Raw genomic sequence first — 144179 nt, 5'->3', positions numbered from 1 at the left:
GATGCTTCCATCTCATTGTTTTGCAATCCCCTCGGGCCTTCACATCGCTTGCCTGGAGCTGGTCGAAGGGGACAGAGAGCCTGGAGGGGACACCCCGCTCCTTTAGCATTGGCCCGGAAAGGAGACACATTCTTCATTCATGATCCATCAGCAAGAACTAGGACCCAATAATATCTCAATGCAAAAGATGGTACATTTTGTCCCTGGCTTTGTGCCTCTTCCGGTGAACTCTAAGCTACAAACGTTAGTGGACAGCTAGCTGTCTCAGCCATGCCAACACCAAACAAAGAGGCAGGAGGATGGAAAAGACTAGAAAGCAGGCCTATATTGCTTGATTCAGGGACCTGGGGCTTTTTCAGCCTGGCAAAGGCCAGACAAAATATCACACCCACCAACATGAGGAAGTTGCCCTGAAACAGAGACAGGCAGCTTTTGACCAGCACAAAATGCCAGAATTAGGATCGGGACTTTGAAAGCCTCAGATAAAGCGAGGTTTCACGAAGTAGGTAGTTAAAAGGACAGCTCTTCCTGGGATATGGTTAGACCAGCGACTGGAGTCTTAACCTGCGTCAAGAGTTGAGTGTTGTTGGTCTACCAACACCCTGATACAATCTGAAAGTTTGTACATGGACATACAGTGCTTCTTAAGCTTTCTTAAGAGTCCAAGAATTCCAGAAAAGTTATAAACGCAACTAAGTCTGGTCTAAAATTCCTTCCCCAACCTGGAATTTGCTGAAAGGGGGCATAAGCAATCCATCACGACGAGTTTGTTGTTTGAAAGAACTGACCGGGTATCCAAGCCATTTTGGTTTTTGCTTTTCCATTTTATTAACTACAAAATCCAGAAATCAGTGGTAGAAAAACAACAAAGGAAAAATCCCTAAGTTACATAATGAAAACCTGGAGGACAGGCCAGGTGTGTGCTGGGCGGGAGGAGAATGGACAGATGACCGGCCAAGGAGGAGAAGGTGGGGCTGTGGGAGGGGTTAGAGTTGCCCAGCACCCCGAGGTCACCCTCCGAGCACGCTGGTCTTCTTTGGGTCTTGGCCAGCAGGACCGTGGCTTGCAAACTTCAATACAAGAGCTGGTAAACAGTGGCACTGTTCCTGGAGCCCGTGACCAGGTACTGGTTGTCGGAAGACACATCACAACATAGGATGTCTGTAGACTCCTCTACCTGGAGGGAAAGAGAGGCCACAGAGGAATGATATGCAGGGGCCAGACTGGGGCCGGAGATGCACACTTCACGCAGGTCTGTTTCAGGGCGCTCCATGTAGACCTGAGGCTCAGTCTGGAGACCGGGCCAGGTTCAGGGCTCAAAGTGTAGCCCAGGAGTTCCCAGGACCTTGAGTCCTTGTTCCCTCGATGTACTCAATGGCCCTGTTTGCCATCTCAGAGGTACTTTCCAGCACTATTTCTGGGGCCCGACCAACTGGGATCTGGGGCTGTAAGCTCCAGCTGCCTGGGTTTGCGCACGCCTCCATCCAGTACCTGAAACAATCTTTGTAGAGAAGGTGCAGCTAAGCAGTGGATCGACTCATCCAGTGTGGCCACAAAATAGCTCCCTGGCGAAGGAAAGACAGATGGAGGGGCCAGAGGCCAAGCCTGCCCTCCAGTCCCAGCTCTGCTCCTGACTAGACCAGGGAAAGGATCACTCCTTCTCTGCCTCAGTTTCCCCATCTATACAACACAGAGACATGACCCAAACCATTCCCTCATCTGCCCGCTCCCTCCTGCCACTCCCGGGATTGTGGTGAGGGGCACTGAACAACTGGACAGCCACATGGGGCTTCGAGCATCTTCTGTCTGCCGGTGTCTTTCGGCTGTGGTTCCATAGAGGAAGCTACCATTACAGACAGAGCCAGAAAAGGAGAGGGGGTGAGCAGAAAAAGAAGGGAGGAAAGGTAGCCAGGCTGGCAGGGGAGAAACACCGGTGACAGGAGGAAGCAGAGGCGAGGGCAGTGGGAAGGTGGCCTTGGACCTTGGCCCGGCCAGTGCTGGGGCTGGAGAGGGGGGAATTAAGAGTCTGAAATAAGGCTGGGCCCAGACTCTACAGGTGAGTAGATGCCTTGTCAGGTGACAGGGCACCCAGAGGTGTCCCCTGCCTGCTCACTCACCACAGGAGGCAAACTTGAGATTGTGGTGGTAGACATATTTCTGCAGGACAGCCTTAAACTTCTCCCTTCGGTGTGTGTGCAGGATTACGATGTCACTCATTCTCAGGCCCACTAACAACCACTCCTCACTGGGGTCGTGGGTAATGCTGAGGATCTGTTTGGAAGGAGGTTTGGGGTCAGCGCTCAAAGCTGCCAGCGCCATCATTCGCGCCCACCTCTTCAAACTCGGGCGCTGCTCCTGCGGGCGCCCGCAACTCCCAGTCCCCAGGGGGACTGCACTCAGCGCAGCCGTAGCCGTCCGGGCACCTCATGCTGTAAATCGTGTTGCTGCAGCCTCTGGTAGCTCCTCAGGTCCCAGGAATACAGTCTGGTGTCTTCACCTCCCGTCCAGAACTTATTGCCCACGATGTCCACACATCGGGACCCGTATATGGGGACTTCGTGCTTCCTGGTGGGAAAAGAACTCAGAGGTTCGTGCACTGGTGGGACCCTCAGAAGTTTCGGGCCCAGGAAGCCCCTAGATACGTAGCCCAAATGCGTTCTCCACACCGACTCACCTAGTCCTACTGCAGAGGAGAGAGTGAGGTCGGAAAAGGGGCCCAGGCTTCCCCAAGGCCTCACCATCCAGCCCTCCCCCAGGTCATACCTGATCAAGATTTGGTTCTGCAAATCCCAAATCTCAACAAATCCTTTGAAACAAGCCAAGCAGATCTGGGCATTGGAGGAGACAGCCAGGGAATAGCACATGGGGCCTGTGGAGGCCAGCTGTGCCCTGACGCGGGGGGTGGGCGCCAGGTCCCAGAGAGTCAGGGTCTGGGACAGACCCCCCGTGATCAGGCTTCGCTCATCGGGGGACAGCTTGCAGGTGAGGACACAGTTCTGACGGTCCTGTAGGAACGGGTGACATTCTCAAATCATCTCCTGGAAGCATGGGCTCCAAGTATCAGGACACAGGTCACATGTAGGCTCCCGGAGCCTTCTGGAGGACCCCTCACCTGTAAGTTCAGCTGGGCCTGGGGGGCGTGGTCCCAGGCACGCAGGGCACTCTCATCCCACACCCTGATGTAGCCATGGCCGCACGTGTACACGTGGTGAGTAGAGCTGCTGATGGCCAGGGAGTAGACTTTCTTTCCGTGGCGGAGTTTGCCAACCTTCCAGGACTTACGTGGGGTCATTTGCCTGACCACCACTTCATCTGGAACAGGAGGCTGGGGTGCCCATGAAAGGGTCACAGCCTTGACCTCCCTCATCCATGGGGGACAGGCTTCCCTGTCCTCTGACTCAACTCCTGACCCTGCATCCAAAGCTCCTCTCTGACCCTCAAGCAGGACTGAGTCCTCAGCTGGGGTCCCCAGACCACTGACATCCTTCTGCACTAGCCCAGGATGGCCTCCCTGATAAACAGCCCACATTTTGAGACACTTCTGAGTACAATCAATGAGAGCAGAGCCTGGCTCAGAGTCTCCTAGGATGTAGCTCTAAAAGTGACCCTGTCAGCTGAGGCCCTACACACTGGTGATGGGAGGAGGGCAGCTTGGGTCCAAAGAAGCAGGAAGCCCAGTGCACCCACCACCTGTGGGAGAGAGAGTGAGAATGTGGACACACCGCATGCCCTCACCTTCTTCCTACTAGCTTCTTGTTCCAGGGGTAACAGGAAGGGAAAGATGCCATGTTTTAAAAAAAAAAAAAAGACACTTACAATTGCCCTGAGCAATGACCAGACTTCTTCACTGGGACGAGGTGAAGGACAAGGCTGACCTGCAGGGAGACACCAGCGGCCAACCACTCAGAGAGAGGAGGTCTGGCAGCAACAGCATCACGGGATCCAGGGAGAAGACTTCTCTCTCCACCCAGGGGCTCGTTCCAGGTTTCCCATTCCAATGCCCAGCCACGGGCTACACCCTGCCTGCCCGCACCGTCCCAGCTGGGACTTACCGAACTCGGATGCTGGTGGGGAGCTGTGACACACAGAGGAGAGAGGGAGGAGACAGGGCATGAGATGGATGGAGAGCTCCGTGTCAGGATCCCGCTCCCCGAGACAGTTCGCTCCCCCCACCAGTCTTGTTCAGGTGAGACCTACCTGAGGCCAGGCTCTGCTTCTTCTGATTCTGCCTCGGAGAGCTGAGGGGCCTGCAGCTCAGACCTGTCCAGGGCCTGGGGGGCCCACTGCTGTGGACTTATCATCTCCTGATAAGCCAGGTCATGCTGCCTCGGGGAGCCTGGGGGCTGCTGGGGGGGACCACACGCTTCGCCCAGCTGGGACTGTGCATGGTGCTCGTCCTGGGAGGAAATGCTGGGGCTCTCGGGCACGTTCCTCCTCTTCTCTGGTTCATCATAAATTGTGAGTATACTGAATGAGGCCTCTTCCTTCTCTTCACTCATGGTCTTCGATCGATGAAGTGCCTGAGCTACCAGGTTCCAGGGCTTAGAGGAATGAGCCCGTCACCCAGATCCTGGGTTCCCAATTCGTCCCGATCCCCTGTAGCAAGAGAGAGAACAGATGCTGACATGCAGACGCAATGTTCCGGGTCTACTGAGAAGACTCAGAGGATGCTCCTCTGGGGGAGAGGATTCAAAAGATTGGTCACCAACTAACTTTTGATACTACATGTTGGCAGCAATGGTGTTGACGGTAAAATTTCGCACACACGTTTTGAGATGTTAGTACCAGGTAAGTTATGTTTTTCTTTCTAGACACACAGACTGCATTTCCCATCCTCTAAAATCAAATTCACCCTTTAATCTGACCGTATACTTTTCAAATGAGGGCTCACCCCCAACCCCCGCCCCGGGTAAAATAAACAAGAGGTGGGACTTCCCTGGTGGTGCAGTGGCTAAGACTCCAAGCTCCCAATGCAGGGGGCCCGGGTTTGATCCCTGGTCAGGGAACTAGATCCCACATGCATGCCACAACTAAGAGTTCACATGCCACAACTAAGGAGACCACGTGCCGCAACTAAGGAGCCTGCCTGCTGCAACTAAGACCCCATGCAACCAAATAAATAAATATTTTTTAAAAAAAGAAGAATGGCTAACTTTTAAAAAAATAAATTTATTTATTTATTTTTGGCTGCGTTGGGTCTTCGTTGCTGCGCGTGGGCTTTCTCTAGTTGTGGCGAGCGGGGGCTACTCTTCGTTGCGGTGCATGGGCTTCTCACTGCGGTGGCTTCTCTTGTTGCAGAGCACAGCTCTAGGCACGTGGGCTTCAGTAGTTGTGGCATGCGGGCTTAGTTGCTCTGTGGCATGTGGGATCTTCCCAGACCAGAGCTTGAGCCCGTGTCCCCTGCCTTGGCAGGCGGATTCTTAACCACTGTGCCACCAGGGAATCCCTTAGAATGGCTATTAAAAAAAAAAGAAAAAAAAGAAAAAGAAACAGGAGGGCAACAGGAAACTGCACACACATCGCAGTGTCTCTCACCACCCTGCCCCACGCACCCCGCGGAGGGGAAAGCGTGGAAGAACTCAGTGGTCCTGCAAACAAGACATTCCCTTTGGATGGGGCGAGGCTGCAGAATGATGAAGAGGTTGGCTGGTGGTGATTTAATCTTTCCCATCCTAGGGGATAATTCTGAGAACTGAATGGAATCATGCGTGTAGAATACTCATAATTATATCAGGCCAGTGGCAAACACTCAATACATGGCAGATAGTGCGTTTATTTGGAGACTGTGCCAGGGATCAGAGCTTTGAGGCTGTAAGGCAGACCAAATGCCTTCCTTCAGGCTGCCCAATAGCTATCCCCAGAAGGCCCTGAGGAGACCCAGTGTTCCATTCTCAGGACATATTAGAAGCTTCAGGGAGAAGACGATGCATAAGGCTGGGGAGGGGATCCTCCAACTGGAACCAATGCCTTGAAGACCAGGCTCAATCCTTGGCTCTCAGACACCCGGGGGCACCCAGGCTGCCTGCCCTTGGGAAGATGTGAGGGCAGCTATATGGCCAGACTCCACTCCTCTTGACACTTGGAGGTCTCATTGTGTCTTTGGCCCTGAAACAAATACTTTACATAGCTGGTCCTATTTCATCCACACAACTGTGTGGGCCACATTTTATAGGTTTTAAACACTGAAGCTCTGAGCAGGTGAGCAAATAGCTAGAAAGCACGGAGAAGAGGTTGAAATTCTGCCCTGTCTGGTTCTCAGCAGTCTGCTTTCTACCTCCCCATCAGAGGAAAGAAGGCAATATCCACCACAGTGACAATGCAGTTACCCTCTGACCCAGCACTTCCACTTTCAGGAATTTATCCTAAAGGTGCCCTCAAATAAAATCCATGTCTAAACTGAAGCATCATAGCATTGCTTATGATAGTAGATGACAAACCCAAAGTCCCTAAGAAGGGACTGGTGAGATAAGTCACAGTATATGCATGAAGTGGAATATGACACAACTGTTAAAAATAACAAGGACACTTACGTCTGGACATGGAAAATCCCAAGGTCAGTTAATGGGGGAGGGGTGGATTCAATGCACATAATGCACAGATTCGCTGTAAAAGGATGGAAATTAGAACCTATCTTTGCATATGCTTGTATGCACATAAGAAATTAGGAAGGGCACTGCCCTTGGGAATAGAAATGGACAAGTAGGAAAGAGGAATGGGAGGAAGATTTGTCACTGCAGAACTTGGGACAGTTTTTGCATATCTGTGGCTATTTAAACCTAAATTAAAATTGTTGGGCCATGAGCCTTTTTCTTCAACCAAGTCCTTTCTTTGTCATCTTCCCCCAGCTGACAATTTGGGGTCCTCATGATTCTTAGTTACTTGTTTAAATAACTTAGCAAATTCGCCCAGACACGCAGCAGTCTCCTTTAACTGGGACCCCAGGGCTGCCTCGGCCCTGGGGAGGGTGAAAGCACGAAGGACACACATTCCCAGCCCAGGGTGATGAGGATGGGCAAAGAGAGATGGGCAGCAGCCCAGGCTCACGTGTCGGTAAACCTTAAAGGCAGGGAGGCCATTTGACCAGGATTTCATGGATGAGGAGGATTTCATCCTAAGAATAAGACAAGGCTTTCTAGAAAGTGTACAAGGAAGAGTCAGTATCACCGATTCCCCTCTCCACTCTACCCTCAGAGCTGGGAATACAGGCAACTCTTCTTTCTCAAGCTTCAACACAAAATGCTAGGGCTGGGGTCCACCCTGCCAGCAAGATGAGCACTCACCAATCCCCTGCAGCATGCAACTCACCTCTGAAGGCAGGTCAGACACTGGAGATGGGAGGTTAGAACTGCACCCAGCTAGCGCGCTGGGAAGACCTTCCTCCAGTCCTGGTCCGCCCCTCCCACACCCAGGCACTGCCCCTTCCCCTGCAGTGCTGCTATTTTACACTAATTGATAATCAAGCCCTGGGTCAGAACCTGGGTCAGGTGCAGGGCCCTGAATGGCTCATCAATTACCGGGCGTGGCCTCAGCCAGCACCTGCCACAGAGCCACTTGCTGGGCTGCCAGTTCTGATAATGTTCGAGTCCTGGGATAAGACGGGATGTACCAAGTAAATTCACAGCAGGAGGCCAGGTGGAGTGAGACATTTTTCAGGGGATGAGTCTTTGCGTTGGATTCTGGGCACCCCACAAGAGCCAGTGTTTGTGCAAAGATGGAGAGTCGGGCTGAGCTGCACCCAAGAGCAGTTTCAAATTCTCATCTCCAGGTGAATACCCTTTGCTTGGGGAGGCTGGCTCAGTCATCTCTCATCTTTCACCAGTGTCTCTGAAAGGGAAGATCAGGGAAGACTTTCTTCTCTGCGGTGGCCTCATCATGATTCTTACATTGGAGCACTCGGAACTCCCTGGAGGGCTTGTTAGAACAGAGCGCTGGGCCCACCCCCAGGAGATTCTGATTCTGTGGGTCTGGGGTGGGGTCTGAGACTTGGTATCTCTAGCAACCTCCCCGGTGAGGGTGACACTGGGGCTGCTGGTCTGGGGACCCCTTTGGAGAAGCACTCTGTCTGGTGGTCCCTTTCTGGCAGGAGAGGAAGGGGTGGTGTGGGCAGATCCTCTCCAGCTCTGCTCCCCTCATTCACCTCTGGCCACTGGCCACCCCTCCCACTGAACGCACTCTTTTTCTGTTGTTTCTCACTCATTGGCTTCCTTCTTTTGAAGCAGAAGTTCTGAAATGGCTGCTGCTTAGAAAGAAATCTTTTACCACCCCTGACCTCCAATCTCTAAAGCTCTCTGTCTCTCCCTTTCTCTCTCCCCCTTCCTGTACACAGCCCTTGTCCCCAAAACTGTAACGGCTGCCTAGGGCCTTCCAGACAATGCCTGTATTTAAGATCCATCCCCATCCAGGCCCAGCGTGTTCTCACTTTTCCTGTGATTCTACCCTAACCTGACCCCCAATGTACTTGACTGTACATTTCCACCCTCATGCTGTTCCCTCATCCAGGAATGCTGTTCCCTGCCCACTCATGTATTAAATATGTGCTCCCATATACTCTGAGCAATGTGCCAGGTCCTGTGCACAGTGCCAGAGATCAGCCTAACACCGGGCCCAAGTCCTTGGGGACCTTCAATCTGAGAGGAGGGATAGGGGTTGGGGGCGGTCTTGATATATATACACATAACCCCCCATCTGATACATGATCCACTTTTGAAAAATTATCTCTTTTTTGATTCCCATAGGAAACACAACAATGTGGGATACTGCCATGGATTTGATCCCCAATTTAGAAATATGAGAATTAATTTAGGGTGTCAGAAACTCAGAGAGACTTGTCCAAGATCTCACTAAACAGGTGGAAAAGCCAGGATCCAAATCCAGGCCTATATGATGTTTACAAGGAAGTCTGTGGGAAAGTGGATTGAATCATAGAAGCTCTTTCTCTATGCTGGATACGAACCTTTTGTCAGCTGTGCAGACTGTGTATGTCTCTACCACTCTGTGGCTGGCTTTCTAACTCTTTTAATGGTGTCTTTAGATGAGCAGAAGTTCTCGATTTTTTTTTTTTTTTAACAAAAAAACTTCTCGATTTTAATTCAATCCAGTTTATCTTTTCTTTTAAGGTTCGGTATTTTAGAATCCTATTTAGGAAATATTTGCTGCCCCCAATGTCATGATGATGTGCTCTTTTGTTTTCTTCTAGCAGCTTCTCTATTTTACCTTTCACATCTAGATCTATGAAATTTAGGAACTTGGCACTATCTAGAAAGGGTTGCAGGGAACACAGAGGGTCCAGGACTGAGGCCTGGGCCTCTCTCAATGGGAGGCAATGGGTGCAGGGGCGAGGAGCCCGGCCCTTCTGTCAAACTCTCATGATTTGAAACCCAGGCCTGTCACTTCCATGCAGCATGAGCTTTGACAGCTTGCCCGCCTGTGCCTCAGTTTTCTCATCTGTAAAATGGAGATGAGGAGATTACATTCCTCCTAAGGCTGTGGTCAGACCTGGAGGTTAACAGGGCTTTGATGCTGCCAGGCTTAAAGTCAATGCTCATTCAGGGTTAGCAATTCTTAGGGGACTGAGGAAAGAAAGAGAGAGGTGAGAGAGGCCAGTGGGAGGACCCTAGTGGTCAGCAAGGCAGCCCATGGAGAAGAGGGTTTGTAGAAGGGGCCTAGGGTCTGGATCATAATCCAGAGCATTGTTAGGCACTGGACATGCATTTTCTGCATTATCACAGCCCACTCTCAGAGCTGACCCAGGAGGGAGGTTTACACTGAAGGAAACTAAGGCTCAGAGAGTTTAAGTAACTTGCTCAAGATCGCACAGCAAGGAAGGGCTGGAGTTAGGGTTTGAGGCCAGGTTCTCACAACCCCACACGGCCCTCCACCAGGCTGCAGGGAGACAGAGGAGGATGACAGGAACAGGGGGCCACTTGGCTGCAGCAGCCTGGAGGGGTGCTTTCTGGGCACTCTCAGGCCAGACGCTAGATTGCTAAGAGTTGAATTAGCTGCTGATAAGAATGGAAGTCAGGGTGCAGAGAACTCAACTGAGATATTTGGACAAAAGAAAAAATGGGGCAGCCTGAGGGGTTACAGGGTCAAGGAGAACAGTGGTTCTGAAACTCGAGGCAAGTTAAAGTAACCTGGGTGCTTTAAAAGTACCGACGTGCAGGTATCTGTGTGCCCCCCCTTTCCCATTTAATTAGTAGGGATGCAGCCTGGTCATGGGGATTTTTCAGACCTCCCGCTGTGATTCCAATTCCAAAGCTAAGGTTGGAATCTCTGAAGCATAGGGTTTTGTAGGAAAGGAAATAGGGCAGAGGGTAGAGATAAGTGGGGGGGAGATACCGCAGAGGCTGGGAACGGAGGGACAGAAGTGACAAAGGAAGATTCCTGAGGTGCTGGGGACGGCTGAGGTCCAGGGCACAGAAGAGGGAATTTAAGATGGAAAGGAATTTAAAACCCAGATGTGGAAAGACAATATGGACTTATTGTCCCTCAACCATGTCTGTGGATGAAGGCGCTGGCTTGAGCCCAGGCTGTGCGTGGATGAGAGTCAGGTGCACATGGCCAACTGGTGGGACCAAAATGTCTGAACCATGGTGGAGGAACTTCCGGGCAGAGGAAGCAGACTGGGGCCAGGTCGGCAATCAAACACATCTACGCATCCACCCACGAGCCCATCACCTTTCTCTCCAAGTGACCAGTCTGCACTGTGTTTTACTGAGACCCAGGCTGTGCTGGGCTCTGAGGATTCAAGGCTGAGCCTACAGACCTGACCTTGACCCTGGGGGGTTTCAGCCTTTGAAACTGACAGTTGAACTGGCAATTACAAATCAGAGGGGCAAGTGACATGATGAGGGAGGGAGGGTGTGATGGGGGAGCACAGAGAAGGGGCACAGAACCCTGATGTGAAAGGTTAAGGGGAGCCAGTGAGGTCTGAGACATGATGGATGGGAGGCCTTAGTGGGGGAGGGGCAGAGGAGAGCGTAGGAAGATGTTCTAGGCAGAGAGAACAGCAGGTGCAAGGGTTTGCAGAAGTGTCTTTTAGCACTGGAAGAATTTTCTAAAGGCTGGAGCACAAATGGTGTGTGTTTTAGGGGCAGGGAGGGCAGGGATGTGTGCTGTATCTAGGGAGAGTGGGTGGGAGGGCACTGAGGGGTTCTGAACTGGGGGAGACATGATCAGACTTGTGTTTTATAAGGACTCAGCCTACTCTTCAGTGTAACGATTGGAGGAGGGGGCAAGTCTGAGAAACCAGTTAAAAGAGAAGATGCTCAACATCAGTAATCATTAGGAAAATATAAACCAAAACCGCAATGAGGTACCACTTCACACCCACTAGGATAGATGTAACAACAACAAAACTACAAAAAATAATAAATGTTGGTGAGGATGTGGAGAAATTGGAACCCTCACACGTGGCTGACAGGAATGTGAAATGGTGCAGCCACTGTGGAAAACAGTTTGGCAGCTCCTCAAAAAGTTAAACATAGAATTACAATATGACCCAGCAATTCCACTCCTAGGTATATACCTAAAAGAACTGAAAATAGAGGCTCAGATTTTTGTACACCGATTTCACAGCAGCATTATTTACAATAGCCAATAAGTGCAAACAACCCAAGTGTCCATCAACGGATGGATGGATAAACAAGAAGTGGTATATCTATACAATGGAATGTTAGTCACCAACAAAAACAAATGGAGGACAGGTATATGCTACAACATGGATGAACCTTGAAAACATGATGCTATGAAAAAAGCCAGACACAACTGCACCATATCATATGAGGCCATTTACATGAAATACCCAGAATAGGCAAATCCATAGAGAGAGAAAGCAGATTAGTTGTCTCTAGGAGGTGGAAGGCAGGGGGTATGGGAAGTAACTGCTTAATGGGCATGGGGTTCCTCTTAGGGTGATAAAAAAGTTCTGAACCTAGATAGTGGTGATGGGTGCACAACACTGTGAATGTACGTACTGCCACTGGGTTGTACACTTTAAAACAGTTAAAATGGTAAATTTTATGTTATGTGTATTTTACCACAATTAAAAAACAAACAAAAACAGACATTGTGTCAATGAGTTAAAGGCCTTGCAAGTCCCAGTAGCATTTTTTCCTTCTTCCTCTTTATCCACCAAACCCCAGACACTTTAGCTGGTGGTTTTCTTACCTTTGCTTTCTCAGGAGAAGAACCAATCATATGCAAGTACCCCTGCCCAGAGACCCTGGCCAGCTTTAGTCAAATGGGCAGGGGCTTGAGCGCCCTCTGGTGAGCAATCGGAGAGCAACCCAATTCTAACTTGACCATAAGACGTTTGTGCTCACAGCCCAGTGCACTCGATGGTTGTGCTCAGGATACTGCTCTCCCACCCCAGAATTTCTCTTTCTTCACTAGAACCCCTGGAGAATTGACCTGGGCGCCTTTTGTGGATGAAAATGTATAAACCATATAAACACAGGCAAAAAACACTTCTTCCCTTACTAATTCACTGACAACATCCGCTCAGAAATTATTCCCAAGCAAATTCCGGCCTGGCCCAATGCGCTACCCCCAATGACCTTGCAGTCCACAGGGCGAGCCGGTAAACCAGCAGCTCCAAGTAGAGAAGGCAGAGAGTGGTAAAGACTAGACGGAGGTGAGAGCAGAAAGCTGGCGGAGGACCCAGAGCAGGGGACCCAATGCCAACCGAGGAGACCAGGGAGGCCTGCGAAGGGGAGGTGGCGTTTGGCTGAGCTCAATTTGAAGGGGGAGGGGGAGAGTTCTCCGGGTATAAGGGACACTCCTCATTGTTCCCCTGGTCCCTGTGCTTCTTCTCTCTTCCTCCCTCCCTGTCATGAGGAGCCTCCAACTCACCACTCCTTCCCAGGAGCCCTTCCCAGGAAAGCAGGGTGGCGGGTCCCACCTCCCCCATCTTGTACGGTTCTTCCTACCCACCTCGTGCCTGCGGCCTGGCTATCGAACGCTTGCATTCTGAATCCTGCGTTCCACTTTCCAGCCTGGATCGACCTCTTACCTCCCAAGGGACGTTTAAGCAAAGCCCCTGGCCTTCACTCCCAGGGGCCCGCTGGCAACTGCCGCCTCCTCGCAGTCCTACAGCAGCTGTACATATATGCATTTACAATATAGACCTCTAAGCAAGATTTCATGGGTGAGGGGGGAGGGGAGTAGGCTGTGCTTCTTTTAAGAAAAGTTCGCAATGCGTTGTGTGCGTTCTTCTGACTGGCCTTCAGGGCACGGGGTCCCGGCCGCAGCCCGGCTCCGCGCGGTCAGGGAGCCCTGCAGTCCTCCCGGGGCCTCTAAGACCGTGTCCACCCCCACCCACCCCCGCCACCCCGCGGGTCCACAGGAGATTTTCCGCGGAGAGCTCAAACCGGCTGCCCCAGGACTCCGCGCGCGAGACTCCGCGGGATCAGAGCAGGGAAAGCCGGCCCGCGCCGAGGGGAACCCGGGCAGTCTCGCGGTCGTTTTCTTCCCGCCCTGCAGTGAGCGGACCGGCCGTCAGGGGCAGCAGGGGGCCCAGTGCCTCCTAATGGCTTCTCGCGCCCACAGCGCCGGCCTCAGGGCCCGGGACGCGCAGGCCCGGCCTTCCCGCTCCGTCTCACTTCGAGGCCAAAACGGGGGTCCCAGGGCGAGAAGGCGTGCGCCCAAGGCCGGCGGGGAGGGAGGCGGCAGGCGGAGGCCGCCACCCGTCTGCTGGTGCCGCGCGCCTGTGGCCCAGGGCGGGGGTAGGGGAGGTGGAACCCAGAGCCTCGGGTCCCCACCTGGAGCACGTGGGCCCTGGGCGCCCGGGCCACGCACGGCTGGCAGACGCGCCAAACCTGTGGCAAGACGACCCCTTACCGTGGCGAGCTGAGGAAACCAGCCGGGAGAGGCGCATGCGGCCGCGCTGCCGGGAGGGCTTTCTGGAGGCTGGCTCGGGCTGAGCGTGGGTGGGATTTCAGTGCCCGGCAGGAGGTGGGGGCCACGCTTCACGAGCACTGTAACCTCCCAGGCTCCTGCCTGCGCGTGCACAGGCTGGCGAGTGGTCCGAGGGAAAGCCAGAGCCGGAGGGACGACGATCAGGCCGCGGGCAGCCCAGGAGCAGGCGCAAAACGCAGGGCCCCGCGGAGCGGGCTCAGACCGGGGCGGAAGCCTCAGGAGCCCCGTGAGGTGTTGGATTTGCTGAGACCACGTGGTCTGTGGTGCCAATGGGGCGCGAGAGCAGGCGGAAGGGGCTGCGGGGAGCTCGCCGAGGGGAGACGTGGCCGAGGTTCCCCCATCTCAGGTTCCCTGGGACTTCGCAAACTCCGGCCTGTGGAAGGGCATGCAAATGTTCAACTGAATTGAATGGATTATGTAAGGGAAGGGGGGGTCCTCAGTTCCTTGTCAGGAGAAAGGATAGCAGACAGGGTGGGGTTGTGGTCTGGGGAGAATGGAGACCTAAGAGGCAGAGAGGACAGAAGAGCGTCCAGGCGCCTCTCCTCAAAACTCCCAGCCCCACCACCAGGAGAGGGCTGCCAGCCCAGGGAGAGCTGTGCTGAGTTTCTCGTCCCCCCACATGACACCCAAGCCCTGTCTCCACCCACCCATGGACCATCCCAGCCCTGTTTGGACCTCTCTCACCAGGCTTCCCGGACCTGCTGGGGCCCCGCAGCAGCCGCGTTTTCCACTGAGCCTGTTTCCCCTCCTGACCTGGACAGGGCAGGACCAGATGCTCTCTGAGGCCCCTTCCAGGGTGACAGGCCAGGGTGGGAGGGTGCCCTGTGCTGCAGGGACAGAACATGCTGACCTGGACTGAGGGAGAAACTTGCTTTAATCCTGACCTTTCCAGGCTCATGGCTCCCTTTCAGAAAAGAAGTGCCTTTGTGAGGGGAAAAGGGTATCCAGAGCCATGGCTCCTCTTTGTCCTCATAAGGCCTCCACTGAACCCAGGCAGCTCTTGGCTGGAGTAGTGAACATCAAGACTACGGGGTGTCAGGACTCCTGGGCCATGGGACCACGTGACTTCATGATACTTTGTGGGTATCTGCCTTCTTCACCCTCGTATCCTTGGGATCTGAACAGAAGGACCTGCTGTGGACAGTAACAAAGCTACAAAGAGGGAGAAAACCCTCAGGGACCGACTGGGTGAGAAGGGTGTTGAGCCCTGGGACTAGCCCCCACCCTGCACTGAGAGCCTGAGACCCAGAGGCCAAGGTCACACAGGACATTGGTGGCAGATCTGGAACATCTGGTCCTGTCCTCAGTGCTTCTCAGCCCTCCTACAGTCCCTGCCTTGGTCCTGCCGCAGCAAACAAACTGCCAAACCCCACTGGGAGCCAGGATGGCAGGACTTCCAGTCCCCATCTTCCCTGTCACATCTGGAGACCATCTGGAGGCTATTCATGATCTAGGAAGGTTGAGGTAAGCCATGGCCTTCTGACCTCTCCTCTGGCCTGGGTAATGGATCACCTCAGCCACTGATTTGCTGTGTGACCAGGGGCAGTGCCATCCGTCTCTGGTCTTCAGTTTCTCTATAAGTAAATGAAGGACTTGGACCCCATGGCCCAGGGCACTTCTGGGTCTCTTTGTGTGGTCTGGAGCTGCTCACAGGAGCAGGGCCAGATGGTCAGGGGAAAGGACTCTGCTCCCTCCTCTGTGTTCTGGGGGCGCCAGGATCTGCCTCCACCCATATGCAGGTGAGGTGGGGGGAATGTCACTTACACAATGGCCCTGGACACTCTGCTGAGGTCCTATACCATATCAGTAGCTTTCTGACAGGAGTGGCTCCTTTGAGGTATGCAAGACAGCATTCCCAGCCAACACGGGCCTCCGAGCTACAGAGAGCACAGCAGCAGGTATGGGGAAAGGGGCGCTGTGGGGATACGCTGTGTGTCTATAAGAGGGTCTGTGTGTTTGTCTTGTCAGTGGGAGAGAGGTTGGAGGGCTTCCTATGTGTGACTGTATGCATGTTTTAATTTTTTACTCCTTAGAGTACTACTGAGACTGAACATCTTCCTTTATTAGTCATTTTTATATCTTTTTAAAAGCTGCTTCCTATTGTCATTTATTTTTCTCATAATTTAAGACCTCTTTGTATGATACTACACTTTTATATCACAAATTTTACAAAGGTATTTCCACTTTCTGTGCTTTATCTTTTAACCTTATTTGGGGTTATTTAAAACAAAAACATAAATATTTCATTTTGAAGTCAATTTATCAATATTTTCCCTCATGGTTGGTTTCTGGCTTTCATCTGATGCTTAGAAAGGTTTTCTCCATACCATGAAAATAAAAAGATTTACTCACATTTTTTCCTTAAGGAACTCTTTATTGTTTTTCCTCTTTACAAAAGTGATGCATGCTTGTTGTCAAAAGTAAAAGGGCAATAAATTAATTTAGGTAGGTAGTATCTTTATGAGTTTTTCTATCTAAGAACAAGGTATCACTCTCTCTCCCCCCCATTTATTTAACTTTCCTTTTGTGCCCCTCAGCAGAGATTCATAATTTCTCCACATAGGTCCTACTAAGTTTATACCTAGAAAATCAACTTTTCTTGATGCTGTTGGGGATATTTTCTTTCATTATATTTTCTAATGGTTGTTGGTATAAAACAAACTATTTATTTTTGGATGTTATTTTAAAACTGGTTGTCATTTTTGATCTAAAATTGAATAAAATGGAAAAGATTTGTTTCCTTGTGAAGACTCTGCCATATCCATTTCTCTCTCAGGGTTTTCCACCAGGGTGAATCTGAGGATACTTGATCTAGTTCAGCATTAACCTTGACAGTTTTCTACATCCTTCTCATTAGGACTTTCCTTCACTATGGACACTCTGATGCTGACTAAGTTGGAAGCTAAACCTGAAGGCTTTCCCACACACATTACACACATAGGGTTTCTTCCAAGTATGGACAGTCTGATGTATAATACAGTCAGAACTATAGCTGAAGCCTTTGCCACACTCCACACATCTGAAAGGTTTCTCCCCAGTGTGGCTTCTCTGATGCCGAATTAAATGGGCATTAACATGGAAGGCTTTTCCACACTCCTTACATTGAAAGGGTTTCTCTCCAGTATGGATTCTCTGATGTACAATATAGTCAGAACTACAGCTAAATGCTTTCTCACATTCCATACATTTGAATGGTTTCTCCCCAGTGTGTATTCTCTGATGCCTAGTTAGTTTGGCATTGATGCTGAAGGCTTTCCCACATTCCTTACACTGATAAGGCTTTTCTCCAGTGTGGATTCGGTGATGATCAACTAGGTTTCTTTTAGAAGTAAAGCATTTCCCACACTCATTACATTCAAAGGGCTTCTCCCCAGTGTGAATCCTCTGGTGCTGCATTAGTTTTGCATTAACGTTGAAGGCCTTTCCACACTCATTACACTCATAGGGCTTCTCCCCGGTGTGGATTCTCAGATGCTGACGAAGCTGGGAGTTACATCTGAAGGCTTTCCCACATTCTTTACACTCATAGGGTTTCTCACCCGTGTGGATTCTCTGGTGCTGGATTAACTTCCCTTTGACGCCAAAGGCTTTTCCACATTCAGTACACGCATAGGGTTTCTCTCCTGTGTGAATTCTTTGATGCTGAATGAGTTTTGCATTATTACTAAAGGCTTTTCCACACTCCTTACACTGATAGGGTCTCTCTCCAGTGTGGATGCTCTGATGCTGCCTAAGCTGGGAGCTGCACCTGAAGCCTTTCCCACACTCATTACATTCATAAGGTTTCTCTCCAGTGTGGATCCTCTGATGTTGAATTAATTTTGCATTAACATTGAAAGCTTTCCCACAGTCATTACACTCGTAAGGTTTCTCTCCAGTGTGGACTCTCTGATGTGTGATATATGCAGAACTGCAGCTAAAGCCATTCCCACACTCCTTGCACTGATAGGGCCTCTCTCCTGTATGGATTCTCTGATGCCTACTCAGACTCCCATTAACGCTGAAGGCTTTGCCACACACCTTACACTGATAGGGCTTCTCCCCACTGTGGATAGTCTGATGTGTGATATAATGGGAACTGTAACTGAAGCTTTTTCCACACTCTACACATTTGAAGGGCTTCTCCCCACTGTGAAGTCTTTGTTGCCAAATTAATTTTGCATTAATGCTAACGGCTTTGCCACACTCCTTAGGTTGATGGGGCTTCTCCCCAGTGTAGCTATCTTGATCCTGATTAAGTTGAGAGTTACACCTAAAGCTTTCCACTAATTCTTCACATTTGAAAGGTCTTTCCCCAGAATTAATTATTTCATGTTGAATAGGTTTTGTGTCAAAGCTGAAGGCTTTCTCCAATCCTGTACACTCAGGGGGCTGATCTCCAGCAGAGATGGTATGACACTGATTCAAGTTTGGACTTTGCCTAAAGAAACACTCCTCCATGGGGCTTATATCGTCTTTCACTGTCCCATCAATGACACTCCTGTTTTCTTTCTCCATACTTCCTACTGAGTGGACTTCCTGCTGTTTCTCTAGAATATAGGTTTCTGAAAAGTCTGTTTCCTGGGACGAGTTCCTTTGAAGTTCAAATGATGTATTATGTTTTTCTTCATACATTTCCTCTGTCAAATTATTGTCAGTCTGGATATCAATATTTACTATAAAAAACAGAAAACATAAAATATCATGTAAGAACCATGTTAGAAAAAAAAAGAACTGTGATAGAAAGAAAAAAGGATCAGGGTAATCGAGGCGGGGGGCTCTTTAAAATCACCAGACTAGGGCTTCCCTGGTGGCGCAGTGGTTGAGAATCTGCCTGCCAATGCAGGGAACACGGGTTCGAGCCCTGGTCTGGGAAGATCCCACATGCCGTGGAGCAACTCGCCCCGTGAGCCACAATGACTGAGCCTGCGCGTCTGGAGCCTGTGCTCAGCAACGAGAGGCCGCGATAGTGAGAGGCCCGCGCACCGCGATGAAGAGTGGCCCCCGCTTGCCACAACTAGAGAAAGCCCTCGCACAGAAACGAAGACCCAACACAGCCATATATACATACATACATACATACATAAAAAAAAAAAGAATGTAAGCAGACAAGAATAGCATTAAAAAAAAAAAAATTAAAAAAAAAAAAAAAAAAAAATCACCAGACTAGGTCAAAGAATCTAAGATTCATCCATAAGGTGGAATAACATGCAGCTGTTATAAAATGAAATAAATCTATATGTACTGACATGAAAAGATGTCAAAGATACACTGTTAAGTGGAAAAACAAGTTGAGAAATGGTATGTAGAGTATCTTCCACTTGTGTAAAGGAGAGTAAAAAGGGCTGACATAAACACATATATTTGAATATGCCTAGAAAACTACTGCAAGAATACACAAGAAACTGAGCAAACTGGCACAGGAAGTTTGGGAGACTTCCCCACTGCTCCCACTTTATGCACTTTTTATACTGTTTTGAGCATGTACCAATATTACAAATTTTAAAGTAATGATTTTAAAAGATCACCAGTCTCTAAACCAATAACCAGTAACAAGAAGGTTAAAAGTGACAGCAGTGGAACAAAATTCTAGGTCTTATCTGCCAGATCAGCATTCTTTCCATCACACCATACTTTACTACACTCTGCAGTTTCTATTAATAAAAATGGAAACTGCTTAAGAAGGAGAAGGCACAGAATCCAATAACATGTGGCAACAAGGGATGGCAGGTATTAGCACTAGGAAGCAAATGGGAACAAATCTTGTTTCTTTTCTTAGAACTTGAACTCTAGGCTTTCCAAAACTTCTCCTTTAACTTCTTTTTTCTCTACTTCAGAAAGGCTCTGTTCAGGCCCATTTGATCCCTTTGATCCCATCTCTTCCCACCCCTCCAGAACACTGCTGCATTCTCCTTGCCTTTCCTTCTACCTCTTCCCTCAATCCTAAAATTGGTCACTCCCTAAAATTCTTTCTGTAATCTTATTAGTCTTTCTATAATCCCATAGTCCTAGTAGAACTAATGATCTCTACATTTATTCTCAAATTTCTCAAAATTGGCCCCAAAATGCTTCCTTTATTTTTTCATCTCTCATCTCTCCTCAACCACATGTAATATGCCCCCTACCCCAGTATTTCATTATAATTGTCCTCAACAGACCCAAATGACCTGGATTTCCCTAGCAACCATTTTCAAAATAATATTGGTCTTTTCCTGATTATAGAAATAATATTCATCTGTAGTATCAGAAACTTACAAAGAAAAAATTCAAATTACCTGGAAAATTTTTTTTAAAAATCAACTCTGCTGACATGGGTCTTGTGCCCTGTGATTTCCCCTTCCGCCTGCCTAGAACCCATTTGATTCCCAGCCCCAATTAACCTACATACACTGACTAGATGAATGTTTCTATCCTCAGCTGACATCATGATGGGTTGTTCAAAGACTTCAGGACTGTCTGCTGCCTATAGAACGAAATCCAGACTTCTTTGACTAAGAATCTCCACAATATCACTTTCATCCCCCTCTATATGTCAAGCACTTTAAGCTCTCCATTTCCAAAACATATCTTCCTTGGTCAGTGAACATATGGTTGAATGATTACAAGGAACAAAAAGCCACTGAAACCATCTTTTAAAAAAAGAGGATTCATCAAAAGGATGCAAGAGTATCTTATGGGCTCCAAAGGCAGGAAGTAAAGCTGGGCCTCATGGGAGATGGGAAATCACCTGGCAGCTACTCTGCGTGAGCCAATGAGAACCTCACTATTTCAAGAGTGGTCTGGGAACCAGAAGCACTGGCATTACCTGGGAACTTAACAGAAATGCAGAATCTTGGCCCTGCCCCAAACTAACTGAATGACAATCTGCACATCTGCAAGACGCCCAGGTGATGCGTTTGTTCATCTTTTGAGAAGCACCAAATTGATAGCATTACTTCCTCCCACCTTATTTCCTACAGCTTATTATATACAGCTTTCTCACCCCCAAAATAATAATAATAATAATAATAAAAACAGAATTTAACTGAGCACACACTGTAAGCTAGGCACTTGGTACATGTTATCTCATTTTATCATCAAACCTAGCACCATTACGTCATTTTATAATTATTATTCCATTATCAAGGGTGAGAACACTAACTCTTAGAGAATGCAGATAATTGACCTGCTCAAAGTCACACAACTAGGAAGTAGTACAGTTGGGATTGGAACTCAGAAAGTCTACTCCAAAGTCTAATAAGTAAAAAGACTTTTAATTCTGTATCCTTTACATTAAGTGGACAGTGCTTAGAAAGTAGCAAGGACCCAAAAAAAGTACTGAATCCATTCATTTTGTCTGAGAAAGGTAGAATTCCAAAATTAGGATTGAAAATAATTACAATAAAGCATTTGAAAAAAGATCTCTTCTTGGAATTAGAAAGAAATAGCAAACTATGAAAATAGTCAGAAAGGTCTCAACTGTCCCCATCTCTAGAAATCATCAAAAATTATTTAAATGGGGCTTCCCTGGTGGTGCAGTGGTTAAGAATCCACCTGCCAATGTAGGGGATACGGGTTCGAGCCCTGGTCTGGGAGGATCCCACATGCCGCGGAGCAACTAGGCCCGTGTGCCACAGCTACTGAGCCTGAGCTCTGGAGCCCGCGAGCCACAACTACTGAGCCCATGTGCCAAAATTACTGAAGCCCGCGTGCCTAGAGCCTGTGCTCCGCAACAAGAGAAGCCACCTTAGTGAGAGGCCTGCGCACCGCAGCCAAGAGTGGCCTCCACTCTCTGCGACTAAAAAAAAGAAAGCAAACGCACAGCAACGAGGGCCCAACGCAGCCAAAAATAAATAAATAAATAAATTTTTTTAAAAATTTAAATGTTACTCTGTATGGTTAGCTAATAAATGTGGCACGCTTATATGTTGCTAAAGCTGACTTTCTTCCTAAAGGGTTAAACTTTCCAGCATAATGGGCAATGTGTGCCTCCTTACCAGTCCAGAGGCCCTGGGGGCCTGTGCCTGTTCCAGAGGCCAGTGGAGATGGGCCCTCCAGCTCACCTCCTCCCTCCAGCTGTGAGATCACAGTAGGTTTGAGAAGGGGAAATCCTGTTTTGGGGAAAGGAAATAGGAAAGATAGGTGAATAATCTCCCACAGCTGATTTCCTAAACCTCTTCTCAGATTGTGTCAGCAATGGGGAGGGAAGGAAAGAGCCCCAGAGGGTCCCGTGCCTAAGAACTATGGGAAAGTGGCGGGGGGGTGGGGTGGGAGGAAGAGGCTTGAGAAGATGCGGGAGGAGTTGGGGAGGGCCCGGACTGTGAGACCTCATGCAGGGCAAACAGGGAGATTCTGCCTAAAGGGATAGGTACCATTTTTTGACCAGGGCCTAAAATATTACAAGTACACCGAGATCCTTGGAAACACTCAAGAGATCCAGGTAGGGTGAAGAGGAACCTGAAGGTAATGCTGTAGAACAGGAAGTTACTTTTTTTCCACCCTGTGTCCAAAACACAGCCTCTATCGGGTGGATCAAGAGTGCACACCAGTCCCAGTAAAGTCCTATATTGGCCCAAAAAGGGCTTGGGGTTCACCCTTCCTAGCAACCCCGGGTCTAGGGGATTAGGAATCAGCCCCTGGGGTTCCCACTCAGTAAAGGATTACCAGAGGCCCCACCTGCAACCAGTAAGGGGAAAGGAAGCCAGGAAACCCTAATCAGCAGAGTCTGAGTCCCCGGGGGAGAAAGGCCTTACCCAGGGAGGCCATATTCCCATAATTCTCCAGCATCACATCCCTGTACAGAGCCCTCTGTGCAGGGGACAGGCCATCCCACTCCGTCTGGGTGAAGTACACAGCCACGTCCTCAAAGGTCACCGACTTCTGAAACAACAGGTTCCTGCTGCCCTAGGGGCCAATTCCATGGCTCATGCCCTAGGTGAGGGGCAGAGGGCAGTATGAGGGCTTGAGGAGGGGCTTGTGAAGAGCACAAAATTAATAACAGGGGGAAAGATTTGAGAAAAACACTTGGAAGGTAAAGCATGGAATATCTGACTTGGCTCACAGCAGAGAAACCTCATGCCATATTTCACACTTACAAAGGATGACATAAGTTGAGATGAAAGAAAAAAACCTCCCATGACCAAGTTCCCCTAACGCAACTGCTTTCTTTCAGTCAGGCCATGCCCTCACTGGTGGAAGCAGCTCTGGACCCACCCAGAGGCTTTCCCACTTCCTCGCCCTCGCCCTCGCCCTCACCCTCACCCTCAAGCCGCGCCCAAAGAACAGCCATGGCTTCCATCTCACCCAGCCCCACCTGATTTCTATCATGGACCCCCTACAAAAGGCTGCATAGCCTCTGCTCCAGCGCCTTCAGTAGAGGAAGCTCAGTGCTGCCCAGATCGGCTGGGCACCGCGGAGGTGGAGGGAGGGGTGAGAGCAGGCAGCCCATCCTGCTTCCAGATGGCTCTCGCTGAAAACCCATTTTCTGTTACCCTCTCCCAGTCAAGCCTCATCCTGTCCGACTTCACCCAAGACTTCACTGTCTCTCCATGGAGGTTTGGGAAAGAAGGGAGGTCAGCCATCTTTTCAGCTGCTCCTCTGCATCACTCGGCACTCGGCACTCAGCACAGGCTCCACCATCAGGGCTGATGGCTGAGCCGCTCCCAGGCCCACCTCCTCCCCTCTGGGCAGCTGCCACTTCTGGCTGCTCTCGCTCTACCCACCTCGGCCTTCTGTAACAACCTTGGGGACACACTGGCAGCGATTTGCCTCTCAACTGCTCTCTGCCAGGACCTGTCTTGCTTGATTCTACTGGCCTCCACCCATCAACAATTCTAGTCCAACTTGTGGGCACTTCTGTGAGTCATTCATCGTGTGACTTGGATAAGACAAGAAATTCTCTGTACAAAATTAAATGCCTTCGCTGTCGCCCACCATCCCCTTTTAGCCCACAACCGGTGCCTCCTCCTTATTTCAAACCTCCGCTGGTGTCACCCACCACCATCCGCACAGGAAAGAAACCTGGGGATTCGTTCCTGACTCCTCCCTCCCCCTTACCCCACCCCAATCTTTTGACTCTTCCTCCTAGAGATTTTTATGTTAAGCATTACTTGAATTGGATCTCCCTCTTTAGCAACTACTTGCCTTAATGAAGCCTATGTCACCTAGACCAATAGGACTCTTTGTGAAGTGGTCACCTTGCTTTTAAATCTCCCCTCAAATTATTCCCCACACAGCCATCAGAAACCTGACCACGTTAACTTCACTGGCTCCACACGTGTCATAGGGCTGAACAGTTAAGTCACACAATGACAAGTCACTTCACTCCCCTTTGCCTTTGTTTCTTTTGTGGTAGAATGAACACAACACAGGCGCCTATCTCCCAGGGCGGCTGTCAGGACTAAGTGATCCATGTAAAGTGCTTAGTATGGTGCCTGCAGCATAGTAAGCCTCAAATGGTGTAACTGGAGTTACTGTGACTATGATTATTCCCAAACTGTAGCCCATGGAGGTCCATGGATGAGCATCAGGGGGTCCATGAAATCCCTGAAATCGTATGGAAATTTTCGTTTGCATGTTATTCTGGGGGAGAGGATCCAGAGCTCTTATCAGTGACCTAAAGCTTGGCCACTGCACCCCAAGCCCTGAGAGCCTCTCCAGGACACAATGAGACACAGGACTTCCTGTCTTTTTTCCCCTCCCTTGATCCCACTCCCCTTATGTCCCCTTCCCCTGGAATTAGAGGCACAGCCATTCTTTATGTGGATCTGGTCCTGCTATTCCTCTTTACCTACACCCCCCTCCCTGGAATCCTAGTCCTCTGCTATCTTCTTCCATTCATGGGCAGCTTCCATGTCTCTCATTCACCAAAGCCCTCTGCTGGGGGAGCAAAGCAAACTGGTGTGCAGAAGACTACACTTCTGCCTTCCAGACACTTCTGTCTTCCCTGCCCTGGTCTCTGGCCCCTATCCCTCCATATCACCGCTCTTCCCACAAGCTCCAGTCCGGCAGGCAGAAGCATGGAGGGCCCCTCCAGCTTTCATAGCAAGGCTCACCAGATTCCCTTCTCAGTTTTCTTCAACGTGAAACTGCTCAGAGGAAGAGCTGAAGGACCCACAGCTCACCTGGGGCCAGGCTGTCAGGAGCATGGCTGCCATCACCTGGTCTCCCTCTCAGAGAAGGACTGGAGCTGAGGGAAAACAGGGGGACAAGTGTGAGACAAGCCACCCCCACCATGAACAATACAGCCCCTCACAGAAGATCTGAGATGCAGGCAGCCAGCATCCAGACAGAAGCGCGAGCAGGAGCTGCCATGGGAAGAAAGGAGTGATCTTGTCACTGGCTCTGCGCCCAGGGCTCCTCCTAGCCATGACGTTGACGCTCACTGCCAGGAACCCTAGGATTTTTACAATTCTGACACATATCATACACACACAAGAGTGTGCATAAAATGCAGGTAGAATCTAAAGAATAATAAAACAAAGACTCGTGTAGCAACACGATGCTCTAAACGAGCATCCCTCTCTATTATACTGTAAGAGAAGCCAGGCTGGAGGCGCTGCAGCCCCAGCACATAGGCCTCACAGTCAGGCCCCAGGGAGGCACCTCCTGGAGAAAGGGACAGCTGCTCCCTCCCATATGCCCGTTCCCTCACACAGCTGACTGCCCTCAAGAGTCCTGATACCTCTGTAGAGATCTTGGGAGGTTAGGCTCCTGCCCGGGCCAGGTTTACCGTGAGGAAGCTAGGCCACAAGTGAGGTACCAGGCTGGCTCCTCATACCTTCCAGCCTTCTGATGGGAAAGAAGCCAAGGCCTCAGCTTCCTGAGAGAGGGGGTCACTATAGCATCCAGGGTCCCATGACCCAGCACTCCTTGTTCATTGTATTCAAGACCACATGGACTGGTTATTTTCTGATTTTTAGTGCTCCCAAAGTCAGTCTTGAAATTTTATATTTTCCTAAAATATTGTCTATATCTTCCAGAATTTAAACTTGAGTGTAGAATTGTGGGAAACAGTGGCTCGTGATTTTTTTCATTTCCTCCATACCGTGAGGTATACCTTGCTTTTCCTACTTCTTCTTTGAATATATATACTCTCTAGACCTTTTAGCCTTAGTTAATGTTATGGACTGAATGTGTCCCCCCAAAATTCATATGTTGGAGCCCTAATTTCCAATGTGACTGTATTTGGAGACAGGACCCATGAGGAGGTAATAAGGTTAAACAAGGTCATAATCTGATAGGGCGGGTACCCTAATAAGAAGAGGAAGAGTCTCCAGAGCTGTCTCTGCTGTGAGGACACAGTGAAGGCAGCCACTTGCAGCCTCACCAAGAACCAAATCGTCTGGTACCTTGATCTTGGACTTCCAGCCTCCAGAACTGTGAGAAATAAATTTCTGTTGTTTAAGCCAGACAGTGTATGATATTTTGTTATGGCAGCCCAAGCAGACTAATAACATTAGGCTGAACCATGGTTTATCTAGTTTAATGTTGTTTTATTTTCAAAAAACCAGCTTTTCTATTTAGAACACCACTCCCTTTTCTACCTGTTTGTTTGGTTTTTTAAAATTAATTAATTATTTATTTTTGGCTGCGTTGGGTCTTCGTTGTTGCGCTCAAGCTTTCTCTAGTTGCAGTGAGCGGGGGCTACTCTTCATTGTGGTGCGTGGGCTTCTCCTTGTGGTGGCTTCTCTTGTTGTGGAGCACGGGCCCTAGGCACACGGGCTTCAGTAGTAGTGGCACACAGGCTCAGCAGTTGCGGCTCACGGGCTCTAGAGCACAGGCTCAGTAGTTGTGGCGCACAGGCTTAGCTGCTCCACGGCATGTGGCATCTTCTCAGACCAGGGCTCGAACCCGTGTCCCCTGCATTGGCAGGCAGATTCTTAACCACTGCACCACCAGGGAAGTCCCTCTACTTGTTTTCTTGGTGCCTGTTTTTTTTTTTTTTTTTTGGCTGCATTGAGTCTTTGTTGCTGCGCACGGGCTGCGGAGAGCGGGGGCTACTCTTCGTTGCAGCGCGCGGGCTTCGCATTGTGGTGGCTTCTCTTGTTGCGGAGCATGGGCTCTAGAGTGCAGGCTCAGTAGTTGCGGCGCATGGGCTTAGTTGCTCCACAGCATGTGGGATCTTCCCAGACCAGGGCTCGAACCCGTGTCCCCTGCATTGGCAGGCGGATTCCCAACCACTGTGCCACCAGGGAAGCCCCCTCTACTTGTTTTTAATTAAGCTCTGTTTTTTAAAATTTGTTTCTTTAGCTCCGTACGAGACACCTTATGTACCTCACCAAATCCTCTTGTCCACTCTTAGTCCAGTTCCAGAGGCTTTGACCAGCTTTGCACAAGTACAACATACAACATACAAATGCCTCCTCAAGGGTCTACACCACACATACCTGGCTCCTGCCCTGGGGCTTCTCTGTCCTGTGTGGGACATCTGCGGACACCTGCTGGGTCCTGAAGGACAGGGGAGTTAATGCCTGTGATGCTACCACTGACCAACAGGAGACAGAGGTCAGTGGATAAACGTTTCCCCCTTTAGTCCCCCATGTGGGCAGCCATGAGATTCCAAGGCTCCTCAAAGATCCTGCAAGTCAGAGCACCAGTCGCCTGTGGAGGGGCCAGCCTGATAGCGCATCCTTGTATTGGCTGTCCCTCCTTCTCCGTTTCACTCTCTTTGTCTTTCACTCTGACCCTGGGACTACATTCCCAAATAAACTGCTCACACGCAAATCTCTGTCCTATGTTCTGCTTTCGGGGGAAGCTAGACTACAAAAAGTTTTTTTCTACCTTCTTGAGGCTACATGATTCATTCATTTTCATTCTTCCTGTGTAGCAATCTAAACCTATAAATGTTCCTCTGAATACATTATTCCCTACATTCCAGAGGCTTTTCATATTTTAATTACTATTTTATAACTCGTCAGCAACTGTGTTTTGTCTCTGGACAAAGAACTGTTTAGGATAATTTGTTGTTGTTAATTTATTCTCTGGCTTTATTGCATGGTGTTTAAGTAACCTGATCTATTTACTTCTGCTTTACAGATTTTTAGAGGTTTTTTTTGTGGCTGCAGTGTCCATTTAAAAAATATTCCATGGATGCTTAAAAAGAAAACTTATTCCAACATAGATGGACCTAGAGATTATCGTACTAAGTGACGTAAGTCAGAAAGAGAAAGACAAATACCATATTATATCACTTATATGTGGAATCTAAAATATGACACAAATGAACTTATCTGTGAAAGAGAAACACAGACATAGAAAACAGATTTGTGGTTGCCAAGGGGGAGGGCGGTGGGGGAGGGATGGACTGGGGGTTTGGGACTAGGAGATGCAAACTATTATATATAGAATAGATAAACAACAAGGTCCTGCTGTATAGCACAGGGACCTATATTAAGTATCCTGTGATAAACCATAATGGAAAAGAATATGAAAAAGAATGTATATACATATATGTGCATATACATACATAAATGAATTACTTTTGTGTACAGTAGAAATTAACACAACATTGTAAATCAACTGTACTCCAATAAAATAAATTAAAAAAAAGAAAACTTATCCTGTGATGGAAGAACATATAATCTATCTGAATCTAATAAATCAACTCTACCAATTTTATTATATAGATTTTTCTCCATAACCCATGATTACTTTTACCTAATTGTTTAGAGAGCCAGTAAAGAGTGAACTCTCACAAAACACTGAGCCCTTATGTATCATGGGAAAAGCCTTTCAAATCTTTAAGAAATGAATAATTCTAACACTATTTAAACTGTAGCAGAGAACAGCAAAATACGTTTCCCAGCCCTTTTTATGATGCCAGCAAAATACGGATACAAAAACCATAAACTAGTCTCATTTATGAATACTGATGCAAAAATCCTAAATATTGAGGACTAGACTCCGGTAGTTCCTTAATGTGACATATCATGACTAAGAGGGATCATCCTATGAATGCAAGTAAAGTTCAATATTAGCACAGATTGTACTTTTCCACATTAATAAATCAAAGAAAAACATACTCTCCATCTCAGTGGATGTCAAAGGTGTTGGATAAATTCAATATTCATGCCTAAATTTTAAAACTTATACCCTAGGGAAACTCTCATATGTAGGTGATATACATACAAAATTATTCATTATCAGCAGTATTTTAATAGCAAAAAATTGGAAACAACTCACATGTCCACTGAGAATACACAAATAAGCTGTCATACCATTTTTACAATGGAACATTACCCAGTAGCAAAAATGAATGACTCACAGCTACACACACAATATGGATGAATTTAGGAACATAATATTGAGTTATGCAAGTCCCAGAAGACTACAGACACCATGATGCCATCTTCATAAAGCTCAAAAACAAAATTAATCACATTATTCACAGACACATGTATATGTGATAAAATTATTTTTAAAAATATGATTAACACAAATATGATATGTGTTATCAAAAATCAAAGATATTATTAACACAAAATTCAAGTGAGCTGTTACCTCTTGGGGTGAGAATGTGGGAACTGAGTTGGGGAGGAGCACACAGACAGATGCAGCCATATGGGCAGTGTTCTCCTTCTTAATGGTGTGGTGTGTTTAATGGGTGCTCACATTACTACTATGCTCCATAAATGCCATGCTAGATGCAATCTTCTGTATACATAACATTTAAAATATACATACTTGTCTTATGATATGAAATGATTTTCAATGTGCAAAAGGTAGTGTGCTATCTTCTGTGTAAGAAAAAAAGGGAGTATAAGAAAATACATCTGAAAAAAAAAAAAAAAAAGAAAATACATCTGTATCTGGTGATTTGTGCAAAAAGAAATAGAAGGAAAAACAAGAAACTAAGCAGAATAGGGGCCTCAGGTGTGGATGGGAAGTAGGTGAAAGGAACCTGGGAACGGAAACAGGATGGAGGGAAACAGAGCAGAAGGAAATGATACTTCTCTGTGCCTTTTTGTTCTGACTTTCATAACCACAGTAATGTTTCACATATCTATACCTGTATCTATCTATCTATCTATCTATCTATCTATCTATCTATCTATCCATATGTATAAAAATCAACCAACCAGAATGGGATGGGGGGGGTGCGACATCCAAAAAATACAAACAACAGTAAATAAGCCTAACTATACCACAGCATAACCACACTGAAGTGGTGGTAAAGAAAAGAACTAAGTAACTCTGCAAAACAGTATTTTAACTAAATTCTGTAAGGCTAAAAAGACCTGTAGCCAAAGACTTCTTGAGGTTGCATGATTTTTTAAATCTATTTTCATTCTTTCCTATTTGGTAATTAAAACCTATAAGGCCACAAAATTTCCTCTGAATACACTACTAGCCACACTTCATGTTTTCATTACTGTTTTATAGTATATTTTTTTGTAAACTTGCTTTCATGAGGGTATGAATGAGTCATTCTGGAACTATTTTTTGTGTATTCTAGGACTAAGCAAATCAGTATATTCTACATTGTAGAAATCATTCCCAGGTCATTGTCATCCCACCGCCCAAGAGAAGTTGGGCCGGGTTACCTTTTGGAACTGACACGGCTCCAGAAGACAGTGCCCTCAAAAGTCGGGCTTCTTCTGTGGCCTGGAGGAGCTCTGCTTTTTCTGCTCCCCCACTGGCCTCGATTCACACCCTGTGTTAGGAGGCGGGGCGCATACAGTCCATACTTGAAATGCATAAAACGTGCAGGTAAAAGCCCCTACACGACCTCAGCATGTCAAAAGACTCATCATATCACCTCAGGCCGCTTCACCCCTGCAAATATTCCACCCCCTGGCTGCTCCAACACAAGTTCCCAAAAGGCGAGTAGCATCTTCCCCAAAGTGCTAAATGCTCGGGGCTTCGTGGCTGTGGCAGTAACCCGGGCTTCGCCTTCCACGAGACGGAACGTCATCGGCCACCAAGTCCAAAGCGGGAGTCGAGGATGGGGGGAAGAGCCCCACCCCCCGACAGGAAACCCACCGCCAACGCAGGGGGAAGGAGCGTCCCAACCGCACCCAGAGCCTCGGAGCCAGGCACCGCCCCCGCCTCCCGCAGCCCATACTCACCTCCGCAGCGGGCTGCTCGGCGGCGCGGCCGGAAGTGCGTCACCAGGCCCCGGCCGAGCCTCTCTAGGAGCAGCTTCGCTCCTTCTCGGCGGTGCTCTGGCCCCGCCCCCTGCAGCCGAAGCCCTGGTACTCGGAAGCCTGGCGCCTTTCTCCCCCCTGCGCGCCCAACGAGAAAGCAGTTGCTCCTCGCGGTGAGCTAGGGAAGACAAGAATGTGGCGAGCGCTGGGCCCAAACCAGGGGTGGCGCCGGGGATTTGTATCTTAGTAAAGCTGCAGTGCAACCAGATTTGGGAGTTTCCGGACTGGACGCCTGGATCGAATGCTGTCAAACCCAAGGCCCCCTTTCTGGAACAAATATTTCCTAATGACCAGCGGACTCTCCTGTCATGAAACTCATAGGTAATGGCTTAGAAGATCATAGACAATATAAACAACCTGCATTATAAAAAGTAATGTTATGTGCTAACATTTATGTAATAAAGGAGAAATAAAAGGAAAATTATAATTTAAAATATATATTTCAGAATGTAAATGTTTGGTCGTGACTGGTATAGGAGACCTAATAAGTGGTCAGATAATTTGCCTGTACACATAGAGCGTGCCTGAATGCCACAGTGCTGTATCTCATATTGGTATTTCAAAAATCACAAGTTGTTATCTAAAATGGTGAGCACAGGGACTTCCCTGGCGGTCCAGTGGTTAGAACTCAGCTCATCCAAGCTGCAGGGGGCACGGCACGGGTTTGATCCCTGGTCCAGGAACTAAGATCCTGCAAGACAGGCAGCAATGCAAAAAAAAAAAAAAAAAAATGGTGATCACAGAATCTTCTCTTGATTATACAGTAGTTATATTTCTGGAGACTCAGCTATGTTAGAACTGTGCAAAAATACGCTGTGTTCACCTTGATTTTTTTTTTAAAAAGCTCTAGATTCAGGTAATTTATAAACAGTTTTTACCTATGTGAATGTTCAGGAAGACATATGAAAGTCTGTGAAAACTTTTTCAATAGGCAGGTCTGTGTTGTGCGTTGCAGGATTTGTGGTACTCCTGGCTCCCATCCAAATCTTGTGACAAAAATGGCCCCGTAAAATTCCAAAATGAGGCCTGGGGGAGGGGGACAGCACCAAAAGCCACTGGATTGACCACCCTTAAGTTCCCTCCCAACCGTGACAGAGCTGGCCTTTCTTCTTTCAGCTGCACTGGAAGGTTGCCAGCCCTCACTGTCTTCCAGCCTCGTAGCACTCCCATTCTCCTCTCAACTCCAGCCCCACTTGCTGAACATGCTGTTCTCTAAACCTAGAATGCCCTTCCCATTCTCACCCTCTGTCTTGACTGTTACTTGAAGTCTCAGCTCGTATCCCATTTACCGTGGGAAGCTAGTCTTCCCTGACCACCCAGAATAAGGCAGGTCCCCAGTCACATGCCAACATCACCCTGTACTTTTCAGTACATGGCACATGTGTAATTATTCAATGGTGACAGTTTATTTAAATCTCTTGTTTTCTCTGATCCCTCCAGGGAGCAGGAGCTATATCTATCTTGTTCAACACCTTTGTCCTCAGCTAGAGCACAAGGCCTGGCGCAAAGGAGGTGTGCAGTAAACGTTGGTTGCTGACATGATCCAAAGGCTTCAGCCCCAACTCCTGGGCAGAAGCTTTCTTTATTTCTGTGCCACTAGAGGTAGGATACATCTTATGCCTGGGATCATGACACTGACCAGGAGCTCTTCTCTGCTTTGCCCTGACTCTGATCATCACTGTTGCCCAGAATGAGCACTTTATATGGCTCATCTCCTTCAGATAGGAAAGTGGTCTCATGATTGGGCACAGTGATAGCTGGGGATTACATTGCTCTTGGCAAGGACTGCTGTTTCCACTTCTTCCTAAACTCACAAAGCAGACCTTTAGCTAGGAATGAGGACTCGTCTAAAGAAGTAAGGAATTAGATCACAGTGTCACAGAAATGATAGCCCCAAGTGTTGGATCATAAACCAGTTGCCTAATTTTACACACAAAAAAATAAGTCCTCCTAAATAATCATGAATCTTCTACTACTAAGAGTGCTAGGACAGGTGCATGCCAAGTTTCTAAGGCTCTACAGAAGGCCTGCAGAGGCAGAGACCACTCCTCGTCTGCCAACCTCTGTTCTTCCCTTCTTATATGTAACAGAATCTCTAGCAAGGCAAAGACAGTCCAGAAAAAATAACACACTTCCCAGCACCCTTTATAGCAAAGTGTGGACATGTGAGTAACTTCTGGCAAATGGGCTGTAAGAAAAAGCAGTGCTTTGCTCTTAAAGACTAGGCGCATGCTCTCCCTTGCCCCTCAGCCAGGGAATGCTGGCAGGGATGTGAGCATCTTGGACTATGAATGAGGATGTGGCCCCTGGAGATGACAGAGCAGCCAGAAGGAAGAGTCATGGAGCTGCTATGTAAGCCCTAGCAGCCCAAATCCTAGCTAATACCCCTAGAAATAAGGACTGGTGAAAAGAATCACACAATAGTTCAGTATTCTGCAAGTCCATCTCTATGCTGGGACTATAGCCACTTTTATTCACACTAAGATCTAAGGCTTATTCTCCTGGACCCTCTGTCCTCGAAATCCCAGGGCTTCCCCAGAGCCCTTCCTCCCTGCCTGCTAGGGGAAACTGACGGTCTTCTCACATTAAAAAATCTCTTTTGCTGTTTCCAGTTTTAAGATGACAGAGTAAAGATGGTTCTGCCTGTGTCTCCTCTTGAAAATTGTGGGAAAGAAATAAGAGCCTGGTTGGGGTTCATTCCAAGAGTCCAAGGATGTTTCAATATTATAAAATCTTCCTTTATTTATTGATATTGTGAATTAAATTAGCAGATCATTCAACTTACTATGTGGAGACATATAGTCACATGCCCGGTTTTATGTCAGGTCCCCTGGCTTTACATCAGGTGCCCCAGCTTTATGTCACGTGCCCTGGTTGGTTTTTATTTATTTATTTATTTATTTATTTATTTATTTATTTATTTTGGGGGGCTGCACTGGGTCTTTGTTGCTGCATGCGGGCTTCCTCTAGTTGCGGCGAGCGGGGCTACTCTTCGTTGCAGTGAGCGGGCTTCTCATTGCTGTGGCTTCTCATTGCGGAGCACAGGCTCTAGGCATGCGGGCTTCAGTAGTTGTGGCACGAGGGCTCAGTAGTTGTGGCTCTCAGGCTCTAGAGCGCAGGTTCAGTAGTTGTGGCGCACGGGCTTAGCAGCTCCGTGGCATGTGAGATCTTCCCGGACCAGGGAACGAACCTGTGTCCCCTGCATTGGCAGGCAGACTCCCAACCATGGCGCCACCAGGGAAGTCCCTGTTTTTTGTTTTTTTTAATAAAACTATTATTTGTGGTTTACAAGAATATGTAGATGAAAAAAATAGTCAAAAGAATCTACATACAAGCTGATAGAATTAGTAAATTATTTTAGCTAGGTAGGTCCCTGGATAGATCAATAAACAAAAATTATATTTCCATGTACTTACAACAAAAGAATTTGCAAATGAATTCCATTATAAGAACATGAAAAAATATTAAATACCTAAGCATATAAGTATATCCCCCTTATCTGTGGAGGATATGTTTTAAGACCCCCCAGTGGATGCCTGAAATCAAGGATAGTACTGGACACTATGTATAAAGTTTTTCCTATACATACATACCTATGATAAAGTTTAGCTTATATATTAGTCACAGTAAGAGATTAACAACAATAACTAATAGTAAAATAGAACAATTATAACAATATACTGTAATAAAAGTTATGTGAATGTGCCCTCTCTCTCTAAATATTTTATTATACAAATTTAATGCCTTTTCCATCTTTTAACTAAGCACTTATCACGCACTGTGGCCATATCTTTCGCAGCCTGAGGTTCAGCAAAACTAGCACAAATTTCTTTTTCTTTCTTCATAATTTCATAGACAGAACATTTGTTCTTACTAGATCTTAGCAACCTCGGCATAGGATTTTTTTTTTTCCTTCACTAAGTCAAGAGCTTTCACCTTTTCACTTAAAGGAAGAACTTTATGGCTTCTCTTTGGCATATCCGAATTGCCAGCATCTCTACTCTTGCACTTTGGGGCCATTATTAAGTAAAATAAGGCTTCCTTGAACACAAGCACTGTGTTGCTGTAGTAAACAAGCAGGACCTACGGGGCCTTCCCGGGAAAGACCCCTCCCCCCAAGTCCTCTGCTTTGGCTCCTCTGTGAAGTACCTAGATAACAGTATCTGATGCACATTTCCCTGAGTTGTTTTACAGATGCTAAAACCACCACTAAATGGAAGAAGTTAACTACTTGATGACCATGATGAGCACGTAGCCCCCAGACCAACGGGAGCCTCAGTATTGATAATGTTAACCCCTGTGACACCGCCCTCTTACCTCACATCAACCAATCAGAGAATTGTGTCCCAGCTGATCACCTACCCTGGGACTCCCCTTGCTCAACTTGCCTTTTAAAATGCCTCCCGGAAACCCACTGAGGAGTTCAGGTGTTTTTGAACATTAGCTGTCCTGGACTCCTTGTCTGATGCCTTACAATAAACACTGCACTTTCCTTCACCATAACCCGGTGTCAAGTGGATTGGTTTTACTGTCCGTGGGCAAGAGGACCGAAGTGTGGTTCAGTAACACAGTGACAGTCGATTTGATAACCACGACGGCTGCTAGGTGAATAACAGGTGGGACAGAGCAGGAGGGCGTGAGATTTCATCACGCTACTCAGAAAGGCTCACAATTTAAAATTTATGAACTGTTTATTTCTGGAATTTTCCGTTTAATATTTTCAGACTGCGGTTTGGTGCTCTGGTTTTGCATAAATCTCGTCTGTATTACTTAAAATGGCTCAGCATCCTGAAAATTGACCATAGTGAACTTCAGGGTTTAACTTGCTAGCCACTTGTCTCAAATCCCTAGACTGACTTTGAGTGTCTCCTAATGGTCTGTAGCCATGTGTCAGTTTTATGTTGAAGCAAACATCAAACCTCAGTTATGGTATTTGGAGCTTGCTTACTCATAGCATTAAAAATAATTTCAGGGCTTTTCTAGTGGCGCAGTGGTGAAGAATCCGCCTGCCAATGCAGGGGATACGGGTTCGAGCCCTGGTCCGGGAAGATCCCACATGCCGTGGAGCAACTAAGCCCGTGTGCCACAACTACCGAGCCTGCACTCTAGAGCCCGTGAGCCACAACTACTGAGCCCATGTGCCGCAACTACTGAAGCCCATGCGCCTAGAGCCTGTGCTCTGCAACAAGAGAAGCCACTGCAATGAGAAGCCTGCACACCGCAACAGAGAGTAGCCTCTGCTCGCCACAACTAGAGAAAGCCCATGTGCAGCAACGAAGACCCAACACAGCCAAAAATAAATGAAATTAAAAAAAAGAAAAGATTGGAAATTATTTAAAAAAATAAAAATAAAAAATAATTTCAGAGAACTTAACTGAAAAATATAAGACACTACCAAATAAAAATGAATCATGACTAGCTTGTTACCAGGGAAATAAAAATACGGGTCTATAAAACTGAGGCTGCCTCCAGGGGACACCTCTACATCACCTGGCTCTGGTGGCCTTGGGGCCTATGCTTTCAGCCCCACAGCACTGTTGATATTTGCATGTTTTAAAATCTTCTGCCTGAGGGTCTGGCTTCCAATCAGCCTGAATCTAGGTGCTGACTGAGATTCCCCTGCTTTGGAACACCGACTGGTCTTAACACACCCTCAACTACTAGGAGCCATTAAAAATAAAATAAGCTGCTTGGACAATCACTGAGGTTTGAGAGACAACAGAGTGAGGCAGGATTGAACGGTCAGGCTCATCTCCTGCAGGAGGCCACTCCTTTAAGTCTGGCTGCTTTATCTAATGCATAGAAACCAACAGAGAGTCAAGCAAAACGAAGAAACAAAAGAATATGTTCCAAACAAAAGAACAAGATAAAACCTCAGAACTAAACCTTAATGAAACAGAGATAAGTACTTATTAGACTAAAATAGAGCTGATCAAAACAAAAATAAAAAATTATTGAAACACAAGCACTTGTGTGGTTCTAGATTAGATACTAATTTGGACAACCAGCTATAAAAAACATAATTGGAACATTTGGAAATTTTATATCATGTTTCAGGTTATTAGGTGAGATAAAATTTATTGATCTGTAGAGACCAAGATAGTCAACTGAAAAAAGCATATTATTGTACAATGTGTATGATCTCTATAATTAAAAACATAATATAACAGAGGTTTATTAGGGCAGTGAAAATGCTGTCTGTGATACTGTCATGGTGGATACATGTCATTATACAGTTGTCCAAACCCATAGAATGTACAACACCCAGAACAGACTCTAAAGTATGGATTTCGGTTGATAATGATGTGTCAATGTAGATTCATTAGTTGTAACAAATGTGCAAAATCTCTGTTTCTTCTCAATTTTTCTGTGAACCTAAAACTGCTCAAAAAGATCCTTTAAAAATGTAGACACATAGACTTCCCTGGTGGTGCAGTTGTTAAGAATCCGCCTGCCAATGCAGGTGACATGGGTTCGATATCTGGTCTGGGAAGATCCCACATGCCACGGAGCAACTAAGCCCGTGTGCCACAACTACTGAGCCTGCACTCTAGCGCCTGCGAGCCACAACTACTGAGCCCCTGTGTTGCAACTACTGAAGCCCGTGCACCTAGAGCCTGTGCTCCACAACAAGAGAAGCCACTGCAATAAGAAGCCTGCGCACCACAACAAAGAGTAGCCCCAGCTCACCGCAACTAGAGAAAGCCCGCGTGCAGCAATGAAGACCCAACACAGCCAAAAATAAATAAATAAAAAAAATAAATTTATTAAAAAAAAAGAGAGAGAGAAGAAAATGGACCAGAAGAACTGTTCCCATGCACAATGGATGGCGTCTGTGAAAAGAAACACCTGTTTATTTGGATGCTATTTCTTTATCAAGGTGCTTATTCACGGATCCTTCTTCTAAGAAGCATGCTAAAGATACTGCCAACATATTACATCAGCACAGGAGCTGAGAACCCAACTGAACGTTTCTCTGACCAAAAATATCACATTTTCAAGGCAACCATTTCACCTGTGTGTGGGAAGAGATGGGACTCTGCTTCCAGGGGATACCCATGTATTTTAGTTTGCTCGGGCTGAATTTACAAATACCACAGTCTGAGTGGCTTTGACAAAGAAGTTTTTCTCTCAAGTCTGGAAGCTGGAAGTCCGAGATCAAGGTGTCAGAAGGGTTGGAGAATTCCCTGGCAGTTCAGTGGTTAGGACTTTTCACTTCCACTGCAGGGGGCACGAATTTGATCCCTGATCAGGAACTAAGATCCCACATGCCACGTGGCATGGCCAAAAAAAAAAATGGTGTCAGCAGGGTTGATTTCTTCTGAGGTCCCTCTCCTTGGCTTGAAGATGGCAACCTTCTCCCTGTATCCTCACATGGTCTTCCCTCTGTACGTGCCTGTGTCCTAATTTCTGCTTCTTAATTGAGTTAGGACCTATCCCAATGACCTCATTTTAACTAAATTACATCTTTTAAAGCCCTATCTCCAAATACAGTCACATTCTGAGGTACTGGGGGTTAAGATTTAAACGTGAATTTTAGGAGATCTAATTCGGCTCATAAGACTGTTTGGATACTCATGCTTCCTCATCTCTCTACCATATTCTGAGCAGACTGGGTATTTTGCAGCCAAGACATCAATCACAGCAGTCCCATTTCTCAGAAGCCACATGAATGACTTAAAAAGCTGATGATTTTCTGCTGAAAGCCAGAAGACCTAAGGAGAGAAAGATTTTGACTACAAAATAAAGATCTCAGTTTTCTAAGCTCTTATGTGAAAATATGAATTGAGAAAATACCCCAAACTAGAATCATAATAACAGGAATAATAGTGACCCTCACAGGGGACCAGAGGATGTCCTGACTGTGATCATGGCATCCAGTGGTCAGATAACAGGATGTGATGACATTCTGAGTGTGACCTCAGGGCTAGGGGTCAGAGGACAGGATGTGAGGTTGTCCTGGGTGTGACCAAGGTGTATGAATGTCCCCTCCGTCCTGTCACAGCCCAGGTCTGAGTGTCCCTCCTCCCGTCACAACCCAGGGTCTGAGTGTCCCTCCTGTCACAACCCAGGGTCTGAGTGTCCCCTCCCTCCCATCACAGCCCAGGGTCTGTGTGTCCCCTCCTCCTGTCACAGCCCAGGGTCTGAGTGTCCCCTTCCTCCTGTCACAGCCCATTGCCTTTCGACAATGTTCAAGGTGACCTAAAGGTCCAGAAATCCCCTCACCCTCTGTGTCTGGGAAATGGCTTCCTGAAAAGACCCTTCCCCACAAAGACTCTGCTGAGACTCAGGAGCCCCCCTTTCCTGATCAGGCCACACAGACCCAGTCCCTCCCCGGGCTCATCAGCCAGGAGCTGACCCGCTCCTTCCCAGGATCTGTCAGAACAAGGGCTGGTGACCCACACGTCCCCCTCCTCCCCGGCCCGAACTGCAGCCGTCGGGTCAGAAGCCCCACTCAGAGCACCTCCCGAGTCGGGGCCCTTGATCCACGTGCCGTCAGGCCACCTTTAGTGCCAACCCCTCACCTGGGCCTTTATACTTGTGTTTATTTACTCCTCTCCACGGAGAAACCGCCTTTGCCCCAACTCTCCAGATGCTTCCAGACCTTGTCTCTTTTCCTCCAGATTTTCAGTCTCAGAGTTACCTGTCACCACTCACAGTCCCTGCAGAGCCCAGAGATTTCTCCTTGAAGGAAAGGTTCTGGAGAAATCGGAGGGTTAAATGAGGAGTGCAGCCATTGCCCGTCTGGTGCTGCTGCCCAAGAGGGTGAAGAGAATGTGTTTTGTTAACGCAAGTTCTTGTGCCTGACACACAGTGAGGTCAAACAAACTGAAACGTTGGAGTTTGGAGCAGAGAAAGGTTTATTGCAAGGCCATGCAAGGAGACGAGGTGGCTCATGTCCCCAAAAACCTCAAGCTCCTGGAAGCGTTTGGCAAAGCATTTTTAAAGGCCAGGGGGTGGGGTGGGGTGGGGTGGGGTCGGGTTGCGTTGTGTGTGGTCTGCTTGTGCACAGTTCTCTGATTGGCTGATCGTGAGGCAGCAGGGCGTGTCACAGGGCTAACATTTTCAGTCCTTAGGCTCCAGGAGGCCTGGGGCTACGTGCTCATGGTCATCAAGTAGTTCTTCCACCTGGGGCGGGGGGGGGGGGGGGGGGGGGGGGGGGGGCGGGGGGCGGGGCGGGTTTCACATCTGTAAAACAACTCAGGAAATGTGCATCAAATACTATTCTCTAAGGACTTCAGAGAGGAGCTAAAGCAGAGGATAGGCGGAAGGCCTGTCCCGGGAAGGCCTCATAGCGTCCTGCTCCGTTACATTTTCTCGCTGGAATTTTAAAATCCTCCAAGTAATAGATCATTTGGGAGCATGCTGTGTCTTCCTGTTCGTTCTAAGAGCATGTCCCTCTTGAATTTTAAGGGGGGAAATTCTTTATCTCTTAACTATGCGGAGTGGGAGATCCATTTATAAAATATTATCAAGGCCACTGCAAAGGTTTCCAAAAAACCAGGACACAGCGCCCGGTGCTCAGACACTGGCTGAGAGGTTCCCGCCTGGAGCCTCAGGCCCGTCGGACGGCGGGGCAGTCATGACCCTCCTCCCACACGTGGGGCTCTTCACGCGGGCCCAGATTGGCCAATGGCAGGCAGCTGGCTACATTTGCGAACGAGAGAAAACTGCTCAGCAGCCTGGGACCACCCCTGGGCGTGGCCTAAGGAGCCTGGTCCAACCCAACAGCTCCTCTGCGGAGCGACGCGCTGCGCCAGGAGCTCCTCTGGTCCGGCGTGTGGCACGAAACTGTGAGTTGAAAGGAGAGATGTTTGCGGGGGTGGGGGGAACTTTCCGCTGAAAATAACTTCTGCTTCCACCCCTGCCGCCGACTTGGTGTTTGGTCTCCAACAAGCCCCTTCCCCCCCTTGGCCTGGGTTTTCTTACCTGTGGAGAAATGCGTTAGATGCCGGCTTATTGAGTTTTCCTCTGAGTTTGAGGTGCTCCTGCGACACCCCCCCAGCCCCACGGCCCCTCCTTCCCACTCAGGCACCTATTGGTTTGGGGTTCTCAGTTGATGCAATTTTAATAGGTTTCCATCATTTCCTGAGGGAAAAATGGGAGGGAGGGTGGTTTGTTGTAGAGACGGATCTCACTGCACCTGGGAAGGCGGGACACTCATTTACCCTTTAGCTCCGCTGATAACCCTCCACTTTCATCAGCAGGTGAGTGAATGTGGCTTCTTCCCAATCATGGTACAAAATGTATAATTTCTCCTAATGAAATTTGATTTTAATGAGAGGCTAGATCATAGGAGAGAGTAATTATTTAGATGGTATGCACGTGCCAGGTTAATTTTAAATCAGCTTTTAGATCAGTCTATCTTAGTTATTCAATTAAGTGTTTTCAACTAGCGATTTCAATAGTTGTATTAGCACAATGCCTGGCAATGTAATTGCTTTTTAGATCCTGATCATTGTGACATCAAAGTCAGTGCCTGGGCTCTTTCTCTGGGCTGGTTTAAGTGTGTGTGTGAGAGTAGAGTGTGAGAGTGCACACACACGCTGGGGGGAGGCTCTTTCTCCTGATTTTTTTCCCCTACATTAGGACTTGTTTATTTTATATTTAGTAGTTTGTATCTGCTAATCCCCAACTCCTAATATATCCTTCCCCTCCCTTTCCCCTTTGGCAACTGTAAGTTCTCTATGTTTGTGAGTCTGTTTCTTTTTTGTAAGTAAGTACCTTGTGCCATATTTTAAATTCCACATATAAGTGATATCATATGGTATTTGTCTTTCTGACTTACTGCACTTAGTATGATAATCTTTAGGTCCATCCATGTTGCTGCAAATGGCATTATTTCATTCTTTTTTATGACTGATATTCCATAGTAGATATATACCACATCTTTATCCATTCCTCTGTTGATGGACATTTAGGTTGCTTGCATGACTTGGCTATTGTAACTAGTGCTGCTATGAACTTTGGGGTACATGTATCTTTTCAAATTAGAGTTTTCTCCGGATCTATGGGGTTGGCGGAACCCCAAGGACGTGCAGAGAGGAGGGGTTCATTACCGGGCTCCTCTGACTCTCCGGCCCAAATTGCCTCGCCTCGTAGAGGGGACATAGGTCTGCCTTCAGCACGTGATGGGGCACTTCTAGCCTGGCCGGGTGGCCCACTGGCCGGACAGCCTAACAGGCTCTCTGCAGTCTGACTGCTTGCAGTTTTCAAGCTGCAGGACTGCGTGGGTTTTGGCATCTGGAAAGTGGTGCTGGTGGTCGTGAATACGGAGCATGTAAAAGCCGTGGTATTTTGGTGCGCAGGCTGTGCTCGTCCCTGTGCCCTTTCTCTTGAGAGTTCTCCACAAACTTCCTTCTCCCCTTTCCGTCTGAGCCTCTTTCTCCTGTCCCTGTTAGCACAAGTTCGTGTGCCTGATGCACAGTGAGGCCAAACAAACCGAAACGGAGTTTGGAGCAGAGAAGGGTGTATTGCAGGGAGACGTGGCTCATGACCCCCTTAAAACCCCGAGGTCCCCGAAGAGTTTCAGCAAAGCATTTTTAAAAGCCAGGTGAGGGAGGGGTGGATCAAATGGTATGTGATCAGCTTGTGCACATTTCTCTGGCTGATGGTGAGGTAGCAGGGTGGTGTCACAGGGGTTAACATTATCAAGCCTTAGGCTCCCGGAGGCCTGGGGCTATGTGCTCATGGTCATCAAGTAGTTCTTCCACCTGGTGGTGGTGGGCGGGGCCGGGGGTTCAGATCTGCAAAACAACTCAGGAAATGTGCATCAAATACTGTCATCTAAGGACTTCAGAGAGGAGCTAAAGCAGAGGATATGGGGGCAGGCATGTCTCAGGAAGGCCCCATAGGGTCCTACATCCCCACACCCCTCCCTCAGCAGAAGGTTCTCACTTATCCGTCTGTTGAACAACCACTGATAGCCTCTATGCCAAAAGCTATGTTAGGCCCTGGAATCAACAGGAAGTTCCAGTTTTTGAACTCCTCCAGCTTTTGCAGGATTGAGGGGCAGGCGTGGCATAAATCAGGGTTAGGTGACATAAAACCTGGGAAATTGATATAAACAAAGTCTGTGATTGTGCCGTAAAGCAGGGCCAGGTGCTGTAAAGCAGGGTCAAGTACCGTAAGGCACGGTCAGGTGCCGTAAAGCAGCGCCAGGTGATGTAAACCAGGGTCGGATGACGCAAAACGAGAAATTGATGTAAACAAAGCCTGGGGGGTGCCGTAAAGCAGGGTCACCGGCCATAAACGTTGGTAATTGACGTAAAAGAAGCTTCGGGGAAGTGCCGTAAATCACAGGTGAGGTAATGCCTGGCACCTGACCAAACTGGGCTCCTGCGGCAAACCCGGGCACGTGACGTATGAACTGGGATATATGAATACCCCAATTATAAGCCAAATCCAAAATTTTACATAATGTTTAGTGCATAGTTTATGGGGATTAAGTACATAATTTATGTCAGACGTTATATTCCAACTTGAGGGATCAGATTTCTTTAATGGATACCTGCACAGGCCTTTTGTCCAAGTCCAGAGACCCGTATTCATTAGAAAGAAGTTCAGTGGCAGAGAAGAAAGGACACTGGGAATTAGGATATTTGTGTCCTGATCTTGGCACTGCCCCTGGGAAATTGGCATCAATCTTGTGTCTCTGTTTCTTAAACTGTTAAACAAGGCAATTGGACTACATCTGTATTACTCAGGGTGCTCTAAAAACCGTCTTTGTAACAGCGCTTCTGGGGTCAGGAAAGTTGTTAAAAAAAAAAAAAAACAACCTGCATACTCCATGGGGTATTCAAACTATAATATTAGAATTCCCTAGACGTCCAGTGGTTAGGACTCTGCTCTCACTGCCAAGGGCCCGGGTTCAGTCTCTGGTCAGGGAACTAAAATCCCACAAGACGCGAGTGGCGGCAAAAAACCAAACCAACGCCCCCGCCCCCCAAAAGTATAATATTAAAGTTTATATAGATAATATCTAAGAGATATATCATAATATATTATGTACATGACATAGGAATTTTAACATGATAAATATTAAAGTTTATCTATAGTATTATATATTGTGATATGCATTCTATTAATATTGTAAAATGTATAAAACTGTGCATTTTAGCAACCACGAGGCTCTGAGAAGTCTGTGGGGTCAGAAAAACAACAACGAGCCACAGATAGTGTTGACTACAAACCGCCTCTTCTGAGAAAGCTGTTAGCATCATATGGGCCACCTGGAGGATACTGGATTTGATGAGTGTAATATCCTCTCTACCTCCAACATGCTATGGATATCTTTAGAAAGATCTGGCTTTGGTGAAATGCAGCAATGGCTTATCTTTCAGGAGGCTGAGGTGCTTTGTCTTTTTGTCTCAAGGAGACCTGGAATGTTCAGAGTACACCGTGACTATAGGGAGGCTGGTGAGCCTCCTTTTGTTTTCTTCATAGACAACAGCGGCACCGTCGACAGCATCTTCTTTGGCTGTTAGGAAGGCTGCATTTATTCAGCTGTAATCTGCCCTTTCCAATTTTATCTTGATTCTTTGATTTGACGAGGGTGTTGTAATGGGAAGTTTTGTGTTAAATTAGAGAACACATTTAAGTCTTCTGAGGGAGTAGTGGCTCCCTTTCTCCACTTCTCAGCTCCTGGTCCCTGCGGAGAGGATCCGTGGACCCTCCAGCTGGGCAGTGCTGTCCCCACAATGACGTCCCTTCTGAAGTTGGGGGTTTGCTCCCTGTGTTGCGCTTGGGGCAGGTCAGCTCTGGGAGGTGGCTCCTCCCGCACCCTCACAGGAGTGGGCGTTTCACATCCAATCACGGCCCAGGAGTGTTTCGGCAAGCGCCTGAGGCTCCCCCGGAGAGGGACAGGGAGAGCCGGTGGAGCTGCAGCCAGAAACGCTCCTGAAGTCAGCTGTCGTGGTGAGTCCCGCCTGCCTGTCTCAGTTCAGAGGCTCGAGATGGGGCGGTGGTGAAGGGTGGTCCGCGCTTCCCTCAGGTCCCGGCTCCTTCTTCCTTCCTGGGACCCAGGGGCTGGAGGGGCAGCAGGAGAGCTTGGAGGGGGCCGGGGGCGGGGCAGGGGCCCCCAGGGGGAAGCGTCCGCTCGCAGGCTCCGGGGTTCCCAGCGCAGAGGGTAGGAGACCCGCTGGGTCAGAGCCGCTGAGCCGGTAGGAGCCCCTGGACAGTGGCTCACGGGGGGGCTTTGACAAGCCCACTGTCTGCTGTGCCGCTAACGTAGTCGGTAGGACAGGTCTGGGTCAGGCACGAACTTGTTGGCTGAGGCCTCCTTTCCTGTCCTTATGCTGCGGGGACAGGGCCATCTGAGCAGATGGGTGTGGGTGAGCATTTGGGGAGCCCACTGAACGTTCAGGGGGTCTGATGAGTACTTGGGGAGCCCAGTGAGTATCTGGGGAGCCCGCTGAGTGTTTGGGGGAGACTGGTGAACATTTGGGGGGGCCAGTGAGTGTGCAGGAGGCCTGGTGAGCATTCGGGGAGACTGATGAGTGTTCGAGGGCCCGCAGAGTATTTTGGGGGCCTGGAGATTGTTTGGGGAGCCCACTGAGCACTTGGGGAGCCTGGTGAGCATTCAGGGGCCTAGTGAGCATTTGGGGGGCGCCTGGTGAGCATTTGGGGAGCCCGCTGAGCATTCCGGGGGGCCTGGTGAGCATTTGGGGAGCCCGGCAAGCATTTGGGGAGCCCGCTGAGCGTTCGGGGGGCCCAGCTGAGGAGGAGGATGGGAACTCCAGTGGGTTTGCCAGCAGTGTGCACGTCCATCCGTTCCTTTACCTGAGAACTATTTCCTGAGTGTCTACTCTGTGCCAGTCACCACCTGCAGGTGAGCGTGGGCACAGAAGGAGCCTTGCTGCCACAGTCACAGGTTGGCGGCTCAGATTTCTCACCTGGTCACCCAGGAGGGTCAGCGGGACTGGGGCCTTAGCTCATCTTGCACCCACTGCATTTTGTGCAAGTGTCTCCTTGTGCTCACCTGAGTCCCATGCTGACTGAGAAGGCAAAGGGTGGAGTGGATCCAGCTGAGGAAGTGCTGGGTGGGGAAGGCATCGGGGTGTGCGGGGGGCACCTGGCTTACTCCCAGGGGTGCTGTCCCAGGGCTCGAGGTTGGGGCTGCACCTGGGGAGCGGGGATCGCCTGGGCGGTTCTGGGATTGTGCTAGTGCTGAGCACACCTGAATCTGTACTTGGAAACCAGAGAGCTGGGGTCTGCAGTCGAGGGAGAGGGTGGGTAACTCACACCTGTGCACCTGGGAGGAGGTGAGTGCCTGGCAGGTGCAGGATTGGTTTCCACGGCGATGGGACGATTTTCCTCCCACCATGGACAAACCCATGACCTTCTCAGGCGGGGGCAAATGGGAGGATGAGGGACTTGTTACAAAGTGACCCAGATTCTGATGAAACTGGGGGATGTGGGACAGGAGGGGACATGACACTCAGTGCTCAGGTGACCTGAATTATGGGGAGAGGCCTGGGGACATGGGGACAGGAGTTGACAAGACACCCTCAGTGTCATGTGACTTGTGTTTGGGGAGAGGTCTCCTCTGTGATGGGGATGCAGACAAACACCTACAGGTGTCCCCACAGTGGTGACAGTCACACACACAGGTGCCCCATGGTGGTGACACAGGCACACTAACAGGTGGCCTACATGATGGGGGACATACATCCACAGGCGCCTCTACACCAACCATGCCTGGGCCCTGCAATAAGTGTTTTGCTGTTTGTCATCCTTGCAGTCCCTTGAGGTCTATAAAATAAAATCAAGTCTGGGTTAGAAAGGAGACTTTTATTTCAAAAGAATTATTGCGAGGAGGAAGGGGGACTATTACAAGGGGATGAGAGTGTACTAGTAGGGGGAGGGACTATTACAACAGAGGGGGGACCCTTACTGTAGAAGAAGGACTATATCTGTACAAGGGGCAATGTTAGTGTAGAGAGGTGACTAATATCATAGAGGGGGGAAGATGACAATAAATGGGGGCTCTGACAATGGGGGGATATTACTTTGGAGAGGGGACTCATACAGTAAAGGAGGACTACTGTAGTGGGGGGACTATTACTGTGGAGGGGGGAATGTTACAATGGGGGGCACTATGATAATGCAGGGAGCTGTTACAATAGAGGAGAGACTATGACAATACAGGGGGAACAATTATAATAAAGGGGACGATTACAATAGAGGGGACCACTACAATAGAGAGGGCCTATTACAATAGAGGCAGCACTATTTCTGTAGAGAGGGAACTCTTACCATAGAGGGGGGACTATTACAAAAGAGGCCGACTATTGCTGTTGAGAGGGAACTATTATAGTACAGGCGAGACTGTTACAATAGAGAGAGGTCTATCACTGTAGAGGGGGGACTGTTACTGTACAGAGGCGACTATTATAATAGAGGAGGACTATTACTGCAGAGGGGGGACTGTGATAATAGAGCAGCATTGTAACTGTAGAGGGGGGACTGTTACTAGAGAGTGGGGTCTATAACAACAGAGGAGCACTGTTACTGTAGAGGGGGGATATAACAATAGGGGAGGACTATTACTGTAGAGGGGGGATATAACAATAGGGGAGGACTATTACTGCAGAGGGGGGATACAACAATAGTGGAGGACTTGCTGCAGAGGGGGGACTATGATAATAGAGCAGCATTGTAGCTGTAGAGGGGGGACTGTTACTAGAGAGTGGGGTCTATAACAACAGAGGAGCACTGTTACTGTAGAGGGGGGATATAACAATAGGGGAGCACTGTTACTGTAGAGGGGGGATATAACAATAGGGGAGGACTATTGCTGTAGAGGGGGGGCTATGACTATAGAGATAATTCCTGACAAGGTCTGGAAGCATCTGGAGAGTTGGGGCAAAGGCGGTTTCTCTGTGGAGAGGAGTAAATATACACAAGTATGAAGGCCCAGGTGAGGGGTTGGCACGAAAGGTGGCCTGACGGCACGTGGATCAAGGGCCCCGACTCAGGAGGTGCCCTGAGTGGGGCTTCTGACCCGACGGCTGCAGTTCGGGCCGGGGAGGAGGGGGACGCGTGGGTCACCAGCCCTTGTTCTGACAGATCCTGGGAAGGAGCGGGTCAGCTCCTGGCAGATGAGCCCGGGGAGGGACTGGATCTGTGTGGCCTGATCAGGAAAAGGGGGGCTCCTGAGTCTCAGCAGAGTCTTTGTGGGGAAGGGTCTTTTCAGGAAGCCATTTCCCAGACACAGAGGGTGAAGGGATTTCTGGACCTTTAGGTCACCTTCAACATTGTCGAAAGGCAATGGGCTGTGACAGGAGGAAGGGGACATCCAGACCCTGGGCTGTGACAGGCGGAGGGACACTCAGACCTGGGCTGTGACAGGAGGGAGGGGACATTCCACAAACCATTTACTCTGGACCCAGCCTGAAACCATAGTGTGACGTGCATCACAGGTGGCGTCGGGGCAGACCCCCTGAGAAGCTGCAGAGACAGAAGCGTCTCAGCCTTCGTGCAGCTGAGTGGAGACCACCCACTCCACCCATGTTCCCAGGTAAACAAGCACTGTTGTCTTCATAATGGAGGCGGTGTTGTGTTGGAGCCAGGCCCCAATGGACTCAGGCCTCTCTTCCCAGGAGCAGGGAGACGGGGTTTCCTTCTCCATCACATTTCAGACACACGCCCAGGTCTGCAGGAAACATTCTGAGCTGTGGTAGTGTCAGAAGGTGTGTTCTGCCTGTAAAAGATGTGTACACGCTTCAAAGAGACAGAGAAGGAATTCCCATATTTTCTAAAGTAAATGTCCTACAAAAGGGGAAGAAGGGAGTCTTCCTTTATTCTCCAGGGAAATTAAGCCCCGTGGTTCGGATTTGGATTTGCTGTACACTGCCTACTGTGCGTCCCGGGTGGGCTGTGTAGGAACCGAGTTCCCCAGCCTGCTTTGCAAATGCATCTGCACTGTGGGTGGATGTTTTTTGTTCTGTCTCAGTGTAGATGAGGCCCCAGGAATTATTTCACTCGGTTGAGGATTCAAATTGCAAAGCAATATGCGAGTACTGTAGTGGAACAATTACCACCACCATCCCCACTTCTGGAACAGCTGCCACTAATATTAGTCACAGGCACATCGATCAGGTGTGTGTGCCTGAGGATGCAGAGCAGGTGGGCGGGCCTAGGGGAGGTACGCGGTAGGTACAGGGAAGGGGTGATCTTTCCATTTTCAAGTCCACGTTTTTGATGGATTTTCCTGGAGGAACACTGGATCCTATAAATAGAAATGTCTGTGCTTCTATGGTACAGGGGTAATCTTAAAAGGTAGGGGCTCTTGTGACTGTATCTGGGAGTGACATTTGTTCGTTTACTCAACATATTCATGTTTGGGGTCAAGGAGCGTGTGTGTGAGGGCCTGCAATGCAGGTGTCGGGTGAGCTCCCTGTTGGGAGTGACTCTGGAATTTCTCTCGGGGAGGGGCTGGGGTCCCTGTGGACGCCCTGCTGGGTTACCACCAGTTCCTTCCTTCCTTCATTCTTTTCTTCACTCAGGCATGAGTGAGGCTGAGGTCTACTGGGGTGACCCTTTCTCCTGTGGTGACAGTGCCCGGACACAGACGTCCTGAAGCAACGGCATCCTTGTCTGGTTCTCAAGTGAGGGTGTCGGCTTCACCACGGCCATAATCATGGACCTGCTGGTCGGACACAATGTTTTCCTCCTCTTCCATCTCGTAGGAGCTCTGCCCTCTGCCCTTGCTGACATCTGAATGTGCAAAGTGGCCGTGTTTATCCAATTTGGCAAGTTGTGGAATTGAGGTGAAAATCTGGAAAATCCATACCCCTGGACACCTAGGTTTTGGGTGTGAGTCCAGCCGATGTTTCAGGGTCTGAGTGCTGCCAGGGGGTGGTGACAGGGTCATGGGCAAGGACGTAGTGGCCAATGGTCAGGACCCTGCTCTCCAGGGAAAGAAGAGCCAGCATGGCTGCACAGTTTGTGATGTCAGATGGTGTGAAGGACAGTGGCACACAGATAACAGAGATGACGCTGTGCTGATGTCACGTGATAACAGCTAACACACAGTCCTGATTCTCAAGGGCTCCCCCAAAAGGTGCATATATGGGCACACACGTTCATTAGCTAAATTGATACCCAGGATGTAGCGAACAATTAACAAAAAATACTAGTGGACAGGACTTTGGTGTAAATTCCAGAGAGACCAGGGCTTCGCGGGATGCTTTTGTGGATTTTTGCCCGGCTCCTGTTCCCCCACCACTCGTGGTCCCCTAGTCGACACACGAGAGCAGTTCTGGTATTGCTTGGAATTTTCTTGTAATTAAGGAGTAAGACTACGAACTCCACGTGTGTAGAACCTCACTCCTTCCTCCACGACGTCAGCAGCCTCTGCTGAATTGCGTCCTGGGTTTCGGATGCAGAGTGTTCTCTCGGTCTTTACAATGCAACACCACAGGCACACACCTGCACATCCGGTCTGCATGAGTCACACTTCTCCCATCACTTTCTAAGTCTAGACCATCAACAAAACAATCACCCAAGGCTAGATGGTGGCATCTGCCGTTTCTGTGGTGTAGATATTCCCACGGTGGGCAGTTTCGAGTTTCCGATGTGATGTTCGTGAACGCGGAGCCGGGAAGAACCCCAGAGAGAGTTTCCACCACACACACTGTGGGTGGGAGAGGGTAAGAGTGAGCAGAGACGGTAGTAAATGCAGTACGATAACCAGTGAGGTCTACAGTAATGGTAGTGAGTTTTGAGAATTCGCTGCCTTTGTTCTGAATATAGTTTATTCAGTGTAAGGCTGTAAGTTAACTGCTAACGCTAGCTGTGGTTAACAGTGGCTGGCTGTAAGTTAACTGCTAACGCTAGCTGTGGTTAACAGTGGCTGGCTGTAAGTTAACTGCTAACGCTAGCTGTGGTTAACAGTGGCTGGCTGTAAGTTAACTGCTAACGCCAGCTGTGGTTAACAGTGGCTCACGCCATTCCTGAAGATTCCAACATGGCTTTCACGATGGGTGGCAGGCAGCCGGCTCCAGCGCCCTCTCCCCTTCCAGGTTCAGTGCCTGGAACCCAGATGTTAAACTGAGAAAAGGCAGACTAACAAGAGGGGAAAAAAAGATGGAATGTGTGGGAGTTTATAGAGCAGTATTCCTCAAGGAGTCAGTGAGAATTGGGGACTGAAATACCGTCATGGGCTGGACAGAGGGAAGGGGTTCGGGGTTGGGGCGTGGGGAGTAAGCCGTGGGAGGTCAGTCCAGAAAGCCCGGTGAACAAGAGTGTTAGTGGGGCTTGTGATGTAGATTCAAGTCGGTGCCTTTTTTACTGGTGAGAGTTGTTATGCGGCCTCCTCTTCCAGGTGTGGGAGAAGAAGAGGTCCCTACAGGTGGGCATTTCCTTTATAAATGTGAATTTCCTTTATGGAAGGAATGCTTGTGCCCTGTTCTCAGAGCGTTTCCTGAGTCTGCTGGTTCTCAGTGGCCTTCTATTCAGAATAATCCTTATGCCAAACATGCACATTTGGGTTGGTGAGTCCTGGTTCCTTTCATTTGAAACTCAGTGGTTTTCCCTTAAAAGCAAAATGGGGAAGTCCCAGGAGTCACCTGAGCCCCTCGGTCTGGGATCATTGCGACCTGGCCCAACTTGGATAGGATCCAGGAGGGCTTGGATTCCAGTCAGTACTCCAGTTGGCTGTGGAGGGGGCCCGCTGGGGTGCCTGGTTGGGAGGGGCGCAGACCCACCCCTGTTCTCCCGAGGACAGCAGAGGTGTGTCTCCCTACATTGAGGTTGACCACACTCCTAATTGGGGTCCCTATGATGCAGCCATCCCACACTACAGAGCCCTGAGTGTGGGGTTTTGGGGTCTGAGCCCTGGCCCTGATCCACCAGCATTTCTCTCTGTGGCTTGTAGGTGGCCGCCTTCTTGCTATGTCCTCACGTGGTCTTTCCTCTGAGCACCCCTGGTGTGTGTGTGTGTGTGTGTGTGTGTGTGTGTGTGTGTGTGTGTGTGTGTGTGTGTGTGTGTGTGTGTGTGTGTGTGTGTGTGTGTGTGTGTGTGTGTGTGTGTGTGTGTGTGTGTGTGTGTGCGCGCGTGCGCGCCACTATTCTCAATTTACTACTAAATCCTCCTTTGGTTTTTTATTTCATACAGACTTTTATATAAATTATTTTATGTTCCTGAGGTACAAAATATAGCCTATTTCTTCCCCTCCCAGAGGTTACAACTTGATCTAACGTTTTGATGTCTGATAATTTTGCTTACTATTGTTCTTTACCAAAGTTTCCTGAGGATGGCAATACTTAGGGCTGGTGAGGTTTATCAGAGTTTATCAATTACAGAATAGGTTCCTCTAGAGGAGTATGAATCACCGCCAAGTCTTTTGACTTTTAGGTTGATGCTGGTAGTATTCTAGCAAATCATTTTATTGTTATAATTATTTGAATTTATGGCTAAGCATAGTGGGATATCTAATCCCAGTTTAGATCTTAGCTGTCGTGTAATCAGAAATGTGAAAGTCACTTTCATAGCTTATTTTTGTTTTAGCTATGGCTTTTTACAGCTTAGCTAGGACTTCATTTTATTTTGGGGTAATCTTTAACACGCCTTTCACTGGATTTCTAGTAACATGGGTTAATCTTATGACCAAGGTGGCTGACACGAAATTTATCAACCCTAATTAGTTAAAAATTAAGCCAAAAACAAGAGTTTTTGAGTAAGTTATATTATCACTGCCATTTCCCATAAGGGTGTAGCTAAGTAAGTTGTTTTGAGCTACTTTTTAGTGTGCTTGATGCCTGCTCCTTTTAATCTTTTTTTGATTTAAAGGACATTCTCACTGGGATGCAGATACTTTCATGTGTAATTTTATTTGAAATTAATAGAAAGTGTAGGACCAAATCTATGGGTTTATGGAGTTAGTAAACTCAACTAGGTATTTACAGTGCCTTGCTTTAATTATTAAGCTTCATCATGAGGTTGAGTCGGATTCTGTATGTATCATATTTATGTAATTAATTGACAATGTGTTGTGTTAAAATATTGAAATAATTAATTTTTTTCTTGTGGAGATTATTAAAATGTAATTTTAATTTTGTTTGAGGTAAATGACAGATCGAGGGGGATGGCTGTCTATATAAGCCTTATATATGTATGTAATTCAATGGTATAGTTAAGAGGCAAGTTTGGAGTTGTTATACTTACTTTGGGTTGGTGAAGTGAGGGCAGTATGTTTGTTAGGTGAGTTAGTTGAATCTTATATGCTTTGACTTGTTTTGGGGGTTTGGCAGGGTGATAATGGCATATAAAATATGAGAATTAGTGGGGTAGGGGTTTGATTAAGCAAGCTGTTTACCAGATATGAGTGTGCCTGTGTGGTATGTGTGTAATTGCTCTATATCCTGTGACCATTGACGCAACAACATATTATGGTAGATGATGTTGGAAAATAATACTCAATTCAAGCTCAGCTACAAGTTTCTCGGCAGTGTTAAGACCTCTGATGGCCAGAGCTGAGTCACAGCATGCCCCCCAATTTAAAAATACCAAAAGCATGAAACCAGTTATGTGTGAACATGGCTGATTAGTCATTAGTCCATCGAGGTGTATTATTGAAGGGGAAAGAGTAGGCGATTTTAGGTGAGATGGTCCTGAAGTAATAAGAACCAGATGCCAGATATAGTTCATTTATAGAAATCCTCATGGTTCATTGGCCTAGAATGAGGAGAGAGGCATGTCTGTGGACGGGTTGATTGTGGCTTGATGATTAAGCTCTGGTTATCAGTTATGATAAGCATGATGACTGGGAATGATTTGACTATGTGATATGTATGATTAATAAACATATGTCCTGTGTAATATCAATCATCACTTCAATTACCCCTGGAATCTAATGTGAGTTGAACTGTTTAATGTGTATGTAATATCAATAGGCTGATGTACTTGCTTATATACATGGGATAATTAATTTATGATTATACATATCATGTATTATGCATAAGAAGGTGTATATACTTACATATGTTGAAGGGCACAAAATGCACAAAGTACACAGTAATGTTAGTTTTCAAGATGTCACTTTTAAATACTTACACAGTACTTAAAGACAGTGTTAATGTCCCATAAGCAAGTTGTTCAGGGAATTGTTGAAGTGGAATTTCAGCTTCGGGTGTTGATGGTGGGGCTGGAGCTTCTTCCTCGAGTCTTAGGGAAAAACGTTGTTTTCCTTTTCTGGTTTAGAAGAACAAAGTAATAAATAACTACAAAGACTCTTCATTTTCGGAGGTTATTTTCAATAATGCTTGTTAGTGATATAAGGACTATAATTGTAAGAAAGTATAGAATAGATCCTGTTTGTCCGATGATAATAAATGGGTGATCAATGGTTTGTCTTCCAATTCATGTTACTGTTAATAGGTCCCCTACAAGTACTCAGAATAAACATTGGCTAAGAGGTCATGTTATACTTCATTGTTTCACTGTATGAAGTACTGGGACAATCAATCAAATTAGGAATGAGATGCTTAATGCTAGTACACTTCCTATTTGTTGTGAATAGATCACAGAATTGCATATGAAAATAAGTATCATTCTCGTTTGATGTGAGGGAGAGTGCTGAGGAGGTTAGGTGGAGTGTAACTGTCTCTACCTAGAAGGTCAGGTGAGACTAGTACTAGTATTAGGAAGATTACAAATAGGAACAAGGCACCCAAGATATCCTTAATTGTGTAGTATGGATAAAATGGGATTTTGTCCATATAGGATGAGATCCCTGTTGGATTATTAGAGCCTGTTTCATGAAGGAATAATATGTGAAGAACTGCTAAAGCTGCAATAATGAATGGGAGGATAAAGTGGAACGCGAAGAATAGGGGAAGGGTGGCTTTATCAACCGAGAATCCTCCTAAGAGTCATTTGACTAGGTTAATGCCAATGTAAGGAATTACTGAAAGGAGACTTGTAATGACTGATGTTCTTCAAAAGGATGCTGGACTATTACCTTAAATAGTAGGATGATTCCGTTGTTTCATATTTCTAGGAAGGTGTAAGATCCATAATACAGGCCTCTCCCTACATGGATAAATAAGCAAACAAAGAATAAGAATAGGAAAGGTCCATTTGCATATACATATCAGATAATTCATCCATAGTTTATGTTTTGGTAGATATGAGTTATAGATGAGAAGGCAGTTACTGTATCTGATGTATATAATGTATTGTTAAGAATAACCCTGTCGGGCTTCCCTGGTGGCTCAGTGGTTAAGAATCCGCCTGCCAATGCAGGAGACACGGGTTCAAGCCCTGGTCTGGGAAGATCCTACATGCGGAGCAACTAAGTCTGTGTGCCACAACTACTGAGCCTGCGAGCCACAACTACTGAGCCCATGTGCCACAACTATTGAAGCCCACGTGCCCTAGAGCCCATGCTCTGCAACAAAAGAAGCCACTGCAATGAGAAGCCTGCGCACCGCAACAAAGAGTAGCCCCCACTCACCACAACTAGAGAAAGCCCATGCACAGCAACGAAGACCCAACGCAGCCAAAAAAAAAAAAAAAAAAAGAACCCTGTCAAGATTTGTAAAATTAAATATAAAGCAGGGACGAAATTTTCATCATGATGAGCTATTTGATGGGGCTGGTAGATCATTATATGCATTATTAACAATTCTGATTAATGGGTGGGATTTTTAAATGTTGGTCATTAGTGTTCCTATAGCTGAAATACAATGATGATTTTTCAAGTCATTGGCCATGATTACACTGCATTTAAGAATAATGATGACACACTGTATTTGTTTTAAGTACTATTTTGGTAGTTTTGTAGGTCTTTCTTCAAAACCTTCACAAATTTATGGTGGGCTTGGGTTAACTGGGTTAATTGAGTGATTGTGATATTGTAATGAATTTTGGTGGATCGTTTTTGTGCTTAATGGTTTTTAAAATTTGTTTAAAGAGAATGTGAATAGTTTTTGGTTATACAACAGTTATGTCTACTAAGCAGTATCCTGAGGTTTGAGAGTCTAATAAAACCCTCTTAGGTACATTTCTTTAATGTTATGATGGACATGCAAATTAAAACCACAAAGTGACATCCATTCACATGTAATAAATGGTTATAATCAAGAACAAACAAAAATGCTGGCAACAATGTAGAGAAATTGGAACCCCCTTACACATTGCTTGTGGAAATGTATAGTTTGGCATTTCCTCAAAAAAGGTAAAATACAATTAGAGTCTGGTTCAAGAACTCAATGCCTAGATATATGACACAAAGAAATGAAAACAGGAGTTAAAACAAAAACTTGTACATGAATATTCATAGCAGCATTGCTGACATTGGCCCAATGGTAGAAACAATTCAAATATCCATCAGTGGATGAATGGATAAGCAAAAGAGGGTAGATCTATAAAGTTCCATATTATTCTGCCATACACAGAAATATAGCAAAATGGTGCCATCTGCTGTGGAAAAACAGTATGGCAGTTCGTCAAAAACAAAGTATGATTCATCACTTCCACTTCAGGGTATATACCCAAAAGGTTTGAAAGGAGGGAGTTAAACAGATATTTGTACACCCATATTCACAGGAGCATTACACTGGCCAAAAGGTGCAAGCAACCCAAGTGTCCATGGATAGATGAATTGATAAGCAAAATGTGATATATACACAAAGGTACATTATGCAGCCTTAAAAACTAAGGAAATTCAGACACATGCTACAACATGTATGAGCCTTAAAGTCATGCTAAGTGAAATAAGCCTGTCACAAAAGGACGAATATTATATGATCCCACTTCTATGAGGTATCCAGAGAAGTGAAATTCAGAGACAGAAAATAGAATGTGGTTGACAAGGGTTGAAGGGAGTTAGTTAGTGTTTAATGGATGCAGTTTCACTTGGAAAAAAAGAAGTACAGGAGATGGATGGTAAGGATATTTGTACAATAATATAAACGTGAATGTCACAGAACTATATACTTTAAATGGTTTAAGTGGTAAATGTTATGTTTGACATTTAATCACAATGGAAAATGTGAATGAAGTACTGATACAAGTTACAACATGTATGAATATTGAAAACATCCTAAGAGAAAGAAGCCATGCAGAAAAAGCCACCCAGATCATACTCATCTTGTGTGCTTTAAATCCATCAAGGCTGTGAAAATGAGGGGAAGTCTCAAGATTGCTTCCAGAAAAAGAAAACTGGGTCAGAATGGAAAAAGACATTTTCATGCTTTGGGGCAGGTGATGGAAGTGGGCCAGTGGATTGGATTAGAAGGTAAAAACCGTAATGATTTCTCATATGGGGGTTACAGGGGTGTTCCCTGGGAGAGTGTCCCTTTTTGGGGTGAAACACAATGGAAGCAGTCATTTAAATTGGCATATGTGGTAAAACAGTGATGACTGGGGAATCTGAACTTACAAATAAAGAGTACATTGTACTGCTACTGCAAGTTTTCTGTATGTTTGAAGTTAGTAGAAAGTAAATAACTTTTCAAAACATGTCAACACCATACCAGAAGAATAGATAAGACGTCAAACTTCATGATGAGGCCAAGCCCTACCCAGATTCAGTTCACCCAAAATGGTTAAGCTAATTGCTCTTGTAGGAATCATATATTATTAAGAGGTACTGTGGGAAGATTATATTACTAGTAGTCACTATGTCTTGGGGGTTGTGGATGACCTGGGATGTGGTAGAAACAAAGGGATTTTTGAATTACAATTTTCCACATGAAACTGCCAAAAGTTACAAGTAATACATGAATTTAGTAAAGTTGCATGATACAAGAGCAATACACAAAAATCAGTTGAGTTTCTATACACTAATAAAGAAGTATCAGAAAAATTAAGAAAACAACCCCATTTACAGCTGCATCAAAAAGAACAAAATACCTAGGTATAGATTTAACCAATGATGTGAAAGACATGCACAATGAAAACTGTAAGACACTAATAAAGAAACTGAAGAAGACACAAATAAAAATATTCTGTGATCAGGCACTGGTAGAATATTCTTAAAACGTTCATCCCTCCAAAGCAGTGTACACATTCAATTCAATCTCTAACATAATTAAGTGGCATTTTTCACAGAAACAGAACAAACAATCCTATCTATCCTGTGTGGAACGAAAAAGGACCCCAAATAGCCAAAGCAATCCTAAGGAAGAGAGCACAGCTGGAGTCAACTCGCTCCCTGACTTCTAACTACACTATGAAGCTACAGGAACCAAAACTGTGGAATTGGTGTAAAAACAGGCACACGCACCAGAGGAACAGAACAGAGAACCCAGAAATACACCCACCTGTATGTGGTCAGTTAATTTATGACAAAGCTACCAAGGACATACACTGGGGTAAAGTCCCCTCAATAAACTGATGCCAAAGAAACTAGATACCATACACCAAAGAAAAACACTGGAAACTGTCTACACTACACACAAAATGACCTGAAATCCACAGTTTTCCACATCAAGCCCATTGTCTGCTGGCTTCTCTGAAAATAGACCCCCTTTCAGCAGTCAGCCACATACAGGAAGCTTCTCCCCACTTTTTCTTTACCTTTTACTCCCGCGGCGGTGCCTCCCAGCAGGTCCTGAAGACACTGGCTCCTGTCTGCACGGACTAGTGTGTCCGGAGGAGACCAACCTTCTGTCTGTGTTGACTCAGCCAGTCATTGTCCGGAAGCCAAAGCCCTGGAGAATCCTGAGAAGACCAAGCCCCTGTCAGCTGCATGGAATCAAGTCCTCCAGCTGAACATGCACGAGCCTCGAAAGTCAGAGAGGTGGACTTGGCTCCACCTGCTGGCCAGTTGGGAAGTGCAAGCCTCAGCCACTTACCTTCCACTGGAGGCCCTGCTCTCAACTGGCAGGTCTGATGAATCCACTAAATTTGAAAATTCAGACTCAAATGGAGCCCAAAATCCCATGATGAGCCACAAACGGAAAGAAAAAGATTTGCAAAACACTTACCTGATAAAGGATTTGTACTCAAATTATATCAAGAACTATAGAACAGGGCTTCCCTGGTGGCGCAGTGGTTGAGAGTCTGCCTGCCAATGCAGGGGACACGGGTTCGAGCCCTGGTCCGGGAGGATCCCACATGCCGCGGAGCAGCTGGGCCCGTGAGCCACAACTACTGAGCCTGAGTGTCTGGAGCCTCTGCTCCGCAACAAGAGAGGCCGCGATAGTGAGAGGCCAGCGCACCGCGATGAAGACTGGCCCCCACTCGCCGCAACTGGAGAAAGCCCTCACACAGAAACGAAGACCCAACACAGCCAAAAAATAAAAATAATAAATAAATAATAAATAAAAATTAAAAAAAAAAAAAAAAGAACTATAGAACAAACAACCCCATTAGAAATGGGTAAAATCTGAATGGAGACCTGGCCAAAGTAGATTGTAGGTAAGCATACAAAAATATACTCAACATCATATATCATTAGAGAATTACAAATTAAAACAATGAGATAGCACTACACAACTATTAAAACTGCTGAACTCCAAAAAGAAAAAAAAAAAAAGACTACCAATTGATGGAGTGTGAGGAACAATGGGAACTATCCTTCACTGCCAGTAAAATGAATATACAGCTACTCTGCAAGACATTTTGGAAGATTTTTGCAAAGCTAAACAAATCTCACCTAAAGAGCCAACATCCTGCCTCCAGTATTTAGACAACTGCTCTGCAGAACTAGGTCCAAACAAAAAGGATGCAATTAAGCATAGCATCTCTATTCAGAATGGCTAAAAACTTAAAGAAATCAGTATGCCCTTCAACAGATGAACACATAAGAAAACTCGGGTACATCCATGTTAGGGGAACAGAATATGCCACCCCAAAATATGCCTGTTTGGTGTAAGGATTATTTCGGCTTGATTGATTGTGTTTAAAAAAGACGATTTCTGAAAACCAAGTCAAGATTACACTTTTGTGAAGGAAATTTACATTTATAAGGGAAATCTCCATTTAAAAAGTTGTCTCCCTCTCTGTACCAGGAATAGACAGGAATAGACAGATGAGTAAATCTCATGAAACACTTATCAGTGGAGAAGGCCGAGACTTAAATCTGCGTATCAAACATATCCTTTTTTTTTTTTTAATTTTAATTTATTTTTATTAATTTATTTTTGGCTGCATTGGGTCTTCATTGCTGCGCACGGGCTTTCTCTAGTTGCAGCCAGCAGGGGCTACTCTTCATCGTGGTGCACGGGCTTCTCATTGTGGTGGCTTCTCTTGTTGCAGAGCATGGGCTCTAGGCTCACAGACTTCAGTAGTTGTGGCACGTGGGCTCAGTAGTTGTGGCTCATGGGCTTAGTTGTTCTGCGGCATGTGGGATTTTCCCGGACCAGGGCTCAAACCCATGTCCCCTGCATTGGCAGGCGGATTCTTAACCACTGCACCACCAGGGAAGCCCTTCTTTTGTTTTTTAGGTGAAGATGGTATTTAAGGTGATGACTTAGGCCATTTCAGGGACTAACTTTTCCTGGGCATCTCCCATGCATATAGGAAGTACAAATGTTATTAAACTTCTCTTTGTTTTTCTGATGGTAATCTTTTATTATGGGGGGCACTTCTCAACCAAGAACCTAGGAGGGTAGAGGGAAAATCATTTTTCCTCTCATACACATGCAATGGAATACTATTCAGACACAGAAAGGAATAAACCATCAACCCTTGCAAAAAACATGGATTAATCTTACATGTATACAGTATTGCTAAGTGAAAGAATCCAGTCTGAGGAGGTACACACTGTATGACCCCACTTATATGACATTCAGGAATAGGCAAAACAAAGATGGTAGGGCTTCCCACTGGTGGCGCAGTGGTTAAGAATCTGCCTGCCAATGCAGAGGTCACGGGTTCGAGCCCTGGTCCAGGAAAATCCCACATGCCACAGAGCAACTAAGCCTGTGTGCCACAACTACTGAGCCTGCACTCTAGAGCTTGCAAGCCACAACTACTGAGCCCATGAGCCACAACTACTGAAGCCCGTGTGCCTAGAGCCCGTGCTCCACAACGAGAAGCCACCGCAATGAGAAACCCGTGCACTGCAATGAAGAGTAGCCCCCACTCACTGCAACTAAAGAAAGCCTGTCCACAGCAATGAAGACCCAAAAATAAAATAAATAAATTTATTAAAAAAAAAAAAGATGGTAAACAAGTTATGGGGTGGGGGTTGAAATGTTCTATATGGTACTTTGGTGATGGATACTTGCCACTATGCATTAATCTAAACCCATGGGTTTTTACAACCCAACAAGTAAATCATAATCCAATTTATTTAGGATATGGGAGTGTCACAGGATGGAATACAGAATGTGACAAAGAATCTAACTGATTTAGAAATGTACGAAAAAAACTCACTGTTGGTAGGGCAAAAGGTGCTGACTTAAGTAACTATGGAAATAAATGGACTCTGTAGAGTAAAGGCAAAATGTACCATACATAAATACTGGACTCTGTAAGTTCTTTCCCATGGTGGTAATAGCTAACAATAGTAAAACTACTATACCTGTAATCTGGAAGGGAGCAAGCAATGAATTCAATGTAGGACAGAGGTGGTAGGTGGGCATCTTACATTTGGAATCGGAAGTTACAGATAAGCAAAGGCAGAAGGTTACAATAACCATGCAATAATGGATAGATTATATTTCCTCAATTTTAAAAACTTTTGTGCATCAAAAGATGATATCCAGAAAGTGAAAACACAGCCGGCAGAAAGGAAGAAAATATTTGTACATTGTATTATAACAGACAAGAATCTGTTCTTCAGAATATATCAAGAACGTTTACAAAACATCAACAAAAAGACAACACAAAGTTTAAAATGGAAAATGACTTGAATAGACCTGTCTCCAGACAAGAAAAGCAAATAATCAACAAGCACGTGAAAAGGTGTAAAACATCAGTTGTTGTGATGGAAATGCAAAGTAATACCATAATTCAGTACTCCTTCACACATACTAAAATGGTTATAATCAAAAAACAGAAATTAACAAATGTTAACACTGTAGAGAAAGTGAAACCCAACATTACTTGTGGAAATGGAAAATGGTGCAGCTTATGTGTACAATAGTTTGGCATTTCCAATAAAAGATAAAAATACAATTATCATATGGTACAACAACTCCACTCCTATAGACCCCAAAAAGTTGAAAACAGGTATTCAAAATGTTGGAGAGGATGTGGAGAAAAGGGAACCCTCCTACACTGTTGGTGGGAATGTAAGTTGGTGCAGCCACTATGGAGAACAGTATGGAGGTTCCTCAGAAAACTAAAAATAGAACTACCATATGATCCAGCAAGCCCATTCCTGGGCATATATCCACACAAAACTCTAATCCAAAAAGATACATGCACCCCTATGTTCACAGCAGCACTATTCACAACAGCCAAGACATGGAAACAACCTTAATGTCCATCGACAGATGAATGGATAAAGAAGATGGGATACATATATACGATGGAATACTACTCAGCCATAAAAAAGAATGAAATAATGCCATTTACAGCAACATGGATGCAACTAGAGATTATCATACTAAGTGAAGTAAGTCAGAAAGACAAATACCATATGATATCACTTATATGTGGAATCTAAAATATGACACAAATGAACCTATCTATGAAACAGACTCACAGACATGGAGAACAGACTTGTGGTTGCCAAGGGGGAGGGGGGTAGAGGAAGGATGGATTGGGAGGTTGGGGTGAGCAGATGTAAGCTATTATATATGGAATGGATAAACAACAAGGTCCTACTGTATAGCACAGAGAACTATATTCAGTATCCTATGATAAACCATAATGGAAAAGAATATTTAAAAAAAAATATATATATATATGTAAAACTGAATCACTGCTGTATAGCAGAAATTAACACATTGTAAATCAACTATACTTCAATAAAAAATAAAAACAGGTGTGCAAACAAAAACTTGTACACAAATATTCATAGCAGTGCAGTTCACAATAGCCAAAAGGCAGAAACAAGTAAAATGTCCTTCAAAGGGTGAATGGATAAATAAAATGGGTAAATCCATAAACTAACCTATACCATATAAAGGAATAAAGTAAAATGGTGGTGCCACTGTGGAAAACAATATGGTAGTTCCTCAAAAACTTAAACAGACAATTAATATATGATCTGTCAATTCTACTTCAATGTATATACTCAAAATATTTGAAAGCAGAGACTGAAACAGATATTTGTACAACCATATTCATAGCAGCATTATTCATAATAGCCAAAAGGTGGCAGAAACCCAAGTACCCATCAACAGATGAATGAGTTAACAAAATATGGTATGAACGAATAAACACAATGGGACATGATTCAGCCTTTAAAACTAAAGTAATTCTCATACATGCCACAACGTGGATGAACCTTGAAGTCACCATGCTGAGTGAAATAAGTCAGTCCAGAGAAGTCAAATTCAGAGACAAAAAGAATGTGGTTTCCAGGGGCTGAGGGCTGTGAGTGAATGGATACAGAGTTTCACTTGAGAAAAATTTTTAAAGTTCTGGACATGGATGGTGAGGATATTTGTACAACGGTATGAAGGCAGCTAATGCCACAGAACTGTACACTTAAAATGTTTAAATGGTAAATGTCATGTCATGTATTTTTAATAACAGTGGGGAAAAATGAATTAAGTACTGATAAGTGTTACAACATGGCTGAACACTGAAAACATCCATACAGAAAAGGTCACCCTGATCACATACTTGTCTTGTGTGCCTTAAATCCATTAAGGTTATAAGAATAAGGGAAAATCTAAGTAATCATTCCAAAAAAAAGAAAACTGGATCAGAATGGAAAAAGATACTTTCAAACATTTGGACAGCTGGTGAAAGTTAAAGTGGGCTTGTGGATTAAATTATAATGTGGGTACCATATAATTTCTTGATTTGGGGGTTATGTGCTGGTTCTCAGGGAGAGTATCCCTGTTTTGGGTAAAACACACTGGAGTATTTTGTGTGAAGTGGCAAATGTGAATACTTTTTACCTTTGTGGAAAATTTTCTGTATGTGTGAAATTACTAGAAAGTAAATTACTTTTCAAAACAACCATGTCAATACCATGCCGAAAAAACAGAACACATTGAACTTCATTATAAATGCCAGGACTTACCCAGATCCAGTTCAATGAAAGTTGTGATGTTAATTGGCCTTGTAGGAGTCCACATGTTATTAAGAGACACCGTAAGATTACATTAGGAGCCACCATGTCTTGGGTGTTATGGATGACCTGGGATACAGCAGAAACAGTGGGATTTTAGAATTACAGTTTTCCACGTCACTCCACAAAAAAAAACTGTTGGAATAAAATTTAGTGAAGTTGCAGACTATAAAATCAATGTACAAAAATCAGTTAAGTTTCTATGCATTAATAATGAACCACTAGAAAGAAACAGTAAGAAAATCCCATTTATAATTTCATCAGAAAGAACAAAATACCTAGGAATAAATTAAGCAAGGACATGAGAGACCTGTACTCAGAAAACTATAAAGCACTGACTTAAAAACTGGAAGAAGAAGACGGGAATAAAGACACAGACCTACTAGAGAATGGACTTGAGGATATGGGGAGGGGGTGGGGTGAGATGTGACAGGGTAAGAGAGTGTCATGGACATATATACACTACCAAATGTAAAATAGATAGCTAGTGGGAAGCAGCCGCATAGCACAGGGAGATCAGCTCGGTGCTTTGTTACCACCTAGAGGGGTGGGATGGGGAGGGTGGGAGGGAAGGAGATGCAAGAGGGAAGAGAAATGGGAACATATTGTATATGTATAACTGATTCACTTTGTTATAAAGCAGAAGCTAACACACTATTGTAAGGCAATTATACTTCAATAAAGATGTTTAAAAAAAAAAAAAAAACTGGAAGAAGACACAAATAAATAGAAAAATATTCTGTGCTCATGGATTGGAAGAATTACTATTACTAAAATGTCCATTCTACCCAAAGCCATCTACAGATTCAATGCAATCTTGATTAAATTTCCAATGGTGTTTTTCATAAAACTAGAAATAATAATATTTGTATGGCACCACAAAGGACGCTGAATGGCCAAAGGGATTCTGAGAAAAAAGAAAACAGTTGGAGGCATCTCCCCCTCTGACTTCAAACTGTATCACAGAACTAAGGTAACCAAAACAGTGTGGAACTGTCACAAACACAGACACATGGAATAAAGGAACAGAATAGAGAGCCCAGCAATAAACCCACATGCGTGTGGTTAGTTAATTCATGACAATAGGGGCAAGAACATACAACAGGGAAAGTCCCCTGAAAAAATGGTATTGGGGGCTTCCCTGGTGGCGCAGTGGTTAAGAATCCGCCTGCCAATGCAGGGGACACGGGTTCAAGCCCTGGTCCGGGAAGATCCCACATGCCGCGGAGCAACTAAGCCCGTGCGCCACAACTACTGAGCCTGCACTCTAGAGCCTGCGAGCCACAACTACTGAGCCCACGAGCCACAACTACTGAAGCCCGCACGCCTAGGGCCCGTGCTCTGCAACAAGAGAAGCCACTGCAGTGAGAAGCCCGCGCACCGCAACGAAGAGTAGCCCCCGCTCGCCACAACTAGAGAAAGCCCTCGGGCAGCAACAAAGATCCAACCCAGCCAAAAATAAATAAATAAATTAATTAATTAATTACTTTAAAAAAAAAAAAAAAATGGTATTGGGAAAACTGGACACTACCCTCCAAGTAATTAATTAGAAAACACATGGAATGAAATGAATATAGACACAAACTTTACAACTTATACCCAAACTCACCCAAAACTGTCCACAAACTTAAATTACAAAACTATAAAAATTCTAGAAGAAAACGGAAAAAAAATCTACATGACCTTGTGTGTGGAGATGACTTAACACACACCACCAAAAGCCTATCAACAACAAAAATAAGTTAATAATGTAGATTTTATAAAATTAGAAAAAACACAAATTGAGAGAAAAATATTTGCCAAGCACATAGCTAATAAAGGATTTATAATCAAATTTTCCCAAGAACCCTAGAACAAAAAACCTCATTAAAAATGGGCAAAGAGGGGCTTCCCTGGTGGCGCAGTGGTTGAGAATCTGCCTGCCAATGCAGGGTACACGGGTTCGAGCCCTGGTCCGGGAAGATCCCACATGCCGTGGAGCAACTAGGCCCATGAGCCACAACTACTGAGCCTGTGCGTCTGGAGCCTGTGCTCCACAACAAGAGAGGCCGCGATAGTGAGAGGCCCGCGCACCGCGATGAAGAGTGGCCCCCGCTCGCCGCAACTAGAGAAAGCCCTTGCACAGAAACGAAGACCCAACACAGCCAAAAATAAATAAATAAATTTTTTTTAAAAATGGGCAAAGATTGGAACAGACTCCTGGCCAAAGAAGATATACAGAGTGTAAAGAGGCATACAAGAATATACTCAACATCATATACCATTAGGGAAATACAAATTAAAACAACAATGAGCTAGCACTGCACACCTATTAGAACTGCTAACTCCAAAAAATGACAATATCAACTGGGGGAAGAACAACAGGAACTTTCCTTCTCTGCTGGTGGAGTACAGGTACAATCACTCTGGAAGACAGTTTGGCAGTCTTTTCCAAAACTAAAAAAGTCTTAGCATAGCATAGAAAAATCAGACCTCTAGTATTTAGACAATTGCTTTGAAAAACTGTGTTCAAACAAAAACTACCATAAAATTATACACAAGTTCTATTCATAATGGCTAAAAGCTTAAAGATATTAGGATGTTCTTCTGTAGATGAATGCATAAGATTATTGGGGCACCTACATATCAAGGGTAAGAGCATATGGACCCCCAAATATGCCTGTTTGACAGAATTATTTTAGGCTGATTTTTTAAAAACTGCGAACATGAAACAATATAAACCCATCAGAAGTTGCTTTTTATGAGGTCATTACAGGGTAGGATCTGAACCAAGAACAAAGAAGGGTAGAGGAAAAATTTTTCCTCTCCTATATATGCAATGGAATACAATTTAGCAATAGAAAGAAACGAACCACAAGCCCAAGCAAAGACAAATATGACTCTACATATATATATTGCTAAGTGTGTCAACCAAAAAAAAATAACATAATGCAGGAGACAACAAACAGGAAAAGAATTTATTTGGGGTCTTAAGAATTGCTGTTTGGGAGACACAGATTCAGGTAACCCTGAAAGTGTTCCTGGTGAAAGGTTCTTGCCTCGTCCCAAGCAGAATTCAGAGATGAGACAGGGAGGTCAAGAAAGTAAAGTGAGGATTTATTTCAGCTATAGTACGCTCTTGGGGAGAGTGGGCAGGCTCAGGTGAGTAGCTGCCCTGAGTTTTTTCGGCAAGCCGGTTACATGGGGTTTAATATTCATTGGGGAGGGAGGGATTTGGGGGTCATATTCCCTGATTTTCACCCCAGTGCCACCTTCCCCGGGGGAGGAGGAATTTTTGTCCTTATTTAGACTTGATCAGAAGTGTCATGGCTTCTGTGCATGATGGGTACTTCTTATCTGCAAGGCTAATTTTATTGTAATGAGAGCATAATGAGCAAAAGGTTACATTCGGACACCAGATTCCCGCCTTTTCCACCTTTCTTTGCCTCCAGGACACTTATCCCAAAATGTATGGTTTCCTGCCAGTTCGGAGGTTCCAAGAATCCCACCCCACCCCCGCCTTTTACAAGACGCATGGTTTCCTGCCATCTGGCCCATGCCCCCCTTTCTCTGCTCACATCTAGCTACCTTCCTGCTTTAACAAAAGAATTTCTGGGGAAGAGAAAGAGGGGCTTTTAAAAACAAAAAAGCAGTGAGGTTGATAAAAGTTGCCTGGCAATAAAGGCAACTGACTCTGTTGGAAGTCTGAATATATTTGTCCTTAAAGAATCGCCAGTTGTTAGAGGTAAAATAAGTTGATAGATTTTCATGAATTATTTTAGTGTAGGAGTCCAATAAGTATATAGACTGTCAGGATTTTCTGGCAGATGTTCTGGATGATTTCAACAGGTGAAAAACACCCCATGTAATATGGAAAATACAAGCAGACCAATTAACCATCCTCTGACTCTTTCTCCCTGCTAGTTCTCCTCTCCGTGTTCTGAGATTTCCCTCTCCTGGGACACAGAGAAAACAGGGACAGAGTTGTTTGGCAGCTCCCCTTAAATCTGACCCCACCCAGTGTCTTCATCTTCCCCAGACATGCCCCGCCCAATGAGGACACCATGCCAGAGGGAGTCTCACGATGATCCTGATGTGGGCTTCCCTGGTGGCGCAGTGGTTATGAATCTGCCTGCCAGTGCAGGAGACACGGGTTAGAGCCCTGGTCCGGGAAGATCCCACATGCTGTGGAGCAACTAAGCCCATGTGCCACAACTACTGAGCCTGCGCTCTAGAGTCTGCAAGCCACAACTACTGAAGCCCGAGTGCCACAACTACTGAAGCCCGCATGCCTAGAGCCTGTGCTCCGCAACAAGAGAAGCCATTGCAATAAGTTCATGCACTGCAACGAAGATTAGCCCTCACCGCAACTAAAGAAAGCCCGCGTGTAACAATGAAGACCCAACGCAGCCAAAAGTAAATAAATAAAATTTAAAAAATGATCCTGATGTGTCAGGACTTATTTGATTGTAAGGGACTAGACACGCTTACTCAAGTAAAATAAATATTTTAAATGATAGAAATTAATCCTTACAAGAGACAAGTTGAAGACCGGGTTCAGAGGTGTCAGGTTCAAGGGTTCACATGCTTGTAGTGTGACCTGGTCCCTCTCCGACCATCAGCCTGCTGAGTGCCTTGTGGTCCCATTCACAGGCACAGTTTCTCTCATTGCATCCAGCAACTCCAAGATGACACAAGCTCAAAGTCCATACTGGGAATGGTTTCTCCTTCAGTAGGCTTCCTTGAAAACTCATGGCTTGGATAACATTCTCATCCTTGCACTGATCACAGCAATCAGAGGATGGAAAATGGGATCGGCCAGGTGGGTGGAATGTGGGGTCAGCCCTCTGAAACTATTTGGACTGGAAGCAGGTAAGATGTAGCTCCCAAAGGAAAGCTGAGGTGCTGCACTTGGACATGAGGACAGATGCTGGCTCGGTGAAAGCAGCAGATTCCCTATCACTGACCACCCACTGCACAGCACATAATCTGAAGCACAAGGTAGAAAGGGATTCACTTAGGGTCAGGGGCTGCAGCCACCCATCTAATGTTCTTGCTATCCTTTCACGACAGCAAGAAGTTTTTCCATTTGCTGAAAAGCAAGGTTGATGATGATGGTAAACTCAAGGCTCCTGCCTTGGGCATCGGGTCCTTGCATCTCAGAGACTGGCCCAGAATAGCTCATGTGCCCTAGGAAGGCACACAGACCTCACTCTTGTTCCTGGGAGGTGGTAGCCCAGGATTCATGCCTGCCCCCTGGCCACATTAATCAACCACTCCCAAAGAACAAACATTGCTCATTTTTCCAGTCTCCTCTCTCCATGACAAAGAGCAGACACCAAATGCTAAGGGTGATAGAAAATTCTTGTTCAGTGAAGTACTGGTAGGTTCGAGGATTATTCAATACCATGGAATTCATAATTGGCAGGCTTTCCAAAGTCCACATGGGTGCATGTGGCTCTCCAATACCATTCAGCCACTGTGAAACTGCCCATTAGGAGGCCCAGCTGCTTAACGAGTATGAATGATTAAGATCTTAATGAGTAGGAATGTCAAAAGTTTGTTAACAACTGGAAGGCGAAAGGATTGCCAGGCCACAGTCTGCCGTCTGGTTGTTGTGCCAGGGCCACACTCACCATTTACAAGGTTATTAACTCTTGCCAAGTCTGGGATTCTAACTGGACTATCTTGGGTTATCTACTGACATCTGAACCAACAGCTATAGCTTGAGGGAAGGAATCTGCAGCTGAGCTGGGCCTGTGTCACAAATTCTACCCCTGCGTGGAAGACGGAATCCAAAAGGAAATTTAGTGTACTATTACCAGTAAAAGGGGGTAAAAAATTCTGGGAGGCCAAAACATCCAACATCCAGCACTGGCTTCTCTCCAGGGTGGACATGATCTAGCTGGGAAGAAGTCCTAAAGGTTTTTTCATACTTGACACATTCACAGGGTTTCTCTCTAGTATGGACTCTTCGATGCTGAAGCAGATTTCTTTTGCTAGTAAAGACTATTCCACACTCATCACACACATAGGAAGTCTTCTGAATATGTATTCTTAGATGCCTTTTTAATTGATCCTGAGCACTAAAGGCCTTTCCACAATCTACACAGTCAAAGGGTTTCACCTCACTGTGGACTCGCTGGTGCCGAGTTAGTTTTGTATGAAAACTGAAGGCTTGCCCACATATTTTACAAGAATAAGGCTTTTCCCCTGTGTGAATACGCTGATGCTGACTAAGATAAGAAGGCCGTCCGAAGCTTTTGCCACACTCATTACATTCATAAGGTTTCTCTCCAGTGTGGATTTTCTGATGTCGCAGCAGTGGTGAATTACCAACAAAAGCTTTTCCACACTCATTACACTCATAGGGTTTCTCCCCAGTGTGAATTCTCTGGTGTATAACAAACTCAGAACTACTGGTGAAACCATTTCCACACTCCTTGCAGAGATAGGGTCTGTCCCCACTGTGGATTCTCTGATGCCTGATCAGATTTGCGTTATCATTAAAGGCTCTCCCACACTCTTCACACTGATAGGGTTTCTCTCCAGTGTGGATTCTTTGATGTCGAATTAATGAAGAATTACCATTAAAGGCTTTTCCACACTCATTACACTCAAAGGGTTTCTCCCCAGTGTGGATTCTCTGGTGTCTAACATAGTAACAAAAATAGCTGAAGCATTTCCCACATTCCTCACATCTGAAGGCCTTCCTATCATAGTGGATTCTTGGACCCTTTCCTCTAATATTTTTCACTGTGGGGATTTCCTGGTGCTTCTCCAGTTCACATGATTTTAGGAAGCTGTTTCTCTTAAGAACATTCTTCTGTGGCCCATGTGACATCATCATGTCTCTTTCTTCAGAAACTCCCCATGTTGGTGTCAACTCATTGTCAATGTTGGTCCCGGCATCTGACATAACAAATAGAGAACAAAAATGCCACCTGAGGATTATACTAGAAAACAAAAGAACATTGAAAGTTATTGTCATCCCCCCTTATCTGCAGTTTCCCTTTCTGTAGTTTCTGTTTCCTTGTCAACCATGGTCTGAAAATATTAAATGGAAAGTTCCAGAAATAACAATTCTTAAGTTTTAAATTGTGCACTGTTCTGAGTAGAATGATGAAAACTAGAGCCATCCCACTCTGATCAGATGTAAATCATCCCTCTGTATATGCTACCTGCCCATTACTAAGTAGCTGATTCAGTTATCAGATTGACCATTGCAGTACTGCAGTGCTTGTGTTCAAGTAACCCTTATTTTACTTCATAATGGCCCCAAAGTGCAAAAGGAGTGATACTGGCAATTTAGATATTCTCTTACTGTGCCTAATTTATAAATTAAACTTTATCATAGGTATGTATGTATAGAAAAAGACATGGTATATACACAGTCGGTCCTCTGTATCCATGAATGAAGAACCCGCAGTTACAGGAGGCCTACTGTACTATGCCATTTTATGTATGAGACTTGAGCATCTGCAGATTTTGGTATCCACAGGGGTCCTGGAGCCAATTCCCCCACAGATACCCAGGGACAACTACATAGGGTTCGGTATTATCTGCAGTTTCAGGCACCCACTGGGGGTCTTAGAATGTATGCCCCACAGATAAGGGGGGACTACTGGATACAGATTTTAGAGATTACTAAAACTCCCAACATCAGCCTGCTATTGAGACAAGACTAATAAAATGAAAATGCCAAATACTCAAAGGCAGAGAACAGTTGAGATGGAAAGTTGTTTATATATTTCAGATACTAGTCTCTGTCAGATATTATATTATGCCAGAAATTGCAGTGGATCTTCTATTCCCTTCCTCCAGTCAGACTACCTTCCTTTTTTTCCCATCTGCAACCCATTCTTATCTGTTGAACTCAAACAAATGGCCCTGCCACTGAAGGAGCATCACCTGAGCTTCTAAACTGAAATTACTCTGACCTCTCCTCCTGCTATGCTTCACAGCCCACTGCCTATATATCAACAACAGCACTTGACACATTTTTTGCAGCTCTAAACATCTGTCTCCATAACTTGTATCCTCCAGAGCTTCTAAAACAAAGCTTGGCACATGGCAAGTGCTCAAAAGCTGCTCCTGAATAAATCTATCCCATCCAAGGAAGGAGGGCCTCTGAGACAGGCAATGATGAAACTCAGAAAGGAGCAATGGACACAAAAATTAACTCAAAATGGATTAAAGACTTGAACATAAGTAAGACCTGAAACCATAAAACTCCTAGAAGAAAACATAGGCAGTAACCTCCTGACATAGGTCTAGGAGATGATTTTTGAACCTGACAGCAAAAGCAACAAAAGCAAAAATAAACAAGTGGGACTACATTTAACTAAAAAGCTTCTGCACAGCAAAGGAAAACCAACAAAATGAAAAGGCAACCTATGAACAGGAGAAAATATTTGCAAACCATATATCTGATAGGGGTTAATATCCAAAATATATAAAGAAAGTCATACAACTCAATAGCAAAAAATCCCAAACAATTCAATTAAAAAATAAGAAGATCTGAACAGACATTTTTCCATAGACAGATGGCCAACAGGCACGTGAAAAGATGCTCAACATCACTAATCATAGGGAAATGCAAATCAAAACCACAATGAGATATCACCTCACACTGATTAGAATGGCTATTATCAAAAAGACAAGAAATAAGGTGTTGGTAAGGATGTGGAGAAAAGGGAACCCTTGTGCAATGCTGATGGACATGTAAATTGGTACACCCACCATGGAAAAACAGTATGGTGGTTCCTCAAAAAATTAAAAAGAGAAACTACCATGTGATCCAGGAATTCCAAAGAAAATGAAACACTTGGTATTTAACCAAAGAATATGAAAACACTAACTAGAAAAGATATATGCACCCCTATGTGCATTGCAGCATTATTTATAATAGCCAAGATACTGAGAAGAAAGCTTAAGTGTCCACTGATGGCTGAATGGATAAAGAAAATGTGACTGATACATACACACACACACACACAGAAGAATGTTAATTCAGCCATAAAAAAAGAAGGAAATCTTGCGATTTGTGACAACATTGATGGACCTCGAGAGCATTATGCTAAGTGAGATAAGTCAGACAAATAAAAACAAATACAGTATAATCTCACTTATATCTAAAATCTAAAAAAAGAAACCACACACACAAAACAAATAAACCAAGCTCCCAGTTGAGAACAGGTTGGTGGTTGCTAGAGGCAGGGGTAGGGAGTGAGAGAAATAGGTGAAGGTACAAACTTCCAGTTATAAAATAAGTCATGGAATGTAATGTACAGCATGGTGACTAGAGTTAACAATACTGTACTGCATATTTGAAGGTTGCTGAGAGTAAATCAAAAGTTCTCATTGGAAGAAAAAAAAATTTTGTAATTATGAAAGGGAACGGTTGTTAACTAGACTTCTTGTGGTGATCATTAATGCAATGTATGCAAATATCAAATCATTATTTGTATACCTGAAACTAATTTATGTCAATTATACTTCAATAAAAAACATTTTTTTAATTAAAAAGAAGAAAGGAGCAATAGATTCGAGAATTATGAGATGTGTTAATTGGAAATATGTTAGAAAGAATTAAGATTGGTGGAAATGGTTTCATATTTTACCTATTTTGAGAAATCATCTGTTTTATTTAAATCCTTCCCAGCATGGTCCATTTCAAAATATACTGCTCTGTAAAGCTCTGTAGCTGCTGTTCCTAAACCTGCCTTACTTACTTTTACAAATGTCTTTGGTCCCCTGTGCAGGGCGATCATCCCGTGTCTCCAGGCCCCAAGGCAAATCCCCTCTCTCCAGAAGTGAGACCAACGCAGGTTTGGGAACTGGGTATCCTGAAAAGGGGTAGAAAATGGCACCTTTCAGTCGTGTTTCTGCTGTGTCGAAAGAAGGAAAAGCTCAGGAGTCTCAGTGAGAATAAAACAGATCCACAGGATAGGGCTCAGGACTGGGAAAGCCAAGGCTTTTGCTCAAGTGGAAACTGAGCATTTGTGACCTCTTCCTAAAACAACACGTAAGAGTACGTAAGTTAGTGATCCTGCAGGACATATGCAAACACAGGGAAGGGGTCATACCCTTCCCTAGACTACGGGGAGACAGCAACAAGCTGAGAACTTATCTGGCAACGGATGCTACTTATTCCTTACTGTGCAGAGCCCCTGAGGAGGACAGACCATACTCTTACCAGGCAACAGCAATTCCCTATATTGAGACCAAACTGACCCGAGACTTGTCCCTACCCAGCAAGCTCTCAAGTGGGTCATTTGGTCTCAGTCCCAGAACCATCAGTGAAGGATACAAGAGATGACTCCTCCCTTCCACACCACACCTCCGGCTGATAAGGAGGAAAAAAGGAAGGAAATGGGAAAGCATAGATCTGAGTCCCAGGAGAAAAGTGGCCTTACCCAGAGACGTCAAGTTTCCCATAAATCTCCAGCATCACACTTCTGTACAGGGCCCTCTGTGCAGGAGAAAGGCCAGCCCATTCTGTCTGGGTGAAGTATACAGCCACGTCCTCAAAGGTCACCACCTCCTAAAACAAGAGGTTCCTGCTGCCCCAGAGCCAATTCTCTGGCTCAGGGCCAGAGTGTGGGGTACAGGGGACAGTATGAGGGAGGGGTCTTATTAAGGATGAGTAATGAGGAAAACATGAAAGAACTGAGTGTTAAATGACTATTGCTACAACCAAAAATCTGGAACTTCTCTCACTACCAGAAGAGTTTCCATTTGGACACAAAATTTAGTGTCATAAACACAACACATTTTGAAAACCCTGGAAAGTCTCCCATTAATTAATATTCCTAGAGCAAAATCTCTTTGATTTTATAAAACTTTGTCTTTTATGTTGCACCTACAAGGAAACAATAGTTTCAGTCTCTCCAGACACCACTCAGAGGTGGCATCTCAGGACTGACCTGTTCCCCCTTCACTGCCCCCAAGTGCCCAGTCAATCCATCTTTTCCCCACACGTGCTCATTCTACCCTAAACCTCAAGTCCACATGACAGGAACAGAGTCACATTTTGCCCTGATGACTGGTCTCATCCAACCCTCTTCTGTTGCTTGAGAAGGGGTTGTACAGCTTGTGCTCAAGAATGTCCAGTAGAGAGAAGCTCAGTGCTGCCGGGGGCAGTCTATTCTGCTTCCTGATGCGTTTTCCTGGGAGAAGATGCTTCTGGAATCAAATTGCTGCTGGGTAGTTCTTTTAGCTGCTTTTCTTTATACCTCCAAGACAATCTGTAATTGTTTCTGCCAACTAAGGCTCATGCTTTTTTAATAGTCACCCTTTCCCTTCCCTGATGGTCCCAACTCTACCTTCCCAGAGAGCTCAGGATCTGGTTTATAAAACTCTTATTCATTCCCCAGACTTTGGTATCAAACCTGGTTACCTGAATGTGCAGTGAATATCCTGCCACCTTCCAACACCTCAACTGATTCTGCAGATCTCCCCAGCACTGCCTCAGACTCCCTGGGGGATCTAACACATCTGACCCATCTAACACCAAACGCATCCCCCCTTCCTGCCCCCTGCCAAACTGACTTTATTTTCAATTCACATAACTAACTGACACAGTGAGTGACAGTGTTGTTTCTCAGTTAACTGCGAATTTCATCCCAGTCTCCTAAGTTAGAAAATTGAAATTCATACTAGACTAACTTGCCCTAGTCACTACTCATTTCCGATAAATAGTCAGTAATCAAATCCTGCCAATTTTATTGTCTAAATGTTTCTGGAATCTGACTCCTCTTCACTATGGTACAATCAGTACAGTAGTACGGGCTGGGGATACTTAACTCCAATTCCAGGCCTGTCCTGTTCTGAATCCATCCTCAGCCAGCCATACAATCAACAACTTAAAATGACAAACTGACTCAGTCAACTGAATGACTTCCTTGAATGAGTCACACTAACTACAACAGTGGTTCTCCAAGTGTGGTTCCCCAGAGCAGCAGCAGGATCACCTAGGAACTTGTTGCAAAGGCAAATTCACAGGCCCCATCCGAAAGCAATTTGTGCTTCCATAAGCCCTCCAGGTGATTCTGACGCACACTGAAGTCTGAGAACCTGGACTACAGGATAAAATCCGAGCTCAGGAAACCAAGCTCTATCAGGTAACAGTTGGTGATGGGAAAGCACAAGACTGTACACAGAGAAACTAGCTGGGAAACTCTGCAAACAAAATCCCAGAGAAAAGGAATGACAAACCCCTGAATGAGGGCAATATAAAAGATGGGACAAGTGGGAGAGATAGTAGGCAGAAGCAATGAGACTTGGTAACTCTCTGAAAGTGGTATCAAGGGGAAGAGAGTCAACAATTACTCAGCAACCTAAAAACTGAGTGGTCAGGATTGCGACACGGTGATACCAATAACTCACTAACAACTTACAGAAGATCAGAAGAGGACGGGAGCAACAAGAAAGACAATGTCTTGTGAGATAGTAGGCAGAAGGACCTGCCAGACACCAGAAATCCAGGATTGGGACTTAGGATATAGTTCATAGATGCTAAGTTACTGGATAAATAAGTCCCAGGAAGAAGGAAATGGTTAAGGAACACCAGCAACTCATCAGTCTCAAAAAGTGAAATCAACTCAAGAAATCAATTTCCCTGTCCCACAAATGTAAGGTACTTAATGTTCACCTCACAGATGAAGTTTAAGGTGCAAAGAGGTTAAGTGGACTGGCTCAAGGCCACAAAGCCACTGAGGCTTTATGTGATCCCTCACTTCAGGTGTTCTGTCCTAGTGCAGATTTTTCCTATTATAGCCCCCTGCCTTGATTAGCCAACAGCACTGACCTCAAGGAAAATATATTTTCCCTGATTCTGAAGCCAACTTCTTTAATAAATGGGACAAGCCCACCTTTTCTTGTCTTCTTCCTGCCATTGCTCTGCCCCTACTTCCCAAGAACCTTGTGACCTCGCTAATCTCGATTACTCTCACTGTGTAATCAATACCTACAGCACCAGCCTGAGTCCTTCATTCTCACAGGTCCCTCTGTAGGAGGAACCAGTGAACCTGGGAACCATCTAGCTCAACAGAGATCCTCAGAGTGCAGGAGCCTAGGCTTCTGCTGCCCAGGACACTCTCTCCAGCCATCACTTGCTGGGCTTCTGGCTGTTCAATCCCTCATCATCAGCTTTCCCTGGCACCCAGTCCTACTGAAGAGAATCAACAAGGGTTTTCCTACTGCTTTGGCTCTAGACTTTTGCCGGAATCATCTCTCTCATCCCCCATTTCCTTCAAATCAGATCTCTCCAAGGCTGACCTGAGGGAATCACAGCTCACCTGGTGCCAGGCTCTCAGGGGCATGACAGCCATCACCTGGGCTTCCTCTCAATGAAGGGCAGGAGCTGAGGGAAGAAGCAAAGAGAAACACGAGTGAGCCCGACCCAGACAAAGGCTCTCCTTTAAAACAACAAACTTGCCAGTAACAGTAGCAATCATTTACTAAATGCCACTGGGTAACTGGTGTATGAATATTTCCTCTTTTAATCCACACTATGCCATGAAGTTTGAATTCTGAAGGAAACTGAGAATTTGAAAAGTAAGTAACTTGCCCTCAGCACCATAGGCTGTACTCACCAACATCATGCAATGCTGCCTGTCCTAAGACATGAGTACAGGGGAACATGAATACACAAAGAGCAAAACAAGCAAAGACACCAGAAAACTCAAAGCAAACCCTAACAAGAGGAAATCCAGACCTTCATTTTTAAAAATAAAATTTTACTGAGAAACATAAAAAGGTAAAAAAAAATAGAAATATGTTTTTGGAGGAAAAATACATATTCTCTCATTCAATCTCCACAATAATCCTTTGAACCTTTTCTTTTTTCCAAATAAGAAAACAAGTCTAAGACAATAATTTTCTCTACCAAGGTCAGTCACCCAGTGGAAACCCAAGCTCTATCCACCTAGTGGATGGATGATGAACTTGGATCCCAAACCAGGTAAGCCAGATTCTAGAGGCCAAGCTTTTAATAACTACATCAAAGTGCTTCCAATAGTAATCCAACAGGATTTTTTTTTTTTCTTAGAACTTGATAAAGTGATTCTAAGGTTAATATGGAAAAATAGGTTAAAAGTAGCCCCCAGAAAATCAGAAAAAGAATCTTTAGAGTAGGGTTTCCTTTTCTTGGATCTTGGGGCAGGCATCTTTTTTGATCATCACCCCACTCTACACCCAGTGATAACCAGAAACAAATTAGCAAAGGACCCTGAAGAGGCCACACAACATGCCAAAAGGTCTGGGTTATTACTTTAATTATTCATCCCCTACAGACACTTTGCATTCTTGTTAATCAGTCATATTCTACCAAAAAGCCAGCATCTTCCGCCAACTCATTGCATGCTGCAATTTCCTGCTAGCCTCATCTTGTGCCACCCTCCTGCTTTCTATTAGTTTAGCCACACTGGTCTTCTTCAGTTTCTCTACTGTGCTAATTCAGGATCTTTGTACCTACTGTTCCTCTGCATGAACCACTCTTCTCCAACCTTAGAACCTTTGGAACTGACAGTCTCTGTGTGCAAAACTCTCCAGGCAGCCTGACCTCTCTTCATCTAGGTAACTGCCTGCTCACCCTTCAGATCACGGCCTGTCTCCACAGATCAGGTCGGGGGCCCTGGGTTACACACTCCACTAGCACTGTATTCCCTTTCTTGTATACCACCTCTCCCAGTTTGAGATAATACACTGATGTATGTTTTCTTCATCCCACAAACATTTATCACATATTTATTTCATTCCAGGCCAAGCGTGAGGACACAGGAGATAACAGTAGAGAGAGAAAGGTTTGATCTCTTCCATCATGGTGCTTAGACTAAGAAATCAAAGATTCTCAGTTAGCTTTAAGACCACAATCGTGATTAGTGCCAGGGAGAATTTATCCTAGATGGGGAGGCTTAAGAATAGGAATTAACTAGGCTGAAAGAAAAATCTTTCCGAAAGTAACAGCATGTGCAAAGACAGGTTCTCGAAATCAAAGTCCAAGAAGACTGTAGCACAGCCAAGGGAAGTGTGCTGAACACGAGGGTGAAGAAGTTGCAAGAGGCCAAGTCCCGCATGGCCTCTGCACGTCAAGGACTTCATCTTCAACCTAAAAGCAACAGACCGCAACTACAGGGTTCGGAGCAGGTGGAGTGAAACGATCGCACTGGATTAATGGGGGGCTTTCCATTAAACTGAAAGCTCCCTGAGGGAGGGGCCCACGGCCGTCTCATTCGCAGCTACATCCTGGGAACCTACAAGAGCAACTGGCATTTCGCTGCTCAGTAAGTAGCTGTTGGCCCAGGGAACAGGAGAGGCTGCGGCTGTGTTGGGTCAAAGGGCGCCTCCTTTCCATACCCAGCCTCCATTTCCTAAGGCGGCCGCAGCGGGCTGGGGAAAAGGCGCCAGGGCGGGCTGGACTGCCCGGCGGGCGCCCTCGCTCCCCGGATCCGGTGGCGCCGCCCGACTCCCTCCACCTCGGCATCAGGGACTAAGGCGACACCATCCTCCAGGGGAGTGAAGAGCGAGACCCAGAACCTTTGCTGCGGCCGCAAACCCCCAACACTCACCTCAGGAAAGGCGCAATGTACGGCGTTGACCGGAAGTGCGTCACTACGTCGGCTGCGGCGCCCAAGCTTCACGAGCTTCCTCTCTGGAAGCCAGGAACGCACCTCTCTGTGGACTCTGGCTTTCCTCCCCCTGGCGTACGTTTTTAACCGCGGACCTAGAATAGAAAAAGCTTATCCTTGTTTAAGCTAACCTCTAGCTGAAACTTAGCATTTCCTTCAATTATATGTTGGCAAAAACCACAGTAGTATCAGCAGTGCCTTGCGACTTTGTCAGCAATAGAAATCATAGATGTTTTTATATCACATTGCAATTGATGAAGTTATAGTGGAACTTAAGTATCATGCATGGTCACTTTTGCCTTGGCTGACAAAAAAAGTAAAGTTAACCTAATGTTTTTTTGCAGTACCTATACTGACTACATTTGATGTGATTATCTCCTTGCTGCTGAAAACATACTTAATGGTGAGAGAACGCCTTCCCTGTAAGGTTGGCAACACGGCAGGTATGTCATCTCTTCCCACTACTATTCAACATCCTCCTGGGAGTCCTAGCAAGTGCAAGAAGGCCAGAAAAAGAAATAAAAGGCATAGAGATGGAAATAAAGAAATAAAACTGTTACTATTTGCAGAGGACATGATTGTCTACACACAAAAATCCCAAAGAATCTACAGAACTTCTAGAACTAACAGTGAGTTTAGCAAGGTTGAAACAGGAGGGAAGGGGGCAGGGCACAACCTTTAAAGGAATGACAGCCGTTGAGGATACGACATAAACTGGTTAGAACCAACTAGGTCCGGACTTACCTAACCAGCCAGTGGTTGAGACTCTATGCCCCCATTGCAGGGGGCATGGGTTCGACCCCTGGTGGGGGAGCTAAGATTCCGCATGCCTCACAGAGTGGGAAGGAAAAAAACAAACAAACCAACTAGGTCCAAGATAGCAGAAGATTCAACTTCCTGTAAACCTTGCGTCTCATTATACGCTCATTGTAACACACTGGCATATGCTAATGACACACCCGCAGGTGCCATGACAGTTCCAAGGCTAACCCTAAAAGGCCAAAAAGTGGGCGGTGGCCCAACTCCTGGAAATCCCCACCCCCTTCTCCAAGATAGTTGAAATAATACTCCCAGTCATTAGCCTATGAAATTACCCAGCCCATAAAAACTAACCACCCCATATTTCAGGGCGTCTCGCCTGCTGAGATGGCCCATACTCTCTCTGTGGAGTGTGTATTTCTCTCAATAAATCTACTTCGCCTCTCGCTGAATTCCTTCCACGCAGAGACATAAAGCACCTAAACTTCAGTAGGTCCTGAGACAAGGTGTGTGATTTTTATTAAAAGACAGTGGGTCAAGTCCCAAACTCAGTTGTGTGGCTTCAAGGTCACAGAGTTAAAGGTGCAAAAAAGATCAATTGTTGGAAACCAAAATTTCCAGCAATAAAATTTCCTGCAACCTTAATAAATTTTTAAAAACAGTACCATTTATAACAGCATAAAAAACATGAAATACTTAATGCTTAACAAAATATGTACAAGATATGCATGCTGAAACTATAAAATAATGACAAAAGAGATGAATGTATACCTAATAAATTGAGATACTGTGTTCATTGATTGAAAAACTCAATATTATTAAGATGTCAGTTATCCCCCAAATTGCTCTATATATTCAAAGCAAGCCAATCAAAATCCCAGCAAGACCTTTGTAGAAATCAATAAGCTGATTCAATTGCATGTCAATCATTTAACAGAGCTGAAAAAAAGCAGTGGAGAAAGGAGGGATTTTTCAATAAATTATGCTGGAACATTTGGATATCCCAATAGAAAAATAAGATTCTTACTTCACACCATCACTAAAATAAATTCCAGGTGGACAAAAAATCTAATTGCAACAGATCTACATCTTTGATGAGAAAGTATGGGCAGTATGATTTCTACAGATGTGTTAATTCTGTCTGCCCACACATCTGATGCCTGAACCCTGTAATGGATACCTCAACATGGGGCTGCTCAAGCTACAGTCCAGCATCCCCGGCAGATGGACGTGGTGCCTTCAGAGGCATCTCGCATGGCCTCCCTGTACATGTTTGTACCCACTTGCCACCAACCTTGCCATAATGCCCAGTGGCACTGATTACCTCTTCATGTCCTGTGTTGTCTCCTATGACTGCCCCTCCTGCCCTTCTGCAAGCCAAGGAAAAAGGCCTCAGGAGAAATCAAACCTGCTAACACCTTGATTTTGAACTTCCAGCCCCCAGAATTGTGAGAAAATAAATTTCCGTTGTTTAAGCCTCACAGTCTGTGGTATTTGTTATGGCAGTACATGCAAACTACTTTAGACATATAAAGTTAAGACATGTTGGCAGTGTCAGAGGCTGCTAGTTGCCTGTACAAACATCTATTTGTCCCTCTTATTTAGTAACAGAAAAATGCATCAGGGGTTGGCACCTTGTCTCTCACCCAAGGACATTTCTTGCCATCCTTGTAAGTCTGTGGGTCTCCCAGGACTAAGTTCTGCACAGTGAAGTGGAAGTGTTCTCAGTACTTACAGGATATTTCCTTGAAAGGAAGTTGACATGCTCTTCTTCTTTTCCTCCATCCTGCATCCTGGAATGGCTGGAGCTCTAGCTGTTGCTTTAGACTATGAGGATATTGCCCCATCTGATGGATGGCAGTGCGGTGAACTGGAAGGAGGCAGGATTCCCGCTGCCAGTGTGCAGCTGCCTATCTCCAGATCTCTTTTATTTTTTACATATATTTTAAATTAATTAATTAATTAATTAATTAATTAATTAATTTTTGGCTGCCTTGGGTCTTTCATTGCTGAGCGCCGGCTTTCTCTAGTTGAGGCGAGGGGGGCTTACTCTTCATTGCGGTGCCCGGGCTTCTATTGCGGTGGCTTCTCTTGTTGCGGAGCACAGGCTGTAGGCGCGTGGGCTTCAGTAGTTGTGGCACGTGGGCTCAGTAGGTGTGGTGCATGGGCTTAGTTGCCGCGGCGTGTGGGATCTTCCCAGAGCAGGGCTCGAACCCGTGTCCCCTGGCATTGGCAGGCAGATTTTCCAACCACTGCGCCACCAGGGAAGTCCCCAGATCTCTTTTAAAAAAAGGAAAAAATCAACTCCAGTCTTATTTTAAGCTCTATTATTTTGGATTTTCAATTATGTGCGCTTGAACCAACCCAAGCCTGATCCAAAGACAGTAAGTCAGTTAGAGGGGGACTCCAGCAGTGGTACCTAGGTCACATATCATGGATAATCTGCTAGATACTCAAGTTCAGGAAGATGGAGCTACTCCGGTACGTTAGAGATAAAAAACACATGGGGTCCAGCTCAGGCACTTACTATGAAGGTACTACTTTCAAATAGTTGTAGCAACAAAAATGCCAGTGCCACGCAGCCACTAAGCCTTACTGGGGAATCTAGGAACCAGGTCCTCTGCCTCCTAGAGCTGTATTTTCAACTTCTGCACATGCTACCTCCCTGACAACAGCAGTTTTGAGACTGTCAAACACACAATGAGCCACTCTGTACTAGATATGCCTCACTGTTTTATCTCAACCCATTCACCGCCCCTCTTTTCTCCAAAGCCAATATACAGCCTCCCTTTGCCTTGACCTGATCCCCAGTGTCTTCCATTCACAAAGAGCATACCAAAGTCACCTCAAATGTGTCTCTTTTCTGTCACTGAATTACATTTGTTACAGATCTTGCATCCAGCCTTAGGGCATCACTCTGTGACAGTTAGAGCATGGGCTCTGAAGCCAGACTGCCTGGGTTTGAATCTCTGCTCTTCCATTTACTAGCTGTATCTTTGGGCAACCTACTTAACCTCTCTGTTCCTCACTTCCTAATTGAAACAAGATAACAGTACTTCAAAGGCTTGTTGGGAGTTAGTAAGTTACCGCATTGTGAGCACCTAGCAGAGATAAGTGCCACAAAATGTACTGGTTATTAGGCATTTATTAAAGAACAGCTATGGCAAATTAAAGACTAGTATTCTGTTGGGGAAGCAACAACAGGAACTAACCAACCTCAACTCAAGTGACTTCAACCATTTCTTCATCTGAATCACTTTGGTTTCGGCAGAATCAGAATTATAAGTCCACTACTAAAAATGATTCCCTTCCCCGGGCAGGGTAGTTAGATTGCTGTCAAGTACAGAGGAAGTGGTGAAGTCATTTTCTCAGGCCCAGATTTCAGAAACAGGTTAAATCTGGAATTGAAAACTGCCATGACAGTAGATGACAGTACAACGGTGGAATGGAATAGTAACAAGGCACAGGTTGACAGGCATCCAAGAAGAGAACTTCCTCCTTATTTTTTACAAAAACATATCCTCAGTATCTCTTTAGACCAGTGGAAACAATTTTGATTGTTATGAATGAGGGTAGGGGAGAACATCACAAATAGTATCTAGTGGTAGAGGCCAGTGGGTAGGCTAAACATCTAACAACTCACAGGACAGTGTCCAGCAAAAAATTATCAGGTCCTAAATGTCAATAGTGCTGCATTTGTAAATCCTGCTTCAGACTGAGAACCAAAGCCATTCCTTGGGTGTAAAAGCCCCCTAACCAGATCAAAGGGCAGGGCAAACATGCTATGCCGGGCATTATAATGATAATATCAAGCTTCTGCATGCAAATATGAGTAATAAAAATCTTCCTATAGGTTTTATAGACAAACAAACTTAGGAATGACAAGGGGCATATTTGAAAATATTTTTTAAAATAAGAAACATAACTTGGGTACAATGCTAAGCTAATGATTTATAAAAGTCAGTAGGAAATTATAAATTACCAACATTGATTCAAGAAGAAATAGACAATGTAATGGACAATGCCAGGAAAGGAATTATTAAAGTAGTGAAAGTTCTACTCTGCTCTACACTACCCCCAACAAAAGCAACTGGTCCAGGCAGCTTTATAGGTGAACTTTTTTCAAATTTCCAAAGAACAGATAATTGCTAGGCTTTGAAACTGTTCCAAAGCACAGAGAAAGAATAATCTCCTAACTATTTTTAGCAACGTGGTATAATTCAGGTCCCAAATCTTGACAAAGATGAAAAAATACAGGCCAATCACACTTATGAATATAGATGCTAATATCCTAAACATATAATATAATCCAGCAACATTTAAAGAAATTAACAACACTATACCCAACTAAGATTATGAGAACATAAGTATGACTCAATATTAGGAAAAACATTAATATAATAACTATATAAATAGGTCAAAAAGAAATATCTTTAACAATCTAAAATAAGATAAAATTCAGCATCCACTTCTATTAGAAACTGAGTAGGAAATAAATACTTAAAAAAAATATTTTCTAATTAATACATTCATCTACCCTACAGAATATTCGATAGAGATTTTGTTTTATAATAACTTGAAATTTTCATTAATGTGCTTAAATTGCTGTAACTTCAAACCATTTAGGATGCCTGAATGTTGACCTGGCTTAATCGAGGGTTAAAGGCTTTCCCACATTCACAACACTTGAGTGGTTGCCTCTGTATGAACCATCAGAATCATAGCTACATCTTTTCCAATACATCACTCACATGAAAGATTTCTTCATAGTGTGGATTCAATGAAGCTAAATCAAGTTTAGGTTAACTCTGAAGGTTTTGAAACATATGAGACATTGAAATGGCTCAATATCAGTAAGGATTCTGTTACAAGTGAAAGAAATCCCAACTTAAAACTATTTAAGCAAAGAATTTAATTTTTTGATTTACATCACTGAAAAATCCAGAGGCAAGTTTAGTTCTCTCCATCTCTGTTTGCAGGGCTGGCTTTCTTCTCAGCCTTCACGTGGGTCAAGGCTAACATCCATGTCCAGCAGAAAAGAATGTCACTTCGTGGTAGGTTTTGCACAGTCAAAGAGTCCATTCTGATTGGATGAATTTGGGTCGCCTGAACCCACCATTGTGGTGGGTGGAAGGAACAGTACAGATGGGCCAGACTAGGCTACATGTTCCACCTTTGCAGTAGGGAATAGAGCCTCACCCAAACCACATGAACTGTTGTGGTTGGGGCAGAGTGGTATTTTCCCAAAAAGTAGGGCAGTAAATTACCATGAAAATGGGGTAAAAAAATGCTGGGAGGCCAAAAGAACCAAGGTCCAGGACAGGCTTCTTTCTAGGGTGGGCATACCCAAGATGATGTAGCTGGGAGGAAGTCCTAATGTTTTCCCACACTTGCTACACCCATATGGTTTTTCTCCACTGTGGATTCTCTGATGCCGACTTAATGTTGACTTAACAGAAAAAGCTTTTGCCGCACTCATTACATTCATAGGGTTTCTCTCCCGTCTGGATTCTGTGATGTATAACAAGGTTCAGAACTACTGGGGAAGCCATTTCCACACCTCTTGCAGAGATTGGGTCTGTCCCCACTGTGGACTCTCTGATGCCTGATCAGACTTTCACTGTTATTAAAGGCTCTTCCACACCCCTCACACTGATAGGGTTTCTCTCCAGTGTGGATTCTCTGATGCTGAATTAATGAAGAATTGCCATGAAGGATTTCCCACACTCCTCATGTGGATAGAGTTTCTCTCCAGTGTGGACTCTCTGGTGTCGAATTATAGTAAGAAAAAAAGATGAAGTATCTCCCACACTCCTCACATCCGAAGGGTTTCCTTGCATAGTGGATTCTCTCATCCTTTCTTTTAATGTTTTTCACTGTGGGGATTTCCTGGTGCTTCTCCAGTTCACATGTTTCTGGAAAGTCAGGTTCTTGAGAAACTCTTCGGCAGTCTACATGATATCATCACCTCTCTTTCTTCAGAAATTCCCTGTGTTGATGTGGGCTTGTTGTCAATGTTGGTCTCAGCATCTGACATAGGAAATGAAAAACACGTCACATGAGAATTGTGACATGTGACACATGAGAATTGTATCAGAAACAACAGAGCACTGAAATTATAAGGTCTTTAGAGATTCCAACCCCCATGTGGCCTGCCAGAAATATGAAGCTATTAAAATGGAAGTGCCAAATGTGACAGAGGCAGAAAATAGTAGCTGTGTTACAAGAATTAGATTTTGAAGCCAGGTCATTACATAAGCTTTCCAGACCTACATAGGATACATATCCCTAATAATTTGTGACTTCATAGTACTCAAATGCCTGAAATGCTCAAGGTGGAAGAGGCATTCCCTGATGGCTTACAAGAGTTGAGTGAATGCCCTAAAATGGTTAAAAACTATCGAGTGAGTCTATGTGCTGTTGTCAGACTCAAAAGTGTATGCTGGATACTTGGAAAGGAAAGAGCATAGCTTGCTTCAAGACCCAGGAGACTTCCCAGTGCCCCTTTTCACATTGAAGAAAATGAAAACCTAAGGTGAGAAACAAATAGTAACAGATTGTCCGATGGCATTCGTATTTCCAAAAACTGGATGATATTTTAACTAAGTTAGTTTAAATTTAATCAATATTTTAATTTGTATTTTAAATTATTTATTAATTTATTTTATTTAATAATTTATTTTGGCTGCGTCGGGTCTTAGTTGCAGCCCGCAGGGCTTCGTTGAGGCATGTGGGATCTTTCCTAGTGGCGCACGGGTTCTTCATTGCAGTGTGCGGGTTTTCTCTTTAGTTGTGGCGTACAGGCTCCACAGCGCGTGGGCTCTGTAGTTTCTGGCACGCAGGCTCTCTAGCTGAGGCGTGCGAGCTCAGTAGTTGCAGCGAGTGGGCCTCAGTTACCCCGCGGCATGTGGGATCCTTAGTTCCCTGACCAGGGATCGAACCCGTGGTCCCCTGCATTGTAGGGTGGATTTCTTTACCACTGCACCACCAGGGAAGTCACAAAATTTAACCAGTATTTCTAAATTTTTGAGTTGTTTAAAAAAATAAATTTTATATTGAAGTGTTGATCTTTATCAATTTGTACACTTTTGTTATTTGTATTCTAAAATATTAGCTTTTTATATCTTTTGCAATAAAACTATGTGCTGAACACTCTGCTTTATTTTCCTTTTCTTTACAAATTAGCTGGCCTTGATCTTAAACCACTAGAACATAAGCTCCATGACAGCAGGGGACTTTGTTTTCTTTCCTGCTATCTTGGATGTCTTGAACATACCTGGCACATAGTAGACACTAAATAAGTATGATAAATAATGATTGAATAATTGTTTGTTACTCTGTATAAATAGGCATACAACTCATGCACTGCAATAATTAAAATTATTCTGGCTCAAAAATAAGTGTACAATTCCAGACCTGACCTCTCCCCAAGATTACAGAGATGCTGCATTCTCAACAGTCTGCTATACCCAGGGAGGTGGGTTGTCCCAAAGAAACTCAAACTTTGTGGCATTAAGTCTAGTGTCATCTACCATAAAAACTGTTTTTATATCAGGACTCCCCTACGTTACCCAACTCACTGACACTTTTACTAAGCTCTGTCAGTGGGTACCAGGACATTTTTCACAATCCTTTTCATCCCTACATCACCCTGTCCCCAAACTTGTGTAGGCCTCCAAAGTTATTAATTGCAATATAATGCCAAGGGAACAGGGGTGTATGCCTTCATTTTCTTCTCAGTCCAATCAAATTACATACTATTTTGAGTTAGTATTCTAAAACAGAGCCCATTACGGAACTCTGTCACTATGGCAAAGGCACCGTGGTGGGGTCACTGCTCATGCTCCACACTCTCATTTGACTGCTCTCTCATTTCTGAATACGTGTTGTCAGGCCCGAGGGCCTCTTCCATCCTGGTCAAGGGGATAGTGCTAACCTTCTCTCCTTTCATACAACACGACTGCTCTCTATTCTCTGTTCCCATGCAGTAAGTTCCCTAGGACAGAACTCTTCAGGTTGGCAATAAACTCTGTGTTCTAGACTTTCCACATGTACCAAACAACATTTATGCACGGATGGCTAAGTAAGGGGCTAAGGATATGCTCTGTAGTAGAAGAGGGATGTCCAAAGAAATATAATGTGAGCCATAAATGCAAGCTACATATGTAATTTAAATTTTCTGGTATCCACATTAAAAAAGTAAAAAGAAAACGGCAAAATTAATTTTAATAATACATTTCATGTAATATATTTAATATATTTAAATAATATATTTTATTTAACCCAATATATCCAAAATTTTATTTCAACATGAAATCAACATAAAGATTATTAATGAGGTCATTTACATTTTTTTACTTTTTACTTTTTTTTTTTTTTTTGGCCGTGCGGCATGGCATGTAGGATCTTAGTTCCCTGACCAGGGATGGAACCCACGCCCCCTGCAGTGGAAGCGCGGAGTCTTACCACTGAACTGCAAGGTAAGTCCCCTCAATTACATTTTTTTATACTCGGTCTTCAAACTCTGGTACTTACAGCATCTCTCCAATCTGAATCAGCCCCACTTCAAGTGCTTAAGAGTTTAAGAGCTTTAATAAGCACATTGTAGCTAGTGACTACCATGAAACAGAACAAAAGTAGAGAAAAGAAAATCTGTTAGGTTTTCAGTCCTAAGCCCTATGCTTTTGAATGCTAACTAAGAAAGTCAGACGGATGAAGCTTGAAGGAGAGACCCAGAAATATCCATTCTTTTTTTTTTTTTTTTTTTTTTTTGCTGACAAAGCAAAAGACTTTATCGGGAAGGGGGCGCCCGGGCAGAGAGCAGCTAGTAAGGGAACCAGGAGAATGCTCTGCCACGTGGCTCACAGCCTCAGGGTTTATCAGAAATATCCATTCTTACAACAGAAGCTAACACAGTATTGATGAAGCAATTATACTCCAATAAAGATCTATTTTAAAAAATATATCCTTTTTAAAAAAATGAATTTATTTATTTATTTAATTTTTGGCTGCGTTGGGTCTTCGTTGCTGTGCGTGGGCTTTCTCTAGTTGTGGCGAGTGGGGGCTACTCTTCATTGCAGTGCACCAGCTTCTCATTGCAGTGGCTTCTCTTGTTGTGGAGCATGGGCTCTAGGCACGCGGGCTTCAATAGTTGTGGCCCGCGGGCTCTAGAGTGCAGGCCTCAGTAGTTGTGGCGCACGGGCTTAGTTGCTCCGCAGCAAGTGGAATCTTCCTGGACCAGGGCTCGAACCCGTGTCCCCTGCGTTGGCAGGCAGATTCTTAACCACTGCGCCACGAGGGAAATCCGTCTGAAGTGTAATTATTTCTAAGAACTTGCTTGTTTGGTCAGCAGCATTCCATAGCAGGGAGATCACCTTGCAGAGCCCACCGTTACAGAAGTAGGAAATATGTCATAGATCACTGCACAGTCAAGAATGAATGTGCAGGGACTTCCCTGGTGTGCAGTGGTTAAGAATCCACCTGCCATTCAGGGGACACGGGTTCGAGCCCTGGTCTGGGAAGATCCCACATGCCGCGGAGCAACTAAGCCCGTGAGCCACAACTACTGAAGGCCACATGCCTAGAGCCTGTGCTCTGCAACAAGAGAAGCCACTGCAATGAGAAGCCCGTGCACCGCAATGAAGAGTCGCTCCTGCTCGCCGCAACTAGAGAAAGCCCGCGCGCAGCAAACGAAGACCCAAAGCAGCCTAAAAAAAAGAAAAAGAAAAAAAAGAGTCATGTACCACAGTGTTCATTGCAGCTCTATTTACAATAGCCAGGACATGGAAGCAACCTAAGTGTCCATCCACAGATGAATGGATAAAGAAGATGTGGCACATATATACAATGGAATGTTACTCAGCCATAAAAAGAAACGAAATTGAGTTATTTGTAGTGAGGTGGATGGACCTAGAGTCTGTCATACAGAGTGAAGTAAGTCAGAAAGAGAAAAACAAACACCGTATGCTAACACATATATATGGAATCTAAAAAAAGAAAAAAAAATGGTCAGAAGAACCTAGGGGCAAGATGGGAATAAAGATGCAGACCTACTAGAGAATGGACTTGAGGATACAGGGAGGGGGAAGGGTAAGCTGGGACAGAGTGAGAGAGTGGCATGGACATATATACACTACCAAACGTAAAATAGATAGCTAGTGGAAGCAGCCGCATAGCACAGGGAGATCAGCTCGGTGCTTTGTGACACCTAGAGTGGTGGGATAGGAAGGGTGGGAGGGAGGGAGATGCAAGAGGGAAGAGATATGGGGACATATGTATATGTATAACTGATTCACTTTGTTATAAAGCAGAGAAACTAACACACCATTGTAAAGCAATTATACTCCAATAAAGATGTTAAAAAAAAATAGATCATCTACAAGGGCCTACTGTATAGCACAGGGAACTCTACTCAGTACTCTGTAATAATCTATATGGGAAAAGAATCTGAAAAAGAATGGATACATGTATATGTATAACTGAATCACTTTGCTCTACACCTGAAGCTAACACAACACTGTAGATCAACTCTACTCCAATATAAAATAAAAATTAAATTAAAAATTTTAAAAAAAAGTAAGCTGCAGAAGAAAACATCAAGTATACTATTTATATACATTCAAAACATGTAAAATAATGTTATGATGTTTATGGAAATAACCATATATAACAAGTTTAAAAGCATCTATGAGCATGAATAACACCAAATTCATATGGTAACCACCTCTGGAACCACAGAGAGATAAATGCAATTCAAAAGATGTATACAGGGGACTTCAGTTCCATCTGTAATGCTTTAGTTCTAAAAAACACATGGAACAGCCATGACAAAATGGTCAGATACGATAAAGCTGAGGGGAGGTACATGGGTGTTGGTTATTCTCTTAATTTTTCTACACCTGAAGTATTTTAAAGAACTTTAAAAAAATCTCAATAGTTCCACTAGTAGAATAAAACCAGGAGAAATATCTTTTAAAAAATTGAGAAAAGAGCGGGACTTCCCTGGCAGTCCAGTGGTTAAAAACTTCACCTTCCAATTCAGGGGGTGCAGGTTCAATCCCTGGTCAGGGAGCTAAAATCCCACATGCCTTGAGGCCAAAAAACATAAAACAGAAGCAATATTGTAACAAATTCAATAAAGATTTTAAAAATGGTCCACATTAAAAAAATCTTTAACAGAAATTGATAAAAGAGCAAAGAAAGCAAAAGGGACAAAATAGGACACAAGTAATCATTAAAAACTAAAAGCATTCAAGATGACAGATGTCAGACCAAAATTTATCACAATAAATGTAAGTTGGTTAAAATATTCTTAAATGCATCAATACAGGAAATGTATGAAACATACTCTGCCTAGATGATTGGGCTACTTTCCATAAATGCAAGGGTAAATAAGCCTGTGAATAAGGAGATTGCCTTTACCTAGACATCCCTCACAAACCAGAGAGCTTCTGTTTCTAATTACCTGGAGAGCCCTTGTTCTTTTCACTGAGGACAAGACCCCATATACTCATGAAGTACACTATCCTAAACAGAAATTTCTAAATTACTAATGCAACAAATTAAAATATTAGTGAGGTCTCACTAATCATTTTCCTATATTCCATATACAATATGTGTTTTCCTGATATTTCTTGCCAAAGCCCAGGAATCATTAAAGACTTTGGGGAACAATAACTTCTGTGTTACATGTGGTGTACCAAACCGCTGGGTTTGGACGCTCCAAAACGACACGTCCACAGCCTTGGTTAAAGCCTCCGCTTTCAGTGACAGAACCCAGGGGGCTGTTCTGTCTCTCAGGGCCAGGAGGTTTCCTCATTCTAAAACTCTGCACGGCCTCCTCGCCTCTTTCCCTCTCATGCAGGGCAGTGCCATCTGCACACACTTCCCTTGAGCTCCCCATCCCCAGGCTGCTCTCTTTCCAGCTCAGGCTGCAGTAGTGGAGCTTGCAGCTGTGTGGCCTCCGACAGAGGGGTCGGGGTTGGGGAAGCTAGCGCAGGTCCGAGGCAGAGACCCAGAGGTGGGAACCGCTGCACGGGGAGGCCCTCCACCAGGAGCTTTGAGGCCGGCACCCTCCCTGGTGTCTCCCTTCGAGCTTGGACGGCCTCAAGCACTACTCGGCTCAAGGGATGCGGAATGAATCACACGCATGAGAAAATCAAGGTTCAGGGAGTTTTAATAAGGCCACAGTAATCATATACTGGGATCAGAAGAGGGGAGAAGAAATGAACAATTTCAAACACTTGAAGGCTTCCCTCGGTCCTGAATATTAAATAGAACACCTGAATGTCAGCTACATTTTTCACAGCACAATGGTGACATCTAGTGTTACCTGGGTAAATCTCAGCCTTGCAATTGACCTGAAATTCAGAGAGAGAGTCTTGGTGCCTCCTTTCGCCTCAGGATTCTCACCTTGGCTTCCTGCAGGGCCAAGAAATTTGTTTTTGTTTTTTTCCAATTTCTAACTTGCCTTTTAATTTTCTTACCAATTGCTCTTTTATTTTTCACACTGTTGAAGTAAAATTGATATACAATAGACTGGACATTTAAATTTTTTTAATTGAAATATATTTGACATAACATTGTGTAAACTTAAGGTGTACAACATGCTAATTTGATACATTTATATATTGTCATATGATTGCCATTGTAGTGATGATTTGCTCCTCTTCCACATTACATAATTATCCTTTCTTTTTAGTGGCTGGAACAATTAAGTTCTAGTCTCTTAGCAAGTTTGATGAATATTGTTGTCTATATTCACTACACTGGGACAGTCACTCTGGGACTTATTTACTACTTGTTGCAAATTTGTAGCCTTAAACATCTGTCCTATCCTCCCACCCAAATTGGACATTTTTAGGGTGTACAATGTGGTGAATTTTGACCAGCAGAGAACGAAATAGACAAAAATCCCTGCCCTCATAGGCTTGCATTCTTTTTTTAAATTTATTTATTTATTTATTTATTTTTAACTTTGGCTGCGTTGGGTCTAAGTTGTGGCACAGGGGATCTTTCGTCGCGGCACGTGGGCTTCTCTCTAGTTGTGGTGTGCGGGTTTTCTCTCTCTAGTTGTGGCGTGCAGGCTCCAGAGCACGTGAGCTCTGTAGTTACAGCATGTGGGCTCTCTAGTTGTAGCATGCAGACTCAGTTGCCCCTCGGCATGTGGGATCTTAGTTCCCCAACCAGGGATTGAACCCACGTACTCTGCATTGGAAGGCGGATTCTTAACCACTGGACCAGTAGGGAAGTCCTGGCTTGCATTCTTTTTTTTTCCAGCTTGCATTTTTTTTTTAAACATCTTTATTGGAGTATAATTGCTCCACAATGGCCGGCTTGCATTCTTAATGGCCAGAATTATGCCACATGGCTACTCCCAACAGCAAAGGAATTTGGAAGGCAAGTTTTTAGCTTTTTGGCTTCCACAATAGAAAGAAAATGGAAAGGGTGTTGTGTGAACCAACTACAGCTCCTGCCACACGTGGGACTGAGAGCATGCTAGAATGTGTAAATGCTTATGCGCACCAGTTAGGTTTAAAGCATGTTTCAAAAGTACTGACATACCTACTTCTTCAGCCAGCCCCATTCATTATTATTATTACTACTGTTAGTATTAACTTAGATGTCTTCTTATTTGATAACATGTAAACCAGATCCCCTAGCACAAGACCCTGGCCCGCAAGGGACCTCCATTCAATGGTAGATATTATCTTGGCACCAATAAGGTTACCCCCGATGGTCCTCGAGTGTTGTTTAGACCTTTCATTACCTCAGGTCCCTTTCACTAGCTCACTGTAAGATTCCTTGTTAAGTTACATGCTCAGCTGGCTTTGCTAACCTCTCATGATGTTCACAGCCTCTTTGTTTTCGAAAGTCCCCTTAACAGAAAGAAACAGATGCTTACTAGATACGATGAATGGAACTGCTCATTCTGGCTCAGAAGATACTCATTTTTACTGAATCAATATTAAATCACAGTTATAAAAACCCACTCCAAAACTCCTGGACTTTCCCACCAGGATACGCTTCCCAAGTAAATTCCATCAGATCACAGCTCTTAAACTGGAATGCACATTGGAATCACCTGGGAAGATTTTTTTAAACTATGATGCCTGGGTCTTGCCCCAAAGCAGTGATTTTCAATTGGGTGATTTGCTCCTTCCACCAGGAAACACTTAGCAATGTCTTTTGGTTGTTACAACTGGGAGAGGGTGCGACTGGTATCTAGTGGGTAGAGCCCAGGGATGGTGCTAAACATCCCACAATGCAGAGAAAGAGAAGGCCTCCACGGTAAAGAATGTCTGGTCCCAAATGTCAATATGGCCAATGCTGAGAAACCTCATTAAAGATTTGACTCTCTAGATATGTGTTCACCCTGCGCGTGGGAGTTTTTTTATCAATTAAAAAATTTTTATTTTATATTGGAGCATAGTTGATTAACAATGTTGTGTTAGTTTCAGGTGTACAGCAAAGTGATTCAGTTTACATAACCATGTATATTCTTTTTCAAAGTCTTCCCATTGGCATGGGAGTTAAAACCTTCCCAGGTGATTCCATTATGCAGCTAAGTTTGAGGGGAAAAAAGCTAGAAACCTGTTGCTAGAGAACATTTGCATAAGTGGCTAAATTGCTTTCAACCCTGTGCCATTGAGTTTCAACTGGAAAATTTCCACATCTTCTCAATGGATCATGAGTTGGGTTGGAGGTTGAGGTGGTTGGAAGGAGGAAGAGTTGGTTGCTTTTGTAAGGAGGGAACCTAAGTTTCCCACAACATGCTAGAAATGGACATCTCCACAAATATAAGTTTTGCTGCTTATTATTCACCTACTTATGAGTTGGCCTCGCTGGTGTAGATCAGAAGGATCATTAACTACAAAACAGTCACATCCTGGGAAATTGGCCATTAGGAGTCACACATGGGGGAAGCAAGCTAGCTAATCATTGCCACTGCTCTGGGAGGTGACAGCTTCTTTGGGGGGAACTCCAGGAAGGGCCACTGCAGTTGCACAACTTCAGGGCACTGTTCACATAGAACACAACACGAATGGTGCTTCCTGGCTCCATAGCCCCCAAAGTAAATTTTTACATTCACAGATTGCCTAGACTTTTAAGCTAAACCGTTTTAAATATTTTGCCAAATGAAAATAGCTCTATATATTCTTTTTTTTTTTTTAGATTTTTTTTTGGATGTGGACCATTTTAACATCTTTATTGAATTTGTTACAATATTGTTTCTGTTCTATGTTTTGATTTTTTGGGCCGGGAAGTACGTGGGATCTTAGCTCCTGACCAGGGATCAAACCCGCACCCCTGCATTGAAGGCAAAGTCCTTAACCCACTGGACCACCAGGAAAGTCCCTATTCTGGTATTTACACTGTCTCAGATAATGCTAAGGATAATATATTTTATATTATATATATGATATTTGCATGTGTATGTGTGTATATATATAATATAAACAATTTTTAAACAAAAATGGCATCATATTATACATACCAACTGCAACTTGCTTTTTTTTTTTTTTTTTTGGCCATGCCATGCGGCTTGCGGGATCTTAGTTCCCCAACCAGGGATTGAACCCGGGCTACGGCAGTGAAAGCGCAGAGTCCTCACCACTGGACCGGCAGGGAATTCCCTGCAACTTGCTTTTTCATTTAACTCTCTATATTGCCCACTCCACAGGTTCAGACATGTAGCTATGTTATTCCATCTAACAACTACAGAGTATTACATTGTGTGGAACTGATGACCTTAAGAGTAGTTGCTTATTAAATAAGGGTGGACTGAACACAAGAATTCCTGGAATCCCATAACATGACACTAAAAGTACAACAAGGATAAGGATTTACAAGGACAAGAGAATGAGAAAGGAGATGAAAACCGATGAGAGATGTCAACACACGCGTGAGCAGATGGAAAGAGAGAAAGAAGTGGTAACCAGAGAAAACCAGAAGCCTGCATGTGACAAGAGTGGGGAGGAGGGTGGCTAGGACACGTGGATAATACCACAAAGCAAACTGATTGACCCAGCAGAAAGGCTCAGGAATCAGGCGTCAGACACTTCGCACAGCAGACACAAGACACAGGGAAGAGGAAGAGGGAAGAGGTATAGGGACAACTGGACCTATAGATCCCATCCCCATGTATACAGCCCAGAGATTTCTTCCCCCAAACCCTGTAACACAGGAGGTTTATTCTCTGGGGAAAAACAAATTACAGAGGGCCAGATTGAAGCAGTGGATTTAGAACAAGGAGATGAATGAAAGTCTGCAAACCGTACAGAGAAACACCACAATGCCTCAACTCCTCCTCCCCCACCCCCCCAGATCTATTCTCCCACCTGGCTCTCAAACTCTATCAACCCTGCTTTATACCGTCTGCACAGGAGCTTGGAAGGGCCTTCTTTAGAGGCAAGGAATAAAAGGAATAACACCCAATAAATCTACAGACATCTGTGGTAATGGTCTATCAACAAAAAATTCAACAGTCTCTCGAATTCTTCTTTACTACAAAGTGTTGGATGTGATTCTAAGGTCCCAAGCATGGCCATGGCTATGTGTAGGTCGAAGGTAATAGAAATATAATGGAAGTAGAGGGAATGCTCTAGAAATAATGATCAAGGATATAGGGGATATTTTATGTTTAAGCTGGGAATCTTAGGAACACAGTGTGGGGGTAATGAAAGAGCTGCTGGAGGATGTCAGACTGAGACGAACAGGAAATGAGCGAGAATCAGGACCAGCGACCAGGATGTCTACTTCCTAATTCCCACCAAGGAGACAGTCATCATGGGTCAGAGTGTCACCAGTGCACTTTCCCATTCAGCAAACATCCTGTGTGTACCTACTATGAGCCAGGTTCTGGGTTAGGGAACATATAAAGATACAGACTAAGATGCTGTTCTTGTTCTCAAAGAACGAACTATATTGATCTATACAGAGGATATTGCCAATTGTACAGCTCCCTGCTGTCCTAGGGTAGACATGGGGTCCTGAGACTCTCCTGCTACTTTCACAGATCCCTGCCTAGGCACAACTTTGTGCAGATCCCTCCTCATTTCCTCACTCTCCTCCAGCCTGACACAAAAATGTCCTTCCCTTAGCATTCCCACTCAGTCTGTGAGAACCACAATTCGGCACAGCTGAAGGTCTCTTCTGGCTGTCATGTCAAACTAACAAATAAGCATGGAAAAAGCTCACTATGTGCAAGGGGCTAGCTAACTCTGGCATTCAAATTTCATCATATAGGCTTGGAAGTTTAGCATTTATAATGATGTCTTCAAAATAGAAGAGGGCTATAAAAAGAACGAAACTGAGTTATTTGTAGTGAGGTGGATGGACCTAGAGTCTATCATACATGAGTGAGTAAGTCAGAAAGAGAAAAACAAATACTGTATGGAACACATATATATGGAATCTAAAAAAAAAAAGGTTCTGATGAACCTAGGGGCAGGACAGGAATAAAGAACACAGACGTAGAGAATGGATGTGAGGACATGGGGAGGGGGAAGGGTAAGGTGGGATGAAGTGAGAGAGTAGTAACACTGAAATATATACACTACCAAATGTAAAACTGATAGCTAGTGGGAAGCAGCCACACAGCACAGGGAGATCAGCTCGGTGCTCTGCGACACCTAGAGGGGTGGGATAAGGAGGGTGGGAGGGAGACGCACGAGGGAGGGGATATGGGGACATACATATGCCTATAGCTGACTCACTTTGTTATACAGCAGAAACTAACACAACACTGTAAAGAAATTATACTCCAATGAAGATGTTTAAAAAAAATAGAGGAGGGCTAATTTGGTAAATAGCAGAGAAAGAAGATTTTTTCTTTTCTTTTTATTTTAGATTTGGTTTCTAGTGTAGTTTCAGTCTGCACAGACTCTCAAACCACCCCACTGAGAGGGGAAGTTTTTTAAATTGCAGTTCTGCCCTTTGAGAAGGTAGAAGGATGCTCAGATGAATTCTCCCAAAGCCTCGGGGCCATAGCATGATGCTGCTGGAGAACAGTGGCACAGTCTGAGCAAGAAATTCAGAAACACACAGCTTAGGGACTTCCCTGGTGGCGCAGTGAGTGTAAGAATCTGCTTGCCAATTCAGGGAACACGGGTTTGATTCCTGGTCCAGGAAGATCCCACATGTTGAGGAGCAACTAAGCCAGTGTGCCACAACTACTGAAGCCTGCATGCCTAGAGTCCGTGCTCAACAATGAGAGGAGCACTGCAATAGAAGCACCGCGCACCACAAGGAAGAATAGCCTTCTCTCGCCGCAACTAGGGAAAGCCCACACACAGCAACAAAGACCCAACAAAGCCAAAAATAAAAAAATAAATATTTTTTAAAAATCAGAAGATGAAGAGGGGGTGATCTGCTTTATTAAAAAAAAAAAAAAAATGGGCTTCCCTGGTGGCGCAGTGGTTGAGAATCTGCTGCTAATGCAGGGGACACGGGTTCGAGCCTTGGTCTGGGAAGATCCCACATGCCTCGGAGCAGACTAGGCCCGTGAGCCACAACTACTGAGCCTGCGCGTCTGGAGCCTGTGCCCCCGCAACAAGAGAGGCCGCAACAGTGAAAAGCCCGCGCACCGTGATGAAGAGTGGCCCCCGCTTGCCACAACTAGAGAAAGCCCTCGCATAGAAACGAAGACCCAACACAGACAAAAAAATAAATAAATAATAAATAAATAAAATCCAAAAAAAAAAAAAAAAAGAACAGAAATATAGATCAATGGATCAGGATAGAAAACCCAGAGATAAACCCACGCACATATGGTCACCTTATCTTTGATAAGAAGGCAGAATAACAATGGAGAAAAGACAGCCTCTTCAACAAGTGGTGCTGGGAAACTGGACAGCTACATGTAAGAGAATGAAATTAGAACACTTCCTAACACCATACACAAAAATAAACTCAAAATGGATTAAAGACCTAAATGTAAGACCAGACACTATAAAACTCTTAAGAGGAAAACATAGGCAGAACACTCTATGACAATAAATCACAGCAAGATCCTTTTTGACCCACCTCCTAGAGAAATGGAAATAAAAACAAAGATAAACAAACGGGACCTAATGAAACTTAAAAGCTTTTGCACAGCAAAGGAACCATAAACAAAATGAAAGACAACCCTCAGAATGGGAGAAAATATTTGCAAATGAAGCAACTGACAAAGGATTAATCTCCAAAATATACAAGCAGCTCATGCAGCTCAATATCAAAAAAAAAACAAACAACCCAATCCAAAAATGGGCAGAAGATCTAAACAGACATTTCTCCAAGAGGATATACAGATTGCCAACAAACACATGAAAGGATGCTCAACATCACTAATCATTAGAGAAATGCAAATCAAAACTACAATGAGGTATCACCTCACACCGGTGAGAATGGCCATCATCAAAAAATCTACAAACAGTAAATGCTGGAGAGGGTGTGGAGAAAAGGGAACCCTCTTGCACTGCTGGTGGGAATGTAAATTGATACAGACACTACGGAGAACAGTATGGACGTTCCTTAAAAAACTAAAAATAGAACTACCATATGACCCAGCAATCCCACTACTGGGCATATACCCTGAGAAAACCATAATTCAAAAAGAGTCATGTACCAGAATGTTCACTGCAGCTCTATTTACAATAGCCAGGACATGGAAGCAACCTAAGTGTCCATCAACAGATGAATGGATAAAGAAGATGTGGCACATATATACAATGGAATATTACTCAGCCATAAAAGGAAATGAAACTGAGTCATTTGTAGTGAGGTGGATGGACCTAGAGACTGTCATAGAGAGTGAAATTAAGTCAGAAAGAGAAAAACAAATACCGTATGCTAACACATGTATGTGGAATCTAAAAAAAAGGAAAAAAAAATGGTTCCGAAGAACCTAGGGGCAGGACAGGAATAAAGACACAGACATAGAGAATGGACTTGAGGACACGGGGAGGGGGAAGGGTAAGCTGGGATGAAGTGAGAGAGTGGCAAGGACATATATACATTACCAGATGTAAAACAGCTAGTGGGAAGCAGCCGCATAGCACAGGGAGATCAGCTCAGTGCTTTGTGTCCACCTAGAGGGGTGGGATAGGGAGGGTGGGAGGGAGATGCAAGAGGGAGGGGACATGGGGATATACGTATCTGTATAGCTGATTCACTTTGTTATAAAGCAGAAACTAACACACCGTTGTAAAGCAATTATACTTCAATAAAGATGTTAAAAAAAGAAAAGAAAAGAAACACAGCAGTTTAGGCCTAGAGTCATGGGCCATACATTTTTTGTTTGTACACCTCCTAAGGTAATTTTGTGAATACTAGGTAGTTGCAGTTAACAAGCATATTAAAAGATGCTCAACATTGTTACTCGTTAGGAAAATGAAAATGAAAATCACATTGAGATACCACTTCACACCCACTAAGTTAACCATAACTTTTTTCTTTTTCTTTTTCTTTTTTTTTGGCAGTTCTATAACTTTACTGGACAATCAGCAGTTAGTTCTCATCCACATTAACTGTCTGTAGATTTTTGAAAGTGGTGACAGGTACACAGGTAACCAATGTATAGAGCTTGTTTGGTGAATCTTCATCTTCATTATGTTTTCTGGACAACCGCACACTGATACAGTATGGGACATTCCTTATTCGTTTGGCCCAGACAGCTTTGTTGAGCCTGGTGTCAACGAGTACATCTGGAGTTCCCATCTCCTTCATGGCAAATTTCCGGATTTCTTTGAGTGCCTGAGGGGCACGCTTCTTGAAACTCACTCCACGATGTGCTTGTGAACATTGATGGTGTATTCTCTGGTCACCACCTTGTTGATGGCAGACCGGACCTTCTTCTTCTTGCCGCCCTTCATTGTGGGAGCCATCCCACCCGCCCAGGGTTGGAAAGCCCATGACTTTTTTTTTTTTTTTTAATTTATTTATTTATTTATTTTTGGCTGTGTTGGGTCTTCGTTTCTGTGCGAGGGCTTTCTCTAGTTGCGGCAAGTGGGGGCCACTCTTCATCGCGTTGCACAGGCCTCTCACTATAGTGGCCTCTCTTGTTGCGGAGCACAGGCTCCAGACGCGCAGGCTCAGTAGTTGTGGCTCACGGGCCTAGTTGCTCCGCGGCATGTGGGATCTTCCCGGACCAGGGCTCGAACCCATGTCCCCTGCATTAACAGGCAGATTCTCAACCACTGCGCCACCAGGGAAGGCCCCATGACTTTTTTTTTTAATGGAAAATAACAAGAGTTGTCAAAGATGTGGAGAAATTGGAACCTTCATACATTTGCTGGTGGATTAAATGTAAAATGTTGCAGTGGCTGTGGAAAAGTTTGGTAGCTCCTCAAAAAGTTAAACAAAATTATCAGCAACTTCACTCCTAGGTATAGAACCAAAAGAATTGAAAATAGGTATTCAAACAAATACTTGTACACCTATGTTCATAATAGCAGCACTATTCATAATAGCCAAAGGTAGAAACAACCCAATGTCCATCAGCTGGTGAGTGAATAAGCACAATGTGATATATCCATTCAGTGGAATATTATTCAACCATAAAAGGGACTGAAATACTGATACATGCTACAACTTGGATAAACAGCAAAACATGTTAAGTGAAAGAAGCTAGACAAGGTTACATACTGTATGATTCCATTTATATGAAACGTCCAGAGTAGTAAATCCATAGAACAGAAAACAGATTAGTGGTTGCCAGGAGGAGTGATTGCTTAATGGGTTGTAGTTTCCTTTTTAAAAAAATTTATTTTATTTATTTATTTATTTTTGGTTCCGTTGGGTCTGTGTTGCTGTGCGCGAGCTTTTCCCTAGTTGCGGCGAGCAGGGGCTACTCTTCGTTGCGGTGATTGCCATGGCTTCTCTTGTTGCAGAGCACGGGCTCTAGAGCGCAGGCTCAGTAGTTGTGGCGCACAGGCTTAGTTGCTCCGTGGCATGTGGGATCTTCCTGGACCAGGGCTCAAACCTGTATCCCCTGCATTGGTAGGCAGATTCTTAACCATTGCGCCACCAGGGAGGTACCCTAGAGTTTCCTTTTGAGATGATGAAAATGGCTTGGAAATACAGGTGATGGTTGTGCAACACTGTAAATGTACTAACTGCTACTGAATTATACAGTTTAACATGGTTAATGGTTAATGTTATGTTTTGTGAATTTTACTCAATAAAAAAATCAATAAAAGAAAAAAAGACCTAAGTAGTCCCCCTACTCGTTTTTAGCTAATATTTAACATTTCTGAAGTTTAAAGAATTGCAAAGAATGTAACTTCCGGTATATTATATGAGCCTGATGCGCTGCTGGCTGTGCTTAGAGGGCAGCTCTCGGGTATATTATAAATAATGACAATTTAAAATAGAACTGTTAACATCATTCTTTTAAATATATCCATACAGTCCTAATGCTCTAATTGATACCCCATCACCTATTTGTAAAAATACATGAATAAACTCTTCTTTAACTATCAGATATTTTATCTATTTTTCCAGAGTTGCCACATTATTTTACTTAAAATGTGGCTTTCAACAACCAAAAACCACTTATGAGATATACAAAGAAACCAGAATGTATGGCTCATACACAAAGGAAAAAAGAACTATCAGTATTTTACATCACTCCTTTTTCTCCTTAAAATGATATTGCCATTACATTTCCCCACATATTTTTATCCTTGTGTAATTTTTTATGGTTTTTGTTTTTGTTTTAGTTTCCTGATACCAAAGGTTCCAAATATTAAAAATTTCTTCTGGATTGGGTTGTTATAATTGGTATTAGTATACATTTGATCAAAACAACATAAATATTACAAATTTTGATAAATAATACAAACAATTATTAAACACAAAGAAATTTGTTGAAAATATAGATCTCTTAATAGAATGGATGGGGCTTTTTTTTTTCTGTTTATTCTTGAATTCATGGATAAATATTACCTCTTGCCAAAATGAAAAAGTTCAGCATAAACCTTTATTTCTTGATTTTTCTTCTACACATTCAAGCACTGTTCACATAAACAAGTAGATGGGAATAGAGAGTTTTGTTATATCAATGTCAATCAATCCTTTGAAGGTATATGCCAAAACCCACCCAATGGTCAATCATCAAAAGATTAGTTTCAGTGATCTATCTGCTGACAGCTAGATTAGGTATTTCTTCAGTGAGTTTATTTTTTAGATTCATTTATTTATTTATCTTTTAATTTTTGTTATTGATGAGTTCAAGTCTATACAAATGTAAAAGAATAATGAAATTAATCTCTACGTGACCACCATCAAGCTTTCGACAACTTTACCAACCTATGGCCAATCCTGTTTGATCTCTATCCTCCCCCACTATCTGCTCTCCAACCCCCACCCTTCACCACTGCTGGATTACTTTGAAGCAAATGCCAAGTATCATGCCACTTCATCTGTAAATACCTCTATATATAGCTCTAAAATATAAGGACTCTTTTTAAAACAAACCAGTACACCTAAAAAATGTAAGTCATCCAGTATTCAGGCAACATTCAAATCTCCCCTGGTTGTCTCATACATGCTTTTTGTTTTGTTTTGGTTTGGATTTTAGTGTTGGTTTTTCAAGATCCTAACGATGCCCACGAATTGCTTTTGGCTAATATTTCTCTTGTCTCTTAGTGATAGATTCTTCCTCCTGTTTTTCTTTCCTCTTGTAATTAGTTTGTTGAAAAACTGGGTCATTTGTCTTGTAGGGTTTTCCACATTCTGGATTTTGCTGATTACATCTCCCTGGCCTCTGTATTTCCTGAAAATTGATATTTAGGCCTGGTCAGATTCAGAGTTGATACTTTGCCAAGAATCTTTCATAGGTGGGACCAGTGGTTAAGATCCGCCTGCCAACGCAGGGGACACAGGTTCGATCTCTGGTCTGGGAAGATCCCACATGCCATGGGGCAACTAAGCCTGTGCACCACAACTACTGAGCCCACGAGCCACAACTACTGAAACCCACGTGCCTAGAGCCCGTGCTCTGCAACAAGAGAAGCCACTGCAATGAGAAGCCGGTGCACCGCAATGAGAGTCGCTCCCACTCGCTGCAACTAGAGAAAGCCCGCACGCAGCAACGATAGACCCAACGCAGCCTAAAATAAATAAATAAATTTATTTTTTTTTAAAAAAGAAAAAAGAAAGAAAGAATTACACTTCAGGAGAGTTTTGGGGTTTTTCGTTTTTGTTTTTGCTTCCTTTGAAGCAAAGTTTTAATTTATATAGATACAAAAGGTATTACAAAAGAGGTTTCCCTTCCACCCTTTTCCTCCTCCACCCTGTTCCTTTCACCAGAGGTAATCAATGAGAAAGAATTTAAAACATGAAATCTGTTGTAATCCTGTACATGCCTGGGGCAACATGAGATAAACCATTTGAGGCTAATCCATAGCCCAGGAAGTGTTTCGGTATTGTAAAACCTTTGCTACGGAAGACTAAGTGTAGAAAGTTGGAAGCAGGGTCAAGATAAAAAAGGCACAGAAGCAGAGAAGAGGATGAGGGACAAAGAAATGAAATAATGAGTCTGGGAGTGCTGAGTTATAGCTACGAGTTATGTGTGAGCCCAAGGCAGGAACAGGAGTTTTCAGAAGTCCACAGAGCAGTTAAGATCAGAATAAATCCAGGTAACCAAGACCAGTCAATGTAGAACCTAGGCATGGAGTCAGGCCCCAAGACTGCCCCTCTTTTCTCAGACTGATTAACGATCTTGAGCCCCTGCCCTCCAAAACTGCTTCACGGAGAGAGAACCCCTACATTTTAGAGCTGAGAAGAAACTGAGAAATTATCTAACACATCTATTTTCAAGGACTTTGGTCTCAGGGCTGCATAATACTCTTAAAGATACTGAGGACCCCGAAGAGTTTTTGTTTATGTGGGCTACGTCTATCTATATTTACTATATGAAAAATGAACACTGATGAAGTTTTAAAAATATTTATTAATATATTTTAAGATAATAGTAAACACATTACATGTATAAGACTTTCTATGAAAAATAACTATATTTTCCAAAACAGAAAAAAAATAAGTGAAAAGATTGGCATTTTTTTTGAAAATCTCTTTAGTGCCTGACTTAACAGGAGACAGGGGGATTCTCATCTCTGCTTCTGCATTCAAGGTGTTTGATATCACATGGAGTGGAGCCTCAGGAAAAACACTGTATACATACAAGAGTGGTTTGGAATGTACAGACTCCCCTGAAATGTCTTGGGAATCTCAGTAGTTCCTGGACCACAGTTTGAGAACTACTGATCTGATGTAATTTAGGATTACACTTTCCTGTAATGCCACTTATTAGCAATGGGACCTTCAGCAAGTTACTTGATCTCTCTAGACCTCAGCTTCCTTAGCTGTGAAGCCGGACTAATAATAGATGGTCTTTTTTATGACTTGTGTGGATTCCTATAAATGTGTGTCCTCCCAGTCATTTAAAATACATAAGTGAGGTGATACTGATAAATGTTTAATCTAGTGCTTGGCCCATAGTGATCACTCAAATGATGACTCTTCTACTATTGTTGTTAATATTTGTTATAACAACATGCCAAGCATTGTGCCAGGCACCAAGGATCATATCAAAGTGAGTAAAATAGCCTGAGTCACTTAAGAGTAGGGGAGATAAAATAAATGCATAACTGTAAGAACAAAAGATTATGTCAAGAATGATAGAAAAGACAGAGAGATCACACTCATTCTCAACAAATATTAATGAATTGCTTCCTGTGTTTTAGGAGCAACACGCAGTAGGGGGCCAATATAGTGGAGAGGAAGGGTGGCAGGAGGTAAGGGGGGATATGGAGAGATGGGGGTGGGCCATGGACACATTGTGTAGGCCTTGGTAGGCCAATGTGATTTGGGATATAAGGAAATGTTTTATGAGGAAGTACCATGTGAGTTAGAATTTTGAGAAGAGGTAGGATTTGGGAATAGAGTTGACGTACACATTCTTTTATTTACTCATCCAACAAACATTTGATTTTTCTGCTGAGTCTGCTCCACGTTGTACAAACTAAGGATCCCTACTTTCAAAGACGATATCTTGCATTTAACTGTTTTTATAAGAAATATAGGATCACTTGAAAAAAAAACAAAACTGGAACATACAGGTGAGCAAAAATGAGAAAATAAGACCCACTCATAATCCTCCTAATCCACAGATCACCACTTCAGGACCAGGATTAAGGTGAGGTGAATTTTGCCTCAGGTGCAAAATTTCAGGGGAGGGGGAGGCGCTAAAAAAATCAGTAATATTTTAATTTTTTTAAAAATCAAAATTATTGCAAAAAAATCCAGGATGACACAATACCTAAGTTTTAAAGAAAAGCAGGCTCCAACCCTGTGCTTGCCCCACTCAGCCTCACTGACTCTGCTTGGTTATTTTCTGTATGTTCCCTCTCCCCAACAGATCCATTCTCTGCCCTTCTCAGCCTTGCTGAGGTCCCTGGGGGGCTGGTCCCTGAGGACTGCATCAATGGGCTTCTTTGCCTTCTGGTTTCCAATAGGGTTCAGCCAATAGGAGGCACCTATTAGAAACCAGAGGGCGGGAGGAGAGAGAGGTTGGAATATTTCTTTTCCCCACTCCATCCCTTCTCATCACCTATCGAAGGAGACCCTAGAGCTGGAGTAGTGGGGCCACCTGGGCCCCCCGCTTTGTTACAGATCTGAGGAATTCAAGGGGGAAGCAGCACACCTATACTGGGTTCTTTCGGCATCCTGATAGGTTGTGTGTGAAGCTCCAGGACTCAGCTTCCCCAAGGTCCACCTGCCAGTTTCAACCCTAAGCCAGCCGACCAGTGGTTTTGTCCATAGGGAGCCTGAAGAAGCGGGAAGAGCAGACCTGCCAGTGTAGACTTCCTCCTCGCCCCTTAAATAAACTGTGCTCACTTTCAATCAGTCCTCACCACCTGTTGATTACACTTCATGCCTGTCTGATTACAGATTTGAAAAGTCAGAAGGAACATTCACCGTATAATAGAAAACATGCCCCAGGGGCCCAGAGGAGTTAGCTCCCTCCCCCCGGCTCTCCAGGGAGGCCCGTCGGGAGGGAGGCGAGGCTGTGGGTAGAGGAGGACGTGGTGGGGAAGACAGATCTCCTCAGAAGGAGGAAACAAAGTTCCAGGGCGACAGAAATGTGAGAAAACGGGGGCAAAGTGAAGTGAGGCGTGAGCATCCGCGCTGGAAATGCAGTGAAGCAGAAAAAGCAACCGTGCTGTGAGGGGCGCCCAGAAGCGAGACGTGCTCAGCAAACAACACAGGGAGTTGGCCTGGGGGCCCCTGAGGTGAACGCCTTTGCCCTGACGGCTACTGGAGGGCTGTGAAAACTCCCTTCCCAAACATTTTAAAGCAGGAAGGAAATGAATCTAGCTGGGGATGGTTTTAGGTGTTGCCCATTTTTCTTTTGCTCAGACTGTTGGCCGAGTTCAGAAGTTTCCACTTTGCCTTTAGATTCTCTCGCTTTGGATTCCACACCCCCCTCAACACCCCTGTAATCCCACAGGGGAGACAGACATGTAGAGAAACGTGCGTAACTGCAGAAGTCTGTACAACCCAGAGACCACTGCAGTGGGGCAGGGAGGGAGGAGACTGAACTGAGCAGGGGGGTAAGGAAACGTTGCACAGACAAGGCATGTCTGAACAGAGTTTAGAAGGCTTAAAAGGAGTGTGTCAGGTGGAATGGGAGCAAAATGGAGAAAACATTCTAGAGAAAACATGACAAGATTTTAGATAAGGTATTTATCCTTCCTGACTAAATTCCACTTGCATAAAAAACAGTGACACCCACCTAGCAAATATAATTAGTGGATTATGAAACACTTTTTGAGGACAAAATGACACCAAAGGTAAATGCTACCACAACTCAGGTGAGATGTGCTCCTGAGAAAGGCATTTAGAATAGTTTATTCCGATGTTGATTCTGGTTTTGGTTACATGGAGTCTCATTCATTCTTACATCTGACCTCTACCCCTGGCTATAATTAGTTTTTCACAGAATTAGACCAGCAGAGGCCAGGGGAGTGTATGGAAAGCAAAATAGAAGAAAATGAGACAACCCAATAGCCAGAGGGGGGGAAAAACAATTCATGGACCCCCAATGGACAACAGGCTAAATGATTGTCAGGGAGAGAACAGCAAACCTTTTCATCTCAAAATAATTCCTTGGTCACTGGCATCCAGCAGAAATCTAGACTTTAATAAGAGATGTGATTTAAAAATAAACGGGGGACTTCCCTGGTGGCACAGTGGTTAGGAATCCGCCCGCCAATGCGGGGGATACGGGTTCGATTCCTGGTCCAGGAGGACCCCACATGCCTCGAAGCAACTAAACCCATGCACCACAACTACTGAGCCTGCGCTCTACAGCCTGCGAGCCACAACTACTGAAGCCCGCGCACCTAGAGCCCGTGCTCCACAACAAGAGAAGCCACCGCAATGAGAAGCCCGTGCACCACAACGAAGAGTAGCCCCCGCTCACGGCAACTAGAGAAAGCCCACGTGCAGCAACGAAGACCCAATGCAGCCAAAAATAAATAAATCGATTAATTAATAAAAAAGATAAACGGGAACATAATCTGCATAATAGTATTTTTGTATTAAATTATTTGATATGACTATTAGCCATATTTCTGCAAAAACCATCCCACACCATGCTGCTAGAATTTAGCATCTAAGATTGACCCAACCCTTCATTATGTCACTCCTTGCTCAAAAGTTAACTATCCCCTGCGGAGTAAAAGATAATGTTAAAATGCCCCTAACCTTATATTCAAGGATTTCCACGACTGGGCTCCATCCTGCCCTACCACCCCCAGACTTTTTTTTTTTTTTTTTACTATTTCTCTGTAGAAACTCTCTTCTTAGGCAAAACTAGTTTGCTCAGTGTCCCCAAAACATGCGATACCATGTGATTGTTGCTGACCTTTCATAAGGATAATATTCTTGCCTTTCTCCCCCCAACCCCCATACCTGACTAGGCTACTAGATATGGTATTTTCCTCTGTAGACCCCTAGTGGAAGTTCTCTCTTTCTCTTTTTTTATATTAACACAAATACTTTTTTTTTAAGCCATGCAAGTTTCTTGACATGATTTAGGAAATATCAGTAGTTAACAACGGTTTGGTATTGTGTACTGAAGATAATAGTAAATATATCTAGACTGAGCCATATCCATTTACACTCTACCCTTTAAAGTGTACTTACAGTATTTAGATTATCTTTAAACAGATCTATACAACATAATAAAACGTAAAATAGATTGCCCAATGTTTAAGAAATAGCCATTGTACTTGAGGTAGAAAAAAGCTTTAATCTGTGATGAGTGTTTATCATATACTGTAGCTTCACGTATCTTGTTGAACTAGGTTTTCTGTGGGTGCGTCCATTTGATTACACTGTTTAACTATGGGGAATTTTGCACCTGTTGTGCACAGAGAAGTAAGGCCCTTTGTAAAGGCTGAACAAAAGGTTCATTCATTCATTCCTTTCACAAGATTTCACTGTGCACCTTCTAGGTGCCAGGCACTGTGCTAGGTGCCAGATGTACACCGATAAAAATGTCCTGTCCTAAGGGAGCTCCCTAACATTAGTTCAGGAGACAGGGCTAAGGCTTGTAGCAGAGCTATACCCAAGGGACTCTGTGTCAGTGAGCCAGTGCCATAATAATGCTAAGTAGCAATCAACCACGTAACTGTAGTGGATGAAACAGTAACTGTCGATTTCGGTGGCTGCCTTGGCAGTCCTGCTGATTTTGGCTGGGCTCAATGAAGTGCCTGGGGGTTAGCTGCTGCTGGCTGATCTCGGATGGCCTCATCATGTTGCTCTAGCTCTGTTTCATGTGTCTCTCATCCTCCAGCAGGTATGTTCTCACGGCACTGGCTTAGACACAAGAGGAAGAGCATACGCTTGATGATTTGTAAGCTTTTGCTTTAAAATATCCCATTGGTTAAAGCAAGTTGCATGGCTGAGACCAGAATCAGAGTTATATGGCACAGGGCACGGATACAGAGATGGAAGAATTGGGGTTGACATTGCAATCTATCACAGGCTCTGAACATTCTAGAGAAAACAGGGGCACCTAACAGCCTAGGGAGATGAGGAATGGTTTCTCCAAGAAGGTGATGTTGACTTGAGTAGAATTTTGAAAGAGAAGATGGAAGTTAGCTAGGGAATAAAGAAGATGCTTTAAACAGAGCAATCCACATGAGCTATTGTAAGTACTTCCACATTTTTGCCTCATAGATGCATATACCCTTTGCCTGTTAACCTTTTCCCCCTTTCCCATTTGGAATTTAGATTTGAGTTCTAGATGTGCAGCAAACTTCTTATGACCATAAGGCAATAAGTGTCAGGTTGAAGGTCTGCAGAAAGATGGCACTTAACAGCACCACTGAGCCACTGTTAAGAGCCCCAACTGACTATGCCCAGACTTTTTGTCATATGAGTCAGCACCAGAAACTCCTGTAAAATCCCCTGAAGAATTACCTTGTTCTTCAGTGTTCCACACTCCACCCCTTTCTTCCTTCAATCAAAACTCCCATTTGTTCCGTCAAGCTGACTCCAAATGCTTTGCATCATTTGCAGAAATGGTGACACTATTTATCTCCAGAATGACATTTCTAAATTTCTAGAATTTCAGGTGCCCTGGATAAGACAACACCCCTCCCCTGACCTCATCATTGTGAAGAGTAAAGATGGGCATACCTTGGACGCTCCTGGAAGGTCCTTCATACCTCCCTTTCCTCAGTATTCACAGTTTGGCCACGGTTATCTGCCTTCAGACCATCATTATCTGTTATCATTATTCCCTTTACCCTGGTTTATGCTAGTCACACAAGAAGCCCCAGGATTCTAGGTCCATTCATTATCCCTTGCATTTCATCCCAAATGGTCCTGTACATTCTGTTTTCTAACCCCATTTCCTACCCTCTTCATCTCCTGAAACTCTCAGGAATTGGTTATTGGGATCAGCAAAATCCCTCTTTTCTCAAAATCTCTGAATTTTTCCTTCTCCTTGCTCTAAAGGAAATCTGGGTCTCCTCTGAGGACAGTGATTCCTCTGCAGCCCTCTCAAGTGGTGGCTGTTTTTTTCCCACACCTTGCAGTGGAATAGGTATCCTCTTTGTCCTTTTTTATTTTTCTCTTTGTCCTTATTGCTGCTTCCAGACCATTCTGCTTCCCTCCTTCCCAAAAGTGCCCAGCTTTGATTTTGATGTTAACCAGACTATGCTACCCTCATTGCCATCATATGGCCACTATCACTCTTCAACCCTGCTCCCACATAACCTCAGTATCCTTATAGATGATGCTTCCAAAACACTAATTTCTAAAATCCCTGACCGTCTCTCCTCCAAAAAGTTTGTCCTCCATTGTAGCTCAGTTATTCCCTTGTGTCCTTGTTTCACCTCTTATCTCACTTAGATTCTGTGGTCTGTTATCATAATCACTCCTTCGAATATAACCTTGGTTCCCTTTCCCCTCTCTCTCTCGCTTCATTGTACTTTTCTGACAGAACACAAGCCTTAATTAACTCTAACCCTCCACGTATGCATGCACAAGTGCGGCAGCTGAACACGACTGGAAAATTCACATACCTCTGCTAACTGCTCTCACTTTGAGTTTATGACCACTCACCTTAAAAAGGCCTTCAATGTCACTCATCAATCCTACTTACATTATCCTAGCACAGTCGTTAACCCATTCTCACAGATGGCCATTCCATACCTTCCCCTCTCTTTTCAAACTTTTCATAACTTCTTCCCCATCCTAAGATGACAACCTTGTCTCCTAGTTCACTGAGAAAATAAAAATAAGAAGAGAAAGTCCACAAGGTTCCCACCTCCCTGCATCCATGCTCATATACTCTGCCTTCCCTCCTATTAATAACGATGAACGGTATGTGCTCCTAACTTGGGCCAACTCCTCCACTTGTGTACACCTGATTCCATCACTCCAACCATTCTCCTCTCTCTCCTGGATCATTTCCCTCAGCAAATAAACAAGCCGTTATTTCTCTCATCTTCAAAAACAACAACTGTCTCTTGATCTCACTTCTCTTTCCAGCTACGGTCCCATTTCTCCTCCCCTTCAGACAATGAGAATTGGCTATTTTCCCATCTCCAAACCTTTCCTCCCATCAGATTTTCATACTTACGACTCCACAGAATGTCCTCTTGTCAAGGTTATGAATGACATCCAAATTGCTATATCTAATGGTCAATATCTATCCTTAATCTTTCTGAAGCTTTAAACACAATTGATTACTCCTTTCTCCCCGGAACACTTTCTTCTCTTGGCACCACACGCACTTTGTTTTCCTCCTATCTTGCTGGCGACTCCTTGGTTTCTCTTGTCCTCTTCTCCATCTTCTCACTCTTCCTGAGTGCTCTTATCCAGCCCTGTGGCTCTCTATGTTGATGATTCTCAAATATACATTTCCAGCCCGGACCTCTCCTTTGAATTCTATATATGTATGCATATACATATATCCAACTGCCTGATCAACATTCCCACTTGGTTGTCCAATAGGCATCTTGAACTTAATACATCCAAAATCAAATTCTTGATTTCTACACCAAAGCCTAATTCTTCCCATTTTTGAAAATGGCAACTATATACTTGAGTCAGCCTTGACTCCTCTCTTACTCTCATTTCCACATCTGATCCATCAGTGAATTATTTGACTCTACCTTTAAAATATATGTTTTTTGTTTTTTGTTTTTTTTTTAGAAGATTTTCATGTTTTTAATAAGTACATATTTTATCCCTTTTTAAAAAAAGGAAATCCAAAGAAGGTGTTCATTCTTTTTTTTTTTTAAATTTTATTTATTTATTTATTTATTTTGGCTGTGTTGGGTCTTTGTTTCTGTGCGAGGGCTCTCTCTAGCTGCGTCAAGTGGGGGCCGCTCTTCATCGCGGTGCGCGGGCCTCTCACTCTCGCGGTCTCTCTTTGTTGCGGAGCACAGGCTCCAGACGCGCAGGCTCAGTAATTGTGGCTCACGGGCCCAGCCGCTCCGCGGCCTGTGGGATCTTCCCAGACCAGGGCTCGAGCCCGTGTCCCCTGCATTGGCAGGCAGACTCTCAACCACTGCGCCACCAGGGAAGCCCTAAAATATATGTTTTAATAGATATTTTAGAATCCACTACCTCCACTGCTACTACCCTGATCCGAGACAATGGTCTCTTGCCTAGCCTCCTAGCTGACCTCCCAGCTTCTGTCCTTGACCCTCTTACGGTTTATTCCCCTCACTGTAACCCAAATGATCCCTTAGAATATGTCATTCCTAAACTTATACGCTCCAGTAGCTTCCCATTTCACCCTAAGTCAGAGTCAAACTCCAACTAATAAGGTCTACTGCATTCCTACACCATTTGTCCCATCCTGCCTTTGCTACCTTGCAACCTCCTCTCTTATACTCTCCTTGCTAACTCACTCTGATCAGTCACACTGCTTTCCTTGTGATTCCTGGCTTAGCACCTCTGCACTTGCCTGTTCCTTTTGCCTAGAATGGTCTTTCCTCAGGTATTTTCCTCACCTCCTTTAGTTTCTCGCCAAAATGTTACTTTCCCTGACCCTTCTATTAAAAATTGGAAAACGGAGTTCCCTGGCAGTCCAGTGGTTAAGACTCCATGCTTCCAATGCAGGGGGCCTGGGTTTCATCCGCGGTCAGGGAACTAGATCCCACATACATGCCACAACTAAGAGTCTGCATGCCGCAATGAAGATCCTGTGTGCCACAACTAAAAAATGAATAAATACATAAATAAAAAATAAAAATAAAAATTGGAACAACCCCACCCTTGGTCGCAATTTCTTCTTTCCTGATTTTTCTCCATAGCACTTATCACAATCTGATATACTACACATTTATGTGTTTGCCCCCCACCCAACAGAATGCAAGCTCCACAGACACAGAGAATTTTGCCTGTTTTGTTCACTGCTGTTTTCAGGGCCTGGAGTAGTGCCTGGAGTGTAAGAGACACCCAACAAGTATTTCTGGAATTTACTGCATGAAGGAGATTATGATGGAGAGTACAGAAACAACAGCACTTGAAAAAAATACTTCATGGCATGCCAAGGTTTCATCTTGCCTGTAATGAGCTCCACTGCAGCATTTCCAGCAGAAAGGTGATAGGGATCAGATCTGTACAATGAAAGATCACTCTGGCTGCAGGGTGGAGCAAAGACTGGAGGGGTGGGATTGGGGGTGGAAGGAATAGTTGAGGGGCTGTTGGCAGAGATTCAAGCAAGAAAAATTGAGAGTCTGAGCAAAGACAGTGGCTATGGACATGAAGGGAAAGGGAGCAAATTTGACAGTTACTTAGGGGTAGAACAGACAGACCTTGGTGATCAATGTGATACATGGAATACAGCCCAAGAGAAGACACCCTTTTATTCTCCCCAGATTTCATCCCCAGAAACTCCTTGACTGGGCCATCATGGATCACCTGCAGCAGTCTCCAGAGATTTTTGAAAGCCTGGAGGCAGAATCCTCAGATCACATCCTGTCCTGATTCCAGGTAAGGCACCATCCAACAATGTCAAGCTCCTGAACCACCAAGAACTTACAAGTCTGGGCTCTACAAGGAACTCCTGGCTCTGTTTCCCATTTTCTCACCCACTCTGACCTGTCAAGGAGACTAAAGCAAGCAAGAACCAACAAGAAACTTAAAACCGTGTTTACCTTTTACCTCCTATGACTTACCTTAATTCAGCTTGTTCTCCCAGTGTTGACTGAAACAGACACTTCTAATACAGAGATAAGGGCTATCCTATTGCCAGGTGATCCCCACCCAGGTGTCCTCCCTCAGGGCCCAGCTCAAGGAAGCAAGTTCTACTGAAGGCAGTTGGCTATTTGATAATAGGATTTACAGCAACCAAGATTCCCTTCCTGGCATACTTCTTCAGAAGGTCTTGGCTCCCTAGGATGCTAAGGTCCAACTAACTGCTACAGTCTACAGATGCTTAGCCAAAACAGAAAGCTCCAGTCCTCCCGAATTCATTCTTTAAACCCAGCCGCTTAGCCAGTACCCTAGTTGGGACTGACACCAGGCTTTGGTAAGCCACACAGGGCTGGTGAACAATGGAGAGAGTGTAACATCACTCAAGTTTCAGGCCTTAACATCCACATTGCAGGCTGATGCATCCTGAGTGAAATAAGGAGTGCTGGAGCCCCTACATGAAAAGGAACGCAAGGAAAGCTGGACTGTGCTTTTAGTGTCACCATGGACACGAGAGACAGGTAGCCAAGTACAGCAGCTGAGAAACCCCAATCCTAGTACACAAGGAGTGATGGTCTGGGTGAAGGCAGCAGGAATGGGTAGTGTAACCAGCATAGAAATCCTTCTTGATCTCTTGAGAAAATCAGACTCTGGTTCAGGGGCTAACCAAGGATTTCTTCACCATTCAGATGGGTCCCCAGACTGTAAAGATCCAAGAGCAACTGATGGAGCTCAGAGCTCTGCTGTATAGTGGTCCCTGGGAGACAGCTCTCCCCACAAAAATCACAGTTTGAGAAGCACCTGAAGTGCATGCAGACTTTTGTAAGGATTCTTAACTTGGGACCCCTTGAAATTGGATATGATTTGCAAATGTGCGTTTTTCTAGAGAGAAGGTCTTTATCTTTCATCGGATTCTCTGAGACTCAAAAAGAAAGGGACTGGAGGAGCCGGGCGTCCCGGGCGAGGGGCAGGCGGCTGTACCGGCCCCGGCAGCCCAGCCGCGAGCGACGCGGCCCGGGCCCGGCCGGGGTCGCCAGCGAGCCGCCGCCGGCTTCATTCATTCCCGCGGCTCCGCCTCCTTCCCCGGGCTCAGGCGGCGCGTCCGAGAGGATGGCATCCCCTGTGGATATGCTGGATAATTGCAGTCATGAGGAAATGGAAAATTCTGCTGAAGATTACATGTCAGATCTCAGGTGTGGGGACCCTGAAAATCCTGAATGTTTTTCTCTTCTCAATATTACAATTCCTATCAGCCTGCCAAATGTAGGCTTTGTACCTCTCTATGGTGGAGATGAGACCCAGAAAGTTCTTGCTCTTTTTGCACCCGAGGACTCACTCACAGCTGTGGCACTTTACCTTGCTGATCAGTGGTGGGCTATTGATGATATTGTGAAAACATCTGTCCCTTCCAGAGAGGGACTTAAGCAGGTGAGAACTCTTGGGGAGAGAGGGGTTCTGTATGTTCTGAATCGAATTATTTACAGAAAGCTGGAAATGGAGAGAAATGAGATCCCATTCTTGTGTCATAGCAGTACTGATTATGCTAAGATTCTGTGGAAGAAAGGAGAGGCCACTGGGTTTTATTCAGTTAAGCCTACAGGAAGCATATGTGCCTCGTTTCTTACCCAAAGCTACCAACTGCCAGTTCCTGATACAATGTTCGTAAGAAAGAAATATAGAGGCAAAGACTTTGGGCTTCATATGCTGGAGGACTTTGCTGATTCCTTTACAGAAGATGCACTTGGCTTGCGGTATCCACTGACCTCTCTCATGTACATAGCTTGCAACCAGTACTTTGAAAAATATCCAGGAGACGGGCTTCCCTGGTGGCGCAGTGGTTAAGAATCCGCCTGCCAATGCAGGGGACACGGGTTCGAACCCTGGTCCGGGAAGATCCCACATGCTGCGGAGCAACTAAGCCCGTACGCCACAACTACTGAACCTGTGCTCTAGAGCCTGCGAGTTACAACTACTAAGCCCGCGTGCCACAACTACTGAAGCCTGTGAGCCTAGAGCCCATGCTCTGCAACAAGAGAAGCCACTGCAATGAGAAACCCGTGCACTGCAATGAAGAGTAGCCCCCGTTCACCACAACTAGAGAAAGCCCACACGCAGCAACGAAGACCCAATGCAGCCAAAAATAAATAAATAAAATAAATGTATAAAAAAAAAAAAATATCCAGGAGACCATGAACTGCTTTGGGAAGTTGAAGGTGTTGGACACTGGTACCAGAGAATACCAATCACCAGAGCATTACAAAGAGAAACATTTAAAATTACTGCAGTTTCTCAAAATGAAGCTAAAAGACCTGTGTCTAGAGAATATGGTCTTGCATCTGTTCCCGACTATGAAGCAGGAACTGAAGACAGTCTGTCTAGTGAGATGCAGCTAACTATTGATTCTCTAAAAGATGCCTTTGCAAGCACTTCTGAAGGTCACGATAAAACACCTGTTTCCACTCGTACTCGAAGTCGTCATCTAAAGCGGCCAAAGATTGGAAAACAGTTTCAGGATTCTGAATTTAGTAGTTCTCAAGGGGAAGATGAAAAGACTCCCCAGACTTCACCTACAGCTTCAGTGAACAAATTGGAGTCTACTGCACGAACATCAGAGAGTCAGAAGAATTCTTGGAAGAAGAACCCGAACAGACTGTGATTGAATTTGAGGATGAAAGTAGTGATAAAAATGTTCGACCAGCACCAGAAACCCAGCCAGGCCTGGAAAAGCAAGAAGGTGAAAAGGAATCTGAATTAGAGCCTATGAATGGTGAGATAGTGGATGATACTCTTAAGACTTCACTTGTAACAGAAGAGGAGGACTCCACTAGTGAAGTTTTAGGTGAAGAATTAAAATTGCAGTCTTTTAATTCCAGCGAAGACTCTACGAATCTTGTTCCACTGGTGGTAGAATCTTCAAAATCTCCTGAGGCTGTTGCAAAGGATAAGACTTCACATGTAACTGACTCAGAAATGTTGCTAGATGAAGGCCCATCTGATGACAAGGGGCACACTGAAGAGAGGCTGCCTCTAGTTTCAAGAAAGAAAGCACATTTTGGGAGTTCAGACAATGTGGCTACTATCCCAAATGAAGAACGGTCTGACAGTGGTTTTCCAAACTCCGTGATAACTGACTTTTGTGAAGAATTGATTCCTGAAAATGTATCACCCAACACTACTGCCTCAATGGAAGACCAGGGTGAGGAGGGGGTAGCCGAGCCCCGGGAAACATCTCCAGCTGTTCCTCAGAGCTCTTTAATAGAGGTTGAACTTGAAGATGTGCCATTTTCACAGAACGCAGGACAGAAGAACCAGTCAGAGGAGCAGTCTGAAGCATATTCTGAGCAACTGGATCAGTGGACACAATCAACAGAGAAGACTGTGGATAGCAGCTCAGAGGAGATAGAAGTGGAAGCGCCTGTGGTCGACAGGCGGAATTTAAGAAGAAAGGCCAAAGGGCACAAAGGACCTGCGAAGAAGAAAGCCAAGCTGACCTGAATGAGGAAGAAATGCGGATGATAGATCCTCTTCTTTGTAACGTAATTGTTGTTTTTAAAATATGGCAGTTAATAAATAGCATGGGGCACAGGACAAAAACTCCAAGTTTTCAATTTGAACTTATTTATGATGCCGCTTTTCCCTCCCCTATAGGACCTAGGATTCACTGTTCCTTTTAATTTTTCAGGCTATTTTGTGTAAATACAATTTTTAAAATTTTTATTAACATGTTTCGATTTTGGGAAACCAGATCATACCATATTTTCTTTAGCAGTTGGGGATATCTGACCATTAATATTTCAGAAAATATAAATTTAAAAATGTGAAAGTAGTAGGGTTTCCATCAATTGTAAGGATCACAAAAATCTTTTATACTAAGGGTTTTAATAGTAATCTTGGTGAAGGTTCTAGAAGTTTTATCTTAAATTTCAAAACTAATCACCATTTTTTAAAATGTAGGCATGCTTAAACAAAAATCTCAGTAAGTTAGGATAAATGCAACTTCAACTAAATGAGAGCACAAATTTGGAAATTTATGGTCAAAGGTTTATGAAGGTGGTATTTTGGCCTCTTAGTTCTTAGTTGTAGGTGCAATTTCTTCCTTTGACTTCAATGTCTGTGGAAAGGCACAAACAAAATCTGTTTCCAGTTCACTCTTGATAACATCTGATATTAACAGTACTGCTAGGGATTTAACTCTGGCCTGCAGGCACTCGTATAATTATTTAAAATTTCATTTGAATCTGGGGACTCTACTTTTGTCCTCACCCAGTTAACATGTACACTTTAGAAGTGTGAGAACCCTTCCTAAGGCTTCTCCTTAATCCTGCCACTGCCTTTATTCTAGAATCTTCGTTATATTCCCCTCACTTTCATCCACTTCCCTAACTCATGGAGTGATTCCTGTCAAAGGATCTTTTTGCCTGCCTGCCAGCTTATGCCCTTGGCTTCCATTTTTGGTAGGTTTGGAACTGCGCCCCATAATCTTAGACCTAGATGGCAGGAATAAGCTGCCCTAGGAGCCACAGTTACAAGAGCTTAAATCAGACTGGAGGCTTCGTTTGTCCCTTTTGGCTTGCTTGCTCTTGATTTGTTCTGTGCGGACAGGTTACAATCTAGCCTGTGTGTACACTGTGGATGCCTTTGCCTGCGCAACACAAAGGCCTTTGCCTGGGTAAACTGAAAACAAAAAACATCCTCAATTGTTTATTTTTGTATAATAATTTATTTAAAAATGAACAAAATGGTTATTCTTAGAATCCAAAGAGAATCTTAAAACAATCCTACTCTTTGGAAGTATTATGTGTACTCAAATTTTCATGTAAGTTTGAGAATGTTTTGAGACTACTCAGATTGTTTTTAAAACTGCTTGGTCCTTACATGAAAAAAAATGTGTTATGACTTTGTGTCATTATTTGAGGTGCTAAGGATTGATGTTGAAGGTTTATTCAGTCTATGGTCAGGTGATACTAAATTTTATTTTGGGATGTTGGCATTTCAGGAAGATTTAAAGTTGAGGTAAAAATCTTTAGCAGACAAAATAGCAAACCCTCTTTATTCGTGTAAAATTTTGAATACTTGTATCCTCTACTATTTTCTTTAATTATTGGTCAGAGTTAGGCCAGATTATTCCATTCTAAATGAAAATTAAGCACTTTGGCCATTTGTTTTCCCAACAAATGCTAATCAAGTGAAAGAATAAGTATGACTAATATTAGTGTATCTATCGAATGTTTATGCTGTTTTATACATTTTGTGAGAAATTTTTGTTAATACCACAATTAGGGAAATAAAGATTTAGTAAATTCTTAACCTTTTCATTTTTAATTTCTTAAAATAAATTTAAAAACCTAACACTTTTTTACTTGGATTCTTCATTGTTCTCTTTAAAATACTTTCTTTAAAAAGGTGTAGTTTAAGACTGAGCTCACTGACAACTCTTGATGTGTGAATATAGTTGCTGAGGTTTACAAAAAAGAAATGTTTAGTTATTCATATATGACCACTAAGGACTCGCAGTATAAATTTATACTTGTTAAACTTGTTTGGTTTAAACAGTAGGTGCATTTTAAGCAGTCTCAAAACTTTCTGTTCAGCACACAATTTTTGTCCATATTATCTCTGACAGAAAATGTTATTTTGGACTTTATAGTTGGTAGAGGAAAAAAAGTTAGGTCACATGAAAAAAACCTAACTTTCATGTTCAGTAACAATGAGTTCTATGCTCAGTGACTGAAGTGTAGAATTTATAACAAAATTTATCCTCAATAAGGAATCTAAATAAAACTTAATCACATTACTTGTACTTTTTGCAAAAGGCATTAGAAAAACTCTGAGAATGACCGAGGACTGAAATCTGATTTCAACCAGGTAGTCTAGTTGTTCAGTGTCCAGTCACATTCTATAGTCCTTTGTGAACTTTTTTCTGTTTAGAAGTCTTATTTGTGGAGAAGGGAATTCAGTTCAGTTTGTGTAAATACATATATATTTCCTTGTCTAATATAAAGCAGACAGTTATTAGCAAAATTTTAGTTCTACTTTCAAGTTTATTCAATTGCTAGACATCACAGAAATATATTTAAGAATTTATTATAAAGTTCCTCTACAACTTTTAACAGTGAGAGGGTCTATTATGATTTTTTATAAAATCAAATAGCATGACAGAATGTCAATCTTCTACTACTTAAAATGTGTCTCTATTCATGGTGTTTCCATTCAGTGCAGAGAATTATCATGGCAAGGATAAAAACTACTAGTGATTAATGGTTCACTTTTAGCTGACCACCAGAACACCACCTAAAATGATTTCAGTGACTTTAGAAAAATATCTTGAAGGTTTATGATTGCATCGAATTGAGCCTTTACCTGGTATCTAAATATCTGCTCTTACATTCTGATTTACCCTTAGGGATTACCTTCTAAGGTTTGGTCACACCAGCAGACTGAAACAGATTTTAATGTAAATAAAGAATTTATACTAACATTACTCATCTGTGTAACAGTAGTTTAGAAATTTCTGCTTCGTATGTCCACTAGTAGCAATACCGCGTTGGAAGTGTTAACCCAGTCTTTCATGGGTGTGGTTAGTTACAAATGTTTATGCTTCTGTTTGCATACTTAGTATCAAGCTTTATTTGTACAAGATAGTTTAACTTGCTTATTTTTGGTTGTGAAATATAAGCAAACCTCAGTTCTGTATCCAGTGCTTACCTTTAGTCGATTTTTTTTCTTTCACCCTCCAAAACTTGTCATTCACACATTCCCCATTTCTATTAGCGGCAAAATCATTTGTTAAAATCTAATTGTAAGGAAGGTTCTGCTTCTGTTATCCTGAAGTAATTGTATCATACTGGATAGTAATTCCCAAGGAACTAGCCTTTCTTTTCCTTAGTGTCTGTGTGTTCTAAAACTTCTAAATCTACAATTTAGAAAAGATGTTACATTATTCAGAATAGCAAGACTTATTCAAGTACTTACGGTTGTTTTCTTGGCAGTTTCCTTTTTCTAATTTTTTTTTTTTATTTTTAACAGTAGTAATTAAACCTATATTTTGTGATTGTTTCCTGGTCTGTGTTTTGAAATTCCTTCCCTTTTCCCTAATTTCATTGCTGAAGATGTGTTTAGATATTGAATTTGTTTAGACACTGATTTTGTTTAAGGCACAATTAATCACATTGGTTGTACTTTCAAGACAGACTTAAAAAAATAAACAGAATTGAAAACAAAAACAACAAAAAAAGAAAGGGACTGGATCTGTACAACCTTAACTGCACTTTCCAAAATGGCAGCATTAGCCACATTTCAAGTGTTCAATGTCCACAAGTGGTAGTTGCCACTGTATTTGTGTAAAAACATTCCTCACCACAGAAAGTTCTATTGGACAGTGCTGCCTTAAAGAAATGGTCCATAGTCATGTAGGAAGGTAACATTACCTGATGAGTAAGCCTGGGCTTTGAACACAGACCTGGGGTTGAGTCCATATTTTGCCACTATAAACCATGTAACTGTGGTTACATTATTTAGCTTCTCCAAACCTCTATTCCATCATCTGGAAATTATGAAATTTACCTCCTAAGGCCATGGCAAAGACAATGTGATAACCCAAATACGTGTGAAGTATAGTACCTGGTTTGTTGCAAGCTCTGAAGGAGCAGTAGCTACAATGATCTTCTTTCATAACCTTCACGCTCCATAATTCCTTTTTGGAAATGCCCTCTGTTCTGGATACCCTGAGTTTTCGATTAATTACCTATTTCTTTTTTTTTTTTTTTTTTTTTTGGCTGTGCCACACAGCATAGGGGATCTTAGTTCCCCGACCAGGGATTGAACCCACACCCCCTGCATTGGGAGCATGAAGTCTTAACCACTGGACTGCCAGGGAAGTCCCATGAATACCTATTTCTTAACGACTGCTTCCAGCCAGCCTTTCCAGAAGTTCTTCCTAACTGACTTATGAATCACAAATTAAAGAGGCTAACATCTGTAGTATTACACGTAAGGAAGGAGGTGGGATGGCTACTTGTACTGAGGACTGTGTGAGGTGCTTCATTAATCATTAAGACCACTGTGTTTGGGACTTCCCTGGTGGCACAGTGGTTAAGAATCTGCCTGCCAATGCAGGGGACAAGGGTTTGATCCCTGGTCCAGGAAGATTCCACATGCCATGTAGCAACTAAGCCCATGCGCCACAACTACTGAGACTGTGCTCTAGAGCCCGCGAGCCACCACTACTGAAGCCCACGTGCCACAACTACTGAAGTCTGTGCGCCTAGAGCCCTTGCTCTGCAACAAGAGAAGCCACCGCAATGAGAAGCCTGTGCACCGCAACAAAGAGTAGCCCCTACTCGCTGCAACTAGAGAAAGCCCGCGCACAGCAACGAAGACCCAACACAACCAAAAAAAAAAGATCACTGTATTTGTCACAGAATTATATGCAAATGCAATAAGGAAAAACTGGAAACAATCTAAACGTCTGTCAATAGAATCCTGGAATACTGGCATATGATAAATCCATTCAAAGTAATGTCTCCCATAAATATGTGTTGAGATGGGTAAATGCTCACAATATAATGTGAGTGAAAAAAGCAGATCTAACCCCCACGACCCAGCCTCCATTAGAGACACCTGTATAAACGTGTGCCAGGAGACATGTCAAGAATATTCAGTCATAGTTCCAAACTATGAACAACTCAAATGTCCATTAACATGAGCATGGACAAATTGTGGCATATTTACACATGGAATATTACACAGTAATTTAAAAAAACCCCATAACTGTATGTAACAATGTGATGAAACTTACAAGGATAGGGCTTCCCTGGTGGCGCAGTGGTTGAGAATCTGCCTGCCAATGCAGGGGACATGGGTTCGAGCCCTGGTCTGGGAAGATCCCACATGCCGTGGAGCAACTGGGCCCGTGAGCCACAACTACTGAGCCTGCGCGTCTGGAGCCTGTGCTCCACAACAAGAGAGGCCGCAACAGTGAGAGGCCTGCGCACCACGATGAAGAGTGGCCCCCAGGAGGAGGAACCAAGATGGCGGAGTAGAAGGACGTGCTCTCACTCCCTCTTGCGAGAACACCAGAATCACAACTAGCTGCTGGACAATCATCAACAGGAGGACACTGGAACTGACCAAAAAAGATACCCCACATCCAAAGACAAAGGAGAAGCCACAATGAGACGGTAGGAGGGGCGCAATCAGAGTAAAACCAAATCCCGTAACTGGTGGGTGGGTGACTCACAGACTGGCAAACACTTATACCGCATAAGTCCACCCACGGGAGTGAAGGTTCTGAGCTCCATGTCAGGCTTCCCAACCTGGGGGTCCTGCAACGGGAGGAGGAATTCATAGAGAATCAGACTTTGAAGCCTAGTGGGAATTGATTGCAGGACTTCGACAGGACTGGGGGAAACAGAGTCCCCACTCTTGGAGGGCACACACAAAATAGTGTGCGCATCGGAACCCAGCGGAAGGAGCAGTGACCCCGGGGGAGACTGAACCAGACCTACCTGCTAGTGTTGGAAGGTCTCCTGCAGAGGTGGGAGGTGGCTCTGTTTCACCGTGGGGACAAGGACACTGGCAGCAGAAGTTCTAGGAAGTACTCCTTGGCGTGAGCCCTCCCAGAGTCTGTCATTAGCCCCACCAAAGAGCCCAGGTAGGTTCCAGTGTTGGGTTGCCTCAGGCAAAACAACCAACAGGGAGGGAACCCAGCCCCACCCATCAACAGTCAAGTGGATTAAAGTTTTACTGAGCTCTGACCACCACAGCAACAGTCAGCTCTACCCACCACCACAGCCTCCCATCAAGCCTCTTAGATAGCCTCAACCACCAGAGGGCAGACAGCAGAAGCAAGAAAAACTACAATCCTGCAGCCTGTGGAACAAAAACCACATTCACAGAAAGTTAGACAAGATGAAAAGGCAGAGGGCTATATACCAGATGAAGGAACAAGAGAAACCCCCAGAAAAACAACTAAATGAAGTGGAGATAGGCAACCTTCCAGAAAAAGAATTCAGAATAATCATAGTGAAGATGATCCAGGACCTCGGAATAAGAACGGAGGCAAAGATCGAGAAGATGCAAGAAATGTTTAACAAAGACCTAGAAGAATTAAAGAACAAAAAAACAGAGATGAACAATACAATAACTGAAATGAAAACTACACTAGAAGGAATCAGTAGCAGAATGACTGAGGCAGAAGAACGGATAAGTGACCTGGAAGACAGAATGGTGGAATTCACTGCTGCGGAACAGACTAAAGAAAAAAGAATGAAAAGACATGAAGACAGCCTAAGAGACCTCTGGGACAACATTAAACGCAACAACATTCGCATTATAGGGGTCCCAGAAGGAGAAGAGAGAGAGAAAGGACCCAAGAAAATATTTGAAGAGATTATAGTCGAAAACTTCCCTAACATGGGAAAGGAAATAGCCACCCAAGTCCAGGAATCACAGAGAGTCCCATACAGGATAAACCCAAGGAGAAACACTCCGAGACACACAGTAATCACATTGGCAAAAATTAAAGACAAAGAAAAATTATTGAAAGCAGCAAGGGAAAAACGACAAATAACGTACAAGGGAACTCCCATAAGGTTAATAGCTGATTTCTCAGCAGAAACTCTACAAGCCAGAAGGGAGTGGCATGATATACTTAAAGTGATGAAAGGGAAGAACCTACAACCAAGATTACTCTACCTGGCAAGGATCTCATTTAGATTTGATGGAGAAATCAAAAGCTTTACAGACAAGCAAAAGCTAAGAGAATTCAGCACCACCAAACCAGCTCTACAACAAATGCTAAAGGAACTTCTCTAAGTGGGAAACACAAGAGAAGAAAAGGACCTACAAAAACAAACCCAAAACAATTAAGAAAATGGTCATAGGAACATACATATCGATAATCACCTTAAACGTGAATGGATTAAATGCTCCAACCAAAAGACACAGGCTTGCTGAATGGATACAAAAACAAGACCCATATATATGCTGTCTACAAGAGACCCACTTCAGACCTAGGGACACATACAGACTGAAAGTGAGGGGATGGAAAAAGATATTCCATGCAAATGGAAATCAGAAGAAAGCCGGAGTAGCTATACTCATATCAGATAAAATAGATTTTAAAATAAAGAATGTTACAAGAGACAAGGAAGGACACTACATAATGATCAAGGGATCAATCCAAGAAGAAGATATAACAATTATAAATATATATGCACCCAACATAGGAGCACCTCAATACATAAGGCAACTGCTAACAGCTATAAAAGAGGAAATCGACAGTAACACAATAATAGTGGGGGACTTTAACACCTCATTTACACCAATGGACAGATCATCCAAAATGAAAATAAATAAGGAAACAGAAGCTTTAAATGACACAATAGACCAGACAGATTTAATTGATATTTATAGGACATTCCATCCCAAAACAGCATATTACACTTTCTTCTCAAGTGCACACGGAACATTCTCCAGGATAGATCACATCTTGGGTCACAAATCAAGCCTCAGTAAATTTAAGAAAATTGAAATCATATCAAGCATCTTTTCTGACCACAATGCTATGAGATTAGAAATGAATTACAGGGAAAAAAATGTGAAAAGCACAAACACATGGAGGCTAAACAATACGTTACTAAATAACCAAGAGATCACTGAAGAAATCAAAGAGGAAATCAAAAAATACCTAGAGACAAATGAAAATGAAAACACGACGATCCAAAACCTATGGGATGCAGCAAAAGCAGTTCTAAGAGGGAAGTTTATAGCTATACAAGCCTACCTAAAGAAACAAGAAAAATCTCAAGTAAACAATCTAACCTTACACCTAAAGGAACTAGAGAAAGAAGAACAAACAAAACCCAAGGTTAGCAGAAGGAAAGAAATCATAAAGATCAGAGTGGAAATAAATGAAATAGAAACAAAGAAAACAATAGCAAAGATCAATAAAACTAAAAGCTGGTTTTTTGAGAAGATAAACAAAATTGATAAGCCATTAGCCAGACTCATCAAGAAAAAGAGGGAGAGGACTCAAATCAATAAAATCAGAAATGAAAAAGGAGAAGTTACAACAGACACCGCAGAAATACAAAGCATCCTAAGAGACTACTACAAGCAACTCTATGCCAATAAAATGGACAACCTGGAAGAAATGGACAAATTCTTAGAAAGGTATAACCTTCCAAGACTGAACCAGGAAGAAACAGAAAATATGAACAGACCAATCACAAGTAATTAAAAATCTTCCAACAAACAAAAGTCCAGGACCAGATGGCTTCACAGGTGAATTCTATCAAACATTTAGAGAAGAGCTAACACCCATCCTTCTCAAACTCTTCCAAAAAATTGCAGAGGAAGGAACACTCTCAAACTCATTCTATGAGGCCACCATCACCCTGATACCAAAACCAGACAAAGAGACTACAAAAAAAGAAAATTACAGACCAATATCACTGATGAATATAGATGCAAAAATCCTCAACAAAATACTAGCAAACAGAATCCAACAACACATTAAAAGGATCATACACCACAATCAAGTGGGATTTATCCCAGGGATGCAAGGATTCTTCAATATATGCAAATCAATCACTGTGATACACCATATTAACAAATTGAAGAATAAAAACCACATGATCATCTCAATAGATGCAGAAAAAGCTTTTGACAAAATTCAACACCCATTTATGATAAAAACTCTCCAGAAAGTGGGCATAGAGGGAACCTACCTCAACATAATAAAGGCCATATACGACAAACCCACAGCAAACATCATCAAAAACTGAAAGCATTTCCTCTAAGATCAGAAACGAGACAAGGATGTCCACTCTCACCACTATTATTCAACATAGTTTTGGAAGTCCTAGCCACGGCAATCAGAGAAGAAAAAGAAATAAAAGGAATACAAATTGGAAAAGAAGAAGTAAAACTGTCACTGTTTGCAGATGACATGATACTATACATAGAGAATCCTAAAACTGCCACCAGAAAACTACTAGAGCTAATCAATGAATTTGGTAAAGTTGCAGGATACAAAATGAATACACAGAAATCTCTTGCATTCCTTTACAGTAATGATGAAAAATCTGAAAGAGAAATTATGGAAACACTTCCATTTACCATTGCAACAAAAAGAATAAAATACCTAGGAATAAACCTACCTAGGGAGACAAAAGACCTGTATGCAGAAAACTATAAGACACTGATGAAAGAAATTAAAGATGATACCAACAGATGGAGAAACATACCATGTTCTTGGATTGGAAGAATCAACACTGTGAAAATGACTATACTACCCAAAGCAATCTACAGATTCAATGCAATCCCTATCAAATTACCAATGGCATTTTTTACGGAACTAGAACAAATCATCTTAAAATTTGTATGGAGACACAAAAGACCCCGAATAGCCAAAGCAGTCTTGAGGGAAAAAAACGGAGCTGGAGGAATCAGACTCCCTGACTTCAGACTATACTACAAAGCTACAGTAATCAAGACAATATGGTACTGGCACAAAAACAGAAACATAGATCAATGGAACAAGAGAGAAAGCCCAGAGATAAACCCACGCACCTATGGTCAACTAATCTATGAAAAGGAGGCAAAGATATACAATGGAGAAAAGACAGTCAATAAGTGGTGCTGGGAAAACTGGACAGCTACATGTAAAAGAATGAAATTAGAATACTCCCTAACACCATACACAAAAATAAACTCAAAATGGATTAGAGACCTAAATGTAAGACTGGACACTATAAAACTCTTAGAGGAGGGCTTCCCTGGTGGCGCAGTGGTTGAGAATCTGCCTGCCAATGCAGGGGACACGGGTTCGAGCCCTGGTCTGGGAAGATCCCACATGCCGCGGAGCGACTAAGTCCGTGAGCCACAATTGCTGAGCCTGCGCGTCTGGAGCCTGTGCTCCGCAACGGGAGAGGCCACGATAGTGAGAGGCCCGCGCACCACGATGAAGAGTGGTCCCCACTTGCCGCAACTAGAGAAAGCCCTCACACAGAAACGAAGACCCAACACAGCCATAAATAAATAAATAAATAAATAAATAAAAATTAAAAAAAAAAAAAACTCTTAGAGGAAAACATAGGAAGAACACTCTTTGACATAAATCACAGCAAGATCTTTTTTGATCTACCTCCTAGAGTAATGGAAATAAAAACAAAAATAAACAAATGGGACCTAATGAAACTTCAAAGCTTTTGCACAGCAAAGGAAACCATAAACAAGATGAAAAGACAACCTTCAGAATGGGAGAAAATATTTGCAAACGAATCAACGGACAAAGGATTAATCTCCAAAATATATAAACAGCTCATTCAGCTCAATATTAAAGAAACAAGCAACCCAATCCAAAAATGGGCAGAAGGCCTAAATAGACATTTCTCCAAAGAAGACATACAGATGGCCAAGAAGCACATGAAAAGCTGCTCAACATCACTAATTATTAGAGAAATGCAAATCAAAACTACAATGAGGTATCACCTCATACCAGTTAGAATGGGCATCATCAGAAAATCTACAAACAACAAATGCTGGAGAGGGTGTGGAGAAAAGGGAACCCTCTTGCACTGTTGGTGGGAATGTCAACTGATACAGCCACCATGGAGAACAGTATGGAGGTTCCTTAAAAAACTAAAAATAGAACTACCATACGACCCAGCAATCCCACTACTGGGCATATACCCAGAGAAAACCGTAATTCAAAAAGACACATGCACCCCAATGTTCATTGCAGCACTATTTACAATAGCCAGGTCATGGAAGCAACCTAAATGCTCATCGACAGACGAATGGATAAAGAAGTTGTGGTACGTATATACAATGGAATATTACTCAGCCATAAAAAGAAATGAAATTGAGTCATTTGTTGAGACGTGGATGGATCTAGAGACTGTCATACAGAGTGAAGTAAGTCAGAAAGAGAAAAACAAATATCGTATATTAACGCATGTATGTGGAACCTAGAAAAATGGTACAGATGAACCGGTTTGCAGGGCAGAAGTTGAGACACAGATGTAGAGAACAAACGTATGTACACCAAGGGGGGATAACCGTGGTGGGGTGGGGATGGTGGTGAGCTGAATGGGGCGATTGGGATTGACATGTATACACTGATGTGTATAAAATTGATGACTGATAAAAAAAAAAGAAAAAAAGAACCTATACTGAATAGCACAGGGAACTCTATTCAATACTCTGTAATGGAAATATGGAAACAGAATCTAAAAAAGAGTGGATATATGTGTATGTAAAACTGACTCACTTTGCTGTACATCAGAAACTAACACAACATTGTAAATCAAGTATACTCCAATTAAAAAATTAATTAAAAAAAAAAAAGAGAGGCCCCTGCTTGCCGCAACTAGAGAAAGCCCTCGCACAGAAACGAAGACCCAACACAGCCAAAAATAAATTAAAAAAAAAAACCAAAACTACAAGGATAAAATGAGATGAAAAAAGCAAATCTCAAAAGAATGCATGTGCTATAATTCTACCTAGAAAGAGGTCAAATTGGGGAAAATTCAATTGTACTGCTTAAGGTGATAAACTATATGGAAGAATAAGGAGCTGCTTACCTCGGAAGTGGTCACCTCTGAATGATGAGGGAAGCGGGAGGGCGTGAGAGTGAAGGGATACTGAGGCAGCTTTGGCAATGTTCTGTTTTTTGGGTGTTTTTTTTTGGAGTGGTAGTTCCTTTATATTATTTGTTAAATTGTACCTTTACACCTTAATTTTAATTTCATAATTTAAAATGTTTTAAAGACTACGGAAAAATAAATACAAAACTATATTTTCAGTGTGATCCCAATTATACAGATTTCTGCAGGTATGGGAAAAACGATCAATGGTGCTCTTCTCTCGGCAGCAAAATGTAAAGAGATTTGTGTTGTCTTCTTTATACATTTTGTATTTTTCAAATTTTTTATAATTAACAAGTATTACTTTTATAGTAAGAATAAAAGCAGAACTAGCAACTGCCCGGTTTTGCTCTTCAATTTACGTCTCTGCAATGGAGTCACTTCGAGGAAGAGAAATTTCTCTTCCACCTGCTAGAGAGAAACAGGAATGGAGAGAAGGCCACACGACTGAAATCAATATAAGGCACCACCACAGGTCTGGTTATTTGTGCTTATGATAAGGCCTCAGGGGGCTCAGCTGATGGAAACCAGCAGATATACTGCCTAGATTATCCCAGAACTCACACAACTCTGCCTGTTCTCTTTCAAGGCCTTGGAAAATAAGCCAACAGATGAGAAAGAAAAAAAGAGGTGTTATTATGATTCTATAATAATTACCACTTTTAAACTCATTATTGTCATAATATTGTGTTAGGGGTGTTATATGCATGAATCCAATCCTAACATTCACAAGAATTCCATTAGGTAAACATATATTTTACACTGATATTTTACACCTTATTTTACAGTGATATTCTAGGGCTCAGAGAGGTGGAATGACTTGCCCAGATGCCTGACTCCAAAATCAGTCACTTTTACACTCCACCACAATTTACCTTTACTCCTGTACATGTTGTAAAGAGTTTCCTCATCTTTTTTTTCCTTCCTCATAGCCAAGATGAGCCGAGAGAAATGTTGGTTCTATTTTCCCCAGGGAGTGACAGTTCATTTAATTCCAACAATAAACTCGCCTCCAGGAAGAAAGGACTTTATAAAGGTCTGTGTGAATTACACAGTGATTATGAAGTTAATAATGTGACAAATCCAGTGGCTGAATCTATGACTACCTGACATAGTCCAAGAATATACAGTGTAAGAGGCTCTTTGCCGCCCATGAAAGAGAAGTCAGTTTGTGCCTGTGCTACACTATAGGTGACTTCTCTTCTGGATCTCCATTCTCTATGAAAGGGAGTAAACATTTATCGAAGGGTTTCTGAATTAATCAGTGTCCTGGAAGCTATACAGGCTATATTTCGTGGCTGACTCAAGGCTTGGGAATTCTGGTGTGTTGCTTTATATAATCTGGCCTTTGACCTGAAGACTTCCCTTTAGTGATCTGCATATTTTCACCAGTACAATCATCCCTTCCTCCGTATCTGCAAGGGAACTGGTTCCAGGACCCTCGCCGATACCATGCTCAAGTCCCTTATATAAAATGGTGTAGTATATGCATATAACCTATACACATCCTCCTGTATACTTTAAATCATCTCGAGATTACTTGTAACACAATGTAAATGTTATGTAAATAGTTGTAAATACACTGTAAATGCTATATTAATAATTGCCTGTGCCTGGCAAACTCCAGTTTTGCTATTTGGAACTTACTGGAAAAAATTTTTTTTCCAAACATTTTCAATCGAAGTTGTTTGAATCCTCGGATGTAGAACCTAGGGATAAGGAGAGCCAACTGTACTTAGTGTCTATGATTAAATAACAGGCCATCATGACAAGCCTGTAACTTCCTGAAGCACTCTTTATTTAGTTATTTTTGGACATTTTATAATTTCTTTTCTCTTTGGAATATTTTGTAAATGGTAACTAAAACCCATTTTTAACAAACACCTATGAACACACCAGTTTTAAAAATAAGGAAGCAAAAAAATTATTGCCCAAACTCTGAGGTCACTGACATTGCTTTTGGAGAAAGGTATAACAACCACCGAATGCTTGCCACCTCCCAGCCCCTTTCAGAGAAAAATGTCTGTGGTTCCTATGCATTGGGGGGGTCATGGTTTTTTAAAATAATTTTTATTCAATTTATTTATAAATTGAATTAATGATTTGTAATTAACTAATTAATTTATATTAATTTATTTAATAACTTGGGTGACTGAGTTTTTTAAGTTTAAGTTTTTTGGCTGTGTTGGGTTTTTGTTGCTGCACGCGCACAGGCTTCCTCTAGTTGTGGTGAGCAGGGGCTACTCTTCGTTGCAGTGCGCGGGCTTCTCACTGCGGTGGCTTCTCTTGTTGCGGAGCACAGGCTCTAGGTGTGTGGGCTCAGCAGTTGTGGCACACAGGCTCAGTAGTTGTGGCTCGCGGGCTCTAGAGTGCAGGCTCAGTAGTTGTGGTGCACGGGCTTAGTTGCTCCGTGGCATGTGGGACCTTCCCGGACCAGGGCTTGAACCCGTGTCCCCTGCATTGGCAGGCGGACTCCCAACCACTGCGCCACCAGGGAAGCCCTAAGTTTAACTGAATAAAAAATTCACCTAAACTGAGTCACTTTGCTATAGAGCAGAGATTGGCACAACATTGTAAATCCACTACACTTCAATTAAAAAATATATATATTTTTAAAATTCACCTATTGGGACTTCCCTGGTGGCGCAGTGGTTAAGAATCCACCTACCAATGCAGGGAACACAGGTTCGAGCCCTGGTCTGGGAAGATCCCACGTGCAGCGGAGCAACTAATCCCATGCGCCGCAGAGCAACTAATCTCATGCGCCTAGAGCCTGTGCTCCACAACAAGAGAAGTCACCGCAATGAGAAGACTGCGTACCACAACGAAGAGTAGCCCCTGCTCACTACAACTAGAGAAAGCCCGCGCGCAGCAACAAAGACCCAACGCAGCCAAAACTAAGTAAATAAAAATAAAATTTTAAAATAAAAAAATAAAAATTCACCTATTGTTTTACACTTACAACAATCATGTAAAGTAGCTCAGAGTAGTTGTGTGATTTGCCCAAGTACACACAGCTAGTAAGAAGATATAATTTTTCATGATAACTTGTTTCTTTTTTTCTTGAGGGGGAAACTTCTTTTCCCGTACCCCAACTAAACGCCAATACATATGTGTCCTCCCATAAAACGACTTATTACATCTACGTAGTACCTCTAGTTACTACCTCCTGCAAGAAGGGTGAAGATGTTGAATAAGACACAGAGGCCAAAAAAAATGTTTTCTCCCTAAATCCAGTGGAGTGAGCAGGAAGGTGGAATCCAGAAATCTCTTCCAGGTTTTCTCCTCTTTTTGCAGCAGAGGTAAGAGCAAGGTTTCACATTGTGTCCATCTTGGCTGTCATTGTCCTGCGATTTCCCTATCAACCTCATCTACTTCTGGGGTCCCTTTTCTTTTTCCACTTTGCCCTAAGGTAGTTAACCTATTCCGCTGCCTTCAAGGGATCTACATTCCAGGATCGCCTCCCAGTGGTGGGAGAGAATGCTTCCTCCTTTGCTTTTCCGGGCCCCGCCCATTCAGGCAGAGTCTCCCCACCCCTTGAGTATCTCAGGGCTAAAGCTGCTAATATCAAGTCTCTCTGGGAGCGATGCTTTCTTAACCCTGTCTTGGAAGGTGGGTAATTTTTTGCTAGGGAAAGAAGGCAGTGAAATTTGCTCTGAGTAGGGATGGTTATGCAAGATACAAGGAGGAGGAGGAAGCTGAGAGGAGAGCTGGTGAGTCAGAGGACAAAAGCTGCACAACTTGGCTAGCAGTGAGCCTCTAGAGCAGTGGGGAAGCCTAAGCCATTAACAAGGTAAGGAGAGAATTTTCTCTACACCTCCAAAGCAGGGCCATTATTCCCAGGTTCTTGGAGCGGAGTATCAGATAACCTGGGGCAACTAAGCTGGGAATTTTCTGGGCGATGGCGGAGGGGAGGTGTTGGTGGGGGGTTGAATCAGAATCACCAGGATAATCTTCCCCGAAAAGCACAAGCTGCCTGCCAGCAGCTCCTCTCTCCCCACCCAGTTCTATCCCTAAAAGAGTAAGAAAGAGCCTAGAATGTGAGTAGGGCTATTCCGATGTATATTTTTGTAGCTAGTCCCCGTGATGTGTTTTACTCATTCAGATGCTGGCTTCAGACCTCAGTCTTTGTACTTCTTGCAGCTTCTCCTCTGCTCAGGTGTTGGGGAGTGGGGACCGGAGGTGCTGGGAGCTACAGATTTCCTCTAGCTCAGGTAAGATTTAGTGTGATAACTGAATTCTCAGACCTGGGACCCAAAAGATCCCGGTCTGATCAGGCAGGGCTATTTCTATCGTTGAGTCAATTAATTAAAGTTCACTTATTCTGAAACACAGAGGTGTGGCTCACCACTGCTCTATATATTTAATCGGACTGTTGTCATTACTGTGGCTAAAAGGGCTTGCAAAGTTGTGGAGCGCTGTTCAGATGTAAAATAAGATTAAATTATGAGACCCGTGAGTCAGCCATGGTAGAAGAGACTTCTATCTTGTCAGGCTGTGGATAAGTCTGGAACTTCTAACTGGAAGTTAAATACTTTTATATGTGCAAAATAAAAAAATATCTTGTCCTGCTTTCCTTACCCAGGTCAATGAGGCCACCTCAAATAGTAAAAAACACGCTACGAATGTTTGTTCATTCAGTCATTCATTCAATAGATGTTCCTTGAACCCCTACTAGACGCCAGGCACTGTCGTTGTTACTAGAGACACAGAAATTGCGAAGACCCTTCAGTCTAGTTAGAGCTTGTTATTGTATGGATACCCTTTGCCCAGGTGCTTATCTCACAGGTTTCCAGGTTCTGCAGCTATGTGTGTGGATGCAGGTCTCCCCGATCCAGCTCTCCTCTCTCTCTGTGCAAATGTCTTCTGCCATCTCTAATTTCTGGTTTTGGGGGCATAATCTCACTGGGAAATATAAATTAGAAATTTGTCAGCGGCTGGAATCCAGGGCTCTTAAATTGATGTATGTTTGGTTTTTCCTCAGAATTCATCATTTTGCTTCTAACAGGCTACACGATATGGACTTGGGGGTCATCTATAATTCAGCCCTCTGTAGTCAGGCTGCTGGGTGAGGTCACCCATCCTGGTGCCTCAGAGTCCCTGTGCCTGAAGTAGGTGCTACGTCACTACCACCCTTTGGTGATGTTTTTCAAGGCAGCAGTGGATGAGGGGGAGAGCTGAGGGGGAGAAACGAGAGACAGAAGAGAGAAGCCACTTACTATGAAGACCAGGCTAGCGCACTCAGGATCAGATAACAGGGAGGGCAGGTTCAAGCGTGCCATCAAACAGCCACAACGGAACACTCAGGAAGGTGGGCTAGGGACTCTGAGATGGAAGTCACGTCACAGGCTGCTCACAAATGCTTCCTGACCCCAAGGACTACAGAGGAAGTTAATATAGGACAGCTGAGGAGAGGTGATGGTTAGAATAGACGAAACTGCCATGAAAAGCCTTGAGTTTCCTTCTCTTCCTGGAGCCATCTCTACCACTGATTCCAGTGACTGCAGAGATAAGCTTTCCCTGAGACACACCCTAAAGTGTCCCCTGACTGTTCTCATCAGCCCCGTCATGGGTTGCCTAGATCCAGGTTGTGTCTAGATGCCAGCGACAAGAGATGGGACTCACTTTACAAAAGCATACTTTCCTTCTGGCCAGGGAAATTGCTCGTGGAAAGAAAAAGCAGAGAAAGAAGTCGGAGGGTTTCCTTGGGAATTCCTGAGAACCGTGGTCAATTAAAGCCTGAGGACAACTGGGGATGAGTTCAAAGGCCAGAGTCCAGCTCTGGGAGAGAACGGGCATGAGGTCAGGAGCTATTGGCAGGCAAAGAGGGCTCAGAGCATGCTAGCCTTCTCAAACACTGAGCTGGCCCAGGGCCAGATAGGGGGAGGGAGGACGTACTTTTGAAAGGTCTACGTTGCTAGTCCCTAGGAAATGTTAGCTTTTTCCTGAGCCGATTATAGGCCCTGCATATAAAATTCTATCCTTATAATTGTACACAGGTAAAGTTCTTTCCTCTCTCTTTTGCTCCATTATTTCCTATCTTTGTTCCAAACTTTTCCTCATACTCATACTGCCTTTGGGAGAAGATCTCTTGCTAGTCATTTCCTCAATACTTGGGGGGCTGGGGGGTGGGTATTCTTGAGCCTTTGTCAAAAATGGCTTAGTTTCTAATCATTTCCTCTTGGGCTCAAGTTTAAAAGAATAGGAACATATCTTAGCTGGCCCCATTCTAACCTTCAGGGCCAAGACAAGGATTACCATTCATCGACATTTTCCTGGCATATAGCAAAGTGGGTTTTTTTCTGGCACCTAGGAGAGATGATCCTCACTGGATCTTTTGGCACATGTGGAGGAAATGCATTGTTGTAATGAATGAAAGAGAGGGGTTTCTGGGCCATTGTCACTCAAGGTTTGGTTGAGGTCATTACACACTTCCTAGAAGGTTCAGGGGACTTCCAAGGGAAGCCCATAGGCTGGCAAAGCATGCTCTACCTCTTCAGGAAGCAAGCTATAAACTCCAAGAGTCACATCTGTGACTGCCCAATTCCTCCTCTAAAATTTACTCTCTAGAATCTCTGGACTTCTAGACACACAGAATGGTTTATGACCAGTATGAAGGCTGTCTGGACAACAGATACCAAAGGTACACATACCCATACTCTTTGATTCAGCAATCCCACTTCTGGGGAGTAAGCTTACATACTTATATAATGATGTATGAACATAAAGGTCATTATTGACATTTTTGAAATGGCAAAAGACTGGAAACAACCCAAAAGCTCATCAGTGTGGACACTGGTTAAATAAATTGTGGTACATCTATACAATAAAATTCTACACAGTGGTAAAAAGGAATGAGGAAACGCTTTATGTACTCCCATGGGAAAGCTCTCCAAGGCATATTGTTAAGTTAACAAAGCAAGTTGCAGCACAGTGTGATAACGTGCAACTTCTTGTGTTATAAAAAGGGGAAAAATTAAGAATACATATACATTTGAATTTTCTTGTGTACCCATAAAGCAACTGAAAGGACACATTAAAAAATGAACCCAGTTGCTATTTGGGGGCAAGTTGGGAAATGGACAGATGGAGGACAGGTGTTGGAAGTATATATTTCACTGTATAGTGATGATAAAACACCAGCTCGTAGATAAATACTAGCTGTCAGTAAATAGAGAAGAGATTATTGATTCAGGAGCTGGTAAAATTCTTAGGTGTTCTTTCCCCTAGAAAAATTCTATGACTCTTTCAAAAAGTATGTCATTACGCCTGTTTACAAATAGCTCTAGAAATTTTCTAATTTATGACTATAGGTCTTCTCCAGAGACAAAACTGTTGTCATAGGATTTCCCCTCACCTAATATTCAATATGTTAAAGACCTGGAGTGTGACAGGCTAGGCTACAGGCTGGCAAGCACTGTCCTTATTCCCTTCCTGCATGTGGAATCTTAGGAAGCCTTCTTTTAAATTCTGAGTCTGATTTAATGTCCATGATAATGATACTCTTAAAAGCAACATGAACCATGTGACTATTAGCTATTCAAAACTTCAAAAAAAAATTGGTGATGAGACCTATCAACAGGAAAATAGCATATCTTAAACCCAGCTGCAATTACTGTATAGAAACATATTTTCTCTTCTTTATTAAAGCTTGAAGGAAGAATTTCTTGAGTATAGAGTGATATGCAAATTAGCACCTTGCTACTGTTAACATTTTACACTATGTGAAGTATCTATTATATCTCTCAATAGTTATTTATGCCAGGAAGTCACCCAAAATGATCCAGAGTCATCTCAACCCATAAAGAGAGTTAAGAGCTCCCCTGGAGTAATATTCTAGCATGGCACTGGGAACAGTGGTCTTTTCACACAAAGCCCTGGTGTGAAGGGAGTAAGTTCAGCGTTGCCACCAGTCTGTTTGAGCCTTAGTGTAAATTACAAAGTGAAATTCCTTTCTCTAGATATTTAACATCTAAGAACTGGAAAACCATCCTAATGTACTTATCCTACTGAACCAAGATACTTAACTGTCACCTACCAGACATTTTGTTAAATAATAAATATCTTAAATTCTTGATGAAGTGGCATTCCCTAGGGTTGGGCAGTACACAACATGCCCAACTGTACTGAGCAACCCTGAGTAAGCTGTGTCAAGTGGTCTAACATTACCCCAAGCAGCAGCACAGTGGCTAACAGGCCACAGCATCACTACTGCAGCTCTTAGGTTGGCTTGCCACAGTTTCATACAGTTGGCTGCTAAGGCAACAACGATTCAACCCAAATAGATTCAGATAGTTTATTACATACACAGACATGAGGACAGCATTGGGTCAGCTCCTCATGTCCCTAGTCCCACAGGATGAGACCAAATCAGAGGGGATCAGATGATAGGTGCCACGGGCACTTTGCCACTGAGGAGACAACTCCAAACCAAAGCCAAGCAGTTTTATAGTCTGCAGCCATATCCTTCAGGGTATTGAAAGTCCTGTGCTTAACTGAGATGAAGGAGGGTAGTGAGAAATGGCCTTGGCACTATCCCTCAAGATGGGGGTGGGTGGGCGGGCCTCAAGGCAGTTCCTCACAAGTCAGCTTATCTCCCGTAGTTTCTGAAGGAATCATGGGGCATTCAACCAAAACTTGGGTCAGACTGTGGTTAAGCTTTGCCTACATGGCCTGTGTGAAGACATTTGTGTCACCAGGGTGAACCTGTTTCCCTATATTCATGTATCTCCCGTAGTTTCTGAAGGAATCATGGGGCATTCAACCAAAACTTGGGTCAGACTGTGGTTAAGCTTTGCCTACATGGCCTGTGTGAAGACATTTGTGTCACCAGGGTGAACCTGTTTCCCTATATTCATGAAGTATGGCTGAGTTCACACATTTCTGTAGCTCCATGGACAAGGAGGACCAGGAGGGAGGAAGTAAAGAGCCTAAAAAGAAAGGGCTTACAAAGAAATAGAGCTTATGGACACACTAACTGCAAGGGACAGGAATTAATCTGGAGAAGGATTTGTGCAATGCATTGCAAGAAGGCTCCAGCATTCTATATTGCCCCTTGGTGCGGGTCAGGGAGAAAGTAGCTTTGGCTAGAAAGGGGATGGAAGTCAGATACCAAAACATTAGCCTAACATAGCCCCTCTGCTTGTTCCTTGAAGGTCTTCTACTTCAGCATGATACTGCCCCAAAAAATGAAGCTACTACTGTTCCTGGCTTCCCAGATGGCTGTCTTTGTTCTATTCATCCTTCTGTACTCCCACAACTTCAACTCCCTGCAGATGAAGGAAGAACCCAAGCCCACGTACATGCACGTGCTCATCCTGTCTTCGTGGCGCTCTGGCTCTTCTTTCGTAGGGCAGCTTTTTGGACAGCACCCAGATGTCTTCTACCTGAAGGAGCCTGCCTGGCACGTCTGGATGACCTTCACACAAAGTACTGCCCAGAGGTTGCATACGGCAGTGCGGGATCTCATACGGGCCGTCTTTCTGTGTGACATGAGCGTCTTTGATGCCTACATGAAACCTGGCCCCCGAAAACAGTCCAGCCTCTTCCAGTGGGAAGGCAGCCGGGCCCTGTGTTCTCCACCTGCCTGCAACATCTTCCCACGAGATCAGATCATACCCCAGGCTCACTGTAAGCTTCTGTGCAATCAAGAGCCCTTTGAGGTGGTGGAGAAGGCCTGCCGCACTTACAGCCACGTGGTGCTCAAGGAGGTACGTTTCTTCAACCTGCAGGTGCTCTACCCGCTGCTGAGAGACCCTTCCCTCAATCTGCACATTGTGCATCTGGTCCGGGACCCCCGGGCGGTGTTCCGTTCCCGAGAACACACCACGAGGGAACTCATGATTGACAGCCAAATTGTGATGCGGCAGCATCTGCAGAAACTCAAAAAGGAGGATCAACCCTACTATGCAATGCAAGTCATCTGCCAAAGCCAGCTGGAGATCTACAAGGCTGTGCAGTCCTTGCCCAAAGCCCTGAGGCAGCGCTACTTGCTCGTGCGCTATGAGGACTTGGTCCGGGACCCCCTGGCCCAGACTGCCCGAATGTATAAATATGCAGGGTTGAAATTCTTGCCCCAGCTCCAGACCTGGGTGCACAACATCACTCGAGGCAAGGGCATGGGTAAGCATGCCTTCTACACAAATGCCAGGAATGCCCTCAATGTCTCTCAGGCCTGGCGCTGGTCCTTGCCTTATGAAAAGGTTTCTCGGCTTCAGAAAGTCTGCAGGAATACCATGAATTTGCTGGGCTACCACCTTGTCACATCTGAGCAAGAGCAGAAAAACCTGTCGCTGAATCTTCTGTCTACCTGGAGCCCCTATGAGCAAGTCTACCAAGAGGGTTGAGGAGGCTCTGTCTCCACCTGGCACCAGCTTCAGCCACGTTAACTGATGGCAGCTTCTGAGCCTTGACCGTGTGTGTCAGTGTATGCGTGAGTATGAGTTGTGCCCAAACATGTTCAAGTCAAGAAATCTTTGCGTCTCTGCTCATATTTAGAGAAGAGACTTAGGAACCTTATGTGAAGGGCACACTCCACCAACAAAACAGAAGTAATGTCTTTATTCTCTTCTTGGCCTTCTTACCTATGTATATCTCAGAGACTTTGTGGCCTGGGTCCTATGTGGCACCATGCAGTATCACTGGAGTAAATCCATAAACTCTTCTGTCCACATCTTGCCCAGCGGGAAAGGAGAGAGACGGGAAAAACCAGGGAAATGGGTCTCCCACCAAACAGCCCACCAGCACATTCACCAGGGATGTGAACTCTGAGCCCTCAGAGCTCCCAGTGGATTCAAAAAGAGAATGGGCAACAGGGCTGGACGCTTACCTGTGAGCCTGGCCATCACAGCTATCGATCACCACAAATAAGGAATAAAATCTCTGCACAACAGAGGAAGCTTTTAAGTTCACGGGATGGCTGGGCCCAATTTGGACATCAGTTCCCCTCAGTGTTTTCCTGTTTTAACCTGTTAAGCTGCCATCTGTTAACACTAAAATTCCAAAATAAGATTCTGTTTGGAGTGTACCTTTTTATGCTTTCTAATTACTTAGTAGTAAATGCTCATTCTTATGGGATCCTAACTAAGAGCCTAAACATCTTTACAGATTCTTTTGACTGGAATATTTTATTTTTTAATTTTTAAAAAGTTTTTATTGAAATATAGTTGATTCACAATGTTGTGTTGGTTTCAGGTGTATTGCAAAGTGATTCAGTTATACATATATATATATATTCTCATCTTTATAGATTTTTTAAAAATACTTGTTATTATCTATCAGCCACACAAAGCAAAAACTGTTAAGACAGTGTTTGGTTCAGATGATGGACTAAGTCTAAACTGATCAATACTTATCGATACACTGCCCTCTTAAGAATTTGTAGAAAGTAGACAGCTAGCAGCTAAGCCCTTTCTTGTGTGCAGCGTAAGCTATAATAATACCAGGTATATCACTCTAGGTTCTGGAGTTCTTTTCATCTCATACCTCAGCCAGAGGACCTCGGTTATAATACGATTGGTGCTCTTCAGCTCTTCCTGGTCACCGCCCCTAACAAGAAAAGTTGTTTCCCCCAATCTTTGCAGGATTCCCCAGATCTAGTTTGTGTATCAGAATCACCTGTTAAAGATGTGTTTTGCCATGCCCTACCTCAGATCTGCTGGAAATGGAATCTCCCAGGAGAGGCTGGGATTCTGCATGTTTATCACTTGACTCTGTGTAACTCTTCCACAGCCAGCCTGACAATGGTACACCCTGCCCTGGGCAGCAGCACTCTTTGCCTTCTTGCTCCAAGGCAGGTGACTTTTCAGCACATGCCAAGTATCTAAGCACTTACTCCTGACACAGGTGCTGTCCTCAGGTTGGAAGGAATAGGAAGGTCTATGTATGTCTGGAACTCCGTGAACCTCTGGGTCCTGACCTTCCAAACATTTCGCTTTATTCAATTCTGAGAGATACCATTATTTCATCTTTCCTTTTGTTCCCACGCCCACTTCTGACATGGTCCTCACTTCACAAAGCTCCCTTGATGTCAGATGGGAATTCTCCCACTCCATTCCGCTGAGTAGCTCTTGGGCTGCACCACCACCTGAGATGCTTGAGTAGGCACCTTTGCCAGCTGGGTCTTTGATGTTAATTTATATGGGCTTTAAAGGAGTGAATTTATTCTAATACCTAAACCCAAGCCACTCTAGACCCTCCTCGAGAGCCTAGAATTTCCCAGGCAAATGCTTCTTGCCTCTCCAAACCTTCCAAAACTATGAAAATTTCCCCAACGTTGAAAATAAGGCCAGGGCAGTAGGTAAGGGTGCAAACAGAGTGAAGAGGGCCAGTGAGGGGGAGAGACAGTGATAGACTCGACCATCTCTGATTTCCCCTCTGAAATTTCAGCCTCTACCTGAATTGTCTTAAAGTTAGCAACTTCCTCAGGAACCATCTCTGTGGGATGCTGGAGTACAGAGCTGCTTGCTTTTCCATCTCCAAAAGAGTCACCCATCCCAAGACAAGGGAAGAGACTAGCCACATGGAAATCTCAGGATCTTATTTAAGATCTACTTTAAAACAGCTTTAAATTTCCTATATTCCAAGTCCTAAGTCAGATGAGGTCCAGACAGCTAGTAGCCATCCTCTTGAAAGACAGCCTATACACTACCTTATATAGGAGCCACTGGTAGCTGTTTAGACTTAAATAACTTAAAATTAAAATAAAATTCAGTTCTTCAGTTGCACTAGCCATCTTTCAAGTACTCAGTAGCAACGTGTGGCTAGTGGCTACTGTACTAGACAGCACAGATATACATCATTTCCACCACTGCAAAAGTTCTATCGGACAGCTCTGGTCTAAATTAATTTCTATTTGTTTGTAGCATCTTATCCTTAACCTCAAATTGCACCCTGCCCAAAAAAGTTTAGAGAATATATGACAGTACTATAATGGCACTTTTATATAACATAAGACTGTGCAGTATAAAGTCATGCTATATAACCTCTAAAACTCTGACCTAGTCGCGCTTCCTCAGGCAGCAGCCATGGTGGGACAAGAGGATCCCGTGCAGCGGGAGATTTACCAGGACTGGGCGAGCCGGGAGTACACTGACGTCATCACCAGCAGCATCAAGAAAATCGCAGCCTTTCTCAACTTGTTTGATATGTCTTGTCGTTCAAGATGCGCAACACTAAACGAGAAATTGACAGCTCTTGAACAGAGAGCTGTTCAAGAAGCGAGGGTGACAAACGGGGAGACCCTCACCTACAACTGTGCCATGCTGCTGC

General features: G+C 44.0%; 5 protein-coding genes, 1 long non-coding RNA gene and 2 pseudogenes across 18 annotated transcripts; 2 read left to right on the top strand and 6 right to left on the bottom strand.

Annotated features, from left to right (window-relative positions):
- Nucleotides 1–1072: 1072 nt before the first annotated feature.
- TLE7 (TLE family member 7) lies at nt 1073–4499 on the bottom strand. Its single transcript, XM_036832337.1, has 9 exons — nt 4198–4499; nt 4053–4075; nt 3817–3875; nt 3113–3325; nt 2764–3005; nt 2424–2565; nt 2118–2271; nt 1492–1565; nt 1073–1177 (listed from the first exon to the last, which is right to left on the bottom strand). The coding sequence occupies exons 1-9, from the start codon at nt 4497–4499 to the stop codon at nt 1073–1075; spliced, it is 1314 nt and encodes a 437-aa protein (XP_036688232.1).
- Nucleotides 4500–16276: 11777 nt separating this feature from the next.
- On the bottom strand, nt 16277–30985 carry ZNF23 (zinc finger protein 23). 12 transcript variants are annotated; one of them, XM_036834855.1, is made up of 6 exons: nt 30420–30439; nt 27264–27324; nt 24999–25063; nt 22629–22755; nt 21873–21986; nt 16293–18572 (listed from the first exon to the last, which is right to left on the bottom strand). In XM_036834855.1, the coding sequence occupies exons 3-6, from the start codon at nt 25029–25031 to the stop codon at nt 16771–16773; spliced, it is 2076 nt and encodes a 691-aa protein (XP_036690750.1). In that variant the 5' UTR covers nt 25032–25063; nt 27264–27324; nt 30420–30439; the 3' UTR covers nt 16293–16770. The 12 variants fall into 12 exon arrangements, with proteins under 12 accessions (XP_036690760.1, XP_036690750.1, XP_036690755.1 ...); XM_036834865.1 differs by lacking the exons at nt 27264–27324; nt 30420–30439 and adding an exon at nt 30945–30980 and having other exon boundaries at nt 16277–18572; nt 22629–22806; XM_036834860.1 differs by lacking the exons at nt 27264–27324; nt 30420–30439 and adding an exon at nt 30945–30985 and having other exon boundaries at nt 22629–22848; nt 24930–25063.
- A 24003-nt stretch (nt 30986–54988) lies between these two features.
- Nucleotides 54989–79670, bottom strand: ZNF19 (zinc finger protein 19). Its single transcript, XM_036835113.1, is given in 10 exon segments — nt 54989–55059; nt 55484–57175; nt 58552–58695; nt 64127–64243; nt 68688–71065; nt 73888–74001; nt 74572–74590; nt 74592–74699; nt 77455–77519; nt 79514–79670. Coding segments are annotated over 5 exon segments (1368 nt in total). The 5' UTR covers nt 77488–77519; nt 79514–79670; the 3' UTR covers nt 54989–55059; nt 55484–57175; nt 58552–58695; nt 64127–64243; nt 68688–69971.
- Nucleotides 79671–85437: 5767 nt separating this feature from the next.
- Nucleotides 85438–115645, bottom strand: LOC118885927. The gene is made up of 2 exons (XR_005017585.1): nt 115242–115645; nt 85438–86574 (listed from the first exon to the last, which is right to left on the bottom strand). It is a non-coding gene; the product is annotated as an uncharacterized LOC118885927 (long non-coding RNA).
- Nucleotides 88392–88502, bottom strand: LOC118885977 (annotated as a pseudogene).
- LOC118885924 lies at nt 101035–101417 on the bottom strand (annotated as a pseudogene).
- A 713-nt stretch (nt 115646–116358) lies between the features above and the next one.
- Nucleotides 116359–118913, top strand: LOC118885920 (soluble lamin-associated protein of 75 kDa-like). The gene is given in 3 exon segments (XM_036835112.1): nt 116359–117059; nt 117433–117869; nt 117872–118913. Coding segments are annotated over 3 exon segments (2010 nt in total). The 5' UTR covers nt 116359–116367; the 3' UTR covers nt 118753–118913.
- A 15712-nt stretch (nt 118914–134625) lies between these two features.
- Nucleotides 134626–141969, top strand: CHST4 (carbohydrate sulfotransferase 4). 2 transcript variants are annotated; one of them, XM_036835115.1, is made up of 3 exons: nt 134626–134703; nt 135016–135124; nt 140066–141969. In XM_036835115.1, exon 3 carries the CDS (start codon nt 140081–140083, stop codon nt 141254–141256), a length of 1176 nt encoding a protein of 391 aa, XP_036691010.1. In that variant the 5' UTR covers nt 134626–134703; nt 135016–135124; nt 140066–140080; the 3' UTR covers nt 141257–141969. The 2 variants fall into 2 exon arrangements, with proteins under 2 accessions (XP_036691010.1, XP_036691011.1); XM_036835116.1 differs by having other exon boundaries at nt 134681–134703; nt 135054–135124.
- Nucleotides 141970–144179: the final 2210 nt, after the last annotated feature.

The sequence above is a fragment of the Balaenoptera musculus genome, chromosome 19 (assembly GCF_009873245.2).
Source record: "Balaenoptera musculus isolate JJ_BM4_2016_0621 chromosome 19, mBalMus1.pri.v3, whole genome shotgun sequence".
NCBI lineage: Eukaryota > Metazoa > Chordata > Mammalia > Artiodactyla > Balaenopteridae > Balaenoptera > Balaenoptera musculus.
This window is presented reverse-complemented; position numbering and strand designations above follow the sequence as displayed.

What these genes read in the sequence shown, in the direction of transcription:
- TLE7 (XM_036832337.1), bottom strand. Translation starts at nt 4,499, where the DNA reads ATGAGTGAAGAGAAGGAAGAGGCCTCATTCAGTATACTCACAATTTAT. An exon ending in AACACGATTTACAGCATGAG is followed by an intron (nt 2,272 to 2,423) that starts GTGCCCGGACGG and finishes CCTTCCAAACAG; the next exon opens with ATCCTCAGCATTACCCACGA. An exon ending in TCTCAAGTTTGCCTCCTGTG is followed by an intron (nt 1,566 to 2,117) that starts GTGAGTGAGCAG and finishes TTCCTTCGCCAG; the next exon opens with GGAGCTATTTTGTGGCCACA.
- ZNF23 (XM_036834856.1), bottom strand. Translation starts at nt 25,031, where the DNA reads ATGGCAGCCATGCTCCTGACAGCCTGGCCCCAG. An exon ending in TGGGAATATGGCCTCCCTGG is followed by an intron (nt 21,987 to 22,628) that starts GTAAGGCCTTTC and finishes TCCCCAAAACAG; the next exon opens with GATTTCCCCTTCTCAAACCT. An exon ending in CCCCCAGGGCCTCTGGACTG is followed by an intron (nt 18,573 to 21,872) that starts GTAAGGAGGCAC and finishes TGTTTTTTATAG; the next exon opens with TAAATATTGATATCCAGACT.
- CHST4 (XM_036835115.1), top strand. Translation starts at nt 140,081, where the DNA reads ATGATACTGCCCCAAAAAATGAAGCTACTACTGTTCCTGGCTTCCCAG.